The sequence below is a fragment of the Aquarana catesbeiana genome, linkage group LG11, assembly GCF_042186555.1.
Source record: "Aquarana catesbeiana isolate 2022-GZ linkage group LG11, ASM4218655v1, whole genome shotgun sequence".
In the NCBI taxonomy this organism is placed as follows: Eukaryota; Metazoa; Chordata; class Amphibia; order Anura; family Ranidae; genus Aquarana; species Aquarana catesbeiana.
Window position 1 is genome coordinate 133,835,267 of NC_133334.1, and position 144,179 is coordinate 133,979,445.

A 144,179-nucleotide genomic window follows, 5' to 3' on the forward strand; every position below is an offset into this window, starting at 1 on the left:
GCAGACACTCACCTGTTGTGGTGCCAATTTCCACCATGTCTTCTTCCTCCTCCTGCTCTTCTTGTGTTGGGTGCATTTCCCCTTCTTCCCGAGGTGAGGGGTCTCTGGTCTCCTCGGATGAGCGATGTCCTCTGAGTCTTTTCTCCCCTATGTAAAACAAAAATGGTATCATTAGCACACAGATATTTGATGGCTGAAATATAAAGATGAAACATTGCTTGGAAATGGTGTACAATTGTCTATTTTTGCAGAGTTCCAAGATGTAGAATTTTTATTGTCCGTTGTCAAGCTTCAAGACTTTACCTGTTTTGTACAAGTTTCACACATGGAGACCCCCCTATAGTATACACTGGAGCACCTGCGTGGGCCCCCTAATAAAAATGGTGTTCTGGTGTCCCACACTAGTGCTCCAGAGTCCAGATGTGAAAACAGCTGCTGAGTGTCCTCTCCTTACACAAAATCTAGTTTGCATTTCATTCTAGTAACAAACCTATCTACACAACCAAATATTTTTCATACAAGTAGGCCCTAAAAAATGTGGGCAAATGCATATGGCCTAAACAATGATGTTTTATAGGCCGAAAGAAAAATGTTTGATACGAACGAATAATGTGCCCATGAACATGAAAGTTGCCATTTTAAACTGTACAACACTTAAGAAAAGCACATGGAGCAGCACGAACGTAATAAAGACAAAAAGAATAGGAACACAGCACAACTACTTACTTTTTTGCTGCACTCTCCGGATCTTTCTGTACTGCTCGGGCTCTCTTAATTTCAGGTCCGACCACCGCTTCCTGAGCTGATCTTTCGATCGTCGTACCCCGAAATTCCGGTGCAGACTTTTGACCACTTTCGCCATGATCTTGGCCTTTCTGATATTGGGGTTGGGGTAAGGTCCATACTTTCCATCATAGTCGGCCTTCTTCAGGATGTCGACCATCTCCAACATCTCACCAAAGAACATATTTGATGCCTTAAATCATCTCCTTCTGGATCAGGACGTTTCCGGATCCGGGCTTTCCTCCTCCTCGTTGCTATAATTAGCACGCACCTACTCTGACTCCGCCATGTGCTCTTCAACCACTGCGCCGAATGAAAAGGGGCGGGGAATAGACTAGAAAGAACGTCAGGGGCAGGCGGAGTTACACGCATGCGCAGTGTGTATAAAGCGTAACGCGTGCGTAGTACGTACGATCTGTGAGCGGAGGAAGGAGTATCGGAGGCGCAGATCATGATAACGAAGGTAAGAGCCAAACTTGGGCCTATACTGCTTCTAGATTGAGGCCTATATTGTAACTAGATTAGGAGAGTTTTGCCTGACATTAGGGTTTGTCTTGTGTTGTGTCTTGCAGTGAAAATGGATATCTTGAAAGATCCCAACTTTATGGCAATCTTCATAGGTATGTTCAGGGAGCTGCCTTGTCTTTGGGAGATAAACCACCCACATTATAAGAACCAAACAAAAAGGAAGGCAGCACTGGATCAATTGCTGGAATTTGTGAAGACGGTGATCCCCACGGCAGACATAACCTATTTGAAGATCCTAATTGGTGGCCTGAGGAGCACTTATCTAAGGGAACACAAGAAGGTCCAGGATTCCCAGAGATCCGGAGCAGCAGATGACATCTATGTCCCCAGGATGTGGTACTATGACAGGCTGCATTTTCTGGCAGGCCAGACTGAACCCAGGTCTTCACTCTCCAGTCTTCCTCCCCCCCCAGCTGAGGCTTCTGACGCCCAACCTGGGCCTTCCAGGCAGCAACATGTGGAGGAGCCCAGCTTGAGCCAGGTATAGCATTCCTCTAAATAGTTCAGGTTGTCCAATCAATGATGTTAACTAGATGTTAGTTTGGAGTACTAATTTATGATTGTGATTGATGATGCAGAAATTAAAACCATGTCCCTTTTTCATACACATGGAAGTTTCAGCCAGGAGGTGGCCGGGCCCAGCAGGCTGCCTGATATCCAGGTCCCTCCCCTACACCCGCAAAGAGAAAGTAGCAGGAAGAGGAGTACCCTGGAGGAGGCTGCCATAGGCCTCTTTTGGAAGGCTACAGAGGCCCTGACAGCCCCCCACACTGTGGAGGGGGACTTCGCTGGCATATTTGCCTGTAAAATGCAGCGGATGGAGGAGGGTCAACAACTCATGTGTGAGTCATTAATTTTGGAAGCTCTCAATAGGGGGTTGAGGGGCCAAATAACATCTGCTACCCACATTTGTGACCTCACACATGGCCCTCCTCCTCCTCCAGGTCCTTCTACTTCTCCTCCTCCTCCTCCTCCTTCTCCAGGTCCTACTAGTCCTCCTCCTCCTCCAGGTCCTACTCCTCTCCTGCCACATCTCCAACAGCAGAGCCACAGCTGGGAAGAAGGAAGCGTGGAAAGAAGACCAGAAAGTGATGACCTGGGTTCAGTCTGATCTGGCAAAAGATGCAGCCTCTTGTGGTACCACAGCCTGGGGACACAGATGTCATCTGCTGCTTTCCGGATCTCTGGGACTTCTGGACCAGACTGCACTCCCTTGCATATGGACTCCTCAGGCCACCAATTTTGATGTTAAAGAATTGATGTCTGCCCTGGGGGTCCAAGGCTTCGCCAATTTCTGCTGTTTCTCCAGAGTTGCCTCCCTCTTTGTTTGGTTCTGAGCCCTTAATAAAGGATTTTTGGTTTCAATTATACTCTCCTATATGTGTTTTCCTTCAAAAAGGACGGTTTGTTTGTGAGGATTCGGGTACATTTCTAAAGTACAATGTGAAATTAACAAGGGACACCAATACCAAACAATCTCCTTGAGATTAAATAATATAAGATATCAATGGTGTTGTGGTAACTTGACACACAAAACACACACAAAAATATTCTGGAGTAAAACTAAAAATAAAATAAAACAAAGATCAGCCTTAAAAAAAATTCAAACAAAAAAAAAAAAAAAACTGCCTTTAAAAAAAAAACAAAAACAAAAAAACAAAAATATTTTTGTCAGATGTGACAAATCAAAATATATTAAGGGAATCCCGATAAATATTAAAGAAAGAAGTTTGTGAGAAGTCTGTGTGAATATGAGCAGCAAAACTACTTTCTTCTCACATTATAAAGAAGAAGAGAGTGCACTGTATTAAATCATTTTTAACATTGCGGCGTGATGAAAGTGTTGTATCCATCGCGAACGCTAAGTTTACCAGACCGAGCTGTTCCGTCTCGGAATTTCTTCTGAGCATGCGTGGCACTTTGTGCGTCGGAACAGGCCACACACGGTCGGAATTGACGCGATCGGATTTTGTTGTCGGAAAATTTTATAGCCTGCTCTCAAACTTTGTGTGTCAGAAAATCCGATGGAAAATGTCCGATGGAGCCCACACACGGTTGGAATTTCCGACAACACGCTCCGATCGGACATTTTCCATCGGAAAATCCGACCGTGTGTACGGGGCATATGTCTCTCAAAGACTTCAACCAATACAAATCTGCCCTCCAAAATTACAATTCTTGCCTCCACACTGCCAAGCAGACCTATTTTACCACTCTCATTAATACCTTCTCATCCAGTCCCAGTCAACACTTCTCTACCTTCAACTCTCTACTTCGTCCTCCACTGCCTCCCACTCACTAACTCACTCACTACCCAAAAGGTTGCTAATCACTTCAAAAATAAGATTTACACAATTTGTGATGAAATCTACACTCTACAGGTATCTCCCCCACTTAACACCCCATGTCAACAGGTACAACTGACACTCCCCTTATTCAAACCTGCTACTATAGACAACGTTTCTAAAGTCCTTTCTGACGCCCACCTAACCACTTGTCCCCTGGACCCTATTCCCTCTCAAATACTACGGTCACCCTTTGACTCTATCCTACACTCTCTAACCCACATCTTCAATCTCTCCCTCTCTTCTGGCATCTTCCACAACGCTCTAAAACATGCACTGGTCACCCCCATACTTTAAAAGCCATCTTTGGACCCTACCAATCTTAAAAATCTATGCCCTATCTCCTTGCTCCTCTTTTCCTCTAAACTCCTTGAATGCCTGGTCTACAACCAACTGAGTGATCACCTCATAAAGAATAACCTTCTTGATCCCCTTCAGTCTTGATATCGCCCTCAACACAGAAACTGCTCTTCTAAAACTCACAAATGACTTACTAACCACAAAAACCAATGGATACAATTCTGTACTCCTACTTATAGACCTTTCGGCTATCTTTGATATGGTTGACCACCCCCTCCTCCTCAAAAAACTTTACTCCCTTGATCTCCATGACTGCGCTCTTCGGTGGCTCTCATTCTACCTATCTCAACGCACCTTCAGTGTCACTTAAAATTCTACTTCCTTCTCTCCTCTTTCCTTCTCTGTCGGGGTCCCCCAAGGTTCTGTTCTTGGACCTCTCTTATTTTCAATCTACACCTCTTCCCTGGGTCAGCTGATTGCCTCACATGGCTTTCAATATAATTTCTACACTGATGACACCAAATCTATCTCTCCACCCCTCAACTCACTCCATCAGTTTCCTCATGCATCACTAACTTACTAACAGACATATCTGTCTGGATTTCACACCACTTCCTCAAACTCAACTTATCCAAAACCAAGCTCATAATATTTCTTCCTCGACGTGCCTCTTCCCCTGACTTCTCTGTCAAGAGCAATGACACAACCATCCACCCATCCCCACATGCCAGGGTGCTAAGTGTTATCCTGGACTCTAGATAGAAAAGGAGATACCCCCCAATAACTGGGACTTTAATGGCAATGAAATACAGATAGAATACGATATAGTTTATTCAACAATGTGTACATGTATACAAATATGGATTTTCAAACCAATAAAAACAATGATGACAATGGTGATGAATTCCCATGTGAGTCCAGATGGTCCGATGCATTTCAGGACAAAATACGTCCCTTCGTCAGGGGTATTTGTCAGGAAGGGATCCCACCAGAATGATCATCATGAGAATTCACTGCTGGACTGAGGCACTAGCATCGTGAACAGACAACATCTATGTCTCAAGGACACAGTTGTACCGGGTGGGTCCCCAATCATCCACACAAGGGAGCATGCGTGGTTATTGGGATCTTTGAACTCAAATGTTTTTAATATTCTGGTTTGTGCGATGCATCCTCACTTTATCATATACTTAATGGTAAATATACCTCCATGTATATGGAGAGACTTTTTTTGCACAATTTGAAATGTTGCAATGATTTTCTGTATATTAACCAAAGTCTTAAATGAAATTAAATTTTTTTGATAAAAACAAAATATACTCTCTTAAAGAAGGTAGTATTAACAGCGCTTAGTCGGATTATAGAATGGATAAATATGATAGCTCATATCCTGCTACAATAATCTGTCAAACTCAAAGCATGTAATAGCATTTGTATCTCGAGTGTTAACTCGAGTGTTAACTCAAGCTCCTATATTGCTACAATAGTCTATCAAAATCAAAGCATATAATAACATTTATACCTCGAGTGTTAACTCAAACAGGGATACGTAAAAAAACAACATTCAATGCAGTGACATGCAATCAAAAGTTCCAAATAGGCAGTTCTGACAAATACCAGCAGTGGTATTTTAAGTCTGACACATGAAATCATGTGTCCCCCTCCGTCATTCACCTTGGCGTCTTGGAATGGCTCTGCACAAGGAGGACTAAAGTATTTTGGCGGTGGAGGAGCCGATCTAAGGGAGAAAGGATAAGATAGGCTTGTCTATCTCTTACCTCTGGTAAGCTTACATCCAAAGGGGGCTGATCACGTGGTGATGTGGTGAAGGTGTAGTGACCCTTGTATAGTACACCCCAGAAGGAATAGAATCCCTTTCCTCTTCACCGATGTCCCCTGCTAACAATGAATTGTTCATAGAAAGACTCTGAGGCTGTGCAGTGGTGACAACTGATTTCATGTGTCAGACTTAAAATACCACTGCTGGTATTTGTCAGAACTGCCTATTTGGAACTTTTGATTGCATGTCACTGCATTGAATGTTGTTTTTTTATGTATCCCTGTTTGAGTTAACACTCGAGGTATAAATGTTATTATATGCTTTGATTTTGATAGACTATTGTAGCAGTATAGGAGCTTGAGTTAACACTCGAGCTAACACTCGAGCTACAAATGCTATTACATGCTTTGAGTTTGACAGATTATTGTAGCAGGATATGAGCTATCATATTTATCCATTCTATAATCCGACTAAGCGCTGTTAATACTGCCTTCTTTAAGAGAGTATATTTTGTTTTTACTTTTGTTTATCCTTATAACAGCAGCTAGAATTACTTAAAAGACAGATTCATTTCCTCTTTCTTTTCTCCATTTTTGAGCGCTAGGATCAGTGTTGTGTATCAACCCTGGTATTGTTCTTTGTTTTTATTATTTTTTTGATTTCCCTAGAATCTAAATCCCCCTGAAGAAGACCAGAATGGGTCGAAATGCATTGGGGTCTTTATGTGGATATTAATGTTGTAAATGCAATTGGTAAATTATGTTCTCCTGGGGGCCTCTTTGCCATGAGTGATGTTTTATATTGTTGTTTGGTAACGTGAACCAGAGTTTGTATTTTATAATAAACCTATTGCATATTTGAATCTATTCTGAATTTCTGATCTACTCCATATTCTTGTATTAATATTTAAATATTTTGCTGCTAAAAAATACCCCTGGGGAATCTTTTTTACACCTTACCTGGGAGTGAGAGATCAAGAGAGCACCACTTGAACTGATATCCTCATCATCCTGTCTACGTCCAGAGGGCGAACCTTATGTATTGTATGAACCCACACTTTAATAGGCTCCTAAAATGTGGAGTCTAGTCATCTGGTAAGGGCACAGCCTTTCTTTTTATCATGGTGGAAGGTGCACTTTTGGTGTGTAGTCGTTTATTACCACTGAGACACGAATATTCAAGTAAATTTCACTTATTTTGGATTCCTTTATGAACTGATCATTGTTACTTTGGATGTCTTCATAGACTGATCACACATATATACATCCATTATATTTTGTTTTGGTCATATCACTCCTTTTTAGCGCGGTAATCTTGAGTTTTTATTATTTATACATGAATGTTCTGTTGTGTGATTTCCAGCTGCTGTTTTGATTAGTTAACCTTTTCATCTGCGCAATTACTATACATGGTTTTCTATCCTCCGGAATACCCTACCCCAAGCTGTCAGAATCTCTCCAAATCTATCTACCTTTAGGCAATCCCTGAAAACTTTTCTCTTAGGAGAAGCCTACCCTGCCTCCACCTAACTGTTCTTTTATTTTCTTCATCAGCTCATCCCCCGCAGTTATTACCTTTTGTATCATGTGACCCTCCCTCTGATTCCTTCTGTATTGAATTGTATTGTAATTGTACTGTCTGCCCTACTGTTGTAAAGCATGGTGCAAACTGTTGCACTATATAAATCCTGTATAATAATAATATAATATGAAATGAAAGGAAGGAGACATTAAAATGAACCAGTTACTTTATTCTATGTGGGCAAAGCACAGATTTATTTATTTATTAAGCGGTCAATTTTGTATTACATTATAACATTTGTAAAACAGTAATAGAGACCATGACGGATTACTGATTCTTTGTAATCATTACTTTAGCAAACTGCTACAGTAACGTTTTTTTCTTGAGTAAAGATGCTATTTATGTCTATCATATTATTGGCTGCTGAAGATGGGAAAATATCAGTGGTGGCCGAAGAGGAAAAGATCTAAAATCACAATGTTCTGCTCCAACTCTTGCTCAAGCATAAGGCTCATTTCACACCTAAACCAGCCGCGGATCACACAGCAACACTGTCTGTCCCTGTTCTCCATTTCAGGGATGAATCAGGGCAGAATCTTTGCCTGAATTCAGCCCTGAAATGGAGGCAAAGACGCACAGTGTTTCTGTGCAGTGCGCTCCGCAGCCACCCCGGAGACATGTGAACCGGCTCCATAAGCGTATATTGACTGGTTTGAGAAAAAGTTATAGTGTCTACAAGCTATGGGAAACATTTAATGCGTTATTGCGATTTATTGATTTATGGCATTTTTAACATTCTTTATTTTTTTACTAGTAATGGCGGTGATCTGCAATTTTTAGCAGTATTGCGACAGACAGATTGGACACTTTTGACACATTTTTGGGACCATTGACACTTTATACAGCGATCAGTGCTATAAAAATGCACTGATTACTGTGTAAATGACACTGGTAGGGAAGGGGTTAACACTAGGGGGCGATCAAGGGGTTAAATGTGTGTTCCCTCAGTGTGTTCTAACTGTATGGGGATTGGACTGAGTAGGAGAGGAGACATTTTACTGTTCCTACTTACTAGGAATTAGGGATGGGTGAATGGTTCGGCCCAAGCATAAGTTCAGGCCAAACTTTCGCTGTTCGGACATTCGGCAAACAGCCAAACAAACGGGTTGTTCGACCGTTTGTTCACCCCCCTGAACCAACTACAATACATTGCTGTGCTGAACAGTGCATTGCAAGCCCTGATTGGCTGAAGCAGTGAAAGCTTCATCCAATCAGGGCACAGAGCACTGTCAGAGTCATGGTTGGACACTGTCATCATGACTTTATCCAATCATGGCTCATTTGCGCCCCACAGTATAAAAATACTCTTTCAATGGCAGCCATTTTCAGTGTGATTTCGGTGTCAAGAGGGATAGAACAGGGCTCTACAGGGTTCAGTACTGTTAGTTAGTTAGTGTGCTATACTGTGCTATTTTGCTTCAGTTGTCAGTGTTGTTTAGTGTTAGTCTAGGGATAGTGCGAGTGTAGTGAGGAGGACCATCATTCAGCTTTGCATAGTGTGCAGCTAGAGTAGGGACAACTCACTGTAGTGTAGTGAGACTGTGTCATTCATACATACATCAGTGTAGAGTAGGGACAGCTCAGATAGTTTTAGTGTAGTGCGGTGAGACCATGGCAGTAATCTTTACATTAGTGTATAGCTAGAGTAGGGACAGTTCAAATAGTGTCAGTGTAGAGACGGTTGAACTCCATCTATTTGATTGCGCTACTGCCAGTTTAACGCCATTTACTTTTCTGTGCGTTACTGCCAGTTTAACGCCATATCGTTCTGTGTGCGTTACTACCAGTTTAACGCCATTTATTTTACTGTGCGTTACTGCCAGTTTAACGCCATATAGTTTTGTGTGTTACTGCCAGTTTAACGCCATTTACTTTTGTGTGCGATACTTCCAGTTTAACACTATATAGTTCTGTACGTCACTGTATGTTTGGTGCATTAAATTGCAGTATATTATAGTGTATCCGTGGAGTGTGTCTGTGTAGTGTTAGTACTCAAATTAAAGAGCACCAAACACCTCTTTACATTGATTAAAGTGCATCTACATACAGATTTCAACTTCTTCTTTACATTTGCTTTTAAGCACCGCCCCCTCCCTCCCAATAATGTCTGGGAGGACAACAGGGAGAGGCAGACGTTCCCTTGGCACTGTAAGGGGGCCAGCAACAAATGTGTCCACAGGCAAAGATGGATGTGGTGGTCAGTCCTCAGGCAGGGCATCATTTCTTTTGTTTAGTGATTTTGCCCATGCTATCCAGCCACAGCATGCAGAGGAGGTGGTGGACTGGCTTACTAAACCTTCCTCATCCTCCTCATCCTCTGTCACACAAGCAGAGACAAATGTGCAGTCCCCTGCAGTTGCCAGAGTGGATAAACCTGCCTCCTTGTCCACATCTATTCCTGTCATAGCCCCAACATCAGCCATTAAGGAGTCAGCTGAGTTATTTGACCACAGCGTCATCCACTTGCTCCTTGATGATGCTCAGCCATTACTGGATTCAGATTTTTGTCCTGAGGTTTAGGATGACAGGAACAAGAGCCTATAGGCTCCCCCCTAGAGGGAGGAGCACTGATAGACAAATTGGCATACATGTTCCCCAAGCTGCAGCATATTGCCAAGTTGTCTCCAGTGGTAATGATGAAAATGGAGGAGATGGAGATGATGATGATGATGAGGTCACTGATGTGACTAGGGTGCCAGATTGAGCAGAGGAGGAAACTGAAGGTGAGGCGGCACAACCCCAAGGAGGCTGACATCAAGAAAGAGTAGAGAGCAGCCACCCTATTTCAATACCATTCTGCAGCTGTTATCTGCCGGCCCACTCCCCAAAGCTCAGCTGTCTGGGCCTTTTTCAGCACATCTACAGCAGATTGCACTGTTGCAAACTGTGTCTCAGGCACATCAAATGTGGCAAAAATACCAACCATTTGGGTACCACATGCTTAACCACTTGAGCCCCGGACCATTATGCTGCCTAAGGACCAGAGGTCTTTTTCCAATTTGGCACTGCGTCGCTTTAACTGCTAATTGCGCGGTCATGCAATGCTGTACCCAAACGAAATTTGCGTCCTTTTCTTCCCACAAATAGAGCTTTCTTTTGATGGTATTTGATCACCTCTGTAGTTTTTATTTTTTGCGCTATAAACGGAAAAAGACCGAAAATTTTGAAAAAAAATGATATTTTCTACTTTTTGTTATAAAAAAAATCCAATAAACTAAATTTTAGTCATACATTTAGGCCAAAATGTATTCGGCCACATGTCTTTGGTAAAAAAAATGTCAATAAGCATATATTTATTGGTTTGCGCAAAAGTTATAGCGTCTACAAACTAGGGTACATTTTCTGTAATTTACACAGCTTTTAGTTTATGACTGCCTATGTCATTTCTTGAGGTGCTAAAATGGCAGGGCAGTACAAAACCCCCCCAAATGACCTCATTTTGGAAAGTAGACACACCAAGGAAATTGCTGAGAGGCATGTTGAACCCATTGAATATTTATTTTTTTTGTCCCAAGTGATTGAATAATGACAAAAAAAAAAAAAAATATTTACAAAAAGTTGTCACTAAATGATATATTGCTCACACAGGCCATGGGCCTATGTGGAATTGCACCCCAAAATACATTCAGCTGCTTCTCCTGAGTATGGGGATACCACATGTGTGGGACTTTTTGGGAGCTTAGCCGCGTACGGGGCCCCGAAAACCAAGCACCGCCTTCAGGATTTCTAAGGGTGTAAATTTTTGATTTCACTCTTCACTGCCTATCACAGTTTCGAAGGCCATGGAATGCCCAGGTGGCACAAAACCCCCCCAAATGACCCCATTTTGGAAAGTAGACACCCCAAGCTATTTGCTGAGAGGCATATTGAGTCCATGGAATATTTTATATTTTGACACAAGTTGCGGGAAAGTGACACTTTTTTTTTTTTTTTTTTTTGCACAAAGTTGTCACTAAATGATATATTGCTCACACAGGCCATGGGCATATGTGGAATTGCACCCCAAAATACATTTAGCTGCTTCTCCTGAGTATGGGGATACCACATGTGTGGGACTTTTTGGGAGCCTAGCCGCGTACGGGGCCCCGAAAACCAAGCACCGCCTTTAGGATTTCTAAGGGTGAAAATTTTTGATTTCACTCTTCACTGCCTATCACAGTTTCGGAGGCCATGGAATGCCCAGGTGGCACAAAACCCCCCCAAATGACCCCATTTTGGAAAGAAGACACCCCAAGCTATTTGCTGAGAGGCATGGTGAGTATTTTGCAGCTCTCATTTGTTTTTGAAAATGAAGAAAGACAAGAAAAAACTTTTTTTTTTCTTTTTTCAATTTTCAAAACTTTGTGACAAAAAGTGAGGTCTGCAAAATACTCACTATACCTCTCAGCAAATAGCTTGGGGTGTCTACTTTCCAAAATGGGGTCATTTGGGGGGGTTTTGTGCCACCTGGGCTTTCCATGGCCTCCGAAACTGTGATAGGCAGTGAAGAGTGAAATCAAAAATTCACGCCCTTAGAAAGCCTGAAGGCGGTGCTTGGTTTTCGGGGTCCCGTACGCGGCTAGGCTCCCAAAAAGTCTCACACATGTGGTATCCCCGTACTCAGGAGAAGCAGCAGAATGTATTTTGGGGTGTAATTTCACATATTCCCATGGCATGTTTGAGCAATATATCATTTAGTGACAACTTTGTGCAAAAAAAAAAAAAAATTTGTCTCTTTCCCCCAACTTGTGTCGCAATATAAAAAATTACTTTGAACCCCCAAACATTATATATTTTTTTAAAGCAAATGCCCTACAGATTAAAATGGTGGGTGTTTCATTTTTTTTTTTTTCACACAGTATTTGTGCAGCAATTTTTCAAACGCATTTTTTGGGGAAAAAACACACTTTTTTAAATTTTAATGCACTAAAACACACTATATTGCCCAAATGTTTGATGAAATAAAAAAGATGATCTTAGGCCGAGTACATGGATACCAAACATGACATGCTTTAAAATTGCGCACAAACGTGCAGTGGCAACAAAATAAATACATTTTTAAAAGCCTTTAAAAGCCTTTACAGGTTACCACTTTAGATTTACAGAGGAGGTCTACTGCAAAAATTACTGCCCTTGATCTGACCTTCGCGGCAATACCTCACATGCATGGTGCAATTGCTGTTTACGTTTGACGACAGACCGCCGCTTGCGTTCGCCTTAGCGCGAGAGCAGGGGGCGACAGGGGTGCTTTTTTTTTTTTTTTTTTTTTTCTTTATTATTTTTTTGCTTTTTTATCTTATTTTTAAACTGTTCCTTTCATTTTTTTTTTTTTTTTAATCATTTTTATTGTTATCTCGGGGAATGTAAATATCCCCTATGATAGCAATAGGTAGTGACAGGTACTCTTTTTTGAAAAAATTGGGGTCTATTAGACCCTAGATCTCTCCTCTGCCCTCAAAGCATCTGATGACACCAAGATCGGTGTGATAAAATGCTTCCCCAATTTCCCAATGGCGCTATTTACATCTGGCGAAATCTAAGTCATAAAATGCTCGTAGCTTCCGGTTTCTTAGGCCATAGAGATGTTTGGAGCCACTCTGGTCTCTGATCAGCTCTATGGTCAGCTGGCTGAATCACTGGCTGCATTCTCAGGTTCCCTGTTGAGACAGGAGAGCCAGAGAAAAACACGGAAGACGGTGGGGGGGGGCATTCCCTCCCACGGCTTGTAAAAGCAGTCTAGAGGCTAATTAGCCGCTAGGATTGCTTTTACATGAAAGCCGACCGCTGGCTGAAAAGAATGATACCAAGATGATACCTAAACCTGCAGGCATCATTCTGGTATAACCATTCAAAGTCGTGAATGGCGTACCTGAAGACAAAAAAATGGTTAACAATAAAGCACAGTAAACGGTAAAGTATAAAAAATTGCATACCTGAAAAGCAAACATGATAAAACATAATAACAATAAAACATTGCAGAATAGAATACAGTAAAAAAGAGCAGAACAAGAGAGAGAGAATAGAGAGAGAGAGAACAATAAAACGACAACTATTTTTTTTATTTTATATATATATATTTTTTTTGTTATACTTTTTTTGTAACTAACTTTTATAACTGTAACCGGTTCCAGGTTCGGGTCTCTCAAAATGCGATGGCATCTTGGGAGACCCTGTGAAAGTGTGCCTAGTCTGTGCAATGCTGTACCCTACGCTAATACTCAACTAATGAATGGTAGCGTTCAAAACATTCACCAATGCAAAGACCAGGATTATCAGGACAGGAAGGACAATAATAGCGGGTGTCACGCCTATATCCGCGCTTGCTGCAGACACAACATCTTTTTTGGGGGGTTCGTTGGGTAGGGGTACTCGGGAGGACATAAAGAAAATGCCTCTCATGCAGCCGACTGCATTTGGTTGGGGATGTGAATGGGGGAAGTACGGGTGCTGCAGAAGTGGTGGGTTCCCAATTAGGATTGGCGAATGCAGCAGGAAGGGCACTGTGGGTACGACGGGCCTGTGTTTGTCTTTTTGGTGGCAGCGGGACACTACTTGTGCTTGCCACCTCACCAGCTTGAACTGCACTTATGGGACTCGCCACGTCACCAAGTGTTACTGCAGTGCTGGTTTGACTACGACCAGGGTGTACTAGGCCGCTGGCGCTTGCCAGTTCAATAAAAAGCTACCAAAAAAACTGTTAGCGATCGCAAGGATCAGGCCTGACTCTGCGAACACTGCAGTTATGCGTTTAGTGTTTTGTAAGTGACAGTGATCGATCGATACTGCACTTGGGTGGGCTGAGCTGGGCCGGGCGGAGGGGCAAAATGCAGGTGCTAGCAGGTATCTGGGCTGATCCTGCTAACACTGCATTTTTGGGAACCCTAAACTGCTGGGGACGCTAGTAAAGATCTGATCGGATCAGATATTGATCCGTTCAGATACTATACCACTAAGGGAGGTGTACGGTGCGTGCGTGGGTGTTAGCGGTACTGGCGCTAATCTGACGCTGCTTGGGGCTGGTGCTTGCCAGTTCACCAAAATACTACCAAAAAAACTGTTAGCGATCGCAGGGATCAGGCCTGACTCTGCGAACGCTGCAGTTATGCATTTAGTGTTTTGTAAGTGTCAGTGATCGATCGATACTGCACTTGGGTGGGCTGGGCCGGGCGGAGGGGCAAAACGCAGGTGCTAGCAGGTATCTGGGCTGATCCCGCTAACACTGCGTTTTTGGGAACCCTAAACTGCTGGGGATGCTAGTATAGATCTGATCGGATCAGATATTGATCCGTTCAGATACTATACCACTAAGGGAGGTGTACGGTGCGTGCGTGGGTGTTAGCGCTACTGGCGCTAACCTGACGCTGCCTGGGGATGGTGCTTGCCAGTTCACCAAAATGCTACCAAAAAAATTTTAGCGATCGCAGGGATCAGGCCTGACTCTGCGAACGCTGCAGTTATGCGTTTAGTGTTTTGTAAGTGACAGTGATTGATTGATACTGCACTTGGGTGGGCCGGGCGGAGTGGCAAAACGCAGGTGCTAGCAGGTATCTGGGCTGATCCCGCTAACACTGTGTTTTTGGGAACCCTAAACTGCTGGGGACGCTAGTATAGATCTGATCGGATCAGATATTGATCCGATCACATACTATACCACTAAGGGAGGCGTATGCTGCGTGCGTGGGTGTTAGCGGTACTGGCGCTAATCTGATGCTGCCTGGGGCGACGCATATCACCGCCGGGCGATCAGGGGGCTAAACCTTTATTCGGTAATAAACGGCGGGTGCCCTGACACTAAAAAAAATAAACAAACTAACCAGCGTCACCCGTAACACTTATACGGTGATCAGTGGTGAAAGGGTTAACTAGGGGGCCATCAAGGGGTTAAAACAATTATTAGGTAGTATATGGGGGTCCCTGTCGCTATAAAACGCTGACGGCGAACCTAAATATTTAGGTCCCTAACTAGCATCACCAGCGACACTAATACATCGATCAGAAAAATGATCGCTTAGCGACACTGGTGACGGGGGGTGATCAAGGGGTTAAAACTTTATTAGGGGGGGTTAGGGGGGTATCCTAGACCTAAAGGGGGCTAATATTCACTGTCCCAACACTGTAACTGTCACAAACTGACACCAATGCAGTAATCAGAAAAAAAAAAAACTGCTGGTGTCAGTTTGTGACAGGGGGGGGGGTGATTGGGGGGGGGATCGGGGGGCGATCGGGGGGGGGGGATCGGGGTGTTTTGTGTGCCTGGCATGTTCTACTGTGTTGTGTAGTGTTGGTGCACTCACAGTGAAGTCTTCTCTCCTCGGCGCTGCAACGGAATACCGAGCCGAGGAGAGATGACATCATTTCCTTTGCTGCTGTTTAGCATACAGCAGCAAAGGAAGTGATCTGATTGGCCGGCGGCGATCGCGAGGGGGGGGCCACGAACGGATGGTCTCCCCCTCACCTCTGATCGCCGCTGGACAAAAGACGACCGCCTCGGGCACCGGGGGGGGGGTCCGATCGAACCCCCCACCCGCGGAAGGCAAATCACGTATATATACGTGATTTTGCCTGTCCGTGCCACCTTGCCGACGTAAATCGGCGTGAGGCGGTCATCAAGTGGTTAACAAGGCATTTAACGTCCAACCACTGCCTGTTGACAAGAACATTTTTTTTCTATTTCTTTATTGTGTTTTAATATACGTCCAAAATTCAATAATTCAGTAATTCAGTCAGGGCCGTATTTTCCCGTTCGGCCCCACTATCTATATTACAACATGTTTAAAATGCAATTAAATCCCCTTCTTTAATCCCCCCCAACTGCCCCCCCTCTCCTCTCCAACCCCCCCTCCTGTCCTACCACCCATCACATTCCCTATTCCTGCTAGCTAACTATACTCCCATCTTTTCGGCAAAACTTGTTTGTATTTTAACCAATCACACCATTTCACTTCGAACCCTTCTTCTCCTACCTCCCCGCTAAACCTTAAATACTCCAAATTGTATGTTTTGTTTATTTTACAAAACCAACTCCTCAGGGCAGGTCTCTCTGGATCCTGCCACTGTCTGGGTATTAAGCTTTTCGCAGAATTTAGTAATTGAGGCACCAGTGTTCTCGTGTACTGTTTGATTGGCATTCTAACCCCATGGAATAAGCATACCCATGGCTCCTCTAAAATTTTGGTACCCGTAATTTCCTTTATTGTTACTATGACCTCTTTCCAGTATATTTTTATTTTGGGGCATGTCCACCATATATGGGACATGGTTCCTATTTCTGGGCAGCCCCTCCAGCATAATGCTGAGGTCTCTTTTTGGTAATGGTGTACTACAGTATACAGGGGGTCCCCTACTTACAAACATCCGACTTACAAACGACTCCTACTTACAAACGGAGGGAGACAACAGGAAGTGAGAGGAAATCTACCCCTAGGAAGGGAAATTCACTCCTGTAAGAGTTAATATGAGAAAAAGGTGTCTCCACTGATTCTTTATCACCTATCCTTATTTCCCTAATAACCCCAAATTTTCAAAATCCAATTGTCATTGGAACAGAAAGTGAGGTGAAATCTTCTGAACAGGGGCACAGACAGCAAAACAAATGTTACAGGGGTGATAACCCTTCCCTATGTTATCTACAAAACTTAAAAATAGATTTTTTGGCTGGAGCTACACTTAAAAATTTTACCTGTTCCGACTTACAAACAGATTCAACTTAAGAACAAACCTAAAGTCCCTATCTTGTTTGTAACCCGGGGACCCCCTGTATCTGGGGTTATGTACCATCGTGCTAAACACTTGTAATTCATTTCTAGTGTGCTACAATCGGTTGACGTGACATGTGTCAGTCATAATATTTTCCCTACATCTATGTCTATTTCTCCTGTTCCCAACTCTTCTACCTATTTTTCTATGTAAAGGAGAGGTCCTGTTGCTTTTAAACCCATTAGTATTTTGTAGATTCTAGAGATACCCCTCCTTCCACCTGCCACTGTACACAACCTTTTTAATGGGAGCAGGTTCTCTTCGGACCTAATCGGTTGGGGCAGGGACTCCACACAGTGCTTCAACTGTGCATACCTCCACCTAACACCAATACGTCATTTTTGTTAACTAAATCCTGAAAAGTGCACATTTTTCCTTTCAACATAATATCCTTTAGTTGTGCATCTTTTTTTTTTTTTTTTATCCACGTACCAAACATACCCTCTTTCCCAGGTGCAAAGTAATTTGTGTCTCTTAATGATATCATGGGGGAATTAAATCCCCATTTTCTGTGTACTGTGTCCCAAATTGCCATTGCTGTCCATGTAATAATGTGTGTATGCTCGTTTAACTCTCTTAAGTGTGTCGGGATCCAAATTATTTCCCCCAGTGAAACCTTACTAATAGAACTTTCCATTTTTACCCACTTTTTTCTTTATTCTTTTTTACCCATTCCACCACCCGTGACATTAGAATAGCATTATAGTAGTTCTTAATATCTGGTAACCCCAGACCCCCTTGACTCTTATCTCTCGTTAGTACTGCCAACCTTATACGGGGCTTTTTGTTCTGCCAGTTTTATCTTCGGAGTAACGTATTTAATGTATTAAAGTATTCTTTTGGGAGTAATATCGGTATCATTTGAATTTTGTACGTTATCTTAGGAAGGGTCATCATTTTGAAACTGTTAATCCTGCCTATCCATGACCTTTATCTGGATGCGATTTTTTTTTTAGTTTTATTTTAATTTAATAACAAAATAAAGTTTTGTTGGTGAATGGTCTCACAGGAAGGTGTTATTTTAACTCCTAAATATTTTACTTCAGTATCTCACCATACAAATGGGAAATCCTGTTGGTATAACCGTTCCTCCTGTACTTTAACACTTATATTAAGTATTTCCGATTTTGAAGGGTTCATTTTAAAGTTCACTAAGTCTCTGTATATTTTTAAAGATTTCAGTAAGTTGGGTAGAGTTATCCTTGGGCTGGTGATATAGACCAGAATATCATCAGCGAATGCCGCTATTTTATGTTCCTCATCTTCTAACTTCATCCCCTTAATATCGGGGTTCTGTCTAATCCCTGCCAACAGCGGTTCTAATGATAGGACAAACAATAGTGGGGACAGGGGGCACTCCTGTCTGGTCCCATTAAACATCTCGAAGGGCCCCAATACTGTCCCATTTATTTTTACCCTTACTGTAGGGTGGTTGAATAAGGCGTTTATCCAGCGAGTCATCTTAGGGCCCACTCCGAATGCCTCCAGTGTGTTCTGCATAAGTCCCCAGTCTACTCTGTCAAATTCTTTTTTGGCATCTATTGACAGAAGCAGTCCTGGAGATTTACTCTCTGTTATCTTTTGCACCAGTAGGAGTGTTCTAATTCCGTTGTCCCTACTTTCCCTCTCTGGGGTAAAACCTACTTGGTCTGTGTGTACCAGGTCATTTATCAGTGTCTTCAATCTACCTGCTAGTATCTTAGCAAACAACTTCACGTCGGCATTCAATAGTGAGATGGGTCTATAACTTGAACACATTGAGGCATCCTTTCCTTCTTTAGGGATAATTGTAATTGCTGCCTCTAATGCTCCCCGTCGTAACTCCCATTTAGTTCCAATCCCCTTTATATAGAAACATATCTTGGGGACTAAGATGTCACTGAACTTCTTGTAATATACTGTCGTTAGCCCATCCGGGCCAGGGCTTTTCCCGGCTGGCGACTCTTTTAAAATTTTTATAATCTCTGCTTCTGTTATAGGATCCTCAAGGGTACCAAGTTTATCTAGTGGGATCTTTTTTAGTCCTAATTCCTTTAAAAATACTTTTATGTTATCTAACCGCTCTTTTGCCTTATCTGGGGTTTCTTTTTGAGTGATCGAGTATAATTTCCCATAGTAGTCTTGAAATGCCTGCGTAATATCTGGGGTTGTATAAACCTTTTCCCCCTTACCCGTTTGTATATCTTCAATGAAATTTGATCTAGATTTCTTTTTTAACATTTTCGCTAAGTATTTTCCCGACATATATCCCCATTGGTACCTCTCTTTCTTAAGTCTGTATAGAGCCCTTCTATTCTCTTGTTCAATAAGTTCTTTTAATTCTTCTCTTTTTAATATGACTGACAGTTCTGTTTCATGTTCTCCTGTTTTTTATGTTGCTGTTCGAGGTCATAAATTTCTTTGTGTAGCTCTTCTCCTTTCCTCCTCCTCACTTTTTTTGTCTCTGCCCCTATTGCGATCAGGATACCCCTAATATAGGCCTTGTGGGCCTCCCATACTGTGGCTTCTGATACTTCTTCTGAGCTTTTTATTTTAAAGTACTGCTCTAGTTCTTTTTTAATCCTCTCCACTGCTGCTGTATCCTGTATCAGTTCTTCATTAAGTCTCCAGATGTTATTCCTGCTGTGAACGCCCTCCATTTTTAATTTTATTGTTACTGGGACGTGGTCGGAGAAGGTAACAATTTCTATATTCGAGCTAACATCATATTCCCTACCAGGAATAGATTGATTCTCGAGTACATCCCATGAACAGTGGAGTGGAACGTGTAGTCACATAATTTTAGGATGTTGAATTTTCCCTAGATACATCAATCAGCTGATGTTGGCGTAGTTTCCTTTGAAGTGACTTCCGCTGTACATTCACTGTCCGCTGTACCCGGGACGTGCAATCCACTTCCGGGTCTAAACACAGATTGATATCCCCAGCCATGATGGCTCCTCCTGTCTTAAACTCCATGAACTTCTCTACAACACCTTTAAGAAATTTTATTGGATTCTTATTGGGTCCATAGATATTTGCTACGGAGTATTCAGCTTCATTAATTCTACCCCTTAGGAACAAATAGCGCCCTTCTGGGTCTACCATTCGCCCTTCTGGGGAGAACCTTACTCCTCTAGCAAATCCTATAGTGACTCCCTTTGCTCATTTAGTTGGGGAATCCCCATAGTACCATACTGGGAAGTCATATGAAAAAATTTTAAGATTGGAATCCTGAGAAATGTGAGTCTCCTGTACTAGGATCACGTCTGCTTTGAGGTACTTTAGCTCTCTTAAAATGTTAAGCCCATGTACATTATATGAAACAATTTTTAGCGTAGACATCCTGTCTCTCAGTGCTCACCCTCCCCACTCGCATTTTTACGTTTCCAGCACGTGCTTTCGACCCCCTCAATGTGTTTTATCTTGGACGGGCCCTCTATGGGCCTTAGGATTAAGACCCCCCTTTCATGTAGGTTGGATATAAATCTATATCCCACCCTCCCTCCCTCCTCCCATCCTCATCCCTCCCCCTCCCCCAAAGGGGGACAATGGCCATCCCCTGGCCCCAGGTTCCTTGGCTCTCCAGCTCCTTCCTACCCGCCGGATACCCCTAGGAGGTTGAGCTCCTACTGTGGTGCCCAAACAAGCCACTGCCCCCTTTATCTTGCTCGCCCTACCCCCCCAAACCTGCAACGTTCAACCCCTTCTCATTCCTCCCTGCAGTTCCCCTGCCCCTCATGTCCGAACCCTCTTTTTCCTCTTAAGGTTTCTTCTTAGTTAGTTTCTTCTTCTTTGTTATCGGGTGCCAATGCTGTTGTTCCACCAAGTTAGATGATTTATTTTGTGCTTCCCACCATCCTGGGATCTCAACTGGGAGGATATCCAGTTTATTACAGATTTTTTCCATATCCTATGGAAATCCTAGTGTAGCCGACCGGCCCTCTTTCCTTCTGATTAGGCAGGCTGGGAAGCCCCAAAAGTAGTGAATATTTTTGTATCCTCAGTTGTTCCAACAAGGGTTTCAACTATCTTCTCCTTGTGAGGGTTTCAGTTGCTAGGTCTGGGAATATCTGTAATAAAGACTCTTCATATTTGGCTGGTGAAGTTTTAAGTTTTGACCAAATCTGCTCTTAATCTTTATAATAATGAAATCTTGTGATCACATCTCTTGGGGTGTCCCCCGACATCTCTGCAGGTTTTCTAATCAGATATATTCTTTCGGACCTGATCTTTTCTGTCTGTGCGTGACCCAGACACTGGTCAAATACTTTGTCCATTTTGTCTTATAAATCCTCTCCTGGCAATTCCAGCAGCCCTCTAATTCTCAGGTTCTTCCTCCTACTGCGATTTTCCTGATCTTCAATTCTATACCGGAAGTATGTTTGTTCACTCTGCATCACCTCCATCTGTTCTTTAAGCTCTGTTATGCTGGCTGCCTGGGAATCCAGCTTTTCTTCTGATTCCTCTACTCTTTTTAGAAACCTGACTTAGGTCACCTTGCAAAGACTCCATTTCTCCCTTTATGGACTGTTCAAGTCGTGCAAACATCTCCAACATCTCATCTTTAGTAGGTAATTGTTTTTTCTGTCTTAGTTCTATTTCGCTGCCATCAGCTGTCTCATCATTGACATGGATTGAGATGTCAGTAACTACTCCATAACTTCTCAGCCCGATTTTGGGTGTAATTTCTGGTGCTTTGCTCTTTGCACCGCGCTGTTTTCCCGGCCTATCTTTGCCATTTTCCTGTGTCAGGTATTTCTTGATAGTACTTGGGCTAGTGCTTACTTTGGGGATTAGCTCCAGCCCCTTTCCCCGGCATGCCTCTCATATTGTCTTAATATTGCGTTAATTAATCTTAGGTATTTGCAGTGCCGGGACAAGGTCATTCGGTGCCCAGGGCGAAGATGAAAAAACTGCGCCCCCCCCACTGTGAAAAGCTACAGCGCTTACAGATGATGGGAGCTATACTAATGCATCAGTGACAGTGCATTAACCCCCATCCTGCTGTATATTACCAATACCATTGCTAATTAAGCAAACTCCCCTCAGAGACTGCAGACATAATATAAGACAAGAGATGGTTAGAGACTGAGGACATGATACAAGAGTTTGATGCAGTCTCACCAGTGCCCATCAAATGCAGCCTACTGCTGTGCCCATCAATGCCGCCTCACTGTGCCTATAATCGCAGCCTACCACTGTGCCCATCAATGCCAATTTACTGTGCCCACAATCACAGCCTCTCTGTGCCCATAATTGCAGCCTCACTGTACCAATTAATGCCGTCTCACTGTGCCCATCAATGCCGCCTCACTGTGCCCACCAATGCCACCTCCCTGTGCCCATAATCGCAGTATCTCTGTGACCATAATAGCAGCCTTTAGGCAGGAATCCCACCTGCCCATAAACTGCCTGATTTGTGACATGCCCACCAGGTGGGACTCAAATTTGGGAATGCTGCAGAGGCTATACATGCAGCAGAGGGCCGTCAACGAGTACCTGTGCCAGTACGGAATGACAACAGGCTCAGACCGCCTCGCCTTTTTTTCCCCACATCAATGGCTGATCATTAGGGATTAGGGATGAGCTTTGAGTTCGAGTCGAACTCTTGTTCGACTCAAACATTGGCTGTTCGCAAGTTCGCCGAACAGCGAACAATTTGGGGTGTTCGCAGCAAATTCGAATGCCGCGGAACACCCTTTAAAAGTCTATGGGAGAAATCAAAAGTGCTAATTTTAAAGGCTTATATGCAAGTTATTGTCATAAAAAGTGTTTGAGGACCCGGGTCCTGCCCCAGGGAACATGGATCAATGCAAAAAAAAGTTTTAAAAACGGCCCAAAAGTAGTGAATATTTTTGTATCCTCAGTTGTTCCAACAAGGGTTTCAACTATCTTCTCCTTGTGAGGGTTTCAGTTGCTAGGTCTGGGAATATCTGTAATAAAGACTCTTCATATTTGGCTGGTGAAGTTTTAAGTTTTGACCAAATCTGCTCTTAATCTTTATAATAATGAAATCTTGTGATCACATCTCTTGGGGTGTCCCCCGACATCTCTGCAGGTTTTCTAATCAGATATATTCTTTCGGACCTGATCTTTTCTGTCTGTGCGTGACCCAGACACTGGTCAAATACTTTGTCCATTTTGTCTTATAAATCCTCTCCTGGCAATTCCAGCAGCCCTCTAATTCTCAGGTTCTTCCTCCTACTGCGATTTTCCTGATCTTCAATTCTATACCGGAAGTATGTTTGTTCACTCTGCATCACCTCCATCTGTTCTTTAAGCTCTGTTATGCTGGCTGCCTGGGAATCCAGCTTTTCTTCTGATTCCTCTACTCTTTTTAGAAACCTGACTTAGGTCACCTTGCAAAGACTCCATTTCTCCCTTTATGGACTGTTCAAGTCGTGCAAACATCTCCAACATCTCATCTTTAGTAGGTAATTGTTTTTTCTGTCTTAGTTCTATTTCGCTGCCATCAGCTGTCTCATCATTGACATGGATTGAGATGTCAGTAACTACTCCATAACTTCTCAGCCCGATTTTGGGTGTAATTTCTGGTGCTTTGCTCTTTGCACCGCGCTGTTTTCCCGGCCTATCTTTGCCATTTTCCTGTGTCAGGTATTTCTTGATAGTACTTGGGCTAGTGCTTACTTTGGGGATTAGCTCCAGCCCCTTTCCCCGGCATGCCTCTCATATTGTCTTAATATTGCATTAATTAATCTTAGGTATTTGCAGTGCCGGGACAAGGTCATTCGGTGCCCAGGGCGAAGATGAAAAAACTGCGCCCCCCCCACTGTGAAAAGCTACAGCGCTTACAGATGATGGGAGCTATACTAATGCATCAGTGACAGTGCATTAACCCCCATCCTGCTGTATATTACCAATACCATTGCTAATTAAGCAAACTCCCCTCAGAGACTGCAGACATAATATAAGACAAGAGATGGTTAGACACTGAGGACATGATACAAGAGTTTGATGCAGTCTCACCAGTGTCCATCAAATGCAGCCTACTGCTGTGCCCATCAATGCCGCCTCACTGTGCCTATAATCGCAGCCTACCACTGTGCCCATCAATGCCAATTTACTGTGCCCACAATCACAGCCTCTCTGTGCCCATAATTGCAGCCTCACTGTACCAATTAATGCCGTCTCACTGTGCCCATCAATGCCGCCTCACTGTGCCCACCAATGCCATCTCCCTGTGCCCATAATCGCAGTATCTCTGTGACCATAATAGCAGCCTTTAGGCGGGAATCCCACCTGCCCATAAACTGCCTGATTTGTGACATGCCCACCAGGTGGGACTCAAATTTGGGAATGCTGCAGAGGCTATACATGCAGCAGAGGGCCGTCAACGAGTACCTGTGCCAGTACGGAATGACAACAGGCTCAGACCGCCTCGCCTTTTTTTCCCCACATCAATGGCTGATCATTAGGGATTAGGGATGAGCTTTGAGTTCGAGTCGAACTCTTGTTCGACTCAAACATTGGCTGTTCGCAAGTTCGCCGAACAGCGAACAATTTGGGGTGTTCGCAGCAAATTCGAATGCCGCGGAACACCCTTTAAAAGTCTATGGGAGAAATCAAAAGTGCTAATTTTAAAGGCTTATATGCAAGTTATTGTCATAAAAAGTGTTTGAGGACCTGGGTCCTGCCCCAGGGAACATGGATCAATGCAAAAAAAAGTTTTAAAAACGGCCGTTTTTTCAGGAGCAGTGATTTTAATAATGCTTAAAGTCAAACAGGGTGTCTATAGTATGCCTGTAAAGGGGCGCATGTTTCCCGTGTTTAGAACAGTCTGACAGCAAAATGACATTTCGAAGGAAAAACCCATTTAAACCTACTCGCGGCTATTGCATTGCCGACAATACACATAGAAGTTCATTGATAAAAACAGCATGGGAATTCCCCACAGGGGAACCCCGAACCAAAATTAAAAAAAAAAATGACGTGGGAGTCCCCCTAAATTCCATACCAGGCCCTTCAGGTCTGGTATGGATATTAAGGGGAACCCCGGCCAAAATTTAAAAAAAAAATGAAGTGGGGTTTCCCCTAAATTCCATACCAGACCCTTCAGGTCTGGTATGGATTTTAAGGGGAACCCCGCGCCAAAAAAAAAAAAAAACGGCGTGGGGTCCCCCCAAAAATCCATACCAGACCCTTATCCGAGCAAGCAACCTGGCAGGCCGCAGGAAAAGAGGGGGGACGAGAGTGCGGCCCCCCTCCTGAACCGTACCAGGCCACATGCCCTCAACATTGGGAGGGTGCTTTGGGGTAGCCCCCCAAAACACCTTGTCCCCATGTTGATGAGGACAAGGGCCTCATCCCCACAACCCTGGCCGGTGGTTGTGGGGGTCTGCGCGCGGGGGGATTATCGGAATCTGGAAGCCCCCTTTTACAAGGGGACCCCCAGATCCTGGCCCCCCCATGTGAAATGGTAAGGGGGTACTTACCCCTACCATTTCACTAAAAAACTGTCAAAAATGTTAGAAATGACAAGAGACAGTTTTTGACAATTCCTTTATTTAAATGCTTCTTCTTTCTTCTTTCTTCCTTCATCTTCTTCTGGTTCTTCTGGTTCTTCCTCCGGCGTTCTCGTCCAGCATCTCCTCCGCGGCGTCTTCTATCTTCTTCTCCTCAGGCCGCTCCGCACCCATGGCATGGGGGGAGGCTCCCGCTCTTCTCTTCATCTTCTTCTTCATCTTCTTCTCTTCTTCCTTCTTCTCTTCTTCTCTTCTTCATTTTCTTCTCCGGGCCGCTCCGCATCCATGCTGGCATGGAGGGAGGCTCCCGCTGTGTGACGTCGTCTCCTCGTCTGACGGTTCTTAAATAACGGGGGTGGGGCCACCCGGTGACCCCGCCCCCCTCTGATGCACGGGACATGACGGGACTTCCCTGTGGCATTCCCCGTGACGTCACAGGGAAGTCCCATCAAGTCACCGTGCGTCAGACAGAGGGGGGCGGGGTCACCGGGTGGCCCCGCCCCCCATTATTTAAGAACCGTCAGATGAGGAGAAGCCGTCACACAGCGGGAGCCTCCCTCCATGCCAGCATGGGTGCGGAGCGGCCCGGAGAAGAAAATGAAGAAGAGAAGAAGAGAAGAAGAGGAGAAGGAAGAAGAGAAGAGTGGGCGCCTCCCCCCATGCCATGGGTGCGGAGCAGCCCGAGGAGAAGAAGATAGAAGACGCCGCAGGGGAGATGCTGGACGAGAACGCCAGAGGAAGAACCAGAAGAACCAGAAGAAGAAGAAGATGAAGGAAGATAGAAGAAAGAAGAAGCATTTAAATAAAGGAATTGTCAAAAACTGTCTCTTGTCATTTTTAACATTTTTGACAGTTTTTTAGTGAAATGGTAGGGGTAAGTACCCCCTTACCATTTCACACAGGGGGGGCCGGGATCTGGGGTCCCCTTGTTAAAGGGGGCTTCCAGATTCCGTTAACCCCCCCTGCCCGCAGACCCCCACAACCACCGGCCAGGGTTGTGGGGATGAGGCCCTTGTCCTCATCAACATGGGGACAAGGTGTTTTGGGGGGCTACCCCAAAGCACCCTCCCAATGTTGAGGGCATGTGGCCTGGTACGGTTCAGGAGGGGGGGGGCCGCACTCTCGTCCCCCCCTCTTTTCCTGCGGCCTGCCAGGTTGCGTGCTCGGATAAGGGTCTGGTATGGATCCCTATGGGGGACCCCACGCCGTTTTTTGTTTTTTTTTTGGCGCGGGGTTCCCCTTAAAATCCATACCAGACCTGAAGGGTCTGGTATGGAATTTAGGGGGAACCCCACGTCATTTTTTTGTAAAATTTTGGCCGGGGTTCCCCTTAATATCCATACCAGACCTGAAGGGTCTGGTATGGAATTTAGGGGGACTCCCACGTCAATTTTTTTTATTTAATTTTGGTTCGGGGTTCCCCTGTGGGGAATTCCCATGCCATTTTTATCAATGAACTTCTATGTGTATTGTCGGCAATGCAATAGCCGCGAGTAGTTTTAAATGGGTTTTTTCCTTCAAAATGTCATTTTTCTGTCAGACTGTTCTAAACACGGGAAACATGCGCCCCTTTACAGGCATACTATAGACACCCCCCAGCTACGAAATTTAAAGGGATATTACACTTTTATTGTTTGACTTTAAGCATTATTAAAATCACTGCTCCTGAAAAAACGGCCGTTTTTAAAACTTTTTTTTGCATTGATCCATGTCCCCTGGGGCAGGACCCACGTCCCCAAACACTTTTTATGACAATAACTTGCATATAAGCCTTTAAAATTAGCACTTTTGATTATTCATGTTCGTGTCCCATAGACTTTAATGATGTTCGCGTGTTCGAAAGAACTTTTTTCCTGTTCGCATGTTCTGGTGCGAACCGAACAGGGGGGTGTTCGGCTCATCCCTATTAGGGATGTATGCACTGTATTATCATCATTTGAGGAGGCCACAAGGATGGTGAGCTGTGACAGTGCATGCATCAGTGACACAATACCTGTTGTGTTCCTGCTGGAGCAGACTCTGTGTGGCATTATGGACAGGGCACTGGAGGCAGAGCAGCAGAAGGACGAGCTGGACTTCCTTTCCTCTCAAGGCCCACTTTATCCAGACACCATCATTCCTATGTCACAGAACACACAGGAGGAGAGAGGGGAGGAGGAGGAGGATTCTGGCACTTTCATAGGCTTTGAAGAAGAGGAAGACATGCGTCAATCTGTAAGCGATGGCTTTCCAACCCCAGGACCCTTGAGAGTAATACGTGGCTGGGAGGAGGAAGTTCCAGATGCTGTCATCCTGAGTGACCTCGAGGAGTCTGCTTCTCAAGCCTCTGCAAATTTGAGGCGCATGGGCAACCTCATGCTTCAAAGCATGCGAAAGGACCCAAGAATACATGGCATAAAGGAGAAGGATGATTACTGGTTGGCAACCTTCCTTGACCACCATTATAAGGGGAAGGTCTCACAACTCATCCTGTCCCCACACCAAGTGCAGAAGATAAAATCTCTTGAGGTCACGTTAAAGAGGATTTTATTGAACATTTTTCCTGACTCCAGTAGGTTACAGTGTTGTGGGTCTTCTGTTGGTCGAGAGAGGAGCATTGGAGAAGGCGCCCGCCTAAGTGAGGCAATTTGGAATTTTTTTAGTCCTCGCCACCCAGGGCTGTCAGCTTCTACATCCCATTGGCAGCGTCTGCATCACATGGTGGATGATTACCTCGGGGCCAAAGCAGAGATGGAGAGCTTTCCAGCTAATGATCCACTGACTTACTGGGTCATGAGAATAGACCACTGGCCACAACTTGCCCAGTATGCTATTGAGTTGTTAGGCTGCCCTGCATCTAGCCTGCTTTCAGAACGGGCATTCAGTGCTTCAGGAGGTTTCATTACTGATCATAGAACGCGTCTGTCGACAGACTCCGTGGACCGCTTGACTTTTATAAAAATGAATCAGTCCTGGATTACCAGCTATGAAGCCCCCCGATGCCGATGTCAATAATTAAGTCTTTTTGGGATGTGGAATCTCTGCACGACTTCGAGCCTGCCTAGCTTTGAGGGTGTTCAATCATTTCATCAGAAAGAAAGTTTTTGGTATAGGTTTTATGGACACACCGACACCCAAAGACCAATTTTTCTGAACCTGTTTCACAGGTGCATATTATTGCAATTTTTTACAGCAAGGCCAATTTTCACTTTCATCAAGAGTACCTCTATAGGGTTACGGTGGGAAGGTGCCACCGACACCCAAAGACCAATTTTTACACACCCGTTACTTCTATCCAAAGTCAAAGTGACACCAGTATGTATCCAAAAAATCTCTAATCTTGTTCCCAGTGCACTACATTGTGGCCTCATCATATACACTGGCTCCTCAGCTGTTGCTGAGAAAAATAAAGGCAGCTTGCAGGGAAAATTTCTTTTTTTTGGCTTTATAAATGCAATTATTGCTGCAGCAGATTCTAGACATGGTACAGATCTGCCACTTTACAGGTAGACTAAGGGAACCCCCCAGGCACTATAATGGAAGGAATTTTTCATTTATATGCTTTCACTTTAAAAATCAAAAAATCACTGCTCATTTAAAAATTACATTTTTCACAAACTTTTTTTATTGATACATGTCCCCCAGGGCAGGACCTGGACCCCTATAACCATTGTATGCCCAATTACTTGCATTTAAGCCTTCAAAATGGGAACTTTTGATTTTTGACGTTCAGATACCCATTGATTTTAATGGGGTTCATTATTCGGTTCCAAACTTTTGTGGTGTTCAAAAGTTCTGGTGTGAACCAAACAGGGGTCCATTCTGCCCATCCCTACTAGGAACAAACAACATATCTCATCTCCTCTGACAGCACAGGGATTTGTGTGTTTACGTGCACGCGATCGTGCATGGCCAGCAGTAATCGCGACCACCGCCCACTGCATCAGGCCCCTCTGGCAGCGCGTGCGTGTCCTCTGGTGGCTCTTAAAGGATCCCCGTATATGTATGGGGTTTCGCGCAAAGCTGCCATTGTACCGCAGTATATGTACCGAAGCCGGTTAATATTCCTGGTTGTGCTCTCTTTCGGAAAGACAGGGTAAGACCCTCCATTGGTGGTGTCTGTCTCCATGTGAGAAGTGATCTCAAAGCAAGTGTGAAAGAGGACCTAGTTAATGGAGAGTGTGATGAGTGTAAAGCATTATGGGTGGAAATGTACATGGGTGTGCGTACTACAAAGGTTGTCCTTGAAGTTTGTTGTAGACCTCCCAGTGTTAGTGAGGAGGTGGAGACTCAGCTCCTTGCACAGATGGAAAGGGCTGCAAGGGCTGGGACAGTGATAATAATGGGGGATTTTAACTACCCGGAAATTGACTGGAGTAATGGCCCTGCTGGGACAGTTAAAGGGCAAAAATGTATAAACCTATTACAAGACAATTTTATGGTCCAGTTTATTGAGGCCCCAAGTAGGAATGACGCTCTGCTGGACCTGGTAATCTCAAACCATGCAGAGCTTATTACCAATATTCATATAAAAGAACATCTGGGTAGCAGTGACCATAACATGATTTAATTTAATGTTAGCTGTAAGCAACAAACACATACGGGTAAGCCTTCAATGACAGATTCAACCTTAATTTGGATTTTCGGACGAATGCAATTTTTAACGAAAAACAAAATAAATAAAAACGAATTTCGGGAGTGACTAATTAAATTTATTTTTCGGACGAAAACGAAATATTTCAGTGTGCACATGTCTACTGGTGCCCAGAACTGGACAGCATACTCTAGGTGCTGCCGGACCAGAGTTTTGTAGAGTGGGAGAATTATCGCGTCATCGCTGGAGTTAACCCCTTTTTTAATGCATGCCAATATTCTGTTTGCTTTGCTAGCAACATCTTGGCATTGCATGTCATTGCTGAGCCTATCATCTACTAGGACCCCCAGGTCCTTTTCCATCCTATTCCCCCAGAGGTTCTCCTCCTAGCGTATAGATTGCCTTCATATTTTTGCCACCCAAATGCATTATTTTAAATTTTTCTACATCAAACCTCATTTGCCATGTAGTTGCCCATCCCATTAATTTGTTCAGATCTTCTTGCAAGGTTTTCACATCCTGCATAGAAGTTATTGCCCTGTTTAGCTTAGTATCATCCGCAAATACAGAGATTGAACTGTTTACCCCATCGTCCAGGTCATTTATGAATACATTAAATAGGTTTGGTCCCAGCACAGAACCCTGTGGGACCCCACTACCCACCCCTGACCATTCCGTGTATTCCCCATTTATCACCACCCTCTGAACTCGCCCTTGTAGCCAGTTTTCAATCCATGTACTCACCCTATGGTCCATGTCAATGGACCTTATTTTGTACAGTAAACGTTTATATGGAACTGTGTCAAATGCTTTTGCAAAGTCCAGATACACCACGTCTGCGGGCCTTCCTTTATCTAGATGCTATTTCACCTCCTCATAGAAGGTTAATAGATTGGTTTGGCAAGAATGATTCTTCATGAATCCATGCTGATTACTGCTAATGATACCGTTTTCATTACCAAAATCTTGTATATAGTCCCTTATCATCCCCTCCAAGAGCTTGCATACTATTGAAGTTAGGCTAACTGGTCTTAATACATATTAAGCAGGCAGGGTCCACTGTTATTATCTTCAGAAAGCCTGCCCTGAGGAATGGATCCAACCATTGCTGGAGCACATGTATATAGACAGGAGATGTTTGCAAAGAGGCTGCATAAATTGCAAAGGTGAAACGAGGGAAAAAATATTTGTTAATAATACACAATGCTATAGCAAGCTAAATGTTAAAAAAATGGAAATTGAAGCGCCACACCATTGCTAAGAGGTCCAGATACAACTTTATTCCAGCAAAAGTCAGGGGCCCAATCCAAAAAGTAGCCAATGAGTTTCAGGGTTCCAAGAGTGTCTACTTCATCAGGGCTTGATTTACAACTATGTGAATAAACTAGAAGTGAACTGGGCACATAATGGTATTTTTACGTAAACGGGTGACCCCACCCCCCTCTGATGCCACGGGGAAGCTTTTGGGACGTTCCCGTGTGTCAGGGGGGGATCACCCGGGTACCAAAATGGGTGGCCCCGCCCCCTCTGATGCCACTGGGAAGCCATTTGGAAGTCCCCGTGCATCAGAGGGGGGCGGGAACACCTGGGTTCATCACCGTGTGGCCCCGCTCTCAGTTATAAAAGAACTGTCACCTGAGAGGATGGTTATTATGGCAGGTGCCTCCCATGGAGGCAGATCGGTGGCGGCATGCAGGTTTTTTTTTTTTCGGTCCGGCGGAGCAAGAGAAGAAGATGAATGGACTTCGTGGGACTTTTTTTTTTTTTTTTTAAAGTTTATTAAAGAGCAGTAGCATACAAGTCAAGGACAAGAATCCAAAGCATAGAGGAAACTAACAAAATCTGTAACCTTTAACAGTCATTGCCATTGCTTTGCAGAGAGCTAAGTACATATACACTTTAAATGTACAAGATTTGCCATAGTTAACTTAGAAAAATTAAATATAAGTCACTCAACAATGACACTCAAGTAGAGGGTCGAGACAATCGGGAGGTGCCTCTCCCGGAAAGTGATTACCGAGAAAGTAAAATTGTTACTTCCCGGTGCGATAACGTCTCTATCCCCCCTAGGTTCCCAAATGCCCCACCCCTATGGGCTCTTACTGTGGGAACATCTGGAGAGCTCCCAGGGGATCTAAACCTAAGCCCTGACTCCCTGGACTGTAAGAGTCTGGTATCCCTGAGGGGGAGAGCACCTTCCCGACTGTCCAGCCCGAGCATAGGAATGACTACTTGTCAGATGGGGTACGGGCAGGATGCCCAGAAAGAGAGGAGAGGAAACTTGTGAAAAGGAAGGTGAAGTTAGAAAAGAGAAGATCAGTGGGGAGGGGAGAGGTTCCGTGACGTATTTTCCATACCAGGGAGGATTGGAATATTACAAAGCGTGGCCCATGGTTCCCAAGTGGCATTAAATCTCTCAATTTTATGGGTTAGTTTCGCTACTATAAGCTCTTGTGCCATAATCCATGAGACTTTTCTTCTGCAAGCCTGAAAGGAGACCGAGGGCTTCCTCCAGGCTTTTGCTATGGTAATTTTAGCTCCCACCAGTATGAAGAAAGAGAGCACTTGTAAGTGTTTAGTCAGATTAGGTATGTATTGATTAAGTAGTGCTGTTGTAGGATTAGGGGTGATCGTTTCTCCTGTTAAGGAGCTAATGGTGCGGAAAATCTTCTTCCAAAAGGATCTGATGCGAGGGCATGTCCACCATATATGAATCATAGAACCTTCTAGCTCACATCCTCGAAAGCAAAGCGGGGACGTTCCTGGGTATATTAATGCTAGTCTAGAAGGGACATAATACCACCTAGTCATAACTTTTAAGCTGGCTTCAATTAATGATACATTGCAAATACCTTTAGAGGAGCGTATCGAGACCCAAAACCAATCAGAGGTGTTCCAGGCGCTGCCCGTGTCCTCCTCCCAGGCCCAAGCGTAGGATGGTTTATCCAAGTTCGTTTGGAGTGCTGCATAAATCAGGGAGATACCTCCCCTCTGGTCCATAGAGTCAGCGCACCACTGCTCATAAGGTGTTATAAAGGGAGGGTCCTTCCTGGTGGATCAGATAGTGTGTAAAAAATGAGAAATTTGCCTGAATCTGAATCTTTCTGAATCTGGCATATCCAGGTTTTTCTTACACTGGGCCAGAGTAAGTGGACCTTGTGAGGACAGGAAGTGCCCTATGCGGTAGAGGCCCTGTCCACCAGCGGAACGCTGGTATATTAAGCCCCGGAGGGAAATTTGGGTTATGAAAAAGATGGGCCAATGGTTTCAGCTGGGAAATCAGGGAGTGATTTGTGTATAGTTTGGTACATAAAGCTATCGAGTGGGATAGAGTGGGGGCCATTATAGCTGGCCTACTTCTGGTGTCTGACCATAAGAGGTAATCAATAGTGTTAAGAGGGACCGCTTTCCTTTCCATTGTAACCCAATCAGGTTTGGGGTTCCTAAAGTAGATTATCGACATTTGTGATAATTGAGCTGCCTGATAATAACCCCACAAATCTGGTAACCCCAGTCCACCCTGTGACTTTAGGCGTAATAAAGTGCGAGAAGGGCACCTATAACCCTTATTACCCCAAACAAAGCGTATTATTTCAGACTGAAATTTACTGAGGAATCGCTTCCTGATGGGAACTGGAAGAGAACGAAAAACGTATAAGAGGCGTGGGAGGAGCGTCATCTTAACCGCATGCACCCTACCTAGCCAGGATAGACCACTTCTAGACCACTTGGTCAGCTCTGCTCTACATTTATTGATCATAGGCGGGTAATTAGCTTTAAAAAGATTATTTATGTCCGATGTTAGTTTAATCCCTAGATAAGGAAGTGTGGCTGGGGCCCATGAAAAGTCAAAATTCTTAGAGAGGTGTGTAAGTGAATAACTAGGTACTGTTATATTTAAAGCCATGGATTTATTCTTATTGACCTCTAGACCAGATATTGCCGTGAACTCCTTCAGCATCCTATAGATCGTAGAGATTAATGGGGAAGTAATATAAAGAAGGAGGTCGTCGGCATAGAGCACGCACTTGTGTTCCGGGCCCCCACACAGAACCCCCTTAATGTCGGGATTCGATCTAATCGCTATGGCCAGCGTTTCGATGGCCATAGCAAAAAGGAGGGGGGAGAGAGGGCATCCCTGTCTGGTACCCCTGCTGATATTAAAAGATATTGAGTATCTGCCCATCAGTCGCACTTGTGCCGAGGGGTTAGAGTAGAGCAAATTGATTAAGTTCAATAAAAGAGCACCAAAACCCCATCTCCGCAGGATATCAGACAGGTACGCCCAGTCTACAGAGTCTAAGGCTTTGTTTATGTCAATCGAAAGGAGAAAGCCTTTCTGAGGAGGTCCCCTGTCCCACTGGGACTGCAGGAGTGAAATAATATCTATGGACCGACGGATCTGGTCTGAGCCCTGCCTCCCAGGGATAAATCCCACCTGATCCCTATGTATATATAAAGGGATGAAACTCGTGATTCTATTTGCCAGTATCTTTGTCAGAATTTTGATGTCATTATTTATCAGCGAGATGGGGCGGTAGTTGCCTACTTCACTTGTATCTTTGCCCGGTTTTGGTATAACCGATATGTACGCTGAGTTGAGGTCTGTACCGAGGTGAGACCCCTCCCTAAGTGCATTAAAGAGTCTCGTCAGATAGGGGGCCAGACAAGAGCCAAACTTCTTATAGTAACCATTTGAGAAGCCGTCAGGACCTGGCGAGGAACCCACCTTTAATGTTTTAATTGTGTCTAGTACTTCCGAGTTTGAGAAGGGATCCTCCAGGAGTTCCCTGTGTTCAGGTGACAAAGTAGGTAGTGTAAGGGAGACCAGGAAAGAATGCTGGGACCGTCGGGGGGATGAGAATTTCGGCTTGTAAAGGTCTGAATAAAATTGATGGAAAGCTGCCATGATCTTTTTGGGATTCTGGGTCAGGTCCCCTGAGGGTAGCCTAATTTTCGGGAACTATATATATATATCAACGAATCCACGCTCATAGACTGACTCACACCTGCAGCCCCCCTAGGTAAGAAGGGGACACCTATGTGATCCCCCAAGAATATAGATCAAAGTATAGGGAGTGGCGCTGTGTTAGGAGTATAGATAAAAATTAGCAAGAAGTACAAAAAAAATATAAAAGTGTAAAGAATAAGAAATTTTTTGGTATAATCCAAAAATTACTTACAGAGAAAAAAAAAATATATATATATCCTTGTGTTAGTGAAAACACCTTGAACAGGTGAAAATTAATACTATATGTGCAAAAAATCGCAAATATTAAGCAGCATCACTAAATAACATAATTACATCTTCACATGAATAAATATAAAGTGATAAAGTGCCAAAAACAATAATTGTCCGCCAATAATGTGTAAATGTGCAATAACTATACGCAATAAAAATCATTAATATTGTGTCAAAATCGCAGCTAAAAATCAAAAAACCATATGTTGTTTGGTGCAAAAAAGTTCATAGCAATTGTGCAGAAAATTCTTCTTAGGTGATAAAGTGCCGTGCTGTAACACCTGGTGGTCCCCCCAATGTGGTTGCACTCACCGGAGCGCTCCACCCCTGCAGGGGTACGAGCGTGTAATGTTGGTCCTGTCACTCCAGTCCTATAGGTGTCAGTTTCCTTCCACGCGTCCCATTTCCAAAAAGCAGCTGTATACACAGAGAGGTGGGGACTTCCTGTCCCTTGGTATTAAAAGTCCCCACTGGATATCCGCGCTCAGATCCGTCAAAACAGCTGCTGCTTGCGTCACTGTCGCAACTGGCATGTCATGTGACACCCCCAGACTTCATGCGCCAAGCCATGGACCAGAGGATGTGTACCTATAATAAGAATCTTTGACTTACCAATGTTGAGCAGAGAGATCAAGTCAAGCAGCCTGATGAACCATTGAGCCAAATAATGAGTACCTGCGGTGGGAGGCCACGAACCCGCCCGGAACCTTAGAGTACTCAGATGAGCAAAGAGAAGGGAAGAGAAGGAAGGAAGGAAAGAAGAGAAGAAAGGAAATAAATAAATTACATTAATCTGAAATAAATGCATATCAAACAGATATATTCCCTGGTAACAGTTAACCTTGGGGTCCTCGACCCCCTTCCCACCCCTGGGTTGAAGTGAGCTTGTCACTTCAATCCCCTAATCCTAAGAGGACCAGAAACCCCAGCTAGGGGGGATCCGGAAACGAAACCAAGTGCACCTGCTGTGAACCTGGTTTCCACTAGAGGCGTGCTGGGTCCACCACAGCCCCGACGCCTAGATAAAAAATTATAACTATAGGCCATTCCAAAGCCTATGCTGAATAATATGCTGAATGACCCAAAAAAAAAAGGGATCGCAACTGTAAACCTTTTAAGTCACCGTTTGTACCTAACCTTGCCCGTCCAGTGCCCAGTACCCCAGTCAATGAGGCTGGGAGCCTAGGATAACCGACAGACATCAATCAGGATGAGTTCCTGGGCTCTGAATATAAAGTCGAAGGAAACCCCCCCGGATCCCGTGAGTCTCACGCCTCACGCCTCCCGTGATGTGACCATCACCAGCCGCGTGGAGGGGCAGTCGAGAGCCACAAGTATGCAGAGAAGAAGAAAATAATAAAAATAAAAATAAGGCAACTTAGAACTCTCGTAACCTATTTAGGAGTCCCACAATGTGCGAGACTTCAAAACCTGCCCTTAAAGATCAAGGCGAGTAAGATAATCACAAATGTATAATCTAATAAACCGAACATGAAAGAAATCTAAAGAAGTCCGTATGAGTGTACTATCCCCTCCCCTCCCCCACGGCAATGACCAACACCACCGGGTTTAGGTAACTTCCAGTCTGATGTGAATTTGGACTAAATCCCCCTCCTCGACATGGCTGGTGAAGAGATTATTTTAAAAGTGGGCCAGCTAGTGAGGGGTGATGTACGGAAGTCCTAAAAGAAATCTGGGAACGGAAAGAGGAGAAAACCGGAAAGTCCCCGGTCAGTACCAAAGGCCCTGTACACAACCGGTAAGTCATGGCGGAACATTTTCTTTGGATCGCTTGTGGCTTGATTGGAGCCAGGTGGGTTGCAGCGGGCTAGCTGGTGGAGGTCTTTTAGAGGACGGTGTGGAGCCCCTGGTTGGCTTAGTGCTAGGGGGTTCCTTCACAATTAGGCCCAAGTGCAGAAACAGGTGTTCCCCTTTGGCAAATGATGAGAAAGCATAGTTCTTATTTCTGTAGGAGAAATTCAAACGGAGAGGGAAGGACCACCGGTATGTAATTTCTTTTTCGATCAGAATCTGCAGGAGCGGTGTAAGTGCACGTCTCTTCTGTACCGTGTACGGTGAAAAGTCTGCAAACACCTGAATTTTATGGCCCATTAGCATTAGATCTTCAGAGAGCCTGGACTTTTTCATGACCTCCAACCTCACCGAATAAAAATGTGGTTTCACAATTATATCCCGAGGGAGGCCATCTGAGGGGGGAGGTTGCAGGGCTCTGTGGGCCCTATCCAATTCCAAACGGTGATCAGGAATGCCTGGGATGAGACCCTGGAGCAGGGAATTTACAGCAGCATGCACATCCTTTTCAGACTCAGGGAGCCCCCTGATTCTAAAGTTATAACGCCTAGAACTGTTCTCGAGGTCATCGATCTTTGCAAATGCAGCTTCTAGCTGGTCCTGAACATCCTGAATTCTGGCTGAGTTCTGGTTAATCCTCGCCACTGATTGATCTGCTTTCCTTTCTATAGTGTCCATTCTCAATCCTATTTGCTGCAGGTCAGCATGGATGGACGATGTAATTTGGGCTGCGTTTACTGCTAAGCTTTTAGAAAGCAGTAGAGAGAAAGCTGTCATCATGGAGGGGAAATCATTTGGAGAGGGGGTGGCAGCCAATTCCTCACTCACTGACAGGAGCATGCCTGTGTGTGGATCTAGCATGGGTGTGGAGGGGAGACCGTCTTTCATTCTATTCAACAGTGACTCTGTTGAAGCAAGAGAAACAGCCCAGTCCCAGGGTGGAGAGGAGATACCTGGGGATTGTGGAGGTTGCAAGTCCTGGTCCGCAATAGATACCTCAGCATCCTCCGCGCTGTGAGTGCCTCGCGCCGCCATTTTGGCATAGCTGAGGGGAACGGCCGCTGCCGTCATCTGGCCGCTGAGGTTCCCCCTCAATTGTGCTGCGGACATCGGATGACTCCCGAGTGTCTCCCCCACCCGTTCCGCCCGGTGACAAGCTTGCGGGTTCGTTCAGCGGGCTCTGGTGGCTATCGAAAGGCTGTGGTGGAGCGGAGCTCTAGAAGGCTGCTGCCAACTTGCGAGCTACCGCGCATGCGCCCCTCGTGGGACATTTTTATTTTTTTATCTTTTAACTACTTCCCACCCGGCCAATGTACATAAATGGCCGGGTGGGTGCTCTCTCCTTCTGAGTGGATGTTCAGGAACATCCCTCAGAAGGAGGGGGATCGCACCCGTGGCCGTACAGTGGCGTAATCCCAATGCACTCGTGTCACCCGGACATGGCGCATCTCCGATCGGCAGGAGGGCTCTGTGATTGGCCCTCCTGATCATATGACGGCTGTGTCCCATCATAGCCGTCATGTGATGTAAACACAGAGCCGGTTGCTGGGCAATCAGCTCTCCTCTCCTCACACAGAAGTTGTCGGTGAGGAGCAGAGAGGGAATCGCTGCAGCTGGCTGGTGATCAGTGAGTATGAGCTGTTTTTTACAGCTTTTTACTCACTGATCACCAACCTTGTGTCACCACACAATGTAAAACACACGTCCCCACACAATGTCCCCACACTATGTCCCCAAAACACATGTCCCAAAAACACATATCCCCAAAACACATGTCCCCAAATAATAAAAACACCTGTCCCCCACATATGTCCCACTAAAATCACATGTCCCAATGATTATCTGCACACATATGTCCGTGATCACCTGCGCACATCCGTACATGATCATTTGCATACATCTGTCTGTGATCACACAAACCAATTATTATACACTTAACGGAAATTTTTTTACCAAAATCATGTAGCAGAATACATTTTGGCTTACATTTATGACAAAATTAAATTTTATTGGATTTCTTTTAAAACATAAAGAAGAAAATATTTTTTTTTCCAAATTTCCGCTTTTTTTTCGGTTATATATCGAAAAGATAAAGAAACTGAGTTGTGAATAAATACCACCAAAAGAAAGCTCTATTTGGGTGAACAAAATGATAAAAATTTCATTTGGGTACAGTGTAGCATGACCGCGCAATTGTCATTGAAAGTGCAAGAGCGCTGAAAGCTGAATATTGGTCTGGGAAGAAAGGGGGAGAAAGTGCCCAGTATTGATGTGGTTAATAAAGGACTTGTCCCAAGATGTGTCTTGTGGTTTTTTTAACATTTTGACACTTTTTTTGTGAAATGGTAGGGGTACAATGTACCCGTTACCATTTCAAACAGGGGGGGGCGGAATCCGGGGGTCCCCTTGTTAAAGAGGGTCTTCCAGATTCCGATAAGCCCCCCACCCACAGACCCCCACAACCACCGGGCAAGGGTTGTGGGGATGAGGCCCTTGTCCCCATCAACTACCCCAAAGCACCCTCCCCATGTTGAGGGCATGTGGCCTGGTATGGTTCAGGAGAGGGGGCGCTCTCTCATCTCCCCCTCTTTTCCTGCGGCCTGCCAGGTTGTGTGCTTGGATAAGGGTCTGGTATGGATTTTTGGGGGAACCCCCACGCCATTTTTTTTTATTTTGGCGCGGGGTTCCCCTTAATATCCATAACAGACCTGAAGGGCCTGGTATGGAATTTGGGGGGACCCCACACAATTTTTGTTTAAATTTTGGTTTGGGGTTCCCCTTAATACCCATACCAGACACAAAGGACCTGGTATGGATTTTGGGGGGACCCCCATGCCGTTTTTTTCAATTACTTTTATCTGTATTGCCTAGACCTGACAATTCATTATAGCCGCTAGTAGTTTTAAATGACTTATTTCCTTTAGAAATGTCATTTTGTGCAGGGACACAGGAAAAATGCGCGACTTTACAGGCATACTATAGTCACCCCCAGCTACGAAATACAAAGGAATATTTCACTTTTATGGTTTCACTTTATGCATTATTAAAATCACTGCTCCCGAAAAAACGTCCGTCTTTAAAACTTTTTTTTTCATTGATACATGTCCCCTGGAGCAGGACCCAGATCCCCAAACACTTTTTATGACAATACCAAGCATATAAGCCTTTAAAATTAGCACTTTTTATTTCATTCATAGACTTTTAAAGGGTGTTCCGCAGCTTTCTAATTGCCGCAAACACCCCAAATTGTTTGCTATTCAGCAAACAGGCGAACACCCGATGTTCGAGTTGAACTTACATTCGACTCGAACATTGGGCTCTTCCCTATTGGGCAACTTCACTCGCAGCAGCAATTCCCAACGTTTCTCCCTATTCATAAAATTTGGAAGTCTACCTAGACAATTACAATGCACACTGGGTTCACTCAATAAGCTTTGTTATGGAACAACCCTGGCCAAATCTCCATTTGTAGAAATGCAGCCCCAAACTTGCAAGGAACCTCCACCATGCTTCACTGTTGCCTGCAGATACTCATTATTGTACTGCTCTCCAGCCCTTTAGCGAACAAACTGCCTCCTGCTACATCCAAATATTTAACATTTTTACTCATCAGTCCAGAGCACCTGCTGCCATTTTTTTGCACCCCATTTTCTATGCTTACCCTTGTTTCTACATCAGAGGTATGGCTTTTTGGCCACAATTCTTCCATGAAGACCACTTCAGGTCAGACGTTGCGGGACAGTAGATGTACCTGTGTCAAAGTGGTTTCTGCCAGTTTTGTGCTGATGGCATAGTAGGACATCTTCCAATGTTGATGGGAAGTAAGCACAATGTGTCTTTCATCTGCTGAATTAGGTTTCCTAGGCTAACCACTGTGTCTACTGTCCTCAGCATTGCCCGTTTCTTTGTGCTTCTTCAAAGAGCTTGAACAGCACATCTTGAAACCCAGTTGGCTTTAAAATATTTGCCTGGGAGAGACCTTGCTGATGCAGTATAACTATCATGTGTCTTGTTGCTATGTTCAATCTTGCCATGGTGTATTACCTGTGACATGAAATTGCCTTCCACAGCCTCATCAGAGTATGGCTGTTCCTCACCCTGTTTTAAGCCTTCCATACAGCTGTTTCTGTTTCAGTTAATAACTGTGATTAAACCTACTTATGAAATTGATGATCTGGATGGTAACTGCTTAATCATACATCTGACATCTAATCCTACAAAATCCATGACTTTGTGCAAGCGTACTAAGTGTGCAAGTGTAAAAATGGATACTGGTGTGAAGCCAAAAAGGATAGTCACACCAAATTTTAATTTTAATTTGATTTAGATTTTTCTTCTGTTCGCTCACTTTGCCTTTTGTAATTTGATAAAAATTAAAATATATATTTTTGAAAACATTCTTACTTTACAGTATTTCTTCCCACCTGCTTAAAACTTTTGCACGGTACTGTATATTGGTATGTCTGTTCAATATTTCGCACTCCATATGTTTAAATTTTACATTGCACTTTAAAGCGGGAGTCCAGCGATCAATCTTTTTTTTTTTTTTTTTTTTTTTAGGTCATTGAGACACTTTGCTAATCCCAAAATAATACTCACAGTTTGGGTGTAATGTTTCCACCTCTGTCTGTTTTCGTACTGAAAAATAACTTAACAAATGTGATGCAGGCTGTTTCCATCTTGCTTGTGGGCATGTGAACCCACAAGCATTGATTTCCGGGATGTGGTGAATGCTGTTCATTCACAGCTTGTTCACGCACATGATCATTGTTTCCGCACTAAATCTTGGGAAGCCTGACACTAAGCTCCCAGGAGACAGTGCGGCGCCGGGGAAAGGCAATAAACACGCCTACTCCCATGGGAGGAGAGACAGGAAGTGCCACAATAAAGTACAATATAAAGGTAATTACAGCGATAAAAAAATTTTTTGTGCGGCATTTCTATGCAATTAACTGAAGGGGGTAAGATTAAGTTAAAGATTTGAGTGGAACTCAGCTTTAAATATAATTGTAATATATTTTGTCCCTTCATTTATCAAGCAATAAACTAACAAAACATAACAAGATCATCAATTAATCTAAAGTCTGAGTGGTAATAATTCTATTTTACTTGTTTGACTCAGGAGGCGTTATAGAAGGTTATCTCTATGCCTTTTGCAAACCTCTCCAGGTCACACTTTAAAAGAGTAAACAATGTAACTGAACATTACTCAAACATATAAATCATCCTAGATAGGTATATCTTGTTTTCTATACCTCCAAAGAGAAACTGCAGCTATGTGAATGTCTACTAATGTGTTCATATCTTATTTTTGTCTCAAAGATGTCTAATTACCATTGCAAACTGTCCATGCTGATCTATTTGACATTCTTATAAATGTCCTTAAATGACAACTCTCAAAATATTATGTCACAGTTTTTTTTTCTCAGCTTGGATTGACTGGTTTTCTCTGAAAACACTTAAGCGGTCTCAAGTTACTGTGATGGAAGTCACTTGACCTCAAATCAACACAGAAATCCTTCAGGATTAAGACAAAAGCTAGTACTGACAGCATCAGGGGAGACTATTTTTGCAAGGTGATAAAATGATATAAAGGGGATTAAGAGACAGATACAAAGTCATATATAGAAGTAAAAGCAATGACTAGAAACAGTAACACATTTCAAATTACCTGCAACAATTTTTTTTATTTGCTGCTGTTGTCAAGGTTTGTAGATAAAAGATTACCATGAAAGTGGCACAAGGTCATCCATATAAACTAAAGCGGGGTCAGCAACCTGTAGATCACAATCTACCAATAGATCACGGACAAGTGACTGGTGAATCACGGTCTGGGCTTGCTGACCCACCATTCCAGAACATTAAACAGAGTGCAATGCAGAGGAACTACTTGTAAAGTTGGAGCAGTAGTAGAGAGCAAGAGCCGCATAAGCCGATGCTTCCTCTGTAGTGCTGGCTCCTGTCCCATGCGGTGTGATACCAACTGCACTTCACCTCTTATCCTGGCTAGCTGTCTCCAGAGTGGTGCCACGAGCAGCAATGAAGAGATCTTCAGGTCAGAGCGAAGCAATACACTGGGCATAATAGTATAGGGCTGCTGGTGCAGTGCAGTGTACCTGCAGCTCTCCTGGGGGTTTTGGCTTAGCCATAGTCTTCTATTATATCCTGCATTCAGGAGTTTTGGTGCGCTTTTAGAAAGTGCACCAAACACGCATATTTATGCCGTACACACGATCGGACATTCCGACAACAAAATCCATGGATTTTTTCCGATGGATGTTGGCTCAAACTTGTCTTGCATACACACGGACAAGAACGCGGTGACATAAAACACTTAGGACGGCACTAGAAAAGGGAAGTTCAATAGCCAGTGTGCCACCCTTTGGGCTCCTTCTGCTAATCTTGTGTTAGTAGAAGTTTGGTGAGAGACGATTCACGCTTTTCAGCCTCATGCTTTTCAGATCGTTACTGCTCTTCAGTTTGTGCTTGTGGGTTCGTATCTGGTTTTCAGTACGTGTAGACAGTTCGCATTTGTTTTTCGGTGCGTATTATTATAGTAGGTATTTGATTTTGCAGTGCGTTCTTGTCTGCTCGTTTCTGATTTTCAGCTCGCTCTTCTCAGGTCTTTCTGTTTTTCAGTGCGTTCTATTAGTTCGCTCTGACCAGCCGACCGTTTGGAAGCCATGTTGCGGTTATGTACTCCTCATAGAGTTCGTGCTATGCAGGGGCTTGGTGTTGGGGTTCTTATTACTTTGACCAAAGCCCAGTCCATGAACAGGGCGAGGAGAAGTTCATGGATGAAGAATTGGATACTCCAGCGTGACCAATTCTCGCTCATGCCTTTGTTGCGGGAGATCCAGGAGAATAATCCTGATGATTTCAGGAATTATCTCCGGATGACGGACCCCGCTTTTCACCGTTTGTTGGCTTTGCTGTCCCCTTATATTACGAAACAGGACACCTGCATGCGGCAAGCCATCACTCCCGAACAGAGGCTCCTCACCATGTTGCGGTACTTGGCATCAGGGAGAAGTCTGCAGGACATCAAGTTCTTGACAGGCATCTCCCCCCAGGTTCTGGGGATCATTATTCCAGAGACCTGTTCTGTCATCATTCAGGTCCTGCAGAAGGACTATATTAAGGTAAGTTTTCTCCTTTAACATCACATTATATGTATTTAATGTTTGCTAATGTATTGTATTTATTTCATCATTCCTTAATTACCATGATTGGAATATGCTGTGAATGTCCTCTAAGTCATCATGCATGCTTGAAGTATTTAAAGTTCCTTTTTTGTCCTTCGTGCATATTTGATTTCACTAACCTCCCCAGCATGCTATCCTGGGCCCATACACACCTAGCCTAGTCATCTAACAATGTATTTTGTCAGCTCCATTGTAGTGCTTTACCTAAACACCCCCTAAAATGTGGCCAAATGTTATTTGTGTACTTAAATTCATGCAGAGTGTCAGAGGCTTTTTTTGGGGTCCCAAACTCATTTGGAACCCTCCCTCCCCCCCAACCTCTAAGTCAACTGATACCAATCCTCTAGCTGCTGACTTTGCCAAACCCATACACACTATACCTACCTCTTTTGTGGTCATATTTATGGATAAATTCACCAAAGCATTTAGTGAAAGGGCCTGCCAGAATACTTTCAAATGGTACTGTTTGAAGTTTTGTTCTCCTATTATCTTACATAGTTACATAGTTAGTAAGGTTGAATAAAGACACCAATCCATTCAGTTCAACCTGAGTGAGCACCCACAATTGTCCCCATCCCCGCACATTGCACCCCATCAATATGCCCATCCACTATATTATCATTTTTTTTTTTTATATATTTAAGGTACCCATGTAGCACCATCAATCTACACAGGGATCCACATACACACACACCAGTCCCCACCCCCAAGGGGTTTGCAATCTAAAGGTCCCCAACTCACACCCATACACCAGGGCCAATTTTTTTTTTTTTACAGAAGGCAATAAACCTAACAGCATGTCTGGTGTGGGAGGAAACCGGAGTACCCGGTGGAAACCCACGCAGGCACAGGGAGTACATGCAAACTCCAGGCAGGTAGTGTTTGAACCAGTGACCCTATTGCTGCAAGGCGAGAGTGCTAACCACTACCCCACTGTGCTGCCCAGGTAATTGCAGAATGTAAAAAAGTGCTTCAATTTGGACAGTGTGTATTATTTTTATTTTATTATGACACTTCTTATCTGTCCAGTGGGCTGCCAATAGTGTAAGTAGGGAGGGGCTGGCCAAAGTAACACACATTATTCATGCATTTTTTTACAATGGGCCATCAGAGGGGGTGAGGAATCTGATAAGTGGACCTTATATTTTTGTCTTTAAATACTCCTTAAAATCAATGTTATACTGATGTTGGCCAAGAATGTTTGTGTCTAATCTGCTTGCAATGTTATGTGCAAAATTACTAATTTTATTTTTCTTGTTTGACTGCACAGTTTCCTTCAACGCCACAGGAATGGCAGACTGTGGCTTCCCAATGTACCCAGCAGTGTGAATTTCCCAACTGCAATTGATGGGAAACACGTCCACATAGTCCCACCCCCCCAACTCGGGGTCATAGTATTACAACTATAAGGGGTTTAATAGTATTGTGATGTTGGTGGCGGTGTCGGCGACATATGAGTTTCTTTATGTGGACCTGGGGAAGAATGGGCGGATATCGGATGGTGGAGTCATCGCCCAGACCGAGTTCTACAGACAGCTCCAGAATAGTGGCTTGGGATTTCCACCTGCTGAAGAGAACGTGAAAGGACTCCCGTTCGTCTATGTCGCTGATGAAGTGTTTGGGCTGGGTGATCACCTGATGCGGCCGTTCCCGATGAGGACCCTCACCCCGGGCCAGAGGGTTTTTAACTACCGGCTGGCCAGAGCCAGAAGAGTGGTGGAGAACGCTTTCGGAATAATGGCCAGCCGGTTCTGCCTATTCCTCACTGCAATAAACATGACGGAATATAAAATCAATCACATCGTTCTTGCATGCTGCATATTACATAATTTTTTTAAGAAAAAATGCATCAAACTATGTGGCCTCAGTTGGGACTGAGGCCGGCTTATTACTGGATCTAACACATCTGATGGCTCTTGAAGTTGGCGGCCCTGGCTTGCCCCCCCAAAGCGCCCGCAAAGTTTGTGAAAAGTATCTAGAGTACTTTGTGGGTAGGGTGGCCGTTGATATGCCAGACAATGTTTAGGAAACATTTTAAAAATAATTTTTTTTGTTAAACTGAAATAATATTTCCTTTGATTTAATGCTTGTTTTTCTTTTAGCTGTCTCCTAGGTTGACCAATGGGCTTTTCTTTTTGGCCATTTTCTTCAATAGTGCAAACATAATTTATTTGATCCATGAGGTGACAATCTCTTCTTCAGCGAACTATTATGTTGTGGGTCTGCTACACACACACCTTGTTTTTGTTGTTAATGTATGTAATTCATTAATGATAAAAAGAATCATCATTTTCAGCACCATGAATTCATTTTTGGGAGTCAAGAAAATGGTGTGATTGTGGCAAATTATAAAGCACTGTGGGAATTATTTACTAAAGGAAAATCACTTTGAACTCCAAGTGCACTGCAAAAGTGCACTTGAAAATGCACTGAAAGTGCACTTGTAGTGCAAAGTGGAGTTGCCTTTAGTAAATAACCCCCATTGTCACTGTAAACACCAACTTAGCACCAAAACTGCTATTGAGCATTGAAAGAAGAAGCCACATATTGTTGATTTTAAAACTTTTTACTCTGTGCACACTCACACGTGCTTTAGAAAAGGGTTTTTGAACAAACCAACATATTTTTGGAATAACATTTTTGCGTTTGACAGTACAAATAGCCATTTTTTGTGTTAAACAGGCATGTTTAAAACCATAAAAAAATACACAACTCAGGAACTTACAAAGTTCAACTTTGATAAATTGGAGGCAATATCAGACATTAGTATGTCCAAACTGTGTTGATATTGCCTTCATCAGATGGGGTGATGTCACCCCTGTGAAAGCCAAATTTTGAAGATGCACACAAATTGAGAGCCAAAATGGGGATTTACCTCCTGATCCCATGCCTAATGTCAACATGTGCTAGCTCCCATCATGGGGGATCAATGGACGTGTTTCGGGGGTGCAACCCTTTCCTTTCAGCTACTTTAGTTGTGAGGAAGGGGTTGCACCCACAAAACGTGTACATTGATATCCCGCGATGGCAGATAGCACATGTTGACATACTGTGTGCATCTTCAAAATTTGGCTTTCAATACACTTAAAAAAATTAAAAAAAAATAGAAAATATCAACAAATTGAAGAATTTTGGTGTGTTTTAGATTCTGCCTAAAACATCAATGATGTTTTTGAGTCTTTTTTCAACATCATTGATGTCTTCCTTGATCTTCTGTAAATCCCGATTGCAAACCATAATCTCCCCGATAAGGACGTGTGCACTTGTGAAATGAGTTTCTTCTTCCACAACATCCACATCACCTAAAATTAAAAAAAACACACCATGTATTAAAAATATGCAGGCATACATCTATTACCTGAAGCTGTGGTCTCAGACACTCACCTGTTGTGGTCACTATTTCACCCACTTCATAAACCTCTCCTTCCTCCACATCTTCTGGTTGTGGTGTGGGGGTTTGCTTTTCTTTCGAAGGTGGGGGGGTCCCTGGTGTCCTCTGATGTCCCGAGTCTTTTCTCCCCTATGTGAAAAAAATAAGGTATACTTAGCACACAGATATTTGAGGGCAGAAATAGGAATCTGAAACATTGCTTGGAAGCGTTGTACAATTGTCTTTTTGGGCAGAGTTCCAAGCTGAAGACATTTTATCTTCCCTTTCTAAAGCTGGAATACTTACCTTTTTTGTACAATTTTCACACATGGAGACACCCCTAGTATCCACTGGAGCACCTGCATGGGACACCCTAAAAAGTTTTTTCTGGTGTCCCACACTAGTGCTCCTGCATCCAGATGTGTAAACAGCTGCTGAGTGTCCTCTCCTTACACTGAATCAAGTTTGCACTTCATTCTAGTTACAAACCAATCTAGACAACAATGTACTAAACTTCTTTTAATACAAATAGGCATGAACAAATGTAGTTAACCTGGATATGCCCCAAACATCGTATTAGTGGGCGAACGAACAATGTTTACTACGAACGATTATTGTGCCCACGAACCTGAAAGTTGCCATTTTAAACTGTACAACAGTAAAGAAAAGCACATGGAGCAGCATGCAAGTAATAATAATAATAATAGGAACACACAACAAAAACTTACTTGACAACAACTTACTTTTTTGAAGAACTCTCTTGATCTTTCTGTACTGATCCTGCTCCCTCAATTTCAGGTCTGACCATCGTTTCCTCAATTGATCCTTGGATCGTCGTACCCCAAAATTCTGGCGCGGACTCTTCACAACTTTAGCCATGATCTTGTCCTTTCTCACATTTGGGTTTTGGTACGGTCCATACTTCCCATCATAGCTGGTCCTCTTCAAGATGTCCACCATCTCCACCATCTCTACAAAGGACCTATTTGAGGCCTTAAACCTCCTCCAGGATCGGGTCGTTCGTGGCTCCGGGCTTTCGTTGTTGCTGCTGCTGTCTGCATGCACTTGCTCTTTCTCCACCATGTGCTCTCCCACTGTGCTGAAAGACAAGAGGCGGGGAATAGACTAGAAAGAACTCAGGGGCGGGTGGAGTTTCACACATGCGCTGTGTATATAAAGCGTAACACGCGTGCATCGTACGTACAATCTGTGAGTGGAGGAAGGAGTATTGGAAGTGCCAATCGTTAGAACGAAAGTACAATTTGAACTTGGGGCATCAGTGGTCTATACTGCTTCTAGATTGAGGCCTATATTGGGACAAGATTAGAAGAGTTTAGTCTGACATTAGGGTTTGTCTTGTTTTGTGTCTTGCAGAGAAAATAGATGGCTTCAATGACCACAACTTCCTCCCCATATTCATAGACAAATACAGGGAGCTGCCCTGTCTGTGGCAGGTGAAACATCCACATTATAATCATAAAGAAAAGAGGCAGGCAGCGCCGGAGAAACTGCTGGAGTTGGTGAAGCCTGTGGTCCCCACGGCAACCATCCCCTATTTAAAAGCCAAAATTGGTGGCCTGAGGAGCACTTATAATAGGGAGCACAATAAGGTCCAGGATTCCATGAGATCAGGAGCTGCAGCAGATGCCATTTATGTCTCCAGGCTGTGGTACTATGAGAGACTGCGGTTTCTGTCAGACCAGACTGAAGTCAGGCAATCACTCTCCACTCTTCCTTCCACGCTTCCTTCCACCCCAGCTGAGGCTTCCGATGTCCAACCTGGGCCTTCCAGACAGGAAGAAGAAGTGGAGGAGCCCAGCTTGAGTCAGGTATACCATTGTTAAACATATTTCTGGTCGTAAAATTAATGATGTCAACTAGATGTTATTATTGATCACTAATTGCTGATTTAATAAAATGTTTTGCATATCAATAGACAGTAGTGGACTAAAATGTTTGGGAAAAATGCTGGGGTCAGAATGATAGTCTTTTCTATTTGTTAACATTCAATTTGCAACAGTCATGAGCTGAAAATTGTGTGTGATTGATGACCAAAAAACTAAAACTATGTTCTTTTTTCATACATAGGAAAGCCTCAGCCAGGAGATGGCTGTGGAAAGTGGCAGCCAGGAGGTGGCGGGGGAAAGTGGCAACCAGGAGGTGGCCAGGCCCAGTAGCCTGACAGAATCCCAGGTCTCTCCCCTCCGTCTTCCAACCAAAAGGCCCAGGAAGGGGAGTAATGTGCAGGAGGCAGAACTTGGGCTGATTCGGGAGGCTAAGGCGGCCCTCAGAGCCACCCCCACTCCTCAAGAGGACTTTGGTTACATGACTACCAGCAAAATGCAGGAAATGGAGGAGGGCCAATGCTTCTTGTGTGAGGAAATAATGTATATGACCCTAAATAAGGAGTTGAAGGGCCAACTCACAACCAAAACACACCTGTGTGAGTTGGACCATCCTTCTCCTCCACCTCCTGCCACACCTCCAACACCACAGCCAGAGCCTGGAAGAAAGCATGTAAGGAAGAGTGGAAGTAAGACAAGAAAGTAATGACCTGGGTTCAGTCTGGTCTGACAAAAGATGCAGGCTGTTGTATGACCACAGCCTGGGGACAGATATGTCATCTGCTGCTGTTCCTGATCTCTTGTAGTCCTGGACCGGATTGTGCTCGCTATTATATGGACTCCTCAGGCTACCAATTTTGGGTGTAAAATAGTTAATGTGTGCCCTGTGGTACAAAGGCTTCGCCAATTTCACCAGTTTCTCCAGTGTTGCCTTCCTCCTTATTTTCACAAATACTTGCCTATGTGTTTTACTTCAAAAAGAACAGTTTGTTTGTGAGTAGGCAGTAGGGATGAGCCAAACACCCCCAGGTTCGTTTTGCAGCAGAACATGCGAACAGGCAAAAAATTTCTTTGAACACGCGAACACCGTTAAAGTCTATGGGACACGAACATGAATAATCAAAAATGCTAATTTTAAAGGCTTATATGCAAGTTATTGTCATAAAAAGTGTTTGGGGACCTGGGTCCTGCCCCAGGGGACATATATCAATGCAAAAAAAGTTTTAAAAACGTCCTTTTTTTCGGGAGCAGTGATTTTAATAATGCTTAAAGTGAAACAATAAAAGTGAAATATTCCTTTAAATTTCGTACCTGCGGGGTGTCTATAGTATGCCTGTAAAGTGGCGCATGTTTCCCGTGTTTACAACAGTCCCTGCACAAAATGACATTTCTAAAGGAAAAAAAGTAATTTAAAAGTACTCGCGGCTATAATGAATTGTCAGTCCAGGCAATACACATAAAAGTCATTGAAAAAAAACGGCATGGGTTTCCCCCACAGGGCAACCTGCGCCACTTTACAGACATACTATAGACACCCCCCAGGTACAAAATTTATAGGAATATTTCACTTTTATTGTTTCACTTTGAGCATTATTAAAATCACTGCTCCCGAAAAAACGACCGTTTTTAAAACTTTTTTTTGCATTGATACATGTCCCCTGGGGCAGGACCCAGGTCCCCAAACACTTTTAATGACAATACCATGCATATAAGCCTTTAAAATTAGCACTTTTGATTTCTCCCATAAACTTTTAAAGGGTGTTCCGTCGCTTTTGAATTTGCCGTAAACACCCCAAATTGTTCGCTATTCGGCAAACAGGCGAACACCTGATGTTCGAGTCGAACATCAGGCTCATCCTTAGTAGGCAGGTATATTTCAAAAATACAAATGTCAAATTAACAAGGGACACCAACACCAAACAACCTCCCTGAGGTTAAAAAAATACAAGATAATAATGGTGTTGTGGTAACTTAACACACAAAACTGAAAACAATATTATGGAAAGCACTTGAAAAAAAAAAAAAAAAAAACAATATTATGGAGATCTGACGAAAACCAAAAAAAAAATATTCAGGAGATCACAAGAAATAATAAAGAAATCATTTTTTCTGAAGCAGCAAAACAACTTCATTATTCTAGCATTATAAAGAAGAAGAGAATGAGCTGCATTAAAAAATTTTAAAAATTGCAGCGTGACGAATGTGCTATCTCAATTACAAATGCTAGTTTTACCAGACCGAGCTCTTCCATCTCGTACTAGATTCTGAGCATGCGTGGAACTTTGTGCATCAGAATTGTGTACACACGATCGGAATTTATGAGAACGGATTTTGTTGTCGGAAAATTTAAGAATCAGATCGCAAATTTTGTGTGTCGGAAATTCCGATGGAAAATGTCCCATGGAGCCTACACACTACACTCCCATCGATAGCACTCAGTGGAGTTCGACGGGGATCCGTTACATTGGTGACAAGCACAACCTCGACCGGGATCCAAGGTCAGGATAGCAGACTTCGGTTGTCCCAGCAGAGATATGTATCTGGCATCAGAGTTGCAAGGGCTGCTGAGAAGCACCCTTTCATCAGTCCCCAGGTCTGTGTCTGTGTCTGCAGATGAATACCCGGAGCTCAGGCAGCAGATTTGGGCGGAACTCTGGATTGGAGCCCTCCAGGTTTCTGGTATGCAACAGGGCAAGTGCTTTCCAACCCCAGAGCACCGGGCCAGTGACCAATGGGAGTTATGGATGCCATTCCTTGGAGAGCGTGCCCAGGAGCAATCGGTGACTGATTTGGACAGATAGAGTTGGACAATCAATATTGGGCTCTGTTCAAATAAACAGTTCCATGTTCCAGCTTTGTAACTGAGCAAGTCTCATCTGGTTCTTGGTTACAATATTCAGCTGTAAAATCTAATATCTGAAGGTCCAGATTGGAGGAAGCAGTGTACTGATGGAAGCACTCAAGCAGAGTGTGGGACGGGATTCGAGAACAGAGACCATACTATGCAAAACTGAAGGTAAGGTTTAATGAATTATACATCATATCGTACAAAGATAAAGGGAGATACCTGCAAACACTGCCACCACCAGGTAATTAAAGGGAGAAATATTAGAAATTGTTCCAACTGTTTCAAAGCAGTGCAAGAGGACAAGCTTTATACCTGTCCTCCCACCCATTTCTTTGATCTTTGCACTCTTGCAGGACAATATCCCCCTAACATTGCAGACAGCCGCTAATTGTGCTTACAGTCTAGTAACATGTATCTATATCTAAATTAATAATGAGCTAATATACAAACAAGTGTTCGGGTTAGTTTATACATGTGAAATTAGTAGTGAAAAATACTGATGCTAGTTCAAACCCTATAGTTGCACCATCCTTCACCTAGAGTATATCATCTACCTTTTTAGTACAGTTTTTATGCAAAAACTTGGGTGTTCCTAGGTACTTATATGGTGGAGTACCTTTTTAAGGTAAAACTTAACAGAAAAAGGTCAGCTGGGCTAGTAAAAGATAATAAAACAGACCAAAGTCTAACCAGCAGAAAATTGAAAAAAGGAGTCAAACTAACTATCGCAATACTAAAAAAAAGCATCATACCAACCATACAAGAGTAGAGACAGAATTTTGATCAGGGATTGTGAAAATGGTATAAATCAATATGTTCAACAACCATTCCAGCAAAGCCAAAATGTACGACAAAGTAGGAATCAAAGGCCACAATAAAGGTCAAGTGAACGTTTAGTGAGGTTAAATATGTTAGTCTAAGTCTGGTGCCCTTTAATAAGAACATAGTCATGCATCAAGGTACAGTAAGTAGAGATGAAAGTGTCTTTGAACAAGAAAATGTTTGCACATCAAGAATTATGGTCCGAGACAGCACTAGTGATGTACTCACTGGTTAATATGTTTCCTAATAGTGCCTGCTTCAGATATGAAATGGTCATGAGGTGGTCTTATTGCAAGAAACTTAGCTGTTCGATAAAAGCTTTGCTTACCGTATTTATCGGCGTATAACACGCACTTTTTTCCCCTTAAAATCAGGGGAAAATCGCGGGTGCGTGTTATACACCGATCCCCTGCGATCCTGAGCTGACAGATCTAAAAAATCACTGACCGCGATTTGAAAATGGCGCCGCCGGCGCCGAAATACACAGAGCCGGTCCTTGGCTCTTCTCGGCCACTTTCGGCTTCACTCGACGCCGCCCGAACCTAGCCGAGTGTACTCGGCTAGGTTCGGATAGCTCTGCTCACAGTCCCGCCCATCCCGGGCGGGACTACGAGTGGAGCCGAAAGTGAGCGAGAGCCGCCGAGATAAAAATAGTGGCACTAAATTCAATATTTAAAGTGAAACATATATATAAATGAATAAACATGCATCAGCGAATATATAATCACCCTGTGACTATTGTGAAAAATAAAACAAATTTATCTAAAAAAATGTCCATAAATAAATTCTTCCAATATTAAAGCTTTGTATAGTGTCTTCTCAATTCTTCCACCACACCAATATGTGACAGTGATTCCGCCCCTTTCAGATAACTCACTCACCAGCTTTCAATGCCTTGCACTCTTGTGCTTGGCTAAAGCGCTTTCAACCATACACAAAGGGGTTAAGTGAATTTCAGACTTCAACCGTGAACATCACTCAGGATCTCTCCACGTGTAAATGATAAAGTGCTCCAAATAGTGTAATAACGTAAAAAACTCGGACAATTCTTCAATCATTAAACTCACATTAAGTAAATTCTTTAAAAGCAAAGAGTGAAATCACAGCAACTCTTCAAACAAATTGTAGCAGCGGTGTATAGTGATCATGGCGGACCCGAGGTATGCAGATAAAAGATTCACTTTCACCCGCCCCTCAGGCTCGGAACAGATCTCTACTTCCTCATTCAGTAGGCAGTCCTCATATCGACTTAATCATGGGATCGGCTGTACGGCACAGCAATCACTCCTCTTATACCCTACCAATGATTTGCTGGTGAAAGTTACTCAGTAGCGCATGCGCTTACCTCGTTTCCCCGTGTTCACAATACCCAGTCTCTAAACAGATTTTCAGCAGTAAATAAACATTATTATGCAAACAAATTGCAAACAGACTAAAAAACAGACTAAAATTACATCAGTGCGCTCAATAGCACCAGCATTTAATAGACATCCCCATTCTATTTATCAAGTATTGCTGTCAATTCCTATAAAATCACCTGAACTTTACCAGGAGTCATAGTAAAAAAAACAATAACTATACATTAATGAAATAGAATTTGATGGAGTGTATGTTATAATAAAATTAAAATTAAATCATATACTAAAATTGGAGAACATTTAAGAAAAATCCAACTCTAGATGAATGGATAATTTCAATTAGATTAAAAAAACTCATTAAAACCAAGTAAAAAATGAGTAAAAAAGAGTTTGAAACGAAGGGTTTTTCTTAAGCAGCTATCACTTGCATGTGTTAAGGAGACGCCATCAGCGTTCGGATTGCTTCACTAACAACGCCATCAGCATACAGACTGCCCAACAAACAACGGAGGAGTTGTGTCACGTTCAGTTAGTCCGATGGCTGATGGTGTCTCCCTAACACGTGCAAGCAATAGCTGCTTAAGAAAAACCTTTTGTTTCAAACTCTTTTTTACTTGTTTTTTACTTGGTTTTAATGAGTCTTTTGGAATAACTTACAACTTACTTCACTATGGAAGTTCCATTTTCTTTTATTCCCCACTAAAACTTGGATTACTGCCCTGGGTATGGTGACTCACCTCGTCTGGAGCTTACCCGTTTTCAACATCCAATGACTGGCACCGATCGAATCCTGTTTGCGATAACCATTGGTGAGGCTGATTGGATTGTCGTTTATGCCTATATGACTACCTGTAATGAGTGTCATGGGAATTCGCTGAGTAGGATGTGTGACAGGTGTTGATGATGGTAAAATAATCTAACCTAAGATCCGGAATACAGCCTATGATATTGAACATTGAATGAACTTTAACTTTATTGTTTTTGGTCAACATTTCCTTTTGGTTTATTCACCTATATATATTCATTGGGACTTTATATATACACAATCAAAGTCCATTTACTCTTATTTTTTGTCTAGAGAATCCTTCACGTTTTTTCACTGTTCATCACAATTTTGTGCAACTTGCATTTATAGAGAGCACGGTTTGAGCAATAACTATTATTGATTATTTATCTTTCATTCACATGCTCTCTGTTTTCCATATATAATTTCTTTATATATTTTTTTGTTTATTGGTTTCTTGTTTTTTGTTTTTTTATATATTATCTGCTTGTCCACATTCACCATTTGCACAGGTTGAGTGCGTTTGTTTCACTTATTGCTTATTCCTGGTTATGTTTCTCTTTAAAATGTACGGACACGCTATGGTGCTTGAAGCCATTTCTTATATTCGCTAAATGTTCTGCAATCCGCACCTTCATGAGACTTTTTGTTCTCCCCACATAAAACAAACCACAGGGGCACCATAACAGGTATAAAACATATGAGGAGTTACATGTGATGAATTCATTTATCTCAAAAACTTCCTGATCAGTATTCATAATTTTTGTCATACCTCTATTACTTACTGCAACAGTTCTTCAACATATGCACTTTCTGCATGCGAAAAAGCCTTTTAAATCCATTTTGATACTTTGCTAACCAGGTGGATCCAGGATTTTCCTTACCATCTGGTCACCAAAATTCGGTGCCCTCCTATAGATAATTTTTTGTTGGTCGAGTAATACCCCTCCCAAATGCCTATCACGCAAAATATGCCAGTATTTCTTGTAAATGGATTCAATTTCCTTATATTGGTGATGGAAATTTGAAATAAATCCCCATTGATATTGGTCCCCAGATCTTTGAATCTCTCCTTTTTTCCTAAAACATTGTTCCCTAGGTACATCCGCTACCTCTTGGATAATTTAATTTATGGTGTTTTCCCTATAACCTTTTTGGACAAATTTATCCTTAAGGATATTAGCTTGTCTATAATAGTCCTCTTGTTCAGTACAGTTACGACAAACTCTGAACATCTGTCCCTTGGGGATATTTTTTATCCACGCAGGGTGGTGCCCACTTCTAATGGATAAGTAACTATAACTGACTATAGTCCAAAACTATATTGTTCATATTGTTGTTTAAATATCCCAAAAATTCTACCGCAGATTCCTCAGACCCCTCCCAAATAAATAGGAGGTCTCTATAAATCTGCGGTAGAATTTTAATCGGGGTCTAGGTGTACTAAACACATATCTATTCTCCCATTCTGCCATAAAAACAGGTTGGCTAGGCTGGGAGCAAATTTTGCTCCCATAGCCACGCCAACCTGCTGTGAGAAGAATTGACCATTGTACCAAAAATAATTATGTGACATACAATAGTCCAGTACATGTCCTAAAAAGAATTTCTGTGTATGTGAAATATCTTCCCTTCTACTGATTGCCCAGTTTAATGCTAATAGAGCATCCTCATGTTGTATAATAGTGTAAAAAGAGCATACATCAGCAGTTACCAGATAAGAATTAGAAGTGGGATTTAGTTCGACTTTCTCCAATAGTTGTAACAAGTCAGACATGTCTTTAAGAAATGCTATTGTGATCTCAACACTAGGTTGTAAAAACCTGTCTAAGTATTCCCCCAATCTTGCTGTTACTGAACCAATCCCATTAACGACTGGTCGTGGTACCTGTGCATTGATGTGAATCTTCGGTAATGTATAAATCACCGGGCTGGGTACAAGGTATCTTTTTTCTTTTACACTTAGAGCAGTAGTTCTAAATCCCCATTCTACTAATGAATTCAATTGTACCTTGTAGGGATCTGTGGGGTCAGAGGTCAATCTCCGATAGGTGGATCAATCCCCCAACAAATCCATCATCTGATTGTGGTAGAAGGATTTATCCAACCCTACTACTCCCCCACCTTTGTCCGCAGGTCGAACAATAATGTTTTTTCTATTCTCTAAAGATTTAATACCCTCCTTAATATACTCTGGGTTCACTCTTTTTTTCGGGACCAACTCCTCAATATCTTTTAAAACTAAATTTTTAAAAACCTCAATGAAATTTATTCTATTTGAAACACTGACAGCTCTTTTCATGGGGTTTTTATGTGAGAGAAAAGACCTTATCATACGTCCAGCAGACAAGGGGGGGATTGTTCTACTAAAGAAAACTGACTATTTGAATGAGATGGAGTGCTTGTTGTCAGGTAGAGATACATATACCATCCTTAAAAAGGATCCTATCAATATGTACAAGAAATCCCTTAATAGTATAGTTCAAGATGGATATAGGAAAGAGATTATAAATGAAAGGAGTTGGATTTTCTTATAACACTAGCTCCAAGAACACCGATCATTTATTATATCCCTAAAGTCCACAAAAATCCAGCTCAACCCCCTGGCCGCCCCATAATAAGCGTCATCCACTCTCTCACGTCCCGAGTGGGAAAGTTTGTCGATCACTTTCTCCAATCAGAGGTGACTAAAACACCAGCCTTCTTGAAGTATTCTATGCAAATCATTAGGGAAATGTCGGGGTATATGGTGGGGAAGGACGTTTTGCTAGTAACAGCAGATGTTACCTTGTTATATACTATTATACCCCATGAATTAGGATATCAGGCAGCAAAGTTTTTTTGCAAGAGCTGTCCCTCAAAACCTCCATGTTGGAATTTGTCATGAAACTACTCCAGTTTGCCATGAAGCATAATTATTTTTTCTATTTTTACATTGTTATTTACAAAGCACTGGAATAGCCATGGGGCTAAGTTTGCCCCCAGCCTAGCTGGTCTATTTATGGCCCTCTGGGAAAATGACAAACTTTTTTCCTCGGAAGAACCCCACCTCCTCCTATGGCATCGCTACATAGATGATGCCTTCTTTTTATGGAAAGGAGACGAGGGATCACTTTGTACGTTCATGACAACTCTTAACACCAACAACTGGGGTATTAAATTCACTTATGAATACAGTACTACACCTGTCAATTTTTTGGATCTGGTAATTTTTAAAGAACAGGGTGTTCTGTTGACCAAAACCTTTTTTAAAAATACGGGCAGAAATGGGTATATCCCACGGATAGTGGCCATCACTCCAACTGGCTTAAGGCAATACCCAGAGGACAATTTCAACGCATTAGACACAATTGTTTGCTCCTACAGGACTTTGAGTCCCAGGCAGATGTGTTGAAAAGCCGTTTTATAGAGAAGGGTTACAAGCCACTCATGCTGGATAAAGAACTACGAGAGGTTGCCCTCTTGGATAGACAAAACTTGTTGGTTCCTAAAATAAAAGACACAGAGGACACCAAGAAAGATCTAGAATGGTCTTTCCTAACTACCTTCCCATCCCATTTCTGGTGGGTGAACAGAATAATACAGAAACATTGGCAGATTTTGAAGAGTGGCACCTAGTGTCATAGACCCTCCTCCAAAGATCAGCGTGTTTGGCAATTTGAAAGGTTTCTTTCCATGCAAGAGATGCACAGTGTATGAATCTTCTAAAACTATCAAGACCTCCACCTTTTCATCACATGTTACCTCTAGGACCTATTCTATTACTGAGTTTATCACCTGTGGGACCATAGGGGTAATTTACCTTCTTCAGTGCCCATGTGGCTTCCAGTATATTGGTAGGACCAGTCGTGCACTTAAAATTAGAGTAGGGGAACATCTCTCCAATATAAGAAGGGAGTTTATTGGCTATAGTGTCTCGTGGCATTTTCGCCAGTATCACAACCAAGATCCTTCAGTATTAGAGGTCATAGCCATAGAGAGATTTATTCCCCATTGGAGAGAATATGATTTAAAACGACATATTTCACGTAGAGAAACCAGATAGATTTTCGATATGTGGTGTTACAGTCCCCTAAATATCGAGTGGTACATCAACTGTTACATAAATAACAGTTAAGGTGTACCCTGTAAACATTTGCTATACATTTCCCTCTGCTTCCATTTGAACTTGTTCTTACATGGAGACAATATTTGTATATAGATACTTCTGTTCCTTAGTGGTCTTACAAGTATTTCCACTTTTAGAAGTAGAAGACCAAATAGAGTACTATGACTAATACTGTCCCATTGGGTCTATATGTACTTCACAGAAGATGTGAGTATAGATCTGTTTTTCCGCCGCTCCCTAGTCTCCCCCTCCCCTTTTTTAAACTACATATATAATTTTAATCTATATATTATATGGGTATATTTATATCTATTCCATATACATATATTTATTTTTATGTGTATGTTCTTTTTCCTTATGAGGACCTTGTTGTTAATATGGGACAGGATGAATATTTCCATCTATAAAAGCAGAAGATAAAATAAAAATAGAGTACTATGACTAATACTGTGCCATTGGGTCCATGTGTACCTTATAAAACATGGGAACATAGATCTGTTTTTTCTGCTGCTCCTTGATTCTCTCTTTATGTTATATGGGTACATTCATATTTATTACATATACATATATATATTTTATTTTTTATATTCATTCCTAAGTGTATATTATATAAAAAAAACTTTTTTTATATGGGAACCTTATTACCAACCCTTGCTTTAGTATGATATGGGTACATGCCACATATGAGGCTCTTTTTATGTCCTCCACATCTATTCCCTGAGTGCCTGATAAGTATACGGACATACAGGTGGTTGCGGGGTTTTGGTGTTTCAAAAAAATTTGCATAATGTCATGGACTAGAACATGTGTTTTGATTTTGATTTTTCATGAATTATTGGGTCCATCTAATATGTGGGTTTAGGTGTAACCCAAATGTATCTGTATGTATATGATTTTTTAATATTTTTTAATTGATTGACTTTTTATATATGAATTTCTGATTTAAATTGGTATGTGATAGGCAGTTTTTCATATATGAATTCCATTAGCATTTGATATGGCTAAGAACATGAAGCACCCTTTGTCATGTATCAGTGATGTGGTACATCACTGACTGAGGAAGTGGTTTTATCTTTTTTGTTCCACATACACCGGTGACAGATTGATAAATGTTTTTCAATTGAGTTTTCGGTGTCACGCTCCTGCCGATGTACATATATAGCGTGGTGTGTGACGTCTAGCCCTAGCCTTCTTTCCCTCTTGATGCCTAGTACGGAGAAACGCCGCATCGGGTGGAGTTATAGGATCTGACGTCACCACGCACCAGCTGGCTGGCTTGAGCCGCGGCTGAGTATTTCATTTGAATTGTCTGCTATCACTTTTTAAGATGTCATTTGCCCATCATATAGAATAAAGGAACCTCTGATTTTAAACCTACTGCACTATGAAGCCCTTTCTCTTCCTTTTATAACATACTCCATGAGTGTACCTACCCTGGTACGGGTCCTACGCAGAGCATTGCAGCATTTGGAATTGCCAGTGGAGGAGAGGATCCAGATGGATGTATGAATTTACCGCCCCTGCCTGAGTGATCCCTCCTGTATGTGGCCATAAGATCTCCATAATTTAGATCCTATAGATCTGGTAAGCGGCCCTGTGGCATTTCATTCAGTTTCATTCAGTTTTTCCTTGGCTGTCTTGTGGGAGTATATGGTGAAAAGAACTATCGCCTTCCTACAAAGGGACTTACTACCAATGGAGTTATACTGAATGTCATTCACTTAGACGTTTTTTATTCACTAATTAATACATGTTGATTATATATTTACTCTGCACATATTTGTTTGCACATTATCCGGTTGCGCATCTAATTTTATGTCATACATGTTTTTGAGCGGAATATTCAAGTTTTTCCTTAGTTGCAGCACCGACACATATATAATTTTCATTATAAAGTATATATATTTTTATATCTATTTTTATCAACACTATTTTTGGGGGTAGCGTGAACTATCCATGTTACACAAACAACAATATGAACAATATACTACCAGATCAGTGATAAAACTGTCAAGTTTTTGGATGTAACTATTGAGAAAAAGTTGAATAAAATAAGTACTACAGTCTATTTCAAACCGACTGATCGGAATAGTTACTTATCCATTAGAAGTGGGCACCACCCTGCGTGGATAAAAAATATCCCCAAGGGACAGATGCTCAGAGTTCGTCGTAACTATACTGAACAAGAGGACTATTATAGACAAGCTAATATCCTTAAGGATAAATTTGTCCAAAAAGGTTATAGGGAAAACACCATAAATCAAATTATCCAAGAGGTAGCGGATGTACCTAGGGAACAATGTTTTAGGAAAAAAGGAGAGATTCAAAGATCTGGGGACCAACATCAATGGGGATTTATTTCAAATTTTCATCACCAATATAAGGAAATTGAATCCATTTACAAGAAATACTGGCATATTTTGCGGCGTGATAGACATTTGGGAGGGGTATTACCCGACCAACCAAAATTTATCTATAGCAGGGCACCGAATTTTGGTGACCAGGTGGTAAGGAAAATCCTGGATCCACCTGGTCAGCAAAGTATCAAAATAGATTTAAAAGGCTTTTTCGCATGCAGAAAGTGCATATGTTGTAGAACCGTTGCAGTAAGTAATAGAGGTATGATACAAATTACGAATACTGATCAGGAAGTTTTTGAGATAAATGAATTTATCACATGTAACTCCTCATATGTTGTATACCTGTTATGGTGCCCCTGTGGTTTGTTTTATGTGGGGAGAACAAAAAGACTCCTGAAGGTGCGGATTGCAGAACATTTAGCGAATATAAGAAATGGCTTCAAGCACCATAGCGTCTCTGTACATTTTAAAGAGAAACCTAACCAGGACCCCACTCTGTTACAGTTCTGCAAGATAGATTGTGTGTTCCCTGCTTGGAGAGGCTCTAATAGGGTACGGGACCTGTCCCAAAGAGAAACCCGATGGAATAATTTTTAATTTGAATTTTTTGAGTAAAAAGAGGGATAGGCTGGTCAAGTGATTTACCTTATTCACTCTGGTATGTGACAGATGGATCTGTCTTTTTAAATTAATCATCTTATATATCAGAATGTATGTAGCTTTTATACTGTAGGGTTTAGGATTTAAGATGCCAATTGGTAATGCACTGTGAATATTAATGAGGAAGATGAGACATGGACTGAGGCACCCTACCAGTGGATGAGATCAGTCTTTGATGTGTTCTCCCAGTTTTCAGATATGGTTTTTGTGCTACCATTATTGAGGTTTTAAAATCATGATGTTTAACCACTTCCCACCCAGCCACTCCACATAAACGGCCGGGTGGGAGCTCCCTCCTTCTGACTGGATGTTCCTGAACATCCTTCAGAAGGAGCGGGATCGTGCGGGCACGCTCCCGCGCAGCCGCGCGATCCCAATGCGTGTGTGTCACCCGGACATGCTGCATCTCGGAACAGCAGGAGGGCAATGTGATTTGCACTCCTGATCCACACGATGGCTGTGTGTAATCACAGCCATCGTATAGTAAACATGGGGGGAGGTGGCATTTGACAGGAGATCGCGCTGCCACGTGCCCGCGCAGTGGCGTGATCCCGATCTGCCTGTGCCCCCTAGAGATAGTGGAGTATTATAACACAGGAGGGCCCTGTGATTGGCCCTCCTGATCACATGACGACTGTGTCCAATCACAGTCGTCATGTAATGTAAATAGAGAGCAGTTGTAACTGCTCTCATCTCTTCCTCTCCTCACACAGAGCCTGTCAGTGAGTAGAGGAAGAGAGATCTGTGCTGCAGCCGGGAGATCAGTGAGTTTTATAGCTGTTTATCTGTTGTTTACCTACTGATCAACCAGCTAGTGTCCCCAAAACACAGTGTCCCCAAAACAGTGAAAACACCTGTCAGTGAACATCTGCCCATCAACAACTGGCACATCTGTCCGCCAACAGCGGGCACATCTGTCCGCCAACAGTGGGCACATCAGCCCATCATCATCAGGCACATCTGCCCATCAACATCAGGCACATCTGCCCGCCAGTCATCAGGCACATCTGCCCGCCAGTCATCAGGCACATCTGCCAACCAATCATCAGGCACATCTGCCCGCCAATCATCAGGCACATCTGTCGCCCACCATCGGGCACATCTGCCACCCGCCATCAGGCACATCTGCTGTCCGCCATCTGACACATCTGCCGCCCGCCAACATCTGGCACATCTGCCGCCTGCCATCTGGCACATCTGCCGCCCGCCATCTGGCACATCTGCTGCCTGCCATCTGGCACATCTGCCGCTGGCCATCTGCCCACGATCAGGCACATCAGCCCATCAACAGCTGGCACATCAGCCCGTCAACAGCTGGCACATCAGCCCATCAACTGCTGACACATCAGCCTGTCAACAACTGACACATCAGCCGCCCACCATCATCAGGCACATCTGCCTGCCATCATCAGGCACACCTGCCCGCCAATCATCAGGCACATCTGCCCACCAACATCAGGCATATCTGCCACCCGCCATCAGGCATATCTGCCGCCCACCATCAGGCACATCTGCCGCCCGCCATCAGGCACATCTGCCGCCTGCCATCTGACACATTTGCCGCCCGTCATCTGACACATCTGCCGCCCGCCAACATCTGGCACATCTGCCACCTGCCAACATCTGGCACATCTGCTGCCCGCCATCTGGCACATCTGCCACCCACCATCTGGCACATCTGCCACCTGCCATCTGCCCACGATCAGGCACATTTGCCTACCAACATCAGGCACATCTGCCCGCCAACATCAGGCACATCTAGCCACCCACCATCTGGCACAGCCGCCCACCATCTGGCACATCTGCCGCCCGCCATCTGACACATCTGCCGCCCGCCATCTGGCACATCTGCCCGCCAACATGACGAAAAGATCTTACAGCGCAGAGGAGGCTCTCCAAATACTCCAGAGTATGTCAGACGAGAGTGGCGGGGAATTCTCTCCGCCAGACTCGGATAGCGACTATGAGCCAGTGGAAAGCAGTGGCTCTGAGTTGGAAACAGAGGAAGATAGAATCCTAACAAGGAGAATCAGGAGAAATGAGCAGGAGGAGACATTCACCAGCAGCGCAGCACTCCAGGGCATCCACCAGCAGGCATCCACCAGCAGCGCAGCACTCCAGGATGATATGCAGGCATCCACCAGCAGCCCAGAACTCCAGGATGATATGCAGGCATCCACCAGTAGCGCGGCACTCCAGGGCATCCACCAGCCAGCATCCACCAGCAGCACAGCACTCCGGGATAGGCAGGCATCCACCAGCAGTTCTGCAACCTTCCTAGAAGATAGGCCAGATGCTAGCAACGGATCCCATCAATGAGGCAGTGCCCATACTAGCCTCCCAGATGTTCTACTGTATCCAACATGGCTGCCGAAACCCCTTTTTACAGCCCAGCCAGGCCCTCAGATGCAGACGGAAAATGTAACCCCACTTTATTATTTTCATTTATTTTTTACCAATGATCTCCTAACCTACATTGCGGAGCAATTTAATCTATACGCCAGCCAACATATAGCCAACAATCCAAGTTCTTCATATGCCCATCCTTTTGTTTGGAAACCCCTCACCATGAAAGAATTAAAAATTTTCCTTGGCCTAACCCTCAACATGGGGCTGACAAAAAAAATGAACTCCATTCCTACTGGTCTACCCAACCTATCCACCACATTCCGGTCTATTCGTCATTGATGCCCAGAACCTGTAGTGAGATGATCATGAGATTTTTACACTTCAATAACAATGCCCAATGCCTCCCTCAAAATCATCCCAGTTACGAAAAATTATTCAAAATTCGGCCCCTAATCAATTTTTTTTGCGCCAGCTTCAAGGAGATGTTTACCCCTGATACAAATATATGTGTAGATGAATCCCTAGTACACTTCACCGGAAGACTCGGAATAAAACAATACCTCCCCAGTAAAAGAGCCAGACGTGGGGTAAAATTTTATAAGGCGTGTGACAGGGCCACGGGTTACACATATGACTTTATAATTTATGAGGGAAAATACAGACAGCTAAACCCCCCTGGATGCCCTACCTACATGGGAACAAGTGGCAAAATTGTCTGGCAGCTGATCCAACCATTACTTGGGAAAGGTTTCCACCTATATGTAGACAATTTCTACACTAGTCTCCCACTTTTCCGCCATTTGCACCTGTGGCCTGTGGGACAGCACGGACCAAACGCAAAGGCTTCCCACAAAGATTGGTCGCCAAGAAATTGATGCAGGGTGAAATGGCCAGTATGCGGTCTGAAGAGGTACTAGCGGTGAAGTGGAGACATAAAAAAAGAGATGTCTACACCCTTTCCACAATACATAATGACACCTTGGTGGAACTTCAGAGAAGAAGAGGCCCCATACAGAAGCCAAAATGTGTGCATGAGTACAACCTATACATGGGGGGGTGGATATGAATGACCAGATGATGCAGCCCTACTTGGCCACCAGGAGATCACTATTTTGGTACAAGAAAGTCGCCATTTATTTGATGCAACTTGCCCTATTTAATTCATATATAATTTTTTCTAAGTGCACCCAAAGTTCCCTAACCTATCTAAAATTCCAAGAAGACGTTGTCACAGCCCTTCTCTATCCCCAAGGCCAAGCCCCTCAACTAATTTGCTCCAATTTATTAGCCAGACTCCATGAAAGGCACTTTCCCGAAATCCTCCCTCTTGCCCAAACAGGTCGCAAACCCCCCAAAAAATGTTGTGTGTGTGCAAGTAGAGGAATTCGCCGTGACACCCGATACTACTGTCCCCAATGTCCCTCCCAGCCAGGCCTCTGTATTGGAACGTGCTATCAGAGCTATCATACTTCACTACACTATTAGTAAAGTGAAGATGATTTTTTCCACTATCTGCCATTTCTGTGACTGTTAACTGGGACTGGGAATGTTAACGACTATGCCTCTGCCAAACATCTTTCTGCCTTCAACGTGAATTGACCCGGACTGGTAAATGACCATGCTTTTTGCCTGCCTTCTGAACTGATCATTTGCCCTGCCACTGTACAGCACAAGGGTCTCACATATGTGAGGGGCTCCAGAAAACGTTTTCCGAGTGGAGAAAACATTTTTCTCCGGGTTTTTAGTTTTCTCGGATTAGGGTCTGGAGACTCGAAGGCTTCGTAGAGATTTGGATGGGAAGAAGCCTCTACCCCTGTCCTCAGGTCTTACCTGACCAAGGCCCAATGTACAAAGTGCTGCCTGGTGCCACCTGAACTGGTCATGCCTCTGCCTGCCACCTGAACTGGCCATGCCTTTGCCTGCCACATGGCCTTGCCATGCCTTTGCTTGCCACATGACCTTGCCATGCCTTTGCCTGCCACCTGGACTGGCCATGCCTATGCCTGTTACCTGAACTACCTGCTAAACCTTGGACTGTACTGAACCATGTTCATACTTTTCCATATCTGTCTGCTGCCTGGACAATTTATGGACATTTCCTTTGGCTGTCTGGACAAATGCTTTGGCTGCTCTGGAACGGTATTCCTGCCTGCTAAAACCACAGGTGAGCTTTTTTTTTTTACCTTTTGCTCAGCAAAATGTATTTTGGGGTGTAATTCTTGGTGTGTACATGCTATGTGTTAGAAGCTTGGAGGTGCTACTTGCATGTTGGGCCTCTGTATGTGGCCAGGTAGTGGAAAAGTCTCACACATGGGATATCGCCATACTCAGGATGAGTAGCAGAATGTATTTTGGGGTGTCATTTTTGGCTATGTGCATGCTATGTGTTAGAAAGATCTTCTAAATTGACAACTTTGTGAGAAAAAAATAGGTTTTCATTTTCTTTCCACGTTTTCCAAAAACTTGTGGAAAGAAATGACATGTTCAAAAGACTCATTATGCCTCATAGAATATACATTGGGTTGTTTTCTTTCCAAAATGGGGTCATTTTGTGGGTAATTCCATTGTCCTGGTGCTCCAGGGCCTTCAAAAATGTGATAGGTACTCAGGAAATGAAATGTGTAATTTATGCCTTTAGAACGCCTGATGGTGCTATATGGATGTTGGGCCTCTGTATGTGGCCAGGCTGTGGAAAATCCTCACACATGGGGTATCGCCATACTCAGGATGAATAGCAGAATGTATTTTTGGGTGTCATTTTGGCTATGTACATGCTATGTGTTAGAAAGATCTTCTAAATTGACAACTTTGTGAGAAAAAAATAGGTTTTCATTTTCTTTCCACATTTTCCAAAAACTTGTGGAAAGAAATTACATGTTCAAAAGACTTAGTATGCCTCATAGAATATACATTGGGTTGTTTTCTTTCCAAAATGGGGTCATTTTGTGGGTAATTTCATTGTCCTGGTGCTCCAGGGCCTTCAAAAATGTGATAGGTACTCAGGAAATGAAATGTGTAACTTATGCCTTTAGAATGCCTGATGGTGCTATATGGATGTTGGGCCTCTGTATATGGCCAGGCTGTGGAAAAGTCTCACACATGGAGTATCGCCATACTCAGGACGAATAGCAGAATGTATTTTGGGGTGTAATTGCAATTATGCCTGCACCCTGTGTGAGAAATAACTTGTAAATATGACAATTTAGTGAAGAAAAATATATATATATATATTTCTTAATTTTCCAAAGCATTGTGGGGAAAAAGTTTCAACTTCAAAAAATTCACTATGCCTCTTACTAAATACCTCAGACTGTCTTCTTTCCAAAAAGGGGTCATTTGGGGGGTTATTGTACTGTCCTGACATTTTAGGGCCTCAAGAAATGAGATCAGTGCATTAGGCCATCAGTGCATTAGGATTGATACATTTTCAATAATGCGTAGGATGGCTTGTAGACTCTATAACTTTCACACAAACCAATGATCATACAATTATCAGGATTTTTTTTACCAAAGACATGTGGTAGAATACATTTTTGCCTAAATTTTTGACAAAATTGATTTTTTTTGGTTTCTTTTAAAAGAGAAAGTAGAACATTTTGTTTTTTTTCAAAATATTCGCTCTTTTTTCACTTATATCCCAAAAAAAAAAAAATGAAGTGGTGAATAAATACCACCAAAAGAAAGCTCTATTTGTGTGAACAAAATGATAAAAATTTCATTTGGGTACAGTGTGGCATGACTGAGTAATTGTCATTCAAAGTGAGAGAGCACTGAAAGCTGAAAATTGGTCTGGGAAGGAAGGGGGTGAAATTGCCCAGTATTGAGGTGGTTAATATAACATAATTGAAACTAGCCATTCATCTAGAGTTGGATTTTTCTTAAATGTTCTCCAATTTTAGTATATGATTTAATTTTAATTTTATTATAACATACACTCCATCAGATTCTATTTCATTAATGTATAGTTATTGTTATTTTTACTATGACTCCTGGTAAAGTTCAGGTGATTTTATAGGAATTGACAGCAATACTTGATAAATAGGATGCGGATGTCTATTAAATACTGGTGCTATTGAGCGCACTGATGTAATTTTAGTCTGTTCGCGATATGTTTGCATAATAATGTTTATTTACTGCTGAGAATCTGTTTAGAGACCGGGGTATTGTGAACACGGGGACACGAGGTAAGCGCATGCGCTATTGAGTAACTTCTGCCAGCAAATCAATGGTAGGGTTTAAGTGGAGTGATTGCCATGCCGTACAGCCAATCCCATGATTAAGTCGATATGAGGAAACATGTTGGGCGTGGCTGTACGGCAATTACGTGTAACATTTGATGCTGCACACTGAACGAGGAACTGGAGATCTGTTCCAAGCCTTAGGGGTGGGTGAGAGTGAATCTTTTATCTGCATACCTCCGGTCAGCCATGACCACTATACACCGCTGCTAAAATTTGTTTGAAGAGTTGCTGTGATTTCACGCTTTGTTTTTAAAGAATTTACTTAATGTGAGTTTAATGATTGAAGATTTGTCTGAGTGTTTTAATTAAACTGGTTTTACGTTATTACACTATTTGGAGCACTTTATCATTTACATGTGGAGAGATCCTGAGTGTTGTTCACGGTTGGAGTCTTAAATTCACTTAACCCCTTTGTGTGTGGTTGAAAGCGCTTTAGCCAAGCACGAGAGTGCAAGGCATTGGAAGCTGGTGAGTGTGTTATCTGAAAGGGGCGGAATCACTGTCACATATTGGTGTGGTGGAAGAATTGAGAAGACACTACACAAAGCTTTAATATTGGAAGAATTTATTTATGGACTTTTTTTAGATACATTTTTTTTTTTTACGTGTTTATTAATTTACATATATGTTTCACTTTAAATATTGAATCTAGCGCCACTATTTTTATCTCATTTTTTTTAGAGGTTAAAATATTGTTTACATTATTGTATTATTTAAAGTGGCAGCTTTAGTGTATAGTTATAGATCTAGTCTATAGGCGCAGTGATGGGACTTCAAGTGTAGGCATAGGGAACTTGCTGACCATCAGTTTTTTTGATGTTCACACCCTAGCCTGAACCCACTTGAGCAATGCCTCTAGGAAGCTGTCACTGCACACTGCCGATAATAAGCAGCCAAGGCATTCACCACCCCACAGCCTCAAGTACACAAGGGTTGTGTGAACATGGGACTACAGGGTGGAAAATGCCTCAGCGGCTTATGATTGCCAGTGTGCGGTGACAGCTTCCTGGTGGGACAGCTCAAGGGAGGCTTACATTAGAATTTGAACACACCAAACACACCTGAGCTCATTCCTGGCCCAAAGCAGCCAGACCTGCTTCAGCTGGTCTCGTTAGCCAGTCCTGTTTGAAAACATAAAAAATGAAAATAAAATTAAAGTCACAATTTTAGTCCATATAGATAGTCAATGCCCATTCCCAAAAAGCAGTTGTTAACCACTAATTGAACAATAGTCACCTAATCAACCCAAAAGTAAATCGCATAAGGGGATAAATATCTGATATTCACAGTTAATTACAGACAGTAGATGGTGGTTGGAAGAATATTATTGGTCCAAACCCCAAACACCTATTAACACTCAAATTTCCCTAACTTGTATGTTAATGTCTATGGAGGCAAGAAGCTGGAGATACCTCCAGACATCCTTTATGCTGAATTTATCACAGTGGAAATAAAAGCAGGTGCCAATAAAAGTAATGCCAGTCTGTCACTTGCTCCCATGGAAAAGAATAGCCAAAGAGGTCTGTAGCCATTCACAGATATGACGATCGTCACCGGAATCTACTTAGATCAATCAGATAAGTATCAGCTGATGTTTGTGAGTAGGGATGAGCTTCATGTTCGAGTCGACCCCAGGTTCGACTCGAACATTGTCTGTTCGATCGTTCGCTGAATTGCGAACGATATGGGCCATTCGCTCCAAATTCATGTGGCGCACCATGGCCCATAATTCCCTGCGGCATCGCAGTGCATTGCTGGCTGATGATTGGCAAAGCATGCACTATGACCCACATGCTTGGCCAATCACAGCGCCGTCTGTAGAGAGAGCTGTATTTGGCAAAAGCCAGGGTGGCTTTGGATAATTATGGCTCAGGAGGTTTAGTACACGCCCCACGCTATATAAGGCCGCCTGCACAGTGGCCCTGTGTAGTGTGTTAAAGCGTTGAGAGACAGAGACAGAGAGACAGTGTCATTTGATTTAAGTTAAATAGATTAGGCAGGACAGTCAGTCAGTTAGCTGCACTTACAGTGTATTGTGTATATATATATGCATCCCAGGTATTGTATATATATATATATATATATATATATATATATATATACTGTATTCAGTTTAGCTACATCTGTTCCTGTTATTATCTTCCTACTGACAGGCAGGCTTGTGTTGTTACAGTATTTACAGCTACCTGAAGAAAATTGCTGGTGTTCTTCTGATCCTATTAGTACCACAGTCAGGCAGCTAGACTATATACAATTAGTGTAGTGTGTCCTCCTCACAGTGTTCAGCTAAAGCTACAAGTTAGTTTAGTGTGACCTCTACACAGTGTTCAGCTAAAGCTACAAGTTAGTGTAGTGCGACCTCTGCAGAGTGTTTAGCTAAAGCTACAAGATAGTGTAGTGCGTCCTCTGAACAGTGTTCAGCTAAAGCTACAAGTTAGTGTAGTGCACAGTGTTCAGCTAAAGCTATAAGCTAGTGTAGTGCGTCCTCCTCACAGTGTTCAGCTAAAGCTACAAGTTAGTGTAGTGCGTCCTCTGAACAGTGTTTAGCTAAAGCTACAAGTTAGTGTAGTGCACAGTGTTCAGCTAAAGATACAAGTTAGTGTAGTGCGTCCGCCTCCCAGTGTTCAGCTAAAGCTACAAGTTAGTGTAGTGCGTCCTCCTCACAGTGTTCAGCTAAAGCTACATGTTAGTGTAGTGCGACCTCTGCACAGTGTTCAGCTAAAGCTACAAGTTAGTGTAGTGCATCCTCCTCACAGTGCTCAGCTAAAGCTACAAGTTATTGTAGTGCACAGTGTTCAGCTAAAGCTACAAGTTAGTGTAGTGCGTCCTCCTCACAGTGTTCAGCTAAAGCTACAAGTTAGTGTAGTGCGTCCTCCTCACAGTGTTCAGCTAAAGCTACAAGTTAGTGTAGTGCGACCTCTGCACAGTGTTCAGCTAAAGCTACAGGTTAGTATAGTGCGTCCTCCTCACAGTGTTTAGCTAAGGCTACAAGTTAGTGTAGTGCACAGTGTTCAGCTAAAGCTACAAGTTTGTGTAGTACGTCCTACTCACAGTGTTCTGCTAAAGCTACAATTTAGTGTAGTGCGTCCTCCTCACAGTGTTCAGCTAAAGCTACAAGTTAGTGTAGTGCACAGTGTTTAGCTAAAGCTACAAGTTAGTGTAGTGCGTCCTCCTCAAAGTGTTCAGCTAAAGCTACAAGTTATTGTAGTGCACAGTGTTCAGCTAAAGCTACAAGTTAGTGTAGTGCGTCCTCCTCACAGTGTTCAGCTAAAGCTACAAGTTAGTGTAGTGCGTCCTCCTCACAGTGTTCAGCTAAAGCTACAAGTTAGTGTAGTGCGACCTCTGCACAGTGTTCAGCTAAAGCTACAGGTTAGTATAGTGCGTCCTCCTCACAGTGTTTAGCTAAGGCTACAAGTTAGTGTAGTGCACAGTGTTCAGCTAAAGCTACAAGTTTGTGTAGTACGTCCTACTCACAGTGTTCTGCTAAAGCTACAATTTAGTGTAGTGCGTCCTCCTCACAGTGTTCAGCTAAAGCTACAAGTTAGTGTAGTGCACAGTGTTTAGCTAAAGCTACAAGTTAGTGTAGTGCGTCCTCCTCAAAGTGTTCAGCTAAAGCTACAAGTTATTGTAGTGCACAGTGTTCAGCTAAAGCTAAAAGTTAGTGCAGTGCACAGTGTTCAGCTAAAGCTACAAACTAGTGTAGTGCATCCTCCTCACAGTATTCAGCTAAAGCTACAAGTTAGTGTAGTGCGACCTCTGAACAGTGTTCAGCTAAAGCTTCAAGTTAGTGTAGTGCACAGTGTTCAGCTAAAGCTACAAGTTAGTGTAGTGTGTCCTCCTCACCGTGTTCAGCTAAAGCTACAAGTTAGTGTAGTGCGAACTCTGCACAGTGTTCAGCGAAAGCTACAAGTTAGTGTAGTGCGTCCTCCTCACAGTGTTCAGCTAAAGCTACAAGTTAGTGTAGTGCACAGTGTTTAGCTAAAGCTACAAGTTAGTGTAGTGCGTCCTCCTCAAAGTGTTCAGCTAAAGCTACAAGTTATTGTAGTGCAGAGTGTTCAGCTAAAGCTACAAGTTAGTGTAGTGCGTCCTCCTCACAGTGTTAAGCTAAAGCTACAAGTTAGTGTAGTTTGTCCTCCTCACAGTGTTCAGATAAAGCTACAAGTTATTGTAGTGCACAGTGTTCAGCTAAAGCTACAAGTTAGTGTAGTGCGTCCTTCTCACAGTGTTCAGCTAAAGCTACAAGTTAGTGTAGTGCGACCTCTGCACAGTGTTCAGCTAAAGCTACAAGTTAGTGTAGTGCATCCTCATCACAGTGTTCAGCTAAAGCTACAAGTTAGTGTAGTGCGTCCTCCTCACAGTGTTTAGCTAAAGCTACAAGTTAGTGTAGTGCGTTCTCTGCAAGTGTTCAGCTAAAGCTACCAGTTAGTGTAGTGCATCCTCTGAACATTGTTCAGCTAAAGCTACAAGTTAGTGTAGTGCCCAGTGTTCAGCTAAAGCTACAAGTTAGTGTAGTGCGGCCTCCTCACAGTGTTCAGCTCAAGCTACAAGTTAGTGTAGTGTGACCTCGGCACAGTGTTCAGCTAAAGCTCCAAGTTAGTGTAGTGCGTCCTATGAACAGTGTTCAGCTAAAGCTACAAGTTAGTGTAGTGCACAGTGTTCAGCTAAAGCTACAAGTTAGTGTAGTGCGTCCTCCTCACAGTGTTCAGCTAAAGCTTCAAGTTAGTGTAGTGCAAACTCTGCACAGTGTTCAGCTAAAGCTACAAGTTAGTGTAGTGCGTCCTCCTCACAGTGTTGAGCTAAAGCTACAAGTTAGTGTAGTGCACAGTGTTCAGCTAAAGCTACAAGTTAGTGTAGTGCGTCCTCCTCACAGTGTTCAGCTAAAGCTACAAGTTAGTGTAGTGCGTCCTCCTCACAGTGTTCAGCTAAAGCTACAAGTTAGTGTAGTGCGACCTCTGCACAGTGTTCAGCTAAAGCTACAAGTTAGTGTAGTGCATCCTCTGAACAGTGTTTAGCTAAAGCTACAAGTTAGTGTAGTGCGTTCTCTGCAAGTGTTCAGCTAAAGCTACCAGTTAGTGTAGTGCATCCTCTGAACAGTGTTCAGCTAAAGCTGCAAGTTAGTGTAGTGCCCAGTGTTCAGCTAAAGCTACAAGTTAGTGTAGTGCGGCCTCCTCACAGTGTTCAGCTAAAGCTCCAAGTTAGTGTAGTGCGTCCTCTGAACAGTGTTCAGCTAAAGCTACAAGTTAGTGCAGTGCACAGTGTTCAGCTAAAGCTACAAGTTAGTGTAGTGTGTCCTCCTCACAGTGTTCAGCTAAAGCTTCAAGTTAGTGTAGTGCAAACTCTGCACAGTGTTCAGCTAAAGCTACAAGTTAGTGTAGTGCGTCCTCCTCACAGTGTTCAGCTAAAGCTACAAGTTAGTGTAGTGCACAGTGTTCAGCTAAAGCTACAAGTTAGTGTAGTGCGTCCTCCTCACAGTGTTCAGCTAAAGCTACAAGTTAGTGTAGTGCGTCCTCCTCACAGTTTTCAGCTAAAGCTACAAGTTAGTGTAGTGCGACCTCTGCACAGGGTTCAGCTTAAGCTACAAGTTAGTGTAGTGTGCCCTCCTCACAGTGTTCAGCTAAAGCTACAAGTTAGTGTAGTGCACAGTGTTCAGCTAAAGCTACAAGTTAGTGTAGTTCGTCCTCCTCACAGTGTTCAGCTAAAGCTACAAGTTAGTGTAGTGCGACCTCTGCACAGTGTTCAGCTAAAGCTACAAGTTAGTGTAGTGCATCCTCTTCACAGTGTTCAGCTAAAGCTACAAGTTAGTGTAGTGCACAGTGTTCAGCTAAAGCTACAAGTTAGTGTAGTGCGACCTCTGCACAGTGTTCAGCTAAAGCTACAAGTTAGAGAAGTGCGTCCTCCTCACAGTGTTCAGCTAAAGCTACAAGTTAGTGTAGTGCGTCCTCCTCATAGTGTTCAGCTAAAGCTACAAGTTAGTGTAGTGCGACCTCTGCACAGTGTTCAGCTAAAGCTACAAGTTAGAGAAGTGCGTCCTCTGAACAGTGTTCCGCTAAAGCTACAAGTTAGTGTAGTGCACAGTGTTCAGCTAAAGCAACAAGTTAGTGTAGTGTGCCCTCCTCACAGTGTTCAGCTAAAGCTACAAGTTAGTGTAGTGCACAGTGTTCAGATAAAGCTACACGTTAGTGTAGTGCGTCCTACTCACAGTGTTCAGCTAAAGCTACAAGTTAGTGTAGTGCGACCTCTGCACAGTGTTCAGCTAAAGCTACAAGTTAGTGTAGTGCGTCCTCCTCACAGTGTTCAGCTAAAGCTACAAGTTAGTGTAGTGCACAGTGTTCAGCTAAAGCTACAAGTTAGTGTAGTGTGTCCTCTGAACAGTGTTCAGCTAAAGCTACAAGTTAGTGTAGTGTAACCTCTGCACAGTGTTCAGCTAAATTTACAAGTCAGTGTAGAGTGTCCTCTGAACAGTGTTTAGCTAAAGCTACAAGTTAGTGTAGTGCACAGTGTTCAGCTAAAGCTATAAGTTAGTGTAGTGCATCTTCCTCACAGTGTTCAGCTAAAGCTACAAGTTAGAGAAGTGCGTCCTCTGCACAGTGTTCAGCTAAAGCTACAAGTTAGTGTAGTGCGTCCTCTAAACAGTGTTAGGCTAAAGCTACAAGTTAGTGTAGTGCACAGTGTTCAGCTAAAGCTACAAGTTAGTGTAGTGCATCCTCCTCATAGTGTTCAGCTAAAGCTACAAGTTAGTGTAGTGTGACCTCTGCACAGTGTTCAGCTAAAGCTACAAGTTAGAGAAGTGCGTCCTCTGAACAGTGTTCAGCTAAAGCTACAAGTTAGTGTAGTGCGACCTCTGCACTGTGTTCAGCTAAAGCTACAAGTTAGTGTGGTGCGTCCTCCTCACAGTGTTCAGCTAAAGCTACAAGTTAGTGTAGTGCACAGTGTTCAGCTAAAGCTACAAGTTAGTGTAGTGCGACCTCTGCACAGTGTTCAGCTAAAGCTACAAGTTAGAGAAGTGTGTCCTCTGAACAGTGTTCAGCTAAAGCTACAAGTTAGTGTAGTGCACAGTGTTCAGCTAAAGCAACAAGTTAGTGTAGTGTGCCCTCCTCACAGTGTTCAGCTAAAGCTACAAGTTAGTGTAGTGCACAGTGTTCAGCTAAAGCTACACGTTAGTGTAGTGCATCCTCCTCATAGTGTTCAGCTAAAGCTACAAGTTAGTGTAGTGTGACCTCTGCACAGTGTTCAGCTAAAGCTACAAGTTAGAGAAGTGCGTCCTCTGAACAGTGTTCAGCTAAAGCTACAAGTTAGTGTAGTGCGACCTCTGCACTGTGTTCAGCTAAAGCTACAAGTTAGTGTGGTGCGTCCTCCTCACAGTGTTCAGCTAAAGCTACAAGTTAGTGTAGTGCACAGTGTTCAGCTAAAGCTACAAGTTAGTGTAGTGCGACCTCTGCACAGTGTTCAGCTAAAGCTACAAGTTAGTGTAGTGCGTCCTCTTCACAGTGTTCAGCTAAAGCTACAAGTTAGTGTAGTGCACAGTGTTCAGCTAAAGCTACAAGTTAGTGTAGTGCGTCCTCCTCATAGTGTTCAGCTAAAGCTACAAGTTAGTGTAGTGCTTCTGCACAGTGTTCAGCTAAAGCTACAAGTTAGAGAAGTGTGTCCTCCTCACAGTGTTCAGCTAAAGCTACAAGTTAGTGTAGTGCACAGTGTTCAGCTAAAGCTACAAGTTAGTGTAGTGCGTCCTCCTCATAGTGTTCAGCTAAAGCTACAAGTTAGTGTAGTGCGACCTCTGCACAGTGTTCAGCTAAAGCTACAAGTTAGAGAAGTGTGTCCTCTGAACAGTGTTCAGCTAAAGCTACAAGTTAGTGTAGCGCACAGTGTTCAGCTAAAGCAACAAGTTAGTGTAGTGTGCCCTCCTCACAGTGTTCAGCTAAAGCTACAAGTTAGTGTAGTGCACAGTGTTCAGTTAAAGCTACACATTAGTGTAGTGCGTCCTACTCACAGTGTTCAGCTAAAGCTACAAGTTAGTGTAGTGCGACCTCTGCACAGTGTTCAGCTAAAGCTACAAGTTAGTGTAGTGCGTCCTCCTCACAGTGTTCAGCTAAAGCTACAAGTTAGTGTAGTGCACAGTGTTCAGCTAAAGCTACAAGTTAGTGTAGTGTGTCCTCTGAACAGTGTTCAGCTAAAGCTACAAGTTAGTGTAGTGTAACCTCTGCACAGTGTTCAGCTAAATTTACAAGTTAGTGTAGAGTGTCCTCTGAACAGTGTTTAGCTAAAGCTACAAGTTAGTGTAGTGCACAGTGTTCAGCTAAAGCTATAAGTTAGTGTAGTGCATCTTCCTCACAGTGTTCAGTTAAAGCTACAAGTTAGTGTAGTGCGACCTCTGCACAGTGTTCAGCTAAAGCTACAAGTTACTGTAATGTGCCCTCCTCACAGTGTTCAGCTAAAGCTACAAGTTAGTGTAGTGCACAGTGTTCAGCTAAAGCTACAAGTTAGTGTAGTTCGTCCTCCTCACAGTGTTCAGCTAAAGCTACAAGTTAGTGTAGTGCGTCCTCTGAACAGTGTTAGGCTAAAGCTACAAGTTAGTGTAGTGCACAGTGTTCAGCTAAAGCTACAAGTTAGTGTAGTGCATCCTCCTCATAGTGTTCAGCTAAAGCTACAAGTTAGTGTAGTGTGACCTCTGCACAGTGTTCAGCTAAAGCTACAAGTTAGAGAAGTGCGTCCTCTGAACAGTGTTCAGCTAAAGCTACAAGTTAGAGAAGTGCGTCCTCTGAACAGTGTTCAGCTAAAGCTACAAGTTAGTTTAGTGCGACCTCTGCACTGTGTTCAGCTAAAGCTACAAGTTAGTGTAGTGCGTCCTCCTCACAGTGTTCAGCTAAAGCTACAAGTTAGTGTAGTGCGTCCTCTGAACAGTGTTAGGCTAAAACTACAAGTTAGTGTAGTGCACAGTGTTCAGCTAAAGCTACAAGTTAGTGTAGTGCATCCTCCTCATAGTGTTCAGCTAAAGCTACAAGTTAGTGTAGTGTGACCTCTGCACAGTGTTCAGCTAAAGCTACAAGTTAGAGAAGTGCGTCCTCTGAACAGTGTTCAGCTAAAGCTACAAGTTAGTGTAGTGCGACCTCTGCACAGTGTTCAGCTAAAGCTACAAGTTAGTGTAGTGCGTCCTCTGAACAGTGTTAGGCTAAAGCTACAAGTTAGTGTAGTGCACAGTGTTCAGCTAAAGCTACAAGTTAGTGTAGTGCATCCTCCTCATAGTGTTCAGCTAAAGCTGCAAGTTAGTGTAGTGTGACCTCTGCACAGTGTTCAGCTAAAGCTACAAGTTAGAGAAGTGCGTCCTCTGAACAGTGTTCAGCTAAAGCTACAAGTTAGTGTAGTGCGACCTCTGCACTGTGTTCAGCTAAAGCTACAAGTTAGTGTGGTGCGTCCTCCTCACAGTGTTCAGCTAAAGCTACAAGTTAGTGTAGTGCACAGTGTTCAGCTAAAGCTACAAGTTAGTGTAGTGCGACCTCTGCACAGTGTTCAGCTAAAGCTACAAGTTAGTGTAGTGCGTCCTCTTCACAGTGTTCAGCTAAAGCTACAAGTTAGTGTAGTGCACAGTGTTCAGCTAAAGCTACAAGTTAGTGTAGTGCGTCCTCCTCATAGTGTTCAGCTAAAGCTACAAGTTAGTGTAGTGCGACCTCTGCACAGTGTTCAGCTAAAGCTACAAGTTAGAGAAGTGTGTCCTCCTCACAGTGTTCAGCTAAAGCTACAAGTTAGTGTAGTGCACAGTGTTCAGCTAAAGCTACAAGTTAGTGTAGTGCGTCCTCCTCATAGTGTTCAGCTAAAGCTACAAGTTAGTGTAGTGCGACCTCTGCACAGTGTTCAGCTAAAGCTACAAGTTAGAGAAGTGCGTCCTCTGAACAGTGTTCAGCTAAAGCTACAAGTTAGTGTATTGCACAGTGTTCAGCTAAAGCAACAAGTTAGTGTAGTGTGCCCTCCTCACAGTGTTCAGCTAAAGCTACAAGTTAGTGTAGTGCACAGTGTTCAGCTAAAGCTACACGTTAGTGTAGTGCGTCCTACTCACAGTGTTCAGCTAAAGCTACAAGTTAGTGTAGTGCGACCTCTGCACAGTGTTCAGCTAAAGCTACAAGTTAGTGTAGTGCGTCCTCCTCACAGTGTTCAGCTAAAGCTACAAGTTAGTGTAGTGCACAGTGTTCAGCTAAAGCTACAAGTTAGTGTAGTGTGTCCTCTGAACAGTGTTCAGCTAAAGCTACAAGTTAGTGTAGTGTAACCTCTGCACAGTGTTCAGCTAAATTTACAAGTTATTGTAGAGTGTCCTCTGAACAGTGTTTAGCTAAAGCTACAAGTTAGTGTAGTGCACAGTGTTCAGCTAAAGCTATAAGTTAGTGTAGTGCATCTTCCTCACAGTGTTCAGCTAAAGCTACAAGTTAGTGTAGTGCGACCTCTGCACAGTGTTCAGCTAAAGCTACAAGTTACTGTAGTGTGCCCTCCTCACAGTGTTCAGCTAAAGCTACAAGTTAGTGTAGTGTGCCCTCCTCACAGTGTTCAGCTAAAGCTACAAGTTACTGTAGTGTGCCCTCCTCACAGTGTTCAGCTAAAGCTACAAGTTAGTGTGGTGCACAGTGTTCAGCTAAAGCTACAAGTTAGTGTAGTTCGTCCTCCTCACAGTGTTAAGCTAAAGCTACAAGTTAGTGTAGTGCGACCTCTGCACAGTGTTCAGCTAAAGCTACAAGTTAGTGTAGTGCGTCCTCTGAACAGTGTTAGGCTAAAGCTACAAGTTAGTGTAGTGCACAGTGTTCAGCTAAAGCTACAAGTTAGTGTAGTGCATCCTCCTCATAGTGTTCAGCTAAAGCTACAAGTTAGTGTAGTGTGACCTCTGCACAGTGTTCAGCTAAAGCTACAAGTTAGAGAAGTGCGTCCTCTGAACAGTGTTCAGCTAAAGCTACAAGTTAGTGTGGTGCGTCCTCCTCATAGTGTTCAGCTAAAGCTACAAGTTAGTGTAGTGCACAGTGTTCAGCTAAAGCTACAAGTTAGTGTAGTGCATCCTCCTCACAGTGTTCAGCTAAAGCTACAAGTTAGTGTAGTGCGACCTCCACACAGTGTTCGGCTAAAGCTACAAGTTAGTGTAGTGCGACCTCTGCACAGTGTTCAGCTAAAGCTACAAGTTAGTGTAGTGTGCCCTCCTCGCAGTGTTCAGCTAAAGCTACAAGTTAGTGTAGTGCACAGTGTTCAGCTAAAGCTACACGTTAGTGTAGTGTGTCCTACTCACAGTGTTCAGCTAAAGCTACAAGTTAGTGTAGTGCGACCTCTGCACAGTGTTCAGCTAAAGCTTCAAGTTAGTGTAGTGCGTCCTCAGAATAGTGTTCTGCTAAAGCTACAAGTTAGTGTAATGCACAGTGTTCAGCTAAAGCTACAAGTCAGTGTAGTGCGTCCTCTGAACAGTGTTCAGCTAAAGCTACAAGTTAGTGTAGTGCAACCTCTGCACAGTGTTCAGCTAAAGCTACAAGTTAGTGTAGAGTGTCCTCTGAACAGTGTTTATCTAAAGCTACAAGTTAGTGTAGTGCACAGTGTTCAGCTAAAGCTATAAGTTAGTGTAGTGCATCCTCCTCACAGTGTTCAGCTAAAGCTACAAGTTAGTGTAGTGCGACCTCTGTACAGTGTTCAGCTAAAGCTACAAGTTAGTGTAGTGTGCCCTCCTCACAGTGTTCAGCTAAAGTTACAAGTCAGTGTAGTGCACGGTGTTCAGCTAAAGCTACAAGTTAGTATAGTTCGTCCTCCTAACAGTGTTCAGCTATAGCTACAAGTTAGTGTAGTGCGACCTCTGCACAGTGTTCAGCTAAAGCTACAAGTTAGTGTAGTGCACAGTGCTCAGCTAAAGCTACAAGTTAGTGTAGTGCGTCCTCCTCATAGTGTTCAGCTAAAGCTACAAGTTAGTGTAGTGCGACCTCTGCACAGTGTTCAGCTAAAGCTACAAGTTAGAGAAGTGCGTCCTCCTCACAGTGTTCAGCTAAAGCTACAAGTTAGTGTAGTGCACAGTGTTCAGCTAAAGCTACAAGTTAGTGTAGTGCGTCCTCCTCATAGTGTTCAGCTAAAGCTACAAGTTAGTGTAGTGCGACCTCTGCACAGTGTTCAGCTAAAGCTACAAGTTAGAGAAGTTCGTCCTCTGAACAGTGTTCAGCTAAAGCTACAAGTTAGTGTAGTGCACAGTGTTCAGCTAAAGCAACAAGTTAGTGTAGTGTGCCCTCCTCACAGTGTTCAGCTAAAGCTACAAGTTAGTGTAGTGCACAGTGTTCAGCTAAAGCTACACGTTAGTGTAGTGCGTCCTACTCACAGTGTTCAGCTAAAGCTACAAGTTAGTGTAGTGCGACCTCTGCACAGTGTTCAGCTAAAGCTACAAGTTAGTGTAGTGCGTCCTCCTCACAGTGTTCAGCTAAAGCTACAAGTTAGTGTAGTGCACAGTGTTCAGCTAAAGCTACAAGTTAGTGTAGTGTGTCCTCTGAACAGTGTTCAGCTAAAGCTACAAGTTAGTGTAGTGTAACCTCTGCACAGTGTTCAGCTAAATTTACAAGTTAGTGTAGAGTGTCCTCTGAACAGTGTTTAGCTAAAGCTACAAGTTAGTGTAGTGCACAGTGTTCAGCTAAAGCTATAAGTTAGTGTAGTGCATCTTCCTCACAGTGTTCAGCTAAAGCTACAAGTTAGTGTAGTGCGACCTCTGCACAGTGTTCAGCTAAAGCTACAAGTTACTGTAGTGTGCCCTCCTCACAGTGTTCAGCTAAAGCTACAAGTTAGTGTAGTGCACAGTGTTCAGCTAAAGCTACAAGTTAGTGTAGTTCGTCCTCCTCACAGTGTTCAGCTAAAGCTACAAGTTAGTGTAGTGCGACCTCTGCACAGTGTTCAGCTAAAGCTATAAGTTAGTGTAGTGCATCTTCCTCACAGTGTTCAGCTAAAGCTACAAGTTAGTGTAGTGCGACCTCTGCACAGTGTTCAGCTAAAGCTACAAGTTACTGTAGTGTGCCCTCCTCACAGTGTTCAGCTAAAGCTACAAGTTAGTGTAGTGCACAGTGTTCAGCTAAAGCTACAAGTTAGTGTAGTTCGTCCTCCTCACAGTGTTCAGCTAAAGCTACAAGTTAGTGTAGTGCGACCTCTGCACAGTGTTCAGCTAAAGCTACAAGTTAGTGTAGTGCGTCCTCTTCACAGTGTTCAGCTAAAGCTACAAGTTAGTGTAGTGCACAGTGTTCAGCTAAAGCTACAAGTTAGTGTAGTGCGTCCTCCTCATAGTGTTCAGCTAAAGCTACAAGTTAGTGTAGTGCGACCTCTGCACAGTGTTCAGCTAAAGCTACAAGTTAGAGAAGTGTGTCCTCCTCACAGTGTTCAGCTAAAGCTACAAGTTAGTGTAGTGCACAGTGTTCAGCTAAAGCTACAAGTTAGTGTAGTGCGTCCTCCTCATAGTGTTCAGCTAAAGCTACAAGTTAGTGTAGTGCGACCTCTGCACAGTGTTCAGCTAAAGCTACAAGTTAGAGAAGTGTGTCCTCTGAACAGTGTTCAGCTAAAGCTACAAGTTAGTGTAGTGCACAGTGTTCAGCTAAAGCAACAAGTTAGTGTAGTGCACAGTGTTCAGCTAAAGCTACACGTTAGTGTAGTGCGACCTCTGCACAGTGTTCAGCTAAAGCTACAAGTTAGTGTAGTGCGTCCTCTGAACAGTGTTCAGCTAAAGCTACAAGTTAGTGTAGTGCACAGTGTTCAGCTAAAGCTACAAGTTAGTGTAGTGCGTCCTCTGAACAGTGTTCAGCTAAAGCTACAAGTTAGTGTAGTGTAACCTCTGCACAGTGTTCAGCTAAATTTACAAGTTAGTGTAGAGTGTCCTCTGAACAGTGTTTAGCTAAAGCTACAAGTTAGTGTAGTGCACAGTGTTCAGCTAAAGCTATAAGTTAGTGTAGTGCATCTTCCTCACCGTGTTCAGCTAAAGCTACAAGTTAGTGTAGTGCGACCTCTGCACAGTGTTCAGCTAAAGCTACAAGTTACTGTAGTGTGCCCTCCTCACAGTGTTCAGCTAAAGCTACAAGTTAGTGTAGTGCACAGTGTTCAGCTAAAGCTACAAGTTAGTGTAGTTCGTCCTCCTCACAGTGTTCAGCTAAAGCTACAAGTTAGTGTAGTGTGACCTCTGCACAGTGTTCAGCTAAAGCTACAAGTTAGTGTAGTGCGTCCTCTGAACAGTGTTCAGCTAAAGCTACAAGTTAGTGTAGTGCGTCCTCCTCATAGTGTTCAGCTAAAGCTACAAGTTAGTGTAGTGCACAGTGTTCAGCTAAAGCTACAAGTTAGTGTAGTGCATCCTCCTCACAGTGTTCAGCTAAAGCTACAAGTTAGTGTAGTGCGACCTCCACACAGTGTTCGGCTAAAGCTACAAGTTAGTGTAGTGCGACCTCTGCACAGTGTTCAGCTAAAGCTACAAAGTAGTGTGCCCTCCTCGCAGTGTTCAGCTAAAGCTACAAGTTAGTGTAGTGCACAGTGTTCAGCTAAAGCTACACGTTAGTGTAGTGCGACCTCTGCACAGTGTTCTGCTAAAGCTACAAGTTAGTGTAGTGCGTCCTCAGAATTGTGTTCTGCTAAAGCTAGAAGTTAGTGTATTGCACAGTGTTCAGCTAAAGCTACAAGTTAGTGTAGTGCGTCCTCTGAACAGTGTTCAGCTAAAGCTACAAGTTAGTGTAGTGCAACCTCTGCACAGTGTTCAGCTAAAGCTACAAGTTAGTGTAGAGTGTCCTCTGAACAGTGTTTATCTAAAGCTACAAGTTAGTGTAGTGCACAGTGTTCAGCTAAAGCTATAAGTTAGTGTAGTGCATCCTCCTCACAGTGTTCAGCTAAAGCTACAAGTTAGTGTAGTGCGACCTCTGCACAGTGTTCAGCTAAAGCTACAAGTTAGTGTGGTGCGTCCTCCTCATAGTGTTCAGCTAAAGCTACAAGTTAGTGTAGTGCACAGTGTTCAGCTAAAGCTACAAGTTAGTGTAGTGCATCCTCCTCACAGTGTTCAGCTAAAGCTACAAGTTAGTGTAGTGCGACCTCCACACAGTGTTCGGCTAAAGCTACAAGTTAGTGTAGTGCGACCTCTGCACAGTGTTCAGCTAAAGCTACAAGTTAGTGTAGTGTGCCCTCCTCGCAGTGTTCAGCTAAAGCTACAAGTTAGTGTAGTGCACAGTGTTCAGCTAAAGCTACACGTTAGTGTAGTGTGTCCTACTCACAGTGTTCAGCTAAAGCTACAAGTTAGTGTAGTGCGACCTCTGCACAGTGTTCAGCTAAAGCTTCAAGTTAGTGTAGTGCGTCCTCAGAATAGTGTTCTGCTAAAGCTACAAGTTAGTGTAATGCACAGTGTTCAGCTAAAGCTACAAGTCAGTGTAGTGCGTCCTCTGAACAGTGTTCAGCTAAAGCTACAAGTTAGTGTAGTGCAACCTCTGCACAGTGTTCAGCTAAAGCTACAAGTTAGTGTAGAGTGTCCTCTGAACAGTGTTTATCTAAAGCTACAAGTTAGTGTAGTGCACAGTGTTCAGCTAAAGCTATAAGTTAGTGTAGTGCATCCTCCTCACAGTGTTCAGCTAAAGCTACAAGTTAGTGTAGTGCGACCTCTGTACAGTGTTCAGCTAAAGCTACAAGTTAGTGTAGTGTGCCCTCCTCACAGTGTTCAGCTAAAGTTACAAGTCAGTGTAGTGCACGGTGTTCAGCTAAAGCTACAAGTTAGTATAGTTCGTCCTCCTAACAGTGTTCAGCTATAGCTACAAGTTAGTGTAGTGCGACCTCTGCACAGTGTTCAGCTAAAGCTACAAGTTAGTGTAGTGCACAGTGCTCAGCTAAAGCTACAAGTTAGTGTAGTGCGTCCTCCTCATAGTGTTCAGCTAAAGCTACAAGTTAGTGTAGTGCGACCTCTGCACAGTGTTCAGCTAAAGCTACAAGTTAGAGAAGTGCGTCCTCCTCACAGTGTTCAGCTAAAGCTACAAGTTAGTGTAGTGCACAGTGTTCAGCTAAAGCTACAAGTTAGTGTAGTGCGTCCTCCTCATAGTGTTCAGCTAAAGCTACAAGTTAGTGTAGTGCGACCTCTGCACAGTGTTCAGCTAAAGCTACAAGTTAGTGTAGTGCGTCCTCTTCACAGTGTTCAGCTAAAGCTACAAGTTAGTGTAGTGCACAGTGTTCAGCTAAAGCTACAAGTTAGTGTAGTGCGTCCTCCTCATAGTGTTCAGCTAAAGCTACAAGTTAGTGTAGTGCGACCTCTGCACAGTGTTCAGCTAAAGCTACAAGTTAGAGAAGTGTGTCCTCCTCACAGTGTTCAGCTAAAGCTACAAGTTAGTGTAGTGCACAGTGTTCAGCTAAAGCTACAAGTTAGTGTAGTGCGTCCTCCTCATAGTGTTCAGCTAAAGCTACAAGTTAGTGTAGTGCGACCTCTGCACAGTGTTCAGCTAAAGCTACAAGTTAGAGAAGTGTGTCCTCTGAACAGTGTTCAGCTAAAGCTACAAGTTAGTGTAGTGCACAGTGTTCAGCTAAAGCAACAAGTTAGTGTAGTGCACAGTGTTCAGCTAAAGCTACACGTTAGTGTAGTGCGACCTCTGCACAGTGTTCAGCTAAAGCTACAAGTTAGTGTAGTGCGTCCTCTGAACAGTGTTCAGCTAAAGCTACAAGTTAGTGTAGTGCACAGTGTTCAGCTAAAGCTACAAGTTAGTGTAGTGCGTCCTCTGAACAGTGTTCAGCTAAAGCTACAAGTTAGTGTAGTGTAACCTCTGCACAGTGTTCAGCTAAATTTACAAGTTAGTGTAGAGTGTCCTCTGAACAGTGTTTAGCTAAAGCTACAAGTTAGTGTAGTGCACAGTGTTCAGCTAAAGCTATAAGTTAGTGTAGTGCATCTTCCTCACCGTGTTCAGCTAAAGCTACAAGTTAGTGTAGTGCGACCTCTGCACAGTGTTCAGCTAAAGCTACAAGTTACTGTAGTGTGCCCTCCTCACAGTGTTCAGCTAAAGCTACAAGTTAGTGTAGTGCACAGTGTTCAGCTAAAGCTACAAGTTAGTGTAGTTCGTCCTCCTCACAGTGTTCAGCTAAAGCTACAAGTTAGTGTAGTGTGACCTCTGCACAGTGTTCAGCTAAAGCTACAAGTTAGTGTAGTGCGTCCTCTGAACAGTGTTCAGCTAAAGCTACAAGTTAGTGTAGTGCGTCCTCCTCATAGTGTTCAGCTAAAGCTACAAGTTAGTGTAGTGCACAGTGTTCAGCTAAAGCTACAAGTTAGTGTAGTGCATCCTCCTCACAGTGTTCAGCTAAAGCTACAAGTTAGTGTAGTGCGACCTCCACACAGTGTTCGGCTAAAGCTACAAGTTAGTGTAGTGCGACCTCTGCACAGTGTTCAGCTAAAGCTACAAAGTAGTGTGCCCTCCTCGCAGTGTTCAGCTAAAGCTACAAGTTAGTGTAGTGCACAGTGTTCAGCTAAAGCTACACGTTAGTGTAGTGCGACCTCTGCACAGTGTTCTGCTAAAGCTACAAGTTAGTGTAGTGCGTCCTCAGAATTGTGTTCTGCTAAAGCTAGAAGTTAGTGTATTGCACAGTGTTCAGCTAAAGCTACAAGTTAGTGTAGTGCGTCCTCTGAACAGTGTTCAGCTAAAGCTACAAGTTAGTGTAGTGTGACCTCTGCACAGTGTTCAGCTAAAGCTACAAGTTAGAGAAGTGCGTCCTCTGAACAGTGTTCAGCTAAAGCTACAAGTTAGTGTGGTGCGTCCTCCTCATAGTGTTCAGCTAAAGCTACAAGTTAGTGTAGTGCACAGTGTTCAGCTAAAGCTACAAGTTAGTGTAGTGCATCCTCCTCACAGTGTTCAGCTAAAGCTACAAGTTAGTGTAGTGCGACCTCCACACAGTGTTCGGCTAAAGCTACAAAGTAGTGTGCCCTCCTCGCAGTGTTCAGCTAAAGCTACAAGTTAGTGTAGTGCACAGTGTTCAGCTAAAGCTACACGTTAGTGTAGTGCGACCTCTGCACAGTGTTCTGCTAAAGCTACAAGTTAGTGTAGTGCGTCCTCAGAATTGTGTTCTGCTAAAGCTAGAAGTTAGTGTATTGCACAGTGTTCAGCTAAAGCTACAAGTTAGTGTAGTGCGTCCTCTGAACAGTGTTCAGCTAAAGCTACAAGTTAGTGTAGTGTGACCTCTGCACAGTGTTCAGCTAAAGCTACAAGTTAGAGAAGTGCGTCCTCTGAACAGTGTTCAGCTAAAGCTACAAGTTAGTGTGGTGCGTCCTCCTCATAGTGTTCAGCTAAAGCTACAAGTTAGTGTAGTGCACAGTGTTCAGCTAAAGCTACAAGTTAGTGTAGTGCATCCTCCTCACAGTGTTCAGCTAAAGCTACAAGTTAGTGTAGTGCGACCTCCACACAGTGTTCGGCTAAAGCTACAAGTTAGTGTAGTGCGACCTCTGCACAGTGTTCAGCTAAAGCTACAAGTTAGTGTAGTGTGCCCTCCTCGCAGTGTTCAGCTAAAGCTACAAGTTAGTGTAGTGCACAGTGTTCAGCTAAAGCTACACGTTAGTGTAGTGTGTCCTACTCACAGTGTTCAGCTAAAGCTACAAGTTAGTGTAGTGCGACCTCTGCACAGTGTTCAGCTAAAGCTTCAAGTTAGTGTAGTGCGTCCTCAGAATAGTGTTCTGCTAAAGCTACAAGTTAGTGTAATGCACAGTGTTCAGCTAAAGCTACAAGTCAGTGTAGTGCGTCCTCTGAACAGTGTTCAGCTAAAGCTACAAGTTAGTGTAGTGCAACCTCTGCACAGTGTTCAGCTAAAGCTACAAGTTAGTGTAGAGTGTCCTCTGAACAGTGTTTATCTAAAGCTACAAGTTAGTGTAGTGCACAGTGTTCAGCTAAAGCTATAAGTTAGTGTAGTGCATCCTCCTCACAGTGTTCAGCTAAAGCTACAAGTTAGTGTAGTGCGACCTCTGTACAGTGTTCAGCTAAAGCTACAAGTTAGTGTAGTGTGCCCTCCTCACAGTGTTCAGCTAAAGTTACAAGTCAGTGTAGTGCACGGTGTTCAGCTAAAGCTACAAGTTAGTATAGTTCGTCCTCCTAACAGTGTTCAGCTATAGCTACAAGTTAGTGTAGTGCGACCTCTGCACAGTGTTCAGCTAAAGCTACAAGTTAGTGTAGTGCACAGTGCTCAGCTAAAGCTACAAGTTAGTGTAGTGCGTCCTCCTCATAGTGTTCAGCTAAAGCTACAAGTTAGTGTAGTGCGACCTCTGCACAGTGTTCAGCTAAAGCTACAAGTTAGAGAAGTGCGTCCTCCTCACAGTGTTCAGCTAAAGCTACAAGTTAGTGTAGTGCACAGTGTTCAGCTAAAGCTACAAGTTAGTGTAGTGCGTCCTCCTCATAGTGTTCAGCTAAAGCTACAAGTTAGTGTAGTGCGACCTCTGCACAGTGTTCAGCTAAAGCTACAAGTTAGTGTAGTGCGTCCTCTTCACAGTGTTCAGCTAAAGCTACAAGTTAGTGTAGTGCACAGTGTTCAGCTAAAGCTACAAGTTAGTGTAGTGCGTCCTCCTCATAGTGTTCAGCTAAAGCTACAAGTTAGTGTAGTGCGACCTCTGCACAGTGTTCAGCTAAAGCTACAAGTTAGAGAAGTGTGTCCTCCTCACAGTGTTCAGCTAAAGCTACAAGTTAGTGTAGTGCACAGTGTTCAGCTAAAGCTACAAGTTAGTGTAGTGCGTCCTCCTCATAGTGTTCAGCTAAAGCTACAAGTTAGTGTAGTGCGACCTCTGCACAGTGTTCAGCTAAAGCTACAAGTTAGAGAAGTGTGTCCTCTGAACAGTGTTCAGCTAAAGCTACAAGTTAGTGTAGTGCACAGTGTTCAGCTAAAGCAACAAGTTAGTGTAGTGCACAGTGTTCAGCTAAAGCTACACGTTAGTGTAGTGCGACCTCTGCACAGTGTTCAGCTAAAGCTACAAGTTAGTGTAGTGCGTCCTCTGAACAGTGTTCAGCTAAAGCTACAAGTTAGTGTAGTGCACAGTGTTCAGCTAAAGCTACAAGTTAGTGTAGTGCGTCCTCTGAACAGTGTTCAGCTAAAGCTACAAGTTAGTGTAGTGTAACCTCTGCACAGTGTTCAGCTAAATTTACAAGTTAGTGTAGAGTGTCCTCTGAACAGTGTTTAGCTAAAGCTACAAGTTAGTGTAGTGCACAGTGTTCAGCTAAAGCTATAAGTTAGTGTAGTGCATCTTCCTCACCGTGTTCAGCTAAAGCTACAAGTTAGTGTAGTGCGACCTCTGCACAGTGTTCAGCTAAAGCTACAAGTTACTGTAGTGTGCCCTCCTCACAGTGTTCAGCTAAAGCTACAAGTTAGTGTAGTGCACAGTGTTCAGCTAAAGCTACAAGTTAGTGTAGTTCGTCCTCCTCACAGTGTTCAGCTAAAGCTACAAGTTAGTGTAGTGTGACCTCTGCACAGTGTTCAGCTAAAGCTACAAGTTAGTGTAGTGCGTCCTCTGAACAGTGTTCAGCTAAAGCTACAAGTTAGTGTAGTGCGTCCTCCTCATAGTGTTCAGCTAAAGCTACAAGTTAGTGTAGTGCACAGTGTTCAGCTAAAGCTACAAGTTAGTGTAGTGCATCCTCCTCACAGTGTTCAGCTAAAGCTACAAGTTAGTGTAGTGCGACCTCCACACAGTGTTCGGCTAAAGCTACAAGTTAGTGTAGTGCGACCTCTGCACAGTGTTCAGCTAAAGCTACAAAGTAGTGTGCCCTCCTCGCAGTGTTCAGCTAAAGCTACAAGTTAGTGTAGTGCACAGTGTTCAGCTAAAGCTACACGTTAGTGTAGTGCGACCTCTGCACAGTGTTCTGCTAAAGCTACAAGTTAGTGTAGTGCGTCCTCAGAATTGTGTTCTGCTAAAGCTAGAAGTTAGTGTATTGCACAGTGTTCAGCTAAAGCTACAAGTTAGTGTAGTGCGTCCTCTGAACAGTGTTCAGCTAAAGCTACAAGTTAGTGTAGTGCAACCTCTGCACAGTGTTCAGCTAAAGCTACAAGTTAGTGTAGAGTGTCCTCTGAACAGTGTTTATCTAAAGCTACAAGTTAGTGTAGTGCACAGTGTTCAGCTAAAGCTATAAGTTAGTGTAGTGCATCCTCCTCACAGTGTTCAGCTAAAGCTACAAGTTAGTGTAGTGCGACCTCTGCACAGTGTTCAGCTAAAGCTACAAGTTAGTGTGGTGCGTCCTCCTCATAGTGTTCAGCTAAAGCTACAAGTTAGTGTAGTGCACAGTGTTCAGCTAAAGCTACAAGTTAGTGTAGTGCATCCTCCTCACAGTGTTCAGCTAAAGCTACAAGTTAGTGTAGTGCGACCTCCACACAGTGTTCGGCTAAAGCTACAAGTTAGTGTAGTGCGACCTCTGCACAGTGTTCAGCTAAAGCTACAAGTTAGTGTAGTGTGCCCTCCTCGCAGTGTTCAGCTAAAGCTACAAGTTAGTGTAGTGCACAGTGTTCAGCTAAAGCTACACGTTAGTGTAGTGTGTCCTACTCACAGTGTTCAGCTAAAGCTACAAGTTAGTGTAGTGCGACCTCTGCACAGTGTTCAGCTAAAGCTTCAAGTTAGTGTAGTGCGTCCTCAGAATAGTGTTCTGCTAAAGCTACAAGTTAGTGTAATGCACAGTGTTCAGCTAAAGCTACAAGTCAGTGTAGTGCGTCCTCTGAACAGTGTTCAGCTAAAGCTACAAGTTAGTGTAGTGCAACCTCTGCACAGTGTTCAGCTAAAGCTACAAGTTAGTGTAGAGTGTCCTCTGAACAGTGTTTATCTAAAGCTACAAGTTAGTGTAGTGCACAGTGTTCAGCTAAAGCTATAAGTTAGTGTAGTGCATCCTCCTCACAGTGTTCAGCTAAAGCTACAAGTTAGTGTAGTGCGACCTCTGTACAGTGTTCAGCTAAAGCTACAAGTTAGTGTAGTGTGCCCTCCTCACAGTGTTCAGCTAAAGTTACAAGTCAGTGTAGTGCACGGTGTTCAGCTAAAGCTACAAGTTAGTATAGTTCGTCCTCCTAACAGTGTTCAGCTATAGCTACAAGTTAGTGTAGTGCGACCTCTGCACAGTGTTCAGCTAAAGCTACAAGTTAGTGTAGTGCACAGTGCTCAGCTAAAGCTACAAGTTAGTGTAGTGCGTCCTCCTCATAGTGTTCAGCTAAAGCTACAAGTTAGTGTAGTGCGACCTCTGCACAGTGTTCAGCTAAAGCTACAAGTTAGAGAAGTGCGTCCTCCTCACAGTGTTCAGCTAAAGCTACAAGTTAGTGTAGTGCACAGTGTTCAGCTAAAGCTACAAGTTAGTGTAGTGCGTCCTCCTCATAGTGTTCAGCTAAAGCTACAAGTTAGTGTAGTGCGACCTCTGCACAGTGTTCAGCTAAAGCTACAAGTTAGAGAAGTTCGTCCTCTGAACAGTGTTCAGCTAAAGCTACAAGTTAGTGTAGTGCACAGTGTTCAGCTAAAGCAACAAGTTAGTGTAGTGTGCCCTCCTCACAGTGTTCAGCTAAAGCTACAAGTTAGTGTAGTGCACAGTGTTCAGCTAAAGCTACACGTTAGTGTAGTGCGTCCTACTCACAGTGTTCAGCTAAAGCTACAAGTTAGTGTAGTGCGACCTCTGCACAGTGTTCAGCTAAAGCTACAAGTTAGTGTAGTGCGTCCTCCTCACAGTGTTCAGCTAAAGCTACAAGTTAGTGTAGTGCACAGTGTTCAGCTAAAGCTACAAGTTAGTGTAGTGTGTCCTCTGAACAGTGTTCAGCTAAAGCTACAAGTTAGTGTAGTGTAACCTCTGCACAGTGTTCAGCTAAATTTACAAGTTAGTGTAGAGTGTCCTCTGAACAGTGTTTAGCTAAAGCTACAAGTTAGTGTAGTGCACAGTGTTCAGCTAAAGCTATAAGTTAGTGTAGTGCATCTTCCTCACAGTGTTCAGCTAAAGCTACAAGTTAGTGTAGTGCGACCTCTGCACAGTGTTCAGCTAAAGCTACAAGTTACTGTAGTGTGCCCTCCTCACAGTGTTCAGCTAAAGCTACAAGTTAGTGTAGTGCACAGTGTTCAGCTAAAGCTACAAGTTAGTGTAGTTCGTCCTCCTCACAGTGTTCAGCTAAAGCTACAAGTTAGTGTAGTGCGACCTCTGCACAGTGTTCAGCTAAAGCTATAAGTTAGTGTAGTGCATCTTCCTCACAGTGTTCAGCTAAAGCTACAAGTTAGTGTAGTGCGACCTCTGCACAGTGTTCAGCTAAAGCTACAAGTTACTGTAGTGTGCCCTCCTCACAGTGTTCAGCTAAAGCTACAAGTTAGTGTAGTGCACAGTGTTCAGCTAAAGCTACAAGTTAGTGTAGTTCGTCCTCCTCACAGTGTTCAGCTAAAGCTACAAGTTAGTGTAGTGCGACCTCTGCACAGTGTTCAGCTAAAGCTACAAGTTAGTGTAGTGCGTCCTCTTCACAGTGTTCAGCTAAAGCTACAAGTTAGTGTAGTGCACAGTGTTCAGCTAAAGCTACAAGTTAGTGTAGTGCGTCCTCCTCATAGTGTTCAGCTAAAGCTACAAGTTAGTGTAGTGCGACCTCTGCACAGTGTTCAGCTAAAGCTACAAGTTAGAGAAGTGTGTCCTCCTCACAGTGTTCAGCTAAAGCTACAAGTTAGTGTAGTGCACAGTGTTCAGCTAAAGCTACAAGTTAGTGTAGTGCGTCCTCCTCATAGTGTTCAGCTAAAGCTACAAGTTAGTGTAGTGCGACCTCTGCACAGTGTTCAGCTAAAGCTACAAGTTAGAGAAGTGTGTCCTCTGAACAGTGTTCAGCTAAAGCTACAAGTTAGTGTAGTGCACAGTGTTCAGCTAAAGCAACAAGTTAGTGTAGTGCACAGTGTTCAGCTAAAGCTACACGTTAGTGTAGTGCGTACTACTCACAGTGTTCAGCTAAAGCTACAAGTTAGTGTAGTGCGACCTCTGCACAGTGTTCAGCTAAAGCTACAAGTTAGTGTAGTGCGTCCTCTGAACAGTGTTCAGCTAAAGCTACAAGTTAGTGTAGTGCACAGTGTTCAGCTAAAGCTACAAGTTAGTGTAGTGCGTCCTCTGAACAGTGTTCAGCTAAAGCTACAAGTTAGTGTAGTGTAACCTCTGCACAGTGTTCAGCTAAATTTACAAGTTAGTGTAGAGTGTCCTCTGAACAGTGTTTAGCTAAAGCTACAAGTTAGTGTAGTGCACAGTGTTCAGCTAAAGCTATAAGTTAGTGTAGTGCATCTTCCTCACCGTGTTCAGCTAAAGCTACAAGTTAGTGTAGTGCGACCTCTGCACAGTGTTCAGCTAAAGCTACAAGTTACTGTAGTGTGCCCTCCTCACAGTGTTCAGCTAAAGCTACAAGTTAGTGTAGTGCACAGTGTTCAGCTAAAGCTACAAGTTAGTGTAGTTCGTCCTCCTCACAGTGTTCAGCTAAAGCTACAAGTTAGTGTAGTGTGACCTCTGCACAGTGTTCAGCTAAAGCTACAAGTTAGTGTAGTGCGTCCTCTGAACAGTGTTCAGCTAAAGCTACAAGTTAGTGTAGTGCGTCCTCCTCATAGTGTTCAGCTAAAGCTACAAGTTAGTGTAGTGCACAGTGTTCAGCTAAAGCTACAAGTTAGTGTAGTGCATCCTCCTCACAGTGTTCAGCTAAAGCTACAAGTTAGTGTAGTGCGACCTCCACACAGTGTTCGGCTAAAGCTACAAGTTAGTGTAGTGCGACCTCTGCACAGTGTTCAGCTAAAGCTACAAAGTAGTGTGCCCTCCTCGCAGTGTTCAGCTAAAGCTACAAGTTAGTGTAGTGCACAGTGTTCAGCTAAAGCTACACGTTAGTGTAGTGTGTCCTACTCACAGTGTTCAGCTAAAGCTCCAAGTTAGTGTAGTGCGACCTCTGCACAGTGTTCTGCTAAAGCTACAAGTTAGTGTAGTGCGTCCTCAGAATTGTGTTCTGCTAAAGCTACAAGTTAGTGTATTGCACAGTGTTCAGCTAAAGCTACAAGTTAGTGTAGTGCGTCCTCTGAACAGTGTTCAGCTAAAGCTACAAGTTAGTGTAGTGCAACCTCTGCACAGTGTTCAGCTAAAGCTACAAGTTAGTGTAGAGTGCCCTCTGAACAGTGTTTATCTAAAGCTACAAGTTAGTGTAGTGCACAGTGTTCAGCTAAAGCTATAAGTTAGTGTAGTGCATCCTCCTCACAGTGTTCAGCTAAAGCTACAAGTTAGTGTAGTGCGACCTCTGCACAGTGTTCAGCTAAAGCTACAAGTTAGTGTAGTGTGCCCTCCTCACAGTGTTCAGCTAAAGTTACAAGTCAGTGTAGTGCACGGTGTTCAGCTAAAGCTACAAGTTAGTATAGTTCGTCCTCCTAACAGTGTTAAGCTAAAGCTACAAGTTAGTGTAGTGCGACCTCTGCACAGTGTTCAGCTAAAGCTACAAGTTAGTGTAGTGTGTCCTCTGAACAGTGTTCAGCTAAAGCTACAAGTTAGTGTAGTGCACAGTGTTCAGCTAAAGCTACAAGTTAGTGTAGTGCATCCTCCTCATAGTGTTCAGCTAAAGCTACAAGTTAGTGTAGTGTGACCTCTGCACAGTGTTCAGCTAAAGCTACAAGTTAGAGATGTGCGTCCTCTGAACAGTGTTCAGCTAAAGCTACAAGTTAGTGTAGTGCACAGTGTTCAGCTAAAGCTACAAGTTAGTGTAGTGCGTCCTCCTCACAGTGTTCAGCTAAAGCTACAAGTTAGTGTAGTGTGACCTCTGCACAGTGTTCAGCTAAAGCTACAAGTTAGTGTAGTGTGTCCTCCTCACAGTGTTCAGCTAAAGCTATAAGTTAGTGTAGTGCGTCCGCTGAACAGTGTTCAGCTAAAGCTACAAGTTAGTGTAGTTCGTCCTCCTCACAGTGTTCAGCTAAAGCTACCTGTAGAAGGTTGGTTGTGTTTTCCTGATCCTATCACTACCGCAGGCAGCTACATTATTTTAACGTTAGTGTAGTGCGTCCTCTTCACAGTGTTCAGCTAAAGCTATCAGTAGAAGGTTGGTGGTGTTTTCCTGATCCTATCACTACTGCAGGCAGCTACATTATTTACACATTATTGTAGTGCGACCTCTGCACAGTGTTCAGCTAAAGCTACCTGTAGAAGGTTGGTGGTGTTTTCCTGATCCTATCACTACCGCAAACAGCTACATTATTTACACGTTAGTCTAGTGCGACCTCTGCACAGTGTTCAGCTAAAGCTATCTGTAGAAGGTTGGTGGTATATTCCTGATCCTATCACTACCGCAGGCAGCTACATTATTTTAACGTTGGTGTAGTGCGTCCTCTGCACAGTGTTCAGCTAAATCTACAAGTTAGTGTAGTGCGACCTCTGCACAGTGTTCATCTAAAGCTACCTGTACAAGATTGGTGGTGTTCTAATACTACAGGCAGGCAGTTGATTTTGCTAGCTGCAGTATCAATATATATATATATATATATATATATATATATATATATATATATATATATATACACAGTGCCTTGCAAAAGTATTCAGCCCCCCAGTCAGGGTTAGGTTATAAAAAAATATCCAAATCTTTGATGATCCCTAGGAGCACCATCAAATCTATCATAACCAAATGGAAAGAACCTGCCAAGAGATGGCCGCACACCAAAACTCACGGAGCGGGCAAGGAGGGCATTAATCAGAGAGGCAGCACAGAGACCTAAGGTAACCCTGGAGGAGCTGCAGAGTTCCACAGCAGGGACTGGAGTATCTGTACATAGGACGACAATAAGCCGTACGCTCCATAGAGTTGGGCTTTATGGCAAAGTGGCCAGAAGAAAGCCATTACTTTCAGCAAAAAAACTAAATGGCACATTTTGCGTTTGCGAAAAGGCATGTGGGAGACTCCCAAAATGTATGGAGGAAGGTGCTCTGGTCTGATGAGACTAAATTTTAACTTTCTGGCCATCAAAGAAAACGCTATGTCTGGTGCAAACCCATCACATCACCCAAAGAACACCAACCCCCACTGTGAAACATGGTGGTGGCAGCATCATGCTGTGTGGATGTTTATCAGCAGTCAGGACTGGGAAACTGGTCAGAGTTGAGGGAAAGATGGATGGTGCTAAATACAGGGATAGTCTTGAGCAAAACCTGTACCCCTCTGTGTATGATTTGAGGCTAGGAGGGAGGTTCACCTTCCAGCAAAACAATGACCCCAAACACACTGCTAAAGCAACACTTGAGTGGTTTAAGGAGAAACATGTAAATGTGTTGGAATGGCCTAGTCAAAGCCAAGACCTCAATCCAATAGAAAATCTGAGGTCAGACTTAAAGATTGCTGTTCACAAGCGTTTGAAGGAGCTGGAGCAGTTTTGCAAGGAGGAATGGGAAAAAATCCCAGTGATAAGATGTGGCAAGCTCGGAGAGACTTATCCAAAGTGACTTGGAGCTGTGATAGCCTCAAAAGGTGGCTCTACAAAAGTATTGACTTTAGGGGGGTGAATAGTTATGCACATTGACTTTGTTATTTTTTCCTATTTGTTGTTTGCTTCACAATATTAAAAAAAAAAAAAATCTTCAAAGTTGTGGGCATGTTCTGTAAATTAAATGATGCAAATCCTCAAACAATCCATGTTAATTTCAGGTTGTGAGGCAACAAAACACAAAACATGCCAAGGGGGGGTGAATACTTTTGCAAGGCACTGTATATATATATATATATATATATATATATATATATATATATATATAGCCCAGCTTAGTGCAGCTACATCTCATTGAAGGCCATTAGTATGTCTGGAAGGCCAACAAGGAGAGGCAGACAGTCACAAGCCAATAAATGAGGGCAAGCAGGCTCTGTGTCTAGAGGCAACAGTGCTGGTCATGGAGACAGTACATCCTCATCAGCACGTGGTCATGGGACACGCTTGGCCTTTTTTTCGGCAGCTGCCCGTGTTGAGCCGCAACATGCGAAAGACTTGGTTGAGTGGATGACCAAGCCGTCCTCATCCTCCTCATCCTCTCTCAACCATGCTCAGGGTACTTTGTCTGGCAAAGCAGCTGCCAACGCGACCTCTTCCCTCGGCTCAATGGCATCAGTGACTCCTTCCTTAGCCCCACCATGTCCTCCTGAGGAGTCCCTCGAACTGTTTGACCACAGTGTTGGGTACATGCTCCAGGAGGATGCCCAGCATTTAGAAGGCTCTGATAATGATACTGAGCTAGATGAAGGCAGTAACGTGAGCACGGACAGAGGGGGTGACCAAGAAGGACAGCAATCTGGCAGTCATGCTCCCCCTGCTGCAGCATACTGCCAGGTTTGCTCCAGCGATGAGGAGGGAGGGGATGATGAGGTCACTGACTCAATGTGGGTGCCTGATAGGAGAGAGAACGAGGAGGAGGCACATCACCAATGAGGCAGGATGCCCTCCAGGGGCCAGCCTAAGGGCAGCACACTGACTGCATCACACCGCAAAGCTCCGCATGTGCAGGGCGCTGCTGTCTCTGTGCGTTATTCCAAAAGTTCTTTGGTGTGGGCCATTTTTGAGACAAGTGCATCAGATTGCACCACTGCTATTTGCAACATATATCTCAAGCTTATCTCGCATGGCCAAAACATCTCCCGCTTGGGCACCACATGCTTGACCAGACATATGTTGATCTGCCACTCAGTTCGTTGGCAAGCGTATCTAAAAGACCCACACCAAAGAACAAAGAGGACCTCTCCTTGGTCCTCATCAGCTGAGATCTCCAACCCCACTATACCTTCAGTCCTTTCTGAGACCTGCACTGAGAGGAATGAAGGTGTAGAATTAGGTGTGTCACAGCCAAGTACTTGTGGGCAATCTGCTTTCGGTACACCGATGTCAGATTGTACCAGGCAAATTTCCCTGCCCCAGCTGCTGCACCGCCGAAGGAAGTTCCCTCCCAGCCATCCACATGCCCAGCGGTTGAATGCTAGCTTGGCAAAATTGCTAGCACTTCTACTGCTACCTTTTCAGTTGGTAGACTCTGCCCCCTTGCATGAGTTTGTGGAATGTGCGGTTCCTCAGTGGCAGGTACCAAAACGCCACTTTTCCTCATGGAAGGTGATTCCGGCTCTCTACCTGCATGTGGAAGGCAATGTCCATGCCTCGCTGGACAGGGCAGTCAGCGGTAAGGTGCATATTACCGCTGACTCATGGTCCAGCAGGCATGGATAGGGACGTTACCTACATTTCACGGCACATTGGGTGACTCTGCTGGCAGCTGGGAAGGATGCAGGACAAGGTGCAGTAGTGTTGGAGGTTGTTCCACCACCATGCCTCCAAAATGCCACTACTAATGATTCTGACACACCTCTCTCCTCCACCCCCTCCTCTTCTTCTTCCTCCATGGCCTCTTCCTGTGCTTTTTCCTCGGAACCAGCGGTGCTCCGTAGGCATTCAAGGGGCTACTCAAGTATGCAGGCCAAAAGATACCATGCGGTGCTTGAGCTGGTGTGCTTGGGGGACAGGAGCCACACTGGGGCAGAGGTTCTGTCAGCTCTGCAGGGGCAGGTTCAGAGGTAGTTGATGCCACATCCTTAACTTGGTGGTGCAGCGGTTCTTGGGCAGGTACCCGGGCTTACAGGATGTCCTGAGGCAGGCCAGCAAAGTCTGTGTGCATTTCTGCCGGACATATAATGCCAGTGCTTGGCTGGCAGACCTCCAAAAGAAATTTAACCTGCCCAAGAACCGCCTAATCTGTGACATGCCCACCAGGTGGAACTCAACGTTGGCCATGCTGCAGTGGCTGCACATGCAGCAGAGGGCCATCAATGAGTACCTGTGTGACTATGGCACCAGAAAAACAAAAGTGTGAGTCTCCTGCGAGCCACAGATGGACTAATGCCTCTAAGGAGTGAAACCATTAATTTTTAAGCAGCAAACACTAAACCACGTTTCATAGCGTGTAATATAATGCATAAAATGAATTGTGCCTGCGCTAAAAAATGTACTAAAAAAATATAAAAGATAACGTGCAAAAATAGTTGAATTAAAACACAATAAATATGCTAATAAAATCATACATGTGAAAATGAATATATATATGTGCGATCTATTATATTAAACCTCAAAGTGCATATAACATTGTGCAATATTAATATAAACCATTAAAAGTGCACCGTGCATAAATAAATCATAAATGCCAAGTGCTATCCTCTGAAATACAAGTGTCCAACACAATCAGCAAATTCAAATTAAAAAGAGTGTGCACAAACAGTGTCCATGAAATAAATATTCATCGGGGAGATGAGCGGAGCCTAGCGGAGCAGACATGCATTGTTAGAGCTCCGCACCGCTGAGGAGAGAAGAGAAGGACAAAGCGGAGCCTGCAGGCTCAAAAGGTATCCATTTGAACCTTTTTGCCCCAGGGAACAAACTGTGAAAGTTTGGGCAGGAAATATGGTACTGGGAGGAAACCGTGGCAGAAATAAAAATCACCTCACAAAGAGCTCACAGGCACTCACTGCAACTAAAGCAGCTCCAGTCACCTCACAAGATACAGCATCAGGGCGCTCTCACAGACAGAAAATGTCACAGCAAGACTCTCCATTTGAGTCAGATACAGAACAAATCCTCTCACAAACTTCTCCACAAGCCTCCTCAGCATCCCCAGTAATATTATTACAATTTGAAAAGATGCTTCATAAGGCTTTAAAACAAACCTCAGACCAAATAACAAAAAGCCTAACCAAAGAAATAAGAGAGCTGGGAAACCGCACCGCAGCCTTAGAAATAAAAATGGATGAAATTGAAATTACAACCCAAGTAAATATAACAGAATTGGAACAATTAAAAGAAGAGAATTTAATACTTCAAACTAAGCTCGAAGATTATGAAAATAGAGCCAGACGTTCAAACTTGCGCATAAGGGGAATACCTGAAACTGTGACAGACCTGCAATCTACTGTTACTGCTCTATTACAAGAACTAAAGCCAGATATCCCTATTGAACGTTTAGAACTGGACAGAGTACACAGAGCCCTCACAGCCAAAAAGAAAGATGGACCCCCACGTGATATAATCACAAAATTTCATTATTACAGAACGAAAGAACAAATACTAATTGCTGCAAGAGAAAAAAAGGAACTTAATTTTCAAGGACACAATTATCAAATTTTTGCTGATCTATCCCAACTTACTATTACTAAAAGACGATCCATGAAACCCCAACTAATGGAACTGCAACGCCACAACATTATGTATCAATGGGGCTTCCCCTTTTCAGTCAGATTTAACTACCAAGGTACAATTTACAGAAGCACATCAGCAGATGAACTACAACAAACCCTTTTAAAATTAAATCTGACAGAACCCACAAGCAGCAACTCTCCCACATGCAGAAGAATGGCATCATCTTCACCTTCAGGCAGCACTCAGAAAATTTCAGAACAAAATGGGAATCATCATTCTCACAAAAGAGGCCATTATGCCACATCATCCATGGACCAAGAAGATTCAATGGACTGACATCCTAATTCCTGATATCTCTTCATTTATTATACTAAGAGATGGTTCTCTATAAAAAAACTGTATTTATAACTGAATGTAACTGCATTCTGATAGTCACACACTGTGTGGGATCATGTTACATTCCAGTTATATTTCTTATTACTTCTGATTCATATAGCCTTAGAATATATAAGTGAAATAAGGAAATTCTTGTTCAGTTATATATTATCAGGTAATAACAATAGATTTATTACTTTTTAGGACAAATATGTTCAATAATCCAGAAGTAATGGAAGCTTTTTCTTTCTTTTCTTAAAACAAATATATTATTACCTAACTAGTTCCTAGAATTATGTTTTTGTTTATTCTAATCTGAAGCAATACAACCTCAATTTTATGAGTTAACATATCTAAACAGTTACATATGAATAAAATATGTAATTGTTTACTCTAAAAGGGTTAAAATCAATACCAAAGTTATTAACAGTACCTTTCTAACTGAATTATTTAGCCTAGGGCAAGACTAACCATATACAACCACCCTGGAATAAATAATTTCAACAAAAACGATATTCTGCACTCCAATTAATGAAACATCATTTTGATGTCTTTTGACATAGCACTTCTCTCCTGTAAGCGGAAGATCCGTGTACCCCCATTAGCCCTCCTCATTCTCCCAACCATATTATGTGGGAGTGTGACGAAGGCACTTATTCCCCTGAGAGAGATATTTACTCTCTTTCACGGATAAATTGTGATTACTTGCAAAAAATAATTTATACAATGTATCATCTAATCTCATATGTTTTTTGTTTACTCTTTACTCCAGAATTCACTGGTTTCTTTTCTATCTATTCATCTCTTCAGTCCACACAGGTTGATCTGCGCGGTCAGCTCTGCATAACAAAAAGTAAGTCAAAACTATTTTATCTGTTGCCATGGCACCACTGAATATACTTTCCCTGAATGTTCAGGGAATAAATGTCCCTCAAAAAAGGACCAAAGCCTTCCGTACTTTTCATAACAAGAAGGCTCACATAGTATGCCTCCAAGAAACACACTTCACCAAAGATTCTACTCCAAAATATATTTCTCCTTTTTATCAACAAATTTACACGGCTTCTGCCTGTACCAAGCAAAGGGGAACTCTAATTGCATTTCACCGATCCACACCATTCACCTTATCATCAGAAATTAAAGACCCAGAAGGTAGATACCTGATACTCATGGGTTATATAATGGATACAGCAATCACTGTGATTTCCTACTACGCTCCTAACAAACAACCTACACCATTCCTCTCACATATATTACAAGTGATTAATACACACAAAATAGGAACAGTGATAATGTGTGGGGATTCGAACCAGGTCCTCCTCCCATTTCTAGATAAATCACCTTTTACACCATCCAAAATAACCTCTAGATTACCTTTTTCTCAACTTCTTTCCAAATACAATCTGGTAGATTCGTGGAGAGAAAGTAACCCAATGAAAAAGAAATTCACTTATTTCTCGCACCCTCATCAAACCTTCACCAGAATAGATCATATTTTTCTAACAATAGGAATGATACCAGAAATTATTGCATCAGATATAATTCCGATTCCGTGGTCTGACCATAATGCAGTATACACTACTATAGCCTCAGCCATACCAAAAGCGCATGACCCAACGTGGTACTTACCGGACATAATGCTCAAACACCCACTACATCAGATGGCCATTGAACAAGCTTTAAAGGAATACATATCAATTAATAATACAACAGACATCTCCCCAATAACACTGTGGGAAGCTCATAAGCCTGTCTTGCGTGGTACAATACAAAGACAAATGGCACTATTTAAACGGGAACGCAAAAATCTAGCAAAAAAACTAGAACTCAATTTTAATGCAGCCTACATATCATTTCAAGATAATCCATCTCAGAGTACAAAATCTCATCTGGAAAAATCTAGATTGGAATACGATCTATTTCTCACTGAGTCAGTTGATAAATCCCTCAAACGCTCCAAACACAATTTCTACATGAATACAAACAAACCAGGTACATATTTGGCTCGGGCATTAAATTCAACTAACAAATCTTTCAAACCAATACGTTTGAAATTATCAAAAAATGTTTACACTTGTAATCCAGTTAAAATAGTCCATAAATTTCACTCACATCTCGCAACTTTATACAAGACAAACAATGAATTTAATCCTACAGAGGCTGAATCCTTCTTCTCAAAAATAACCTTACCTGAGTTATCTCAGAATCAAAAAAGCAGTTTGGATGAGCCTATAACTATAGATGAAGTTGCTAACGCCATAAAAGACCTAAAACTTAACAAAAGACCAGGCCCAGACGGCTACTCGGCTTTATACTATAAAACATTCTCAGAAATACTCTCTCCCATTCTCACTGAAACTTTTAACAAACTTCTAGATGGACATTCTTTTCGGCAATAAACACTAATGGCAATTGTTTGTATGATCCCAAAACCCCTTTCTGATGATACTTCCTGTGTGAATTATCGGCCTATCTCTCTGTTAAACCTCAATATTAAATTATTAGCAAAAATAATAGCAAAACGCCTCAATAGCAATATAGGAAAATTAATACATAGAGATCAAGTAGGCTTCATGCCAAATAGACAGGCAGGTGATAATATACGCAGGGCAGTGTTATTGGCACATATTGCTAAAAAACGGAAAATCCCTTTATGTTTTCTATCTCTCGATATTAAGAGGGCATTTGACACAGTATCCTGGCAATATATTCAATATTCATTACAAAAATAGGGTTTTGGACCCCACTTTTTAACATGGATCAAAGCATTATATAATAAACCCAAAGCCTATATAAAATATGCTGGATACAAATCTGATGCCTTTAATATCGAAAGAGGTACTCGACAGGGTTGCCCATTATCTCCCTTATTATTTGCCCTTATACTCGAACCCATGGCCCAATACATCAGAACAAACCAAACTATAACTGGCATTGAAGTAGGAGGTATTACACACAAATTATGTATATTTGCAGATGATATATTACTTTTTCTATCATCACCACAGGTCTCTGGTCCTAACTTAATACCAGCTCTTGATGGATTTGCAGCCCTATCCGGCCTTATGATTAATCCTAAGAAATGCCTAGTGCTTAATATTTCACTCACAAACATGGAATTGATCCCGGCTAGGGCTGCACTCCCATTCACATGGGCAGAAAAATCAATCCCATATCTTGGAATTCATTTAACAGCATCTCATTCTGACTTATTCTCAACCAATTATCCTCCTGTATTAAGACAGATCACAAATCTAATAAAACAATGGTCGCAACTTCCTTTATCCTGGATAGGGAAGATTAATGCAATCAAAATGACTATTCTACCCAAATTGCTTTATCTATTCAGAGTCCTCCCTATTCCAATTCCTTCCTATTTTTTGAGAATAGTACAAAAAAGAGCAACTTCGTTTATATGGGGCTCTTCTAAACCACGTATACCTATACACACACTACATCTTCCCAAAAATAAAGGAGGCCTGGGATACCCTAATTTTACTAACTACTACAGAGCAGCACATTTGGCCAGTCTGTCCAAATACCATGCAAAACAGGAAATCCCATTATGGGTATTTATAGAGGCTTCAGAAAATGACCCTCTATTAATATCAAATTTATTATGGCTTGATCCTAAAGACCGCTTTAAAATTCATAATCCCATAACTAAACACTTCTTATCTCTCTGGGATAAACTAAAAACCAAATATCAGTTACAATCTCCACACAACCCTTTCCTTTCTTTTATCAGAAATCCGGCCTTTTATCCGGCATGGATCTACCCAAATTCTTTTAAAGCTTGGACAACATCAGGCGTTCAGACACTAAATGACTTCATAGCATCTAAATCATTCCTTTCATTCCCATAGCTTAGAGAAAAATATGATCTACCAAACTCTGAGATATTTAGATATCTCCAAATCAAAAATTTCTATACACCATTCCTAAAGGGGGATACACCATTATCCCAATTATCCATTTTTGAATCAATCTGTACAAAAGATCCATTTGCTAAAGGTACGATTTTATTACTTTATAATCAATTATATGGAGTAGCAAATCTTAATAGACCCTCTTACGTTCAGAGGTGGGAGGAGGACCTGGGACGAACTTTAGAAGACACGGACTGGTCTAACATATGGCTCACATCTAAGTCATCTTCACCCAACATCTTAGCACTGGAGACAAATTATAAAGTCCTAACTCGCTGGTACCTTGTACCCGCTAGAGTGGCAAAATATTCACCTAATACCTCAGCTCTTTGTTTTCGAGGATGCCCAGAAATAGGTACATATTTACACATATGGTGGACGTGCCCAGTAATCCAAACCTTCTGGAAGGAAGTTTTCGTGATTGCATCTAAAATATTTAAAAAAATAATACAACCAGATCCATATTTAACTTTACTTAATCTAAAACCGGAATGGTTAACACTCTCTCAATTCAAACTTATGATCCAACTAATAACGGCTGCAAAACAAACAGTGGCCAAGGCATGGAAATCTCCTACATTGGTACTAGCAGAAACAATTCACAGAATGAATAATACAATGTCCCATGCTAAGATGGTAGCCATCGATCAAAATCAAATTCCAAAATTTGAAAAACTTTGGCATCCTTGGATAAAACAACAGTTCCTGTCAAACTTCAATGACTCTGTCCTGTTGCCATGGTAACAGATTAAATGACTTACAGAGACACCCATTCTAAGGCTTCAAAGAGAACTAAAAAGAATAATAAACTGACGAGCGGGACAACCTTGTGGACCATACCTCTACCTTTCAACCCTTTTTCTTCTTTCTCTTTCCTTTACGATTAAAGCTCATTATCAGAATTTATTTGACTCATATACACTCTACTTGTAAACAATATATATAGTAGGTATAAATCATTTAAATACCTACAAAAGTAACGAAGGAAATGATATATATCTTTAATTTAGGTTTACGTGAACCCAATGTTTAATATTTGAAATTTCATGATATTTACCTATATAAACCCTACTGTAAAACAATGAGCTTACTTTATAGATCCTTGTAAACTTACTTTATGTATCTTTATAATATTGTATACTCAATAAACTTCTTTTGACAAGGAAATAAATATTCATCAAGCTTCTTCTGACCGGTGTCCAAATCACAGCAAACAATATGTGCTCTCCCGTGACACCCCACATGTGCTTGCTCTCACCTCTGGCCGTGTGACACAGTAACTAAACTGTGTCAAACACGCAATGGGGCCACTGCTGGGCTCCCTCAGGATAAAATGTTGTAAATACAATCCTCACAGGTAAAGTCAGAATCCACATTCATAGAAGAAAAAAAGAGAACTCCATGGTGTAATATAGCCAGGACTTTTATTCAAATAAAACAGATTCCTCCAGGAGGGTACTCACATTGAGTGGGTGCTGCAGTGCACCAAACTATACAAGTATGAAAAGCCAGCTGCGACTCATATGGCGTGCGGTGTGGTGTTCGATAATCTCCTCCACTGCTGACAGCTCCGTCCTACCCCTCCCCGACGCGTATTCGGCACAGGGATCACGTGCCTTCCTCTGGGGGATATCATTGGTCGGACGTTCAGTGTGGTTTATATATGCTGACGGCAGCCATTTTGCCAAAGACCGCCGACAGCCTTAATAAAGAACAAATAGCTAAAAGAAGCGACCGGCGGCCATTTTGCGTGTGACCGCCGGTCTATAGTGTAATAGGCTCCACTTGTGTATGGTAATTACACATCGCCCCTCATCCAATAAAGATGTGTCGGCGGCCATTTTGCCTAGGTCGTCGGACTGCTCTAGTGATGGGCTACAGCTAGGGACACCCAATTCAATATATCAGCAACTGACAGCGCTTTTGTTAAATCATCAGAACATACTCCTTAATAAATTATCTAAGCATGAAAGCCTCAATAGACCCTGATGGTACAAGAAAATGATCCTAATTAATGTTTTGAGATCAACAAGGAAAGAGCTGTGCATCCAGGAGTCACCACACCACACCTCATATACCAAAATTAATGAGCCTCATCATAATATGGATCTAATTAACCAAACAAACAAAATTAAAAAATAATATAAAAATACATTAATACTGAAACATAATTCTCTATGGTATATAATGAACTAAAATTACTGAAATACATGAGCATCCCCTCCATAAAACATTAAAACCCATTTCGTCCTAAAAGGAATCTGGGTCTTAGACCCCTATTTTAAAATGCAGTATGTTTAATAAAATATTTAATAAAATATGTTAAAATCAATACACACCCCTGACCATCTTACTATATCAAGGATATGAAATTACTATATAGTATATAATACGCCAAAATAAATATTAGAATAAAATAAAATTAAATTGTTAAAATAAAAAACCACTATCTTAATGAAACTCTACTAAAAGTAGCATCCCTAACAACACTATTAAGTATATATATGGGAACCAATGTAGAATGTGATTTAACCTAGAAAACATCTAGGTAGTACAATAAACAGAAAAAAAAAAATATATATATAAAAATACTAAAAAATCCCTTTAATCAATAAAATTAAAAGTTACTGAGGAAACATGTTAAATCAAAATCCCTGTTAAGCCCCCCAGGTGACAGAGAACCCAACTGGTGTATCCACCAAGATTCCCGTTTACTAATTTCTCTCGTGAAATTGGAACCTCTCCAATGGCGTTTAGGGGCCTCTATCCCCCAGAATTTCATCCCCACCATACTTTTATTATGTACTCTCTCAAAATGGATATATAAGTGGTGCTTGTCTGACCCTTTGTGAATGTTTCGTACGTGCTCCTCTAATCTATCTTTCAGGGCTCTAATGGTGCGCCCCACATAAATAAAATTACATGGGCACTTTAACGCATATACGACCCCAATAGTGTCACATGAAATAAAGTCCCTGATGGTATGAGACTGATGGGTTCTAGGATCCAGGATTTCCTTTAACCTTCTGTCATTCCCCGGAACTCTCACACAACTATAGCATTTACCACACCCAGTGGTGTATTTAGGTTTTGTGCTGCCCTAGGCCTGACTAAACTCATGCACCCCCCTAATTTAAATATGACCCACCCCTTGCTGCCGAGGCCACACCCCTTCCTGTTTAAGACCCACCCTATCATCTGTAAACCACACCCCTTCCTCTTTTTAGGCTCATTTGGCACCTTTCAGGGGGGAGGGGGGAACAGGTACCTGTTTTTGACAGGTACCCTTCCCCACTCCCTGGAGACTGCAACTAAATGTGGACTGTTTAAAGGGTTTGCATTGATTTTAGCATGCATGGAGCACTTTGCACATGCCAGTGGCGGCTGGTGCTCAAAATTTTTGGGGGGGTGCAAACAAACTAAGAAATTAAAAAAAAAAGACATCAATTGCAGCCTCACTGTGCCCCATCAAATGCAGCCACTGTTCCATCAAATGCAGCCACTATTCCCACCAAACGCAACCACTGTGCCCATCAATTGCAGCCACTGTGCCCCATCAAACGCAGACACTGTGCCCACCAAACACAGCCACTGTGCCCACCAAACGCAGGCACTGTGCCCACCAAACGCAGGCACTGTGCCCACCAAACGCAGACACTGTGCCCACCAAACACAGCCACTGTGCCCACCAAACGCAGGCACTGTGCCCACCAAACGCAGACACTGTGCCCACCAAACGCAGGCACTGTGCCCACCAAACGCAGACACTGTGCCCACCAAACGCAGACACTGTACCCATCAATTGCAGCCACTGTGCCATCAAATGCAGCCACTGTGCCATCAAATGCAGCCACTGTGCCCACCAAACGCAGCCACTGTGCCCAGCAAATGCAGACACTGTGCCCACCAAACGCAGACACTGTGCCCATCAATTGCAGACACTGTACCCATCAATTGCAGCCACTGTGCCATCAAATGCAGCCACTGTGCCATCAAATGCAGCCACTGTGCCCACCAAACGCAGCCACTGTGCCCACCAAACGCAGCCACTGTGCCCACCAAACGCAGCCACTGTGCCATCAAACGCAGCTACTGTGCCCACCAAACGCAGCCACTGTGCCCACCAAACGCAGCCACTGTGCCATCAAACGCAGCTACTGTGCCCACCAAACGCAGCCACTGTGCCCCATTAAATGCAGCCACTGTGCCCACCAAACGCAGCCACTGTGCCCATCAATTGCAGCCACTGTGCCATCAAATGCAGCTACTGTGCCCACCAAACGCAGCCACTGTGCCCCATCAAATGCAGCCACTGTGCCCACTAAACGCAGCCACTGTGCCCACCAAATGCAGCCACTGTGCCCATCATTTGCATCCACTGTGCCCACCAAATGCAGCCACTGTGCCCACCAAATGCAGCCACTGTGCCCACCAAATGCAGCCACTGTGCCCACCAAATGCAACCACTGTGCCCATCATTTGCAGCCACTGTGCCATTAAATGCAGCCACTGTGCCCCACCAAATGCTGTCACTGTGCCCATCAATTGCAGCCACTGTGCCATCAAACGCAGCCACTATTCCCACCAAACGCAACCACTGTGCCCATCAATTGCAGCCACTGTGCCCCATCAAACGCAGACACTGTGCCCACCAAACGCAGACACTGTGCCCACCAAACGCAGACACTGTGCCCACCAAACGCAGACACTGTGCCCATCAATTGCAGCCACTGTACCCATCAATTGCAGCCACTGTGCCACCAAACGCAGCCACTGTGCCCACCAAACGCAGCCACTGTGCCCACCAAACGCAGCCACTGTGCCCATCAATTGCAGCCACTGTGCCATCAAACGCAGCTACTGTGCCCACCAAACGCAGCCACTGTGCCCCATTAAATGCAGCCACTGTGCCCACCAAACGCAGCCACTGTGCCCATCAATTGCAGCCACTGTGCTATCAAATGCAGCTACTGTGCCCACCAAACGCAGACACTGTGCCCCATCAAATGCAGCCACTGTGCCCACTAAACGCAGCCACTGTGCCCACCAAATGCAGCCACTGTGCCCATCATTTGCAGCCACTGTGCCATCAAATGCAGCCATTGTGCCCCACCAAACGCTGTCACTGTGCCCATCAATTGCAGTCACTGTGCCCACCAAATGCAGCCACTGTGCCCACCAAATGCAGCCACTGTGCCCACCAAATGCAGCCACTGTGCCCACCAAATGCAACCACTGTGCCCATCATTTGCAGCCACTGTGCCATTAAATGCAGCCACTGTGCCCCACCAAATGCTGTCACTGTGCCCATCAATTGCAGCCACTGTGCCATCAAACGCAGCCACTATTCCCACCAAACGCAACCACTGTGCCCATCAATTGCAGCCACTGTGCCCCATCAAACGCAGACACTGTGCCCACCAAACGCAGACACTGTGCCCACCAAACGCAGACACTGTGCCCACCAAACGCAGACACTGTGCCCATCAATTGCAGCCACTGTACCCATCAATTGCAGCCACTGTGCCACCAAACGCAGCCACTGTGCCCACCAAACGCAGCCACTGTGCCCACCAAATGCAGCCACTGTGCCCATCAATTGCAGCCACTGTGCCATCAAACGCAGCTACTGTGCCCACCAAACGCAGCCACTGTGCCCCATTAAATGCAGCCACTGTGCCCACCAAACGCAGCCACTGTGCCCATCAATTGCAGCCACTGTGCCATCAAATGCAGCTACTGTGCCCACCAAACGCAGACACTGTGCCCCATCAAATGCAGCCACTGTGCCCACTAAACGCAGCCACTGTGCCCACCAAATGCAGCCACTGTGCCCATCATTTGCAGCCACTGTGCCATCAAATGCAGCCATTGTGCCCCACCAAACGCTGTCACTGTGCCCATCAATTGCAGTCACTGTGCCCATCAATTGCAGCCACTGTGCCTTTAAAACGAAGCCATTGTGCCCCATCAAACGCTGTCACTGTGCCCATCAATTGATTTATTCAATAACTTTACCTGCTGTTCTTTGGGGTTCCCTTGTGCCTCTCTCTCTCTTCCTGACGTCACTGCCAGACCCTGCCCCAGTGCCGAGGAGAAGGGTCAAGCAGTGTGGAGGAGGGTAGGCGGAGCATAAGGCTCCAGCTCCGCCAGTCATCTTATGGGGGCATGAGTCACATGCCGCCCCCCCGCATGAGAGGAAGTCCCCCCACCCGTCTTTCTGATTCCTGGCTCCCGCGGCCGCCCCCCGCACACATGCAGCCCACGGCGGCCGCCTTGCTGTAGCGAGCGGCGCTGCTGTGTATAGGCGTGCTTGTCAGAGGGTGGAGGGGCGTGAGCTCTGCTAAGCACACCCATACACACGCCCCTCCACCCTCTGCCAAGCACGCCCATACACAGCAGCGCCGCTCGCTACAGCAAGGCGGCCGCCGTGGGCTGCATGTGTGCGGGGGGCGGCCGCGGGAGCCGGGAATCGGGTGGGGGGACTTTCTCTCATACGGGGGGCGGCTTTTTTTGCCGCCCCCCCGCAAAGTGCCGCCCTAGGCCTAGGCCTTGTCGGCCTAGGCCAAAACACAGCCCTGACCACACCCATAAAAACCCTTGAGTTCCCAGAACATTTTAGGATTTGGGGGGGTGGTTCAACTACATTGTGTACCAGTTTATCTCTTAGATTAGGTGCTTTTTTAAAAACAATTTTAGGTTTCTCTGGGAGCACACTTTTGAGGTGAATGTCCTGCTTTAGGACATTCCAATATTTGCGTATAATTCTTTGCACATCGTTGTTTTGTAAGGAATAGTCAAGAACGATACTGATATTATCACTAGCGGTACTTCGTGTGGCTTCAATCTTATCTCTTAATAAGCTATCTCTATCAAGATGTGCAACCTCCAATTTTTCTTTCTGTAAGAAATCCTTATGATATCCTTTATCTAGAAACATACTGCTTAGCTTGTTGGATTGCAGCTCGTAGTCCTCAATTTTCGTGCAGTTTCTTCTCATCCTCATATATTGGCCTCTGGGTATGTTTTCCAACCAGGGTTTGTAATGACAGCTGGTGATGGGTATATAAGAGTTACGATCTGTTGCTTTAAAATATGATCTAGTAATGATACCTTCATTAGTATTAAAAATTTCCAGATCTAAAAAACTGATGTTTTCTCTATTAACATCCCAAGTTAGGGAAATATTGAGATCATTATGGTTCATGGATTCCAATAAATCCATTAATGCCTCCATGCACCCTTTCCAAATGATCAACAGATCATCAATGAATCTCTTATACAATAAAATATTATTGCATCCTCCATTCAAAACTCCCTCCTCCTCCCATCTGGCCATATATAAGTTCGCCACGCTGGGGGCAAATTTAGCGCCCATGGCGACACCTTTTATCTGCAAATAAAACTTATTCCCATACCAGAAAAAATTGTGTCGTAAACAAAAATCCAAACACTTAGGGAATTTATCACATTTATCCTTATCGGCGGGTTCTTCCTTCATAAGAGCCCATTCCACTGCCTTCAGGGCCCCCTCATGATCTATATTGGTATAAAGTGAAGCTACATCGCCTGTGGCCATGATAATATTATTCCGTGCGTTGCATTCACTTAGTAGTTGTAATGTGTGTTTAGTGTCCTTGAGGTAGGCTTTTGTTTTTTTGACCAGTGGTTGCAAGTGGATATCTATATATTCCCCCAAACGGGACGTCAAAGATTCAATGCCACTCACTATTGGCCTTCCCGGGGGGTTTTTACTATCTTTATGTATCTTTGGTAAGAAGTATATCACTGGAGTCTTGCTAACCATAGGGACAAGGTATTTTGCTTCCTGTTTACTCAGGAGTCCTTCTCCCTCGCCATTATGAATGATAGTTTCTAGTATTCTTTTGAAGGATTTGGATGGATTCCTATCTAGTAGCCAGTAAGTATCAGTATCGCTCAATATCCTTTCCATTTCCACCTTATATTGCTGTAGGGATAGTACAACTATCCCCCCGCCTTTATCCGCTGACCTCACCACTATATCTGTTCTTTTGTTTAGTAGATTCAATCCTTTTGTAAAATCCTTATGTTCGTAAAATTTCTTAATGGGTAACTGCTCTAGTTCAGTGGTCACCAACTTCTTGAATAAATCAACATATTTGTTGTTGGCTATGTGGGGGTTAAATATTGAGTTGTTCCTCAGATTAGTATATTTAGTACTTCCAATAACTTTTTCAACAGGATTGAGAGCATAATATTTTTTTATATTCAACTTTCTGATAAACTTCTGTATTCCAATATATGTCTCCAATTTGTTGAGTCCTTTCTTGGGGGCGAATTTAATACCTTTGTCGAGTACCAGCAGTTCTTCCCTTGAAAGCGGAACTCCACTGAGGTTGAAAATCCCCTCTCCTAATCTTCTCGCCTTCTTTTTCTGCTGTATTCTTCTTCCTGCTCTCCCACCTCTCTTCCTTGGTTTCTTCTCTAGTGGGAGGGTCCTCCCCTGGTCCCCCCTAAAAAAGACTCATCAGAAAATTGATCTTCGTTATCCTCCAAAGGTTGATAACTATTATATGTTGGTATCCTATACTGGTCTTGTGGAGGGTTTTCATACCTCACTCTCTGAGGTTTCGGTGAGTAATAGACAGCACCCCTTTGTGTGTTCCCATATGAATTCAAGGGGTAACCTTTCTGTTGATAATAATTCGATGAGGGACCTCTGTACAGTTGATAATTCCCTCTATATGGTGTTCCCTGTTGGTACCCATTAGGGATGAGCTTCGAGTTCGAGTCGAACTCATGTTCGACTCGAACATTGGCTGTTCGCAAGTTCACCGAACAGCGAACAATTTGGGGTGTTCGCGGCAAATTCGAATGCCGCGGAACACCCTTTAAAAGTCTATGGGAGAAATCAAAAGTGCTAATTTTAAAGGCTAATATGCAAGTTATTGTCATAAAAAGTGTTTGGGGACCTGGGTCCTGCCCCAGGGGACATGGATCAATGCAAAAAAAAGTTTTAAAAACGGCCGTTTTTTCAGGAGCAGTGATTTTAATAATACTTAAAGTCAATCAATAAAAGTGTAATATCCCTTTAAATTTCGTACCTTTGGGGTGTCTATAGTGTGCCTGTAAAGGGGCGCATGTTTCCTGTGTTTAGAACAGTCTGACAGCAAAATGACATTTTGAAGGAAAAAACTCATTTAAAACTACCCGCGGCTATTGCATTGCCGACAATACACATAGAAGTTCATTGATAAAAACGGCATGGGAATTCCCCAAAGGGGAACCCCGAACCAAAATTAAAAAAAAAAAATGACGTGGGGGTCCCCCTAAATTCCATACCAGGCCCTTCAGGTCTGGTATGGATATTAAGGGGAACCCCGGCCAAAATTAAAAAAAAAAAATGACGTGGGGTTCCCCCTAAATTCCATACCAGACCCTTCAGGTCTGGTATGGATTTTAAGGGGAACCCCGCGCCAAAAAAAAAAAAAAAAACGGCGTGGGGTCCCCCCAAAAATCCATACCAGACCCTTATCCGAGCACGCAACCTGGCAGGCCGCAGGAAAAGAGGGGGGGACAAGAGTGCGGCCCCCCCTCCCTCCTGAACCGTACCAGGCCACATGCCCTCAACATTGGGAGGGTGCTTTGGGGTAGCCCCCCAAAACACCTTGTCCCCATGTTGATGAGGACAAGGGCCTCATCCCCACAACCCTGGCCGGTGGTTGTGGGGGTCTGCGGGCGGGGGGCTTATCGGAATCTGGAAGCCCCCTTTAACAAGGTGACCCCCAGATCCCGCCCCCCCCCCTGTGTGAAATGGTAAGGGGGTACATAAGTACCCCTACCATTTCACGAAAAAAGTGTCAAAAATGTTAAAAATGACAAGAGACAGTTTTTGACAATTCCTTTATTTAAATGCTTCTTCTTTCTTCTATCTTCCTTCATCTTCTGGTTCTTCTGGCTCTTCTGGTTCTTCTGGTTCTTCCTCCGGCGTTCTCGTCCAGCATCTCCTCCGCGGCGTCTTCTGTCTTCTTCTCCTCGGGCCGCTCCGCACCCATGGCATGGGGGGGAGGCTCCCGCTCTTCTCTTCTTCTCTTCTTCTTTTCTTCTTTTCTTCTTTTCTTCTCTTCTTCTCTTCTTCTTCATTTTCTTCTCCGGGCCGCTCCGCAATCCATGCTGGCATGGAGGGAGGCTCCCGCTGTGTGACGGCGCTCCTCGTCTGACAGTTCTTAAATAAGGGGGGGGGCGGGGCCACCCGGTGACCCCGCCCCCCTCTGACGCACGGTGACTTGACGGGACTTCCCTGTGGCATTCCCCGTGACGTCACAGGGAAGTCCCGTCAAGTCACCGTGCGTCAGAGGGGGGCGGGGTCACCGGGTGGCCCCGCCCCCCCCGTTATTTAAGAACTGTCAGACGAGGAGCGCCGTCACACAGCGGGAGCCTCCCTCCATGCCAGCATGGATTGCGGAGCGGCCCGGAGAAGAAAATGAAGAAGAAGAGAAGAAGAGAAGAAAAGAAGAAAAGAAGAAAAGAAGAAGAGAAGAAGAGCGGGAGCCTCCCCCCCATGCCATGGGTGCGGAGCGGCCCGAGGAGAAGAAGACAGAAGACGCCGCGGAGGAGATGCTGGACGAGAACGCCGGAGGAAGAACCAGAAGAACCAGAAGAGCCAGAAGAACCAGAAGATGAAGGAAGATAGAAGAAAGAAGAAGCATTTAAATAAAGGAATTGTCAAAAACTGTCTCTTGTCATTTTTAACATTTTTGACACTTTTTTCGTGAAATGGTAGGGGTACTTATGTTCCCCCTTTACCATTTCACACAGGGGGGGGGCCGGGATCTGGGGGTCACCTTGTTAAAGGGGGCTTCCAGATTCCGATAAGCCCCCCGCCCGCAGACCCCCACAACCACCGGCCAGGGTTGTGGGGATGAGGCCCTTGTCCTCATCAACATGGGGACAAGGTGTTTTGGGGGGCTACCCCAAAGCACCCTCCCAATGTTGAGGGCATGTGGCCTGGTACGGTTCAGGAGGGAGGGGGGGCCGCACTCTCGTCCCCCCCTCTTTTCCTGCGGCCTGCAAGGTTGCGTGCTCGGATAAGGGTCTGGTATGGATTTTTGGGGGGACCCCACGCCGTTTTTTTTTTTTTTTTTGGCGTGGGGTTCCCCTTAAAATCCATACCAGACCTGAAGGGTCTGGTATGGAATTTAGGGGGAACCCCACGTCATTTTTTTTTTTAAATTTTGGCCGGGGTTCCCCTTAATATCCATACCAGACCTGAAGGGCCTGGTATGGAATTTAGGGGGACCCCCACGTCATTTTTTTTTTTTAATTTTGGTTCGGGGTTCCCCTTTGGGGAATTCCCATGCCGTTTTTATCAATGAACTTCTATGTGTATTGTCGGCAATGCAATAGCCGCGGGTAGTTTTAAATGAGTTTTTTCCTTCAAAATGTCATTTTGCTGTCAGACTGTTCTAAACACAGGAAACATGCGCCCCTTTACAGGCACACTATAGACACCCCCCAGGTACGAAATTTAAAGGGATATTACACTTTTATTGTTTGACTTTAAGCATTATTAAAATCACTGCTCCTGAAAAAACGGCCGTTTTTAAAACTTTTTTTTGCATTGATCCATGTCCCCTGGGGCAGGACCCAGGTCCCCAAACACTTTTTATGACAATAACTTGCATATAAGCCTTGAAAATTAGCACTTTTGATTATTCATGTTCGTGTCCCATAGACTTTAACGGTGTTCGCATGTTCGAACGAACTTTTTTCCTGTTCGCATGTTCTGGTGCGAACCGAACAGGGGGGTGTTCGGCTCATCCCTAGTACCCATAATCACCTTGGGATCTGTGTGGGGTACCCTGCTGGTATCCGTGCTGTTTTTTGTAGCCATAGGAGTTATATTGTCCACCCCGTCGTTGAGGGGGGGGATTAGACTGATATTCCCTATTATAATAATTTTGCTGGACTCTATTTCCTTCCCCTCGGTAAGGCGGTCTTCCATTATGCCAATTTCCTTGGTTGTTCGGTGGACCATAGTTGGAGTGCTGGGTGTAGTTGCCTCCATATCCTGATCTTTCTTGTTGATCGTAGTATGGTCTCCTTGATGGTTGATGGTGGGGGGTCTGAGGTTGTCTGTCCTCTTGATGGTATGAGGGTAATCCTCTCTCTGGTTGTTTAGCATTCTGTTGCTGATGAAGTTGCTGTCCTTGTGGTTGCGATACTCTCGTATCGCCCGAACCACTATTTGCTGCCTGCGGCTGTATGCTAGCGTTAGCATTAGCTATTAATGTAGATTGCCATCTAAAGACCTGTTTATTTTGATAATCCTCAAAATCCCTAAGATACTTTTTCCTCTTAGTGTTTTTATTTTCTATATCTTTTTTCTGCATACTCTTGTGTAGGTCCCCCATGAGTCTATCATACTCAGGTGTGTTAATAAAAGGAACTAGTTTATCCCTAATTTCTTGGATCTGACCCTCTATTAATGATAGTTTACATTGTTTACGTTTAAGGAGAAATTCCATAATCTCTCTTCCCTTTTTGGAGAAGAAGGAATACCATTCCTCTATATCACCTTCACCTAGTAAACCGTCATTTATGGGAACATCCCATCTCAATTTTCTGGGGACCATGCCATCTTTTAAATACTTGTCCATGGTAGAGCGATCCCACCATATGTTACTTTTTTTACAATGCCCCAGTTTTCTAAAAAGGTGTGTGATGTCATCTTCCTTACTACTATTAACTGAGAAAAGACCTTCCAGGTCTATCTCCCTGTTTTCAAAAAAGGCAAAAGGATCCATAGGCTCCTAGCAAGCGTATGAAAAAAGATGCAAACAAAAGTGTGAGTCTCCTGTGAGCCACAGATGGACTAATGCCTCTAAGGAGTGAAACCATTAATTTTTAAGCAGCAAACACTAAACCACGTTTCATAGCATGTAATATAATGCATAAAATGAATTTTGCCTGCGCTAAAAAATGGACTAAAAAAATATAAAAGATAACGTGCAAAAATAGTTGAATTAAAACACAATAAATATGCTAATAAAATTATACATGTGAAAATGAATATATATATGTGCGATCTATTATATTAAACCTCAAAGTGCATATATCATTGTGCAATATTAATATAAACCATTAAAAGTGCACCGTGCATAAATAAATCATAAATGCCAAGTGCTATCCTCTGAAATACAAGTGTCCAACACAATCAGCAAATTCAAATTAAAAAGAGTGTGCACAAACAGTGTCCATTAAATAAATATTCATCAAGCTTCTTCTGACCGGTGTCCAAATCACAGCAAACAATATGTGCTCTCCCGTGACACCCCACATGTGCTTGCGCTCACCTCTGGCCGTGTGACACAGTAACTAAACTGTGTCAAACACGCAATGGGGCCACTCCTGGGCTCCCTCAGGATAAAATGTTGTAAATACAATCCTCACAGGTAAAGTCAGAATCCACATTCATAGAAGAAAAAAAGAGAACTCCATGGTGTAATATAGCCAGGACTTTTATTCAAATAAAAGAGATTCCTCCAGGAGGGTACTCACCTTGAGTGGGTGCTGCAGTGCACCAAACTATACAAGTATGAAAAGCCAGCTGCGACTCATATGGCGTGCGGTGTGGTGTTCGATAATCTCCTCCACTGCTGACAGCTCCGTCCTACCCCTCCCCGATGCGTATTCAGCACAGGGATCACGTGCCTTCCTCTGGGGGATATCATTGGATGGACGTTCAGTGTGGTTTATATATGCTGACGGTGGCCATTTTGCCAAAGACCGCCGACAGCCTTAATAAAGAACAAATAGCTAAAAGAAGCGACCGGCGGCCATTTTGCGTGTGACCGCCGGTCTATAGTGTAATAGGCTCCACTTGTGTATGGTAATTACACTTCGCCCCTCATCCAATAGAGATGTGTCGGCAGCCATTTTGCCTAGGTCGTCGGACTGCTCTAGTGATGGGCTTTGTTAATTCATCAGAACATACGTTGTTTTGTAAGGAATAGTCAAGAACGATACTGATATTATCAATAGCGGTACTTCGTGTGGCTTCAATCTTATCTCTTAATAAGCTATCTCTATCGAGACGTGCAACCTCCAATTTTTCTTTCTGTAAGAAATCCTTATGATATCCTTTATCTAGAAACATACTGCTTAGCTTGTTGGATTGCAGCTCGTAGTCCTCAATTTTCGTGCAGTTTCTTCTCATCCTCATATATTGGCCTCTGGGTATGTTTTCCAACCAGGGTTTGTACTACCTAGATGTTTTCTAGGTTAAATCACATTCTACATTGGTTCCCATATATATACTTAATAGTGTTGTTAGGGATGCTACTTTTAGTAGAGTTTCATTAAGATAGTGTTTTTTTATTTTAACAATTTAATTTTATTTTATTCTAATATTTATTTTGGCGTATTATATACTATATAGTAATTTCATATCCTTGATATAGTAAGATGGTCAGGGGTGTGTATTGATTTTAACATATTTTTTAAAATATTTTATTAAACATACTGCATTTTAAACTAGGGGTCTAAGACCCAGATTCCTTTTAGGACGAAATGGGTTTTAATGTTTTATGGAGGGGATGCTCATGTATTTCAGTAATTTTAGTTCATTATATACCATAGAGAATTATGTTTCAGTATTAATGTATTTTTATATTATTTTTTTATTTTTTTTGTATGGTTAATTAGATCCATATTATGATGAGGCTCATTAATTTTGGTATATGAGGTGCGGTGTGGTGACTCCTGGATGCACAGCTCTTTCCTTGTTGATCTCAAAACATTAATTAGGATCATTTTCTTGTACCATCAGGGTCTATTGAGGCTTTCATGCTTAGATAATTTATTAAGGAGTATGTTCTGATGATTTAACAAAAGCGCTGTCAGTTGCTGATATATTGAATTGGTTGTCCCTAGCTGTAGCCCATCACTAGAACAGTCCGACGACCTAGGCAAAATGGCCGCCGACACATCTCTATTGGATGAGGGGCGATGTGTAATTACCATACACAAGTGGAGCCTATTACACTATAGACCGGCGGTCACACGCAAAATGGCCGCCGGTCGCTTCTTTTAGCTATTTGTTCCTTATTAAGGCTGTCGGCGGTCTTTGGCAAAATGGCCGCCGTCAGCATATATAAACCACACTGAACGTCCGTCCAATGATATCCCCCAGAGGAAGGCACGTGATCCCTGTGCCGAATACGCATCGGGGAGGGGTAGGATGGAGCAGTGGAGGAGATTATTGAACACCACACCGCACGCCATATGATTCACAGCTGGCTTTTCATACTTGTATAGTTTGGTGCACTGCAGCACCCACTCAATGTGTGTACCCTCCTGGAGGAATCTCTTTTATTTGAATAAAAGTCCTGGCTATATTACACCATGGAGTTCTCTTTTTTTCTTCTATGAATGTGGATTCTGGCTTTACCTGTGAGGATTGTATTTACAACATTTTATCCTGAGGGAGCCCAGGAGTGGCCCCATTGCGTGTTTGACACAGTTTAGTTACTGTGTCACACAGCCAGTGGTTAGCGCAAGCACATGTGGGGTGTCACGGGAGAGCACATATTGTTTGCTGTGATTTGGACACCGGTCAGAAGAAGCTTGATGAATATTTATTCAATGGACACTGTTTGTGCACACTCTTTTTAATTTGAATTTGCTGATTGTGTTGGACACTTGTATTTTAGAGGATAGCACTTGGCATTTATGATTTATTTATGCACGGTGCACTTTTAATGGTTTATATTAATATTGCACAATGATATATGCACTTTGAGGTTTAATATAATAGATCGCACATATATATATATTCATTTTCACATGTATGATTTTATTAGCATATTTATTGTGTTTTAATTCAACTATTTTTGCACGTTATCTTTTATATTTTTTAGTCCATTTTTTAGCGCAGGCACAATTAATTTTATGACTATGGCACCAGGACAGGGTCAGGGGAGCTGGGTTTTTTTCCCCACGCCAGTGGGCCATGATCAGGGATGCATGCACTGTCCTGTCACCATTTGAGGAGGCCACGAGGATGGTGAGCAGTGACAGTGCATGTATCAGTGACACTGTCCCCCTTGTCCACCTGTTGGAGCACACGCTGCATGGAATAATGGACAGGGCACTTGAGGCAGAATAGAGGCAGGAAGAGGAGGACTTCCTTAGCTCTCAAGGCCCCCTTTATCCAGACAGTGTTGCTGCGTGCCCGCCGATCACACAGGAAGAGGAGGAGGATTGTGTCAGTATGGAGGTGGAGCCTGGCACTCAGCATCAGCAGCGGTCTTTAAGGGATCATTTACAGTCCCAAGAAACACATGGACTTGTACGTGGCTGGGAGGAGGTGGCTGCGGATCATGTCATCCTTAGTGACCCAGAGGACTCTGGGCCGAATGCCTCAGCAATCCTATGCTGTATGGCCTCCCTGATCCTGCAAAGCCTGCGGAAGGATCCTTGTATTCGTGGTATCAAGGAGAAGGAACAATACTGGCTGGCAACCCTCCTTGATCCACATTACAAGGGTAAAGTTGTGGACCTTACCTTGCCGTCGCAGAGGGAGCAGGGGATGAAACATCTTTGGGAAATCTTGCAGAAAGGTTTGTGCAATGCGTTCCCAGAGACTGGGAGGTTACAAACTCCTGATTCTGGACAATGTGTTGCTGAGGCTTCGGTCAGTCAAAGAAGGAACGGTGGAGAAGGTGGCCGTCTGACTGATGCGTTCAGACAATTTTTTAGTCCGCAGCCCCAAGGTATGATCGGTTCCAGCAACCATCGCCAGCGTCTGTTTTACACGGTGCAGGAATACCTAGGGGCAAGATCTGACTTGGACACCTTTCCAACCGAAAATGGGTTGAGGATAGATCACTGGCCAGAGCTTGCACAGTATGCAATTGAGCTACTGGCCTGTCCTGCATCCAGCGTTCTTTCGGAACGCACACAGGGTGCGTCTGTCCACCGACTTGGTCGATCGACTGACCTTCATAAAAATGAATCAGTCTTGGATCACCACCAGCTACCAAGCACCTGATGCTGATGTAACCGAATAAATTTTTTGAAATGTCAGATCCCTTCAAAGACTGCCTATGCTGAGTGACTATCCTGTTATACTGAGTAATTATCCTCTTCCTCCTCAATGATCATAATGATAGCTTTTAAGAACATTTTTGGTTCTGGGCACCGCCAGTCCTGCTACCAGTGCCTAAGGCCCAATTTTTCAGCCCCTGTTTAACAGGGGCGTGTAATTACAATTTTTGATGCAATTCTTTGCAGCAGGGCTAGTTCCTGCACTCCAACTAGAGTATCTGTGAGGGGTTGCAGTGTTGTGGCACCAGCACCAGTGTCTAAGGCCCAGTTTTTCAGCCCCTGTTTAACAGGGGCATGTAATTACAATTTTTGATGCAATTCTTTGCAGCAGGGCTCGTTCCTGCGCTCCAACTAGAGTATCTGTGAGGGGTTGCAGTGTTGTGGCACCAGCACCAGTGCCTAAGGCCCAATTTTTCAGCCCCTGTTTAACAGGGGCGTGTAATTACAAATTTTGATGCAATTCTTTGCAGCAGGGCTAGTTCCTGCGCTCCAACTAGAGTATCTGGAGGGGTTCCAGTGTTGTGGCACCAGCACCAGTGCCTAAGGCCCAAGTTTTCAGCCCCTGTTCAACACTGACATGTAATTAGAATTCTTGATCTAATATTTCACAGGGCCCGTTTCTGCACCCACCAAGAGTATCTGTGAGGACTTACGGTGTTGTGGCACCAGCACCACCACCACCACCACCAAAGGCCCAATTTTTCTGCCCCTGTTCAACAGGGGCATGTAATTGCAATTCTTGACCTAATATTTCACAGCAGGGCCCTGTGAGGGCTTACAGTGTTGTGGCCACAACAACACCTAAGGCCCAAATTTCTGCTGAGTATATAGGGCAGGCCCCTACTTTCAACTTTCAAACATCCAACTTACAAACCACTCCTACTTGCAAATGGAAGGAGACAACAGGAAGTGAGATGAAATCTACCCCTAGGAAAGGAAATTCTCTCCTGTAAGAGTTAATATGGGAAAAACTTTTCTCCTTTCCACTGATGCTTTATCACCAATCCTTGTTTCACAAAAAAACCCAAATTTTCAAAAAACATTTGTCATTGGGGCAAAAAGTGAGGTGAAATTTTCTGAAGAGGAGCACAGACAGCAAAACAAATGTCACAGGGGTGATAACCCTTCCCTAGGTTTTCCAAAAAGCTTAAAATAGATTTTTTGCTGGAGCTAAACACGTTAAAATTGTACCAGTTCAAAATTACAAAGAGATTCTACTTAACAACAAACCTACAGTCCCTGTCTTGTTTGCACCGCCTGTAGGCTGCTGTTCAGAGTATATAGGGCCTTTCCTTTTTAAATTTGGGTGCGGGGTTTCCCTTAATATACATTCAAGACCCAAAGGGCCTGGTAATGGACTTGGGGGTACCCATGCCGTTTGTCTCACTGATTTTCATCCATATTGCCAGGACCCGACATTACATTAAAGCCGCAAGCAGTTTTAAATGACTTTTTTTCCTTTAAAAATGACATTTTGTGCAGGGACTGTTCTAAGCACGGGAAACATGTGCCACTTTACAGGCATACTATAGACACCCCCCCAGGTACGATATTTAAAGGAATATTTCACTTTTTTTTTTTACTTTACGCATCATTAAAATCACTGCTCCCGAAAAAACGGCCATTTTAAAAGGTTTTTTTTGCATTGATACATTTCCCCTGGGGCAGGACCCGGGTCCCCAAACCCTTTTTAGGCCAATACCATGCAAATTAGCCTTTAAAATGAGCACTTTTTATTTTGAACATTCGAGTCCCATAGACGTCAATGGGGTTCTAACGTTCGTGCAAATTTTCGGTCCGTTCGCAGGTTCTGGTGCGAACCGAACCGGGGGATGTTCGGCTCATCCCTATTTGTGAGAACATTAAAGTGGTTTTAACATTTTTTTTACCTTATAAAACACCCCACTAACTGTCTTCCCATCCCTAAAACCCACTTACTGTGCTCTCCATCCCTAAAACCTTACCTGACTCTTACTGATCCAGCACTATTCTAGTTGCAGCACCCCGTTCCTCTCTGCCTGGTTTTACAGGAGACACTAGCAGCAGCCAGAGCCATAGCCTCCTCCTGTGTCACTTAAACAGAGTAAGTAAGCGTAACCTATTTTTTATTTTAATTAAAAAAATTGCTCTTATTATCACTTTAAGGACACCTTTATTCTTTATCTGATTCAGTAGAGATAGCAATATTGCACCATACGACTTATAATAGTAACAAAAAAAAAGATAGAAAATAGTTTTTAGTATACATTTCACCTACCATGTGCTATCGTTATTTTACTATTTACCATCAATAACTACTTAGCAGTTCTAGGTAGGATATGTTTTCAGTTCTTTAATTGTAGCACTCTGCAGCTGGCTATTCCCAGCAAGCTCATTGAATGTCTATCATCTGCTACAATATGGAGCCTTCTCTTTTTTTTTCTAGGAAACAGTTAATATCGAAGGACAAAGAATTAATAAAGAATCACAATTCTGAATGCGTCATATTGAAGCGCAGGTTTTTTTGTGCCTGTGTTAAAAGATCTTTTAAATATTCCGAATATCTAATTACAGCTTTTCCTCCACAATGCTTCTATCTGAGGAATAAAGGAGGTTATTGTACATAAAATGATACAGTACTTAAAGGCACGCACTGCTTAAATAATAGGTCACTGACATCTAGCCCTTGTGTTTTCTGCATTTTGTCTTCTTAACAGCCTAATACAGAATATGTTAAGAAAGGGCAGATGAAATATTATTGTGTATTAACCTCCTGCAACTTCTCTAAGGGTTCATGATCCTTAGAAATAAATTTAAATGTACCCCCTAAATATAAATGTACATTATAGAATCATAATAGTTAAATTTTTAGTTGAATATAAAGTACAACAAATCTGATTCTATTTGCCTGGCTATACACAGCCCATTTGTAACTAGAAAGTGACCTATTTGAGCTTACTTAATGTGTAAAATACAAGTGATGATGAGCAAGAATGACTACTTCTGTTACTGGCAGTTACAGATATTTTCGACTATAGCTGTTTCACAGATTTTGTTTCTCTGTGCATGGATAAGAAAACATTGCACAACTCAGGTTAGAAATTGCATGGCAAGTCTGTGCACATATCAGTTGTTAATAGAATTGGAAGATTTGCTCTATACACTGGATATTCGAAAAAGAGATGATAGAAAAAAATCCCATGGGCCACACTTGTTTTAAGGTCCACTTCAAGTGGCTGTAAACCCTTTAAAAAAAAAAACCCCTGCAAGACAAAGGCATAATGAGCTAGCATGCAGAGCATGCTAGCTCATTATGAATTACTTACCTGAGATCGAAGCCCCCGCAGCAGTCCTCATTCACCGCTCTGGCGGCTAACATCTCTCCGAGGGGTTACTTCCGGATATCGCGGCTCCGGAGCTGTGATTGGCAGGAGCCGCGATGACGTCACTCCCGTGCATGCACGTATGTGCCATTGCTTCAGTTTGCTTAAGTGTGCATGTGCAGGTTTAGGAGATATCCAGTGTAGCTACAGGTAAGCCTAAGTATAGGCTTGCCTGTAGTAAAAAGTGGTTGTAAAGGGTTTACAACCACTTTCAAACTCTTGATAAAATTATTGCCTTCTTTCCCACAATACTTTCTTGGTTTATGCGCAAATGCAGAAAATAAATGATTTTGAATAGAATTATTCTAATTATTTATTTATTATAGTCACCACAAAAAAATATCTAAATTAACTCTTTTAAATATTTTTTATCTTAATGAGAAATAAAGCATATACATTTTTAGTATATGTGAAAGAACTGTGCATTAACTGAGACACCTTGTGTACAGCTTCAGATGGATTAGGAAGATGCCACAACATCCTACAGATGCTAACGCATTTCGAGGGTGTCCCCTCTTCATCAGAGAAAAACTGTTGCTCTGATTAAGAGGGGCACATTTGACATGCTTTAACATTTGTAGGGCTGTGTGACATCCTCCTAATCCATCTGAAGGCATGCACATCAGTTCTGGCTGTTCTTCTGAGTATGAGTATGTTGTTTTCTACCATTTGTGAGTACATTACCTATTTTTATCTTTGAAAATAAGAGTTGTCTTGGTTAATGCACAAGACTAATGTGCCCTCTTGTTCTTTCACATATAGTGCCTATGGATTTCTTGGTCTGAAGATGGTAGCAAGGCCAAGTGGAACCAAGTGGACTGAGACCAAGTTTATACTCCTGATATGCTTGAGACTTTGAGGGAGTTCTTCCACAGTATTGGTGTCATACTTGAACGCAGAAGATTTTTACTATATAAATATTTAGTATTCTCCTTTTGAGCCCCCAGGTGCAATCCTTATTCTCCTTTTCACATGTTTTAAAGGGACTTAGCACCTTGGTTGTAAAAGTCATGTTTACTCAAGCTGAAGATGAAATTTTTCATTGAGTCAGATTAGTGACTCATCACAGTGACTTCTCCCTTATCAGACAAATTTCAAGCTTCATTCAGTCAAAGTTAGTCTTTAGACGGGTTGCTACTGCTGTGATATCAATTTAGAAAACTCATAGGACTTTGGAAATCCTTTGTTGGTAAATCTGTATTTGTAAAACAGATTTGGTACACATGGTAAAAAACAAAATACTAAATTAAAAAATAAAACCATTATTTTTTTTGCTTTTAAAGCTCATTTGTGTTCTATTTACCCCAAATGCACATATGAAGATGGTGTCGGTGGTCAAGAAGATTATGGTGTCTGTGGACTTGATTTACTAATGAAAAATAGGCCATATTCACTTTCAATGTTAATTTCCAAAGTATTACTTGGGAGTATCAAACAGCAAACCCCTATATCTTTGCAGGGGTCTATGCTAAATACCAAATAATACCAGACTCTGCTTCCAATGCTACCTGCTGGTGAAACATGGTGTCCACAAAGTCCATGCCATATGAATATAACAAGAAGTGAATTTTCACTTTTCAAAGTTAATTTTCAAAGTATTACCTGGGAACATCATACAGCAAAACCCTTACTTTTTTCAGGGGGTGTAAGCTAAATACCAAATATTACCAGACTCTGTCTCCAATGCTACTTTCTGGTGAAACATAGGGTCCATGCAGTCTATGTCAGGTGAATAATACAAGAATGCATGTTTAGGTAGTTAGAGGACGCATGCTTAAACAACACATATAACAGTATCAAGCAGTACCAATATCACTATTGCTTTGGGTTGTTTACAGTTCTGCCTACTTTTTTTTGGTGTGTACATGTGTGTAGGGGGCTAAGGTGTCTGCTATAGCAGCAGTCACCAATCAGTGGTCCGAGAAAATTTTGGTGGTCTCCAGGGGTTCTGCCGCGTATCAACATTGTGACAGATGTATACCGCCCAATGTTGTTTCCTGTGTTGTTCTCAATGCGCGCTGACCATCAATACTGTCTGCATGCATTGATACCTGATGCCTCCTCTGTAGTTCCGGCTCCTGTGAACTCAGAGGGAGATGCCAGGAGTAGTGCATAGCGTGGGAGGTGAAAAAGGAGAGGACTTTCAATGACAGCGCTGATCACAGACTGTGGGAGGGAGCACAGAGCTTGAGCACATGGCTGGATAAAGAGGTGGGAGCCAATGATGAGTCTGTATAAGGCAGCAGTGTGATGCAGAGTGGGGGGGGGAAGAGAGCCAGAGCATTGTGTGTATAAGGCAGCAGTGTGATCCAGGAGGAGCTGGGTAGAGAGCCAGAGCATAGTATATAAGACATGTAAAACTCATGTAAGTGGTCCGAATGATTAAAAATTGTGAGTTTAATGGGTCTGTGAAGTCTGAAAAGTTGACGACCACTGTGCTATAGTACATGGGCAAAGCTAGTTACAGTTTATTCTGGTGTATGCATTCCTGTTCCTAAATATGTAAACATTGTTTTATGCTTTAAACTACTCTTTAAATTAACATTATTTACAGTACTTATCACATTCTGTACAGTAACAGTGCTCCAGTGTTCATCTTTGTGAGCTGTGATCTGTGTGGGCAGTCTACAAAGCAATAAATGCTTTGATTATGTGTCTCAGGTTGAGTAATCACCTAGGTGAACGTGAGACACATAATCAAACTGTTAGCTGTGTCTCTGAACAACTCCCTGGTTTCAATTATTATAGCTAATTAGAGGGAAAAAAAAGTAAAACCCTTAAGATGATTTTGTATCTCTGGTCAAAAATGGGGTACTTTTAAATTATTTAACATATAAGAAGATAACAGAATGAATTAGGTATCTAGGGAATCGCTTTTTTTTTATTGGTTGTATTTAACATGGAAAAGCAATTTGTGCAAACGAGTGCAGCATTGATTGGCCGATTATTTGGATATTCAGCATAGATTTGCATTATATATGGATATCCTAGAAATTGTAGTAGTTCTATGTAAAATAATTTGGGCCATTTTCAGTTCATAGGCTTCCACATTTTCTATTAATGCTAGGATTACATACCCTCACCTGTACAGTGCTAATCAGATGTGACTATTTTTGGTAACACGATTGCCAAAGCTTCTGGGCAGATCTGTGCCTTTAACTGACAAGTCTTACTGCTAGTTTTCAGTATTTCTTTTCATTTTTCACCTATTGTGCTATAATTTAACAGAAAAGCTCATGTATGTTATCACATAATTTTACAAACACAACCAAGCAGTTATAGTCTGTTCAAGGGCTCCCTATTACCTGACTATGTTTATGTAACTCTTTGGAGACCAAGGAGATTCTGGGCTATTGTGTCTCTGCCTATGTATCAGACAATCCTGTGTAATAAAGATTCTTAAAGTGATACTAAACACACACTGTTTAATGTACACGGTCCCTTTGTTTCCTGTATATGGATGATGACACTGTAATTATTTTAATTGAAAAAACGTCTAAGTATCTTTTTCCTAATCGATACACAACTGTCACATGACCCAGCTCTTCCCTAGCCTGTCTGCAAGGCAACATAAGCAGGAGGAGCTTCTAGTTCTCTACTGCTGGTCACATTTTAAAAAAAAACAGCCTTTGGAATATAGAGCAAAAATAAATAATTAATATTAATAAACTGCTTAAATTGTCATACAAATATATATTTGAAATCAAATCTTTACTATTTTTTGGCAATAACATGGTGTGGGTGGACTTCTGTCAGTCCAGCCTGTGTCTTAGAATAAGAGGGAGGTGAAGCCTCCATCAGCCTACATGTAATATCCCATCCCATTGTGTTTAGCTGGTTAGTGGGAATGGAAGAAAGAAGGGGGTGGGGAGTAGGATGTCATTTACCACTGTGTATATGCCCACATGTGTGACTCTGTAGTCACATGGGCTGCTCAGATGAGATAGGGAGGAAATGCTCAGTATAGAAACTCAATAAAAACTGAGTATGCGCAGAACTGCCAACACTGCTCTGCAAATCCCTAGCTGAATTGGGGAAATAGAGAACCGCACTATCAACCAGGTTTTTTGCAGAACACAGAAAACAAATCTCATAGTGACTGAGTGAGTATGGACAGCATGTAATACACAATTTATTGATAGTTTTTTATGATGTGGGTTTAGTGCTACTTTAAGTCTCTAGATTGCTGGTCCATAAGTCCCAAGGAGGCCTGAATCTTCCCGACATTATAAAATACTATTTGGCTACGCAACGTCAACTGGCCTCTTGGTCCACATTGTGCCCATGCAATAAATGGACAGAGATTAAACGTTTCTGGATAGCTCCGATACATACTAACTCATTGTTTTGATCTTGCAATGTGAATGTTGGCAGTGCTCAACTTTTGACTTCTGTGATTCATACAAAGAATATCTGATCTCACTGTAATGCTAAATTCCAATTGACGGTCAAAGCCTCTCGGATGATCTCTTTTGTAGGTAATCCATCCTTTCCTTTAAGCCTTGGGTGGCAGGTGACTTCTCCTTTGTTAGCTAAAGGTCTATTTTGCTTTCATGATTTCATAAATCCCATTTCTGGGAAGCTGCTCACCTTTCCTGAGATACAGTCTAAATATACTCTGACATCTGCAACCTTATTCTCTTATCTTCAGATCTAGCATTCAGATCTAGCATCCAGATGGCACTACACATCAACATCTCATTACGGACATATATAGATTGCTCACAACTATTGCTTCCCCATCTTTCCAAAACATGGTTAAATGCTAAAATGGGAGAACTTGCTGGGATGGACATTGGAACTAGAAGAGTGGGAGGCTATCTGGGATAGTGTGAATAAAACATTTTTGTGTACACTTTATAAAGACAATCTGTTGTGTACCTGGTGGAAGAGCCTGACATACTGAGGAATTCCTCTCTTACACCTCTGGCTTGGGGCCCCTGATCGAGTAGACAGGAGGTGCAGGAGCACAGAGTGGCACGAGTGCCTGCTGGTCTTGCTAGCAGTGGAGTTGGTGGGAAGCCAGGCCAAGCAGTGGGAAGCAGATGGTGCACTGCAGCGGAGCAGATGAGCTGGATAGTGACAGGTGAGAAGAGAGCAGAAGATAGCTGGCCCTGGCGAAGTATACAGGTGAGGCATGGCTGGTAGCAGGCAGATGATGAACAGGCATTGGCAAGTGGTAGGCAGGTGCTTGCAGAGAGCAGCCCAGCAGTGGGTAAAGCAGAGTCAGGCAAGCCAGGTCAGGAACTGGCAGACAGATCAGGTACAAGTGCAGAGGTAGAGCATAGTCAGGGTCCAAGCCAGAGTCAGTAATGATCAGTAGTACAGAGGCAGAGGGACCAGGCAGAAACATAGGCCAGGAAACAAGCTGGTGTCAGTGCAAGTGGAGTTCAGGAATAGTCAAATTGAGTGAGGTTGGTAACTGGGTTCAGCAGCAGAGTAACAGGTCACAGATGCATGGAACACTGTAGAGACAGCAATGAGGCAGAGCACTGACTCAGTTTAAATAGCCCACCTGGTACCAACATCAGTGACAGATGTACGTGAGCATATGCCTATGCACACACACACGCAGATGCGCACAGGTATGAGCAGAATGTGCACATGGATGTGCATGAGCCAGATATGCATGTGCATGACCATGCATAGAGTTTCCCAATGAATGTGAAATACAGAATGCTGACCTGTGGCTATGCACAAAACCCCTCCCAAGGGAACCATCCTGCTTGCTGGTGTATCTTTCCTAACAGAATCAATAAAAATTCTGTTTCATTGGTACCTTACCCCTGAAACATTACATGCTATTAATCCTGGCACCTCTTGGAACCATGTCCATGTCCTACAAATGCTTTATCTGTTCAGGGTTATGTGAGGGTGTCCACTGGGTTGAATCCTGTTTACCTCTGATTCCTCCCTATTTTCTTTTCTTTCTCTATTTTTTCATAGTCTTTCTATAAACAGGACAGCTGTACCATTTATGAAACTATAGACATCATCCATTTTAAGTCGCATAAGGCTTATTTAGGAAGATGGTCTTAACTAGGTTTATGTTTTTCTTTACCATTACTCTCATTGGTCCTAGAATCTACAGTAATACTGTTATGAAGCTTATTTTTTATTGGAAAACTGTTGATCTGCCTGCTGGATGTTTCTTGGATTGCTGTTATGTGATTTGTATTATTATTATATTACATGTGCTGCCTCATTCTATTCTTGGATGTTTCATCCTACTGTAGTTTGCCATTGTATTTTCTACTCTTTGTCTTCTTTTTTTTCACCAAAAAAGTTTAATAAAAAAGAGTTTTTAAAGTTAAAAAAAAGAAAAAAAAAAGAAAAGAATCTTAACCACTTCAATACCCAGCCATAGTCAAATGACGCCCACAGATGGGATCTCCCATCCTGGGTGGGCGTCATATGACGTCCTCGGCTTTCCGCCGCTACTGCAGGCCCCCGGGGGCCCCTGGGAGCCCGTAGAGCGGCGATCGGGGATCCGTTGCGACCCTCAGGACACAGCCATTCCCTGATGGGGGTATTGGAGTGGCGGGGGGGCGGTGGAGCTTCGGGAGCGGCGTCACTATACAGAGCTGCATTGGGAAGCACCATGCATGGCGCCTGCGCGTGCCCCGGTGGTGCACAGAGTGGCGATTGGGGCTGAGGCTTTTCTCTTGGATACAGCTCAGCCCCAATCAGTGTAGCCAATGAAATGGCTCTTTACCACGTGACCAGCAGTGTCCAATCACAGCCGGTCACTAATGTAAACAAAACACCAGTGTGTAACCGCTGTTGCTGGGTTCTCCTCTTCACACAACAATCCAGTGTGAGGAGGAGATCAGCTAACAGTGAGTTACACATTGTACTATACACATATGTACTACTGTTCCTAGATTGCCCCCCCTAAATAAAGAGGACCTGTCATATGGTACTTGTCATCAGGAGTACCTGTCCATCAGGAGTACCCGCCACCTCACCAGAGTACCAGCCACCTCACCAGAGTACCCGCCACTTCACCAGAGTACCCGCCTCCTCACCAGAGTACCCGCCTCCTCACCAGAGTACCCACTACCTCACCAGAGTACCCGCCACCTCACCAGAGTACCTGCCACCAGACCAGAGTACCTGCCACCTCACCAGAGTACCTGTCACCTCACCAGAGTACCCGCCACCTCACCACCTGCCACCAGAGTACCTGCCACCAGAATACATACAGCCAGAAAGGTGTACACCCCAGAAGAGGCATACCAAATACTCAGTCTGACCGATAAGAGCAACGGGGAGCTCTCACCCCTCAGTTCTGATTCTGGTTCGGAATATGAGCCCCCTGAAGGCAGCACATCAGGATCCAAATCAGAGGAGGAAACAGTCCGTCCAAAAACACGATGGTCTGAACATCAGGCAGCTACCAGCAGTGCCAACGGCGGTAGACCCCAGAAGGAGAGGCCCAGTACAAGCGCTGCTAGACCCCAGGAGGAAAGGCCCAGTACAAGTGCACACCAAAGAATTAGGGCCCAAACCCAGCTTCCAGATGCCTTGGAAAACCCCCTGTGGCTGCCTTCTACCACAGGGTCAGCCACGATCCCCCCTTTTAGAGCAAAGCCAGGTGTTCAGGTCAACACTGCAGGTTTTTCCCAAATGTATTTGTTTAATTTATTTTTACTTGATGAATTGGTTCTAGAAATCGTGGACCAAACCAATCTCTTTGCCCAACAATTCATTGCAACCAACCCCAGCTCCAGCTATGCAGTCGACCAAACCCATCCACCATATGCCAATTTTTTCATTGGCCGTGTCCAGGTCCCGATACGAAATTATAATGCGCTTTCTGCATTTCAGTGACAACTCACAGTGCCCCCCCCGAAATCACCCAAACTTTGACAAACTATATAAAATTTGTCCCCTAATTAATTTTTTTTCCAAGAAGTTTGCCGAACTTTATATCCCTGACAAAAACATATCTGTGGATGAATCCCTGGTGCATTTCACAGGCCGGCTGGGAATCAAGCAATATATTCCCAGTAAGAGGGCGAGGTATGGCTTGAAGCTCAACAAGCTCTGTGAAAGTGCCACCGGTTATGTGCACTCATTCCCTGTGTATGAAGGCAAAGATTCCCTGCTCCAGCCCCCTGAGTGTCCATCGTACATGGGAATAAGTGGAAAAATTGTTTGGGAGTTGGCATTCCCACTCCTCCAAAAGTGGTATCATATTTACATGGACAACTATTACACCAGTTTGCCCATTCTCCGCCACCTATATCTAAAAAAACTTTGGCCTGGGGTGCAACAAGGAAAAACCGATAGGGCTTCCCACAGCGTCTTGTCACCACAACCATTCAAAGGGGGGAATCAACAAGCTTGAGGAATGAGAAAGTGTTGGATGTGAAGTGGAGGGATAGAAAAGATGTGTACATCATGTACACCATCCACGATGACACCTCGGTGGAACTTTGCAGAAGACGCGGTCCCATGCGCAAGCCTTCCTGTATCAACGAGTACAATAAATTCATGGGGGGGGTTGGATTTAAATGATTAAATGTTGCAGCCCTATCTTTCAACAAGAAAATCCCTCTTCTGGTACAAAAAAGTCGCAATTTACTTTTTTCATTTGGCCCTTTTAAATTCTTTCATCATCTACCAAAAATCAACAGAAACACCCACCACCTTCGTAAAGTTTATTGAAGACATTGTCACTGCCCTGATCTATCAGCAAGTATCCCCCCCAGAAAGCATTCGCTCCGATTGTGTCAGCAGACTACATGAGCGCCATTTCCTGGACCATATTAAACCAACAGGATCCGGAAGACGACGCCACAAAAAATGTCGGGTGTGCACCAAAAGAGGAATTAGGAAAGACACCAGCTTCCATTGTCCCGACTGTCCCTCCCAACCTGGCCTTTGCATCGGAGAATGCTTCAAGCAATATCACACTCTGGAAAATTATTAGCCCATATTTCTAATACTGCCATTTCCCCGTTTTCAATTTCTGTCCTGAATATTTCCCTGCATCAACCAACCATATCATTGTCTTCCATGTGAACTGACCCTGGCCTGTTTCTCGACTATGCCTCTGCCTACCGTCTGCATTGTTTATCCGCCATGTTTCTGTCTTTCACGTGAACTGACCCTGGACTGTATCGACTATGCCTCTGCCTACCGTTTATTTCTGCCTTTTACCTGCACTGACCTCTACCTGTTGACCATGTTTTTGCCTGCCCCTTGGATTGATCTTTCACCCTGCTACACAGGGGTCTCACATATGTGAGGGGCTCCAGAATAGTGTTCTGAGTTCAGAAAATCAATTTTTGGTTTTCTGTGTTCCCAGAACAGCGTCTGGTTGCCCGGAGGCTTCAAAGCGATTTGGGTGGGAGAAGCCTCTACCCCTGTCCCCATTCTTTCCAGACCGATGCCCTAAGCTTGATGGTCCTGCCTGCTCCCTGGACAAATACTCTGGCTGTGCTGACCATACCTCTGCCTGCTGCATGTACTAACTATGGACAGTATTCCTGCCTGCTGCATGGACGATCCATTGATCTTTTTGCTGCTGCTGACCACATCCCTGCCTGCTATCTGGACCAATGCTTTGGCTGTACTGACAACATCTCAACCTGTACTGACTATTCCTGCCTGCTGCCTGTTTTGCCGTCCCTGTCCACGTTCCTGCCTGCTGCCTGGACCAATGCTCTCCTCTGTGGACCACTGCACTACTAAAACAGCAGGTCATCTTTTCTTTACCCTTTGCTCAGCAGAATGTATTTTGGTTTGTAATTGGTATGTACAGTACATGCTATGTGTTAGAAATATGAAGGGCCTTCAACAATGTGATAGGTTGGCAGGAATTTCTGTGTGTAATGTATGCTCCTAGAACACCTGACAGTGCTACTTGGATGTTGGGCCTCTGTATGTGGCCAGGCTGTGTAAAAGTCTCACACATGTGGTATTGCCATACTCGGGAGGAGTAGCAGAATGTATTTTGGGGTGTCCGGATATGCAACAGGGAGGACGTGTTGCTGTAGAGCTCCACACACCCAGCCACAATCCGTTGCCATCCGCTGTTCGCTCGGCCCAGGTGAACCTCTGGAACCCTACTGCCTACCCCCGGGCACCTTACACTGCAGCCCCAACGATTATTGCAGAGTCCGGCTAGCTTTGATGTTATTAGGCCTACAACCCGCGCCGCACTGCTGAGGCCCTCTGCCATCTTGAGGCCTGTGAGACCTCCTGCATCCTGCATTCCTGGCTGCTGTGATCCACAAGGTGAGCGACTGCTCCATCCCCACCCACCCACCGCTGTACCTTCAGTGCCAGAGGACGGCCGGCACGCCGCTGGAGGCCGAAATCGCGGCGTTTCTCGGCTTCCGCAGCCGCCCGGGAGACAGGTCGCAGCTCCAGCCTAGCTTTTGCTACACCCAGCCGCGGAACACACGTTCAATTGTGGTTCCCCGGGCCAGCCTAGCCTTCCCACAGCCTCAGGAGATTATACCCCTACAGAATCCTTCCCTTGGAGGCCTGCAGGAAAGGTGCCAGCTCAGGCCTAGTATACGGCGGCCATCTTGCTCCACCCGAAATAGTGCCAACACTGAATCCTGACCTCCCGGGCCGACCTGGACACTACTCTTCCACTACACAGCCTTTTGAGCTCATAAACCTGCTAACAGCTGCATGTGTCACTCACTGGCACTCCCCCACAGCAATTGATAGGAAGATTATTAGCCCGGAGTACAGCGGCCATCTTGGTACACCTGGTGCTTTCCTTCTATATCCTCTCTGACCGGTAAGCCACCCCTGGAGGTCAGAGCACTTTGGCCGATTAGGCTGTAACACCCCCCCCCAGTAATGGACAGATAATTTTCTTAAAGTGGGTGCATGTGCAGCTTCTGGAAATGACGGACGAGTAAGATCAGTGCTTCGTCCCCCGCCGCCTTCCCGGAACTCCCACTGATTGAACTGAAGCTCTGTTAGCCCTGGGAGTTACCTTCTCAGACTCCTGAAACGGTTGCATGCCCCGTGGGCGGGATTGGAGACCAAAGACAGACCTACGCCGCAACACTTCAGCATCGGGCCCCTTCCACCATGGACCGCTACGTACATAGGCCCTCACCCACAACCTTCAGTAGCCAAAATGTAACACCGGATCCTCCAGAATGCTCTGAGCCTATAACAGGTACTCTCTTTGATACTGTTCCTACACATGTACAAGGATCTCCCCCTCCATTGACGGCCGACATACTTGATGTCAAATTACAATCATTACTTCAGGCAATTACACATAACATTGCCCAAGAGGTGGGTAAATTTGCCACAGAACTAAGGGGAGAAATATGCCAATAGGGAGAACGCACAGCAAATCTAGAATCTAAATTTGACGAACTTGTACATTATGATCAAGTCCTTGAAGAGGACAATACCACCATGAAACACTCAATCACACAGCTCCAAGCACAACAGGAGGACCTCGAAAATAGGGAACGCAGACAGAACTTGCAAATCAGAGGTATTCCTGTAGCAGTGGAAGACAGAGACCTCCGTTCCTATCTTTTAAGCTTGTTTAATGTGGTGGCTAGGGATGAGCTTCGTGTTCGAGTCGAACCCATGTTCGACTCGAACATCGGCTGTTCGATCGTTCGCCGAATTGCGAACGTTATGGGCCGTTCGCGCTAAATTCGTGTGGCGCGTCACGGCCCATAATTCACTGCGGCATCGCAGTGCATTGCTGGCTGATGATTGGCCAAGCATGCACTATGACCCGCATGCTTGGCCAATCACAGCGCTGTCAGTAGAGAGAGCTGTAATTGGCCAAAGCCAGGGTGGCTTTGGCCAATTATGGCTCAGGGGATTTAGTACACACCCCACACTATATAAGGCCGCCTGCACGGCGGCCCTGTGTAGTGTGTGTTCCGGTGTGCTGAGAGATAGAGAGAGAGAGAGACAGTGTCATTTGATTTGAGTTAGATAGATTAGGCAGAACAGTCAGTCAGTTAGCTGCACTTACAGTGTATTGTGTATATATATGCATCCCAGGTGTTGCATATATATATATACACTGTATTCAGTTTAGCTAGATCCGTTCCTGTTATCTTCTATCTAGACTATTTACATTTAATGCAGTGCGTCCTGCTCACAGTGTTCAGCTAGATCCGTTCCTGCTATTTACATTTAGTGCAGTGCGTCCTGCTCACAGTGTTCAGCTAGATCCGTTCCTGTTATCTTCTAGACTATTTACATTTAGTGCAGTGCGTCCTGCTCACAGTGTTCAGCTAGATCCGTTCCTGCAATTTACATTTAGTGCAGTGCGTCCTGCTCACAGTGTTCAGCTAGATCCGTTCCTGCTATTTACATTTAGTGCAGTGCGTCCTGCTCACAGTGTTCAGCTAGATCCGTTCCTGCTATTTACATTTAGTGCAGTGCGTCCTGCTCACAGTGTTCAGCTAGATCCGTTCCTGCTATTTACATTTAGTGCAGTGCGTCCTGCTCACAGTGTTCAGCTAGATCCGTTCCTGCTATTTACATTTAGTGCAGTGCGTCCTGCTCACAGTGTTCAGCTAGATCCGTTCCTGCTATTTACATTTAGTGCAGTGCGTCCTGCTCACAGTGTTCAGCTAGATCCGTTCCTGCTATTTACATTTAGTGCAGTGCGTCCTGCTCACAGTGTTCAGCTAGATCCGTTCCTGCTATTTACATTTAGTGCAGTGCGTCCTGCTCACAGTGTTCAGCTAGATCCGTTCCTGTTATCTTCTAGACTATTTACATTTAGTGCAGTGCGTCCTGCTCACAGTGTTCAGCTAGATCCGTTCCTGCTATTTACATTTAGTGCAGTGCGTCCTGCTCACAGTGTTCAGCTAGATCCGTTCCTGTTATCTTCTAGACTATTTACATTTAGTGCAGTGCGTCCTGCTCACAGTGTTCAGCTAGATCCGTTCCTGTTATCTTCTAGACTATTTACATTTAGTGCAGTGCGTCCTGCTCACAGTGTTCAGCTAGATCCGTTCCTGCTATTTACATTTAGTGCAGTGCGTCCTGCTCACAGTGTTCAGCTAGATCCGTTCCTGTTAAATTCCTACTGACCGGCAGGCTTGTCTGGTTACAGTATATAAAGCTACCTGAAGAAAATTACAGGTGTTCTATTTGATCCTATTAGTACCACGGTCAGGCAGCTAGACTATTTACATTTAGTACAGTGCGTCCTGCTCACAGTGTTCAGCTAGATCCGTTCCTGTTATCTTCCTACTGACAGGCAGGCTTGTCTGGTTACAGTATATAAAGCTACCTGAAGAAAATTACAGGTGTTCTATTTGATCCTATTAGTACCACGGTCAGGCAGCTAGACTATTTACATTTAGTACAGTGCGTCCTGCTCACAGTGTACAGCTAGATCCGTTCCTGTTATCTTCCTACTGACAGGCAGGCTTGTCTGGTTACAGTATATAAAGCTACCTGAAGAAAATTACAGGTGTTCTATTTGATCCTATTAGTACCACGGTCAGGCAGCTAGACTATTTACATTTAGTACAGTGCGTCCTGCTCACAGTGTTCAGCTAGATCCGTTCCTGTTATCTTCCTACTGACAGGCAGGCTTGTCTGGTTACAGTATATAAAGCTACTTGAAGAAAATTACAGGTGTTCTATCCCAGCTTAGTGCAGCTACAGGCCATTAGTATGTCTGGAAGGCCAAGAAGGAGAGGCAGACAGTCACAAGCCAATAAGAGAGGGCAAGCAGGCTCTGTGTCTAGTGCTGGTCGTGGAGACGGTGCATCCTCATCAGCACGTGGCCATGGGACACGCTTGGCCTTTTTTTCGGCAGCTGGCCATGTTGAGCCGCAACATGCGGAAGACTTGGTCGAGTGGATGACCAAGCCGTCCTCATCCTCCTCATCCTCTCTCACCCATGCCCAGGGTGCTTTGTCTGGCAAAGCAGCGGCCTCTTCCCTCAGCTCAATGTCATCAGTGACTCCTTCCCTAGCTCCACCATGTCCTCATGAGGATTCCCTCGAACTGTTTGACCACAGTGTTGGGTACATGCTCCAGGAGGATGCCCAGCGTTTGGAAGGCTCTGATGACGATACTGAGCTCGATGAAGGCAGTAACATGAGCGCGGACAGAGGGGGTGCCCAAGAAGGACAGCAATCTGGCAGTCATGCTCCCCCTGCTGCAGCATACTGCCAGGTTTGCTCCAGTGATGAGGAGGGAGGGGATGATGAGGTCACTGACTCAACGTGGGTGCCTGATAGGAGAGAGGAGGAGGAGGAGGAGGAGGAGGAGGAGGCGGCAGCACATCACCAACGAGGCAGGATGCCCTCCAGGGGCCAGCCTAAGGGCAGCACATTGACTGCATCACACCCCAAAGCTCCACATGTGCAGGGCGCTGCAGTCTCTGCGCGTTATTCAAAAAGTTCTTTGGTGTGGGCCTTTTTTGGGACGAGTGCATCAGATCGCACCGCTGCTATTTGCAACATATGTCTCAAGCGTATCTCGCGTGGCCAAAATATCTCCCGCTTGGGTACCACATGCTTGACCAGACATATGTTGACCTGCCATGCAGTTCGTTGGCAAGCGTATCTAAAAGACCCACACCAAAGAACAAAGAGGATCTCTCCTTGCTCCTCATCAGCTGAGATTTCCAACCCCACTAGACCTTCAGTCCTCTCTGAGACCTGCACTGAGAGGAATGAAGGTGTAGAATTAGGTGTGTCACAGCCAAGTACTTGTGGGCAATCTGCTTTTGGTACACCGACGTCAGATTGTACCAGGCAAATTTCCCTGCCCCAGCTGCTGCACCGCCGAAAGAAGTTTGCTCCCAGCCATCCACATGCCCAGCGGTTGAATGCTAGCTTGGCAAAATTGCTAGCACTTCAACTGCTGCCTTTTCAGTTGGTAGACTCTGCCCCCTTCCGTGAGTTTGTGGAATGTGCGGTTCCTCAGTGGCAGGTACCCAAACGCCACTTTTTCTCACGGAAGGCGATTCCGGCTCTCTACCGGCATGTGGAAGGCAATGTCCATGCCTCGCTGGACAGGGCGGTCAGCGGTAAGGTGCATATTACCGCTGACTCATGGTCCAGCAGGCATGGACAGGGACGTTACCTAAGTTTCACGGCGCATTGGGTGACTCTGCTGGCAGCTGGGAAGGATGCAGGACAAGGTGCAGTAGTGTTGGAGGTTGTTCCGCCACCACGCCTCCAAAATGCTGATTGTGACACACCTCTCTCCTCCACCCCCTCCTCTTCTTCTTCCTCCATGGCCTCTTCCTCGGAACCAGCGGTGCTCCGTAGGCGTTCAAGGGGCTACGCAAGTACGCAGGCCAAAAGATGCCATGCGGTGCTTGAGCTGGTGTGCTTGGGGGACAGGAGCCACACTGGGGCAGAGGTTCTGTCAGCTCTGCAGGGGCAGGTTCAGAGGTGGTTGACGCCACGCCAACTTAAGGCAGGAATGGTGGTTTGCGACAATGGCACCAACCTCCTCTCTGCCCTCCGACAGGGACAAATGACCCATGTGCCCTGTTTGGCTCACGTCCTTAACTTGGTGGTGCAGCGGTTCTTGGGCAGGTACCCGGGCTTACAGGATGTCCTGAGGCAGGCCAGGAAAGTCTGTGTGCATTTCCGCCGGTCATATAATGCCAGTGCTCGGCTGACGGACCTCCAAAAGGAGTTTAACCTGCCCAAGAACCGCCTAATCTGTGACATGCCCACCAGGTGGAACTCAACGTTGGCCATGCTGCAGCGGCTGCACACGCAGCAGAGGGCCATCAATGAGTACCTGTGCGACTATGGCACCAGGACAGGGTCAGGGGAGCTTGGTTTTTTTTCCCCACGCCAGTGGGCCATGATCAGGGATGCATGCACTGTCCTGTCACCATTCGAGGAGGCCACGAGGATGGTGAGCAGTGACAGTGCATGCATCAGTGACACTGTCCCCCTTGTCCACCTGTTGGAGCACACGCTGCGTGGAATAATGGACAGGGCACTTGAGGCAGAACAGAGGCAGGAAGAGGAGGACTTCCTTAGCTCTCAAGGCCCCCTTTATCCAGACAGTGTTCCTGCGTGCCCGCCGATCACACAGGAAGAGGATGAGGAGGAAGAGGAGGAGGAGGAAGATTGTGTCAGTATGGAGGTGGAGCCTGGCACTCAGCATCAGCAGCAGTCTTTAAGGGATCAGTCCCAAGAAACACATGGACTTGTACGTGGCTGGGAGGAGGTGGCTGCGGACCATGTCGTTCTTAGTGACCCAGAGGACTCCGGACCGAATGCCTCAGCAAACCTACGCTGCATGGCCTCCCTGATCCTGCAAAGCCTGCGTAAGGATCCTCGTATTCGTGGTATCAAGGAGAAGGACCAATACTGGCTGGCAACCCTCCTTGATCCACGTTACAAGGGTAAGGTTGCGGACCTTATCTTGCCATCGCAGAGGGAGCAGAGGATGAAACATCTTCGGGAGGCCTTGCAGAAAGGTCTGTGCAACGCGTTCCCAGAGACTGGGAGGTTACAAACTCCTGTTTCTGGACAACGTGTTGCTGAGGCTTCGGTCAGTCAAAGAAGGAGCGGTGGAGAAGGTGGCCGTCTGACCGATGCGTTCAGACAATTTTTTGGATCCGCAGCCCCAAGGTATGATCGGTTCTAGCAACCATCGCCAGCGTCTGTTTTACATGGTGCAGGAATACCTAGGGGCAAGATCAGACTTGGACACCTTTCCCACCGAAAATCCTCTGGGTTACTGGGTCTTGAGGATGGATCACTGGCCAGAGCTTGCACAGTATGCAATTGAGCTACTGGCCTGTCCTGCATCCAGCGTTCTTTCGGAACGCACATTCAGTGCTGCTGGAGGCGTGGTAACCGATCACAGGGTGCGTCTGTCCACCGACTCGGTCGATCGGCTGACCTTCATAAAAATGAATGAGTCTTGGATCACCACCAGCTACCAAGCACCTGATGCTGATGTAACCGAATAATTTTTTTTGAAATCTCAGATCCCTTCAAAGACTGCCTATGCTGATGCTGAGTGACTATCCCTGAGTAATTATCCTCTTCCTCCTCAATCATCACGCTGATAGCTTGTAAGAACATTTTTGGTTCTGGGCGCCACCACCAGTGCCTAAGGCAGAATTTTTCAGCCCCTGTTTAACAGGGGCGTGTAATTACAATTTTTGATGTAATACTTTGCAGCAGGGCTCGTTCCTGCATTCCAACTAGAGTGTCTGTGAGGGGTTGCAGTGTTGTGGCACCAGCACCAGTGCCTAGGGCCCAATTTTTCTGCCCCTGTCTAACAGGGGCGTGTAATTACAATTTTTGATGCAATACTTTGCAGCAGGGCTCGTTCCTGCGTTCCAACTAGAGTGTCTGTGAGGGGTTGCAGTGTTGTGGCACCAGCACCAGTGCCTAAGGCCCAATTTTTCTGCCCCTGTCTAACAGGGGCGTGTAATTACAATTTTTGATGCAATACTTTGCAGCAGGGCTCGTTCCTGCGTTCCAACTAGAGTGTCTGTGAGGGGTTGCAGTGTTGTGGCACCAGCACCAGTGCCTAAGGCCCAATTTTTCTGCCCCTGTCTAACAGGGGCGTGTAATTACAATTTTTGAAGCAATAATTTGCAGCAGGGCTCGTTCCTGCGTTCCAACTAGAGTGTCTGTGAGGGGTTGCAGTGTTGTGGCACCAGCACCAGTGCCTAAGGCCTAATTTTTCAGCTCCTGTTCAACAGGGGCATGTAATTACAATTCTTGATCTAATATTTCACAGCAGGGCCCTGTGAGGGCTTACAGTGTTGTGGCCACAGCAACACCTAAGGCCCAAATTTCTGCTGAGTATATAGGGCAGGACCCTACTTTCAAACATCTAACTTACAAACGACTCCTACTTGCAAACGGAAGGAGACAACAGGAAGTGAGATGAAATCTACCCCTAGGAAGGGAAATTCTCTCCTGTAAGAGTTAATATGGGAAAACAAGTTCTCCTTTCCACTGATGCTTTCCAATCCTTGTTCCACAAAAAAACCCAAATTTTCAAAAAACATTTTTCATTGGGACAAAAAAGTGAGGTGAAATCTTCTGAAGAGGAGGAAAGACAGCAAAACAAATGTCACAGGGGTGATAACCCTTCCCTATGTTTTCCAAAAAGCTTAGAAAAGATTTTTTGGCTGGAGCTAAACACGTTAAAAATGTTCAAAATTACAAACAGATTCTACTTAACAACAAACCTACAGTCCCTGTCTTGTTTGCACCGCCTGTATACTGCTGTTCAGAGTATATAGGGCCTGGTGGCCCCACACCTTTCCTTATTTTAATTTGGGTGCGGGGTTCCCCTTAATATCCATACAAGACCCAAAGGGACTGGTAATGGACTGGGGGGTACCCATGCCGTTTGTCTCACTGATTTTCATCCATATTGCCATGACCCGACATGACATTAAACCCGCAAGCAGTTTTAAATGAGATTTTTTCCTTTAAAAATGACATTTGGTGCAGGGACTGTTCTAAACATGGGAAACACGCGTCACTTTACAGGCATACTATAGACACCCCCCAGGTACGATATTTAAAGGAATATTTCACTTTTTTTTTTTTTACTTTAAGCATCATTAAAATCACTGCTCCCGAAAAAACGGCCGTTTTTAAAACTTTTTTTTGCATTGATACATGTCCCCTGGGGTAGGACCCGGGTCCCCAAACCCTTTTTAGGACAATACCATGCAAATTAGCCTTTAAAATGAGCACTTTTGATTTCGAACGTTCGAGTCCCATAGACGTCAATGGGGTTCTAACGTTCGTGCGAACTTTCGGTCCGTTCGCGGGTTCTGGTGCGAACCGAACCGGGGGGTGTTTGGCTCATCCCTAGTGGTGGCTCCCAACATCCCTGACATTGACTGACGCCTGGACAGGGCTCACAGATCCCTTGCCCCTAAACCCCCCGATGGAGCCAACCCAAGAGATGTGATTGTCAGATTTCACTATTACAACAGTAAAGAGGCACTCACCATCGCTGCCCACAACCAACCTAGGCTGGATTTTAAGGGATCTAAGATCCAGATCTTTAGTGATCTCTCACCTATCACCCTAGCCAGGCGAAGAAGTCTACGCCCACTGACACTTCATCTTCAGACCCACAAGGTCATGTATCGTTGGGGGTTCCTGTTTCGCCTCTCTGCTTCTCGTGTAGGCATACAGTACTCTCTACGTGACCTTCATTTAAGCGACAACTTCATACGTAACTTAGGCCTGCCGCCACTCCCTGATGAAGATCCTGTACCACTTCCTGCTACTCCTAAACCAACGACAG